The sequence below is a fragment of the Macaca thibetana genome, chromosome 10 (genome assembly GCF_024542745.1).
Source record: "Macaca thibetana thibetana isolate TM-01 chromosome 10, ASM2454274v1, whole genome shotgun sequence".
Classification (NCBI taxonomy): Eukaryota; Metazoa; Chordata; class Mammalia; order Primates; family Cercopithecidae; genus Macaca; species Macaca thibetana.
The window spans coordinates 80475079-80619257 of record NC_065587.1 but is presented as its reverse complement, the minus strand read 5'-3'; the positions used below and the strand labels follow the sequence as shown (position 1 = coordinate 80619257).

General features: G+C 39.5%; 1 protein-coding gene, 1 long non-coding RNA gene and 1 pseudogene across 6 annotated transcripts; 1 reads left to right on the top strand and 2 right to left on the bottom strand.

Annotated features, from left to right (window-relative positions):
- Nucleotides 1–26742: 26742 nt before the first annotated feature.
- BTBD3 (BTB domain containing 3) lies at nt 26743–62495 on the bottom strand. Of its 5 annotated transcripts, none has more exons than XM_050745542.1 (5): nt 62270–62495; nt 34745–35012; nt 34166–34256; nt 33508–33626; nt 26743–30713 (listed from the first exon to the last, which is right to left on the bottom strand). In XM_050745542.1, the coding sequence occupies exons 1-5, from the start codon at nt 62454–62456 to the stop codon at nt 29681–29683; spliced, it is 1698 nt and encodes a 565-aa protein (XP_050601499.1). In that variant the 5' UTR covers nt 62457–62495; the 3' UTR covers nt 26743–29680. The 5 variants fall into 5 exon arrangements, with proteins under 5 accessions (XP_050601499.1, XP_050601503.1, XP_050601501.1 ...); XM_050745546.1 differs by lacking the exon at nt 62270–62495 and adding an exon at nt 62132–62149; XM_050745544.1 differs by lacking the exon at nt 62270–62495 and adding an exon at nt 61751–61768.
- LOC126929339 (uncharacterized) lies at nt 60758–123143 on the top strand. The gene is made up of 4 exons (XR_007717150.1): nt 60758–60889; nt 63797–63943; nt 80151–80233; nt 123050–123143. It is a non-coding gene; the product is annotated as an uncharacterized LOC126929339 (long non-coding RNA).
- Nucleotides 113113–113336, bottom strand: LOC126929338 (anaphase-promoting complex subunit 13-like; annotated as a pseudogene).
- Nucleotides 123144–144179: the final 21036 nt, after the last annotated feature.

Genomic DNA, 144179 nt, shown 5'->3' with positions numbered 1-144179 from the left:
TCTCTACGAAAAATACAAAAATTAACCAGGTGTGGTGGCGGGAACCTGTAATCCCAGCTACTCGAGAGGCTGAGGCGGGGGAATTGCTTGACCCGGGAGGTGGAGGTAGCAGTGAGCTGAGATCGTGCCACTGAACTCCAGCCTGGGAGAGAGAGCAAGACTCCATCTCAAAAAAAAAAAAAATAGTTAAAATAAAATGAGGCAAAATGAGGCTCTTGTTCAATTTGAACCTATGACAATGACATGATACAAACTGAAGGATGTTATGAATTCAACTCTCTACTCCAAAGCCTAAGATAAAAGAGAGAGTTAGGCACTTGCCAATCACCCATAGTTTCCTTTCATCCCCATTGTCCTGCACTTGACCCATTATCTTAATTGCTTGTTTCCTCCAGGTATCTGAGTGGGCCAAATATTAAAGAATGTCTCTTGTCAAGGCATGTTATGGAAGCACCTTCAACTTAGATTATTGGTTCGTGTTCACTCATCTCCAGTTTCTAACTCTTTCTCTTTTAACTATTTTGGCAGTAACAATTGGGTCACTCTACCAGAGTGTGAAGTAGAAAGGAAGCTTCCCAATGAGGGATCTCACCTCCCAGCTGTCTTTGCATCCAGGTATGACCAAATGACCAGGTCTCTCCCACAGACCGTGAGTGGAAGTGATGAGTGTCCCTTCTTTTTCAGGTCTTAGATTAAGAAGCAATTGGGGCTGATCTACAACAAATCCAAGGCCCAAGCTATGAAGGCTGGACAGAATCTGGGGTCATGAATCCATATGCAATGAACAGCCTTCTGCTGATGGGAACACCCAAATTGGACTCTTAGGTGAGTAAGCAATAACATTCTATTTTGACAAGCCACTGAAATATATTCATTTCTGCTGCTAGAGTTACCCTGATTAATATGCTATTGCATCCTATGGTTATTCATGCATTCACTCATTCAATAAATATTCATGAAATCCTCTCACATGTAAGGCACTGTGCCAGCTTTCTGCCTTCAAGGATCTCATACACTGGCTTAAAAATAAGGGCAGGCTACTAATGTTTGTTTGCCTTATTATGTGGCAGACTATGCATAAGTTACTTTACATAAGGTAAAACATTTGATCATCGCATGAATTTTACAATATAGGCATGATCATCCCTAACTTACTAATAAAGAATTTAAGGCTCACAAAGCCTGAGAAACTAGAAATTGTTTTACTTACACCTGTGTTTTCCCAGTACATAATACTGCTTCCTAGAAGGGGGGTAAGACGCATGCATAAAAACTGTTGGACAAATTATTGAGGATTAAATGGCATAAGAAAGTAATGCTTAAAAGCTATGGATGTTCACACACCACTAGCTATTTCGATATCGCAGTCACACTTACCCCAGGCAACACTGTCCACGGCCTTATCGACTTCTATCTGTGTTCTGGTTGAGCCCCATCCTTGACTTCTCTGACGACGAAGCTTTTGGGGTCAGAAAGGTCCATATTAGCCACCAAAGTGTGATGTGGCAAAAAGCACCAAGCATAAGGACTCAATACATCAGAAACTGCTACGTTCTTGCTGCACATAGGAGACTCTTCCATGTGTTGCTTTCCTAAAATTCACTTTCTCTCGCTACAGAAGCATCTTGGTAAAGCCTGTCCTCCCTTCCTCCCAGAATATGGGGAGTTGGATGAGACTGCATTGAAAATGTGTAAAACCATAGAAAGTATACATCAGTTTTGTTAATTATCCTCATTCATTCACTCAACAAATAATAATTCAACACCTCCTCTCTTTCTGATGATATGCTCGAATTTTCTCTATATCTTAATTAAATTTTGGGCACAATCTACTCAGAAATATTCTCAGAATCCTAACTTGGCTGTAAAATCAGAGGCTTGGCATAGCCTTAGATGTAAATACCAAGGGGAAAAAAAAATCGCATGCAGTTAACATTACAAAAAATCTTCAGATCTGAGATGCTTCACCATGTTTGGATTAGAGTTTGGCAGAAGTGGACAACCCATGGACTTCCAGGCTCCCTGTTTTAGTTAAAAGAGATACAAATTGCTTCCTCAGTGCATCTTCTCATGGGAGCCTCCAAGATAAAATGCTGAGATCACATGAATTCATCTCCAAGCAGAAACCTGAGGCAGATGCCATTATTTTTTTTTTCATGTCATTTTAATGGGCTTGCTTTAAAAAGGCAGTGGTATGTTTGTGCTGGGGCCCTTGGTATTTTACATTGGTTTCCATAATGACACTATGATTGCAGAATATGCTGACCAAGAACCAAATGTTATTTACATATTTAAGGTTCCATTTTGCACAGTTACCCACCCTTCTCTTTTATATACACCTTTGCTTTTTGACCGGCTCAGAAAAAGATTTCTGTTTTATTCACTTGAGAGTCAACAAATATTTGTTTGAGCACCTATTAAGTGCCAGGCACTGAGCAGGGCCCTGGGGAAAACTGTGATATGCAGACAGGAGTCATTGCTCCTGCCGCATAAGGAGCTTGACTTTGAGGCTGCCAAAGATGCTCCTCTATCCTTTAATTTGTCCATGATCTTCCTAGGCAATGGACTCCTTGAAGACAGTCTAAGTTCTACCTATTGCAATGTCCCTAGTGAGAACTACAGTGCCTGGCTTGTGGTGTGGGTTTGGTGCTGAGCACATACGTTTTGAATGAATAACTGAATGTTTGACAGGATAGTTTGCCTGAATGTTATAAAGGAACAATCTACTTTATATTTCATACAAATAGCCTCAATTTTGTTGCCAAGAGCCTAGAGATAAAGCATAAAAGGACTGAAATACTCTTCCAAAAACTCTTATTTCTGTTCTACAAGGGAAAAGGCATTTGTCTATTTATTCATTCAACAAATACTTATTGACTGTCTACTATATGCCAAGAGTGTTCTAGGTCTAAGGCAGACAAGCCTATGCAAGGGCAGAGCTAACCCACATTTAAGTAGGAAGGATAGGCTATAAATAACTAAATCAACAAATAAACAATGCAATGTTCTGACAGTGATAAGTAGTACTATTTAATATATAAAAAAACGAAGAGTTCTGATCACTATTGAATCACAACAAATCACCCCAGAAGTAAATGGCATCCAATAACCAGTTTATTTTGCTCACAGATTGTGTAGGGCCAAAATTTGGACAAAGCACATTGAGACTAGATTGTCCCTATCACAATATCCAGAGTCTCAGCTGGGAAGATTCTAAGGCTGGGGTGCTTGACCCCTGGGGGCTGGAATCATCCATCGGAAGGCCTCTCATACACATCTGGTGGTGATGCAACTGGACATACATGGAGAGTGCTGACTGGAACATCTCCATGTGACCTTGCTATGTAGTCTGGGCTTCCTTCAAGCATGGCGGCCTCAGGGTAGCCTATTTTCATACATGCTGGTTCAGAGTTCCAAAAGCAAGAGTCCCAACAAGCAATGCAAGGGGCTCTATGCCTTTAACAGCTGGACATCGTAAGTTACGGGAGTTACGCAGTGTCATTTCTGCTGCATTTCATTGGTGTCAACAGTCTTCAAGGTTAGCTCAGATTCAAGGTGTGAGGACTTGGACTCTATCATGGTTTAAAACTACCACACAGTCTTATGTGACCAGGAAGTTAGAGAAGGTTACTCGCAAAAGGTCAATTTTGACCTAAGATGTAAGTGACAAGAAAGCCATCCATATAACAATATAGAGGAAATAATTTTCAAACAGAGAATATCATATGCAAAGATCCTCAGATAAAACAATCTGGGATGGGAAGCCTTGCCTTTAGTGAGCTTCAGGCTCATTTGCACACAGCCCCCAGTTTGGAGACAATGCCAGCCAACCAACCACTGAGGGACAATCTGGGATTATCAAGCTCATGTTTACTCAGGCTCTGAGCCTGGATGGGCTATTCCATAATTCTAGAATATTCATGGTAGGAGAGCAAAGGCTCACTGTCCTTGTAAAAAAGGTTTCAACTGCATCTCCCCTGAAGTGATAATTCTTGTGTACCTTTATATCCAAGAAGAGGAAACAAAATAACTAGGGTTCTGTCAGACTTGTGCAAAGGTCAGGTCTCCTAAAGATACATTAGGAGACAGGCCAGCCTGGCAGCTTCTCAATGCTCCAATCTAAAAGATGCAGCAAAACATTTCTAGAAATAGAATTGTTTTAAAAATCAATGCCACAACTTTATTTAGCAGAATTCCTCGATGGAGAGAGAAGCATCCTTCCCCTGTGATGTCTCTCTCAAGGAGAGGGGAGACCATCAGCGTGACCCTCCGGGCCTTTCTCGCCAAGGTAAGGGGAACATTTTTGGAGCAAGAACTGGCATTGCCTAACCCAGCCCCTTCTTCTCTGTCTTTGTTGGAATCGAACTGCTTACAAGAAGCAAGCATTTGCTCAACCCATTGTAGTAGGAAGGTCTAACTCAGTCCATCCGACCATGTCTGAGATTAAATCTCAGTCTGAGTCTCTGTAACCAGAAACCCACTTTCCCACAGATATAAGCCATGCCCTCCAATATCAGCTTCATTTTAGGAAACCCATCTCTGTCTGCAGTGTTTAAATCTTACTTCTCAGTTGTTTCAGAACTTGAGAGGAAATGAGAGATACTCTTTATTGGCTGCATCCTGAAAAACTGCATCAACCAGAGGACTAGTCCAGGAACCTCAAGGAACATAGAGGAAGTGTCGTTGATGGGTCACAATAACAAACAGAAAAGCTTGGGATGTGTCTGCAACATGGGCCATGGCACATTCTTGTGAACAGAGCAAGTTGCAGATATCTGTGTTGGTCACGGGACTTGGCTTTATATGGCTTTTTCACTTTGCAGTTGGGCCCTTAGCTACTATGATGTAGGCAGGGAGCTTGAAGTGTCAGCTTCAGCAAAGTATCGCAAGAACAGAAAAACAAACACCGCATGTTCTCACTCATAGGTGGGGATTGAACAACAAGAACACATGGACATAGGGTGGGGAACATCACACACCGGGGCCTGTTGTGGGGTGGGGGGAGGAGGGAGGGATAGCATTAGGAGATATACCTAATGTAAATGACGAATTAATGAGTGCAGCAAACCAAAATGGCACATGTATACATATGTAACAAACCTGCATATTGTGCACATGTACCCTAGAACATAAAGTATAATAAGAAAACTAAATAAATAAAAACTAAAGTGCCAGCTTCACAGGCTTTCACCCTTGTGGAGGCTTTGTCCATAGATGAAGGTGTATTTGTGGAGGCAAGGCTGTGAGCAAAAGTGAGTGCTCCAGCGAAGATGCTGACCTTTGGTTTCTCCAAGGCACAAGCTTAATTATATGCCAGGTGGCCAGTGAGCATCAACCAATAGAAGGGGTCCAGACAAGCAAATGCTCTTCTGGCCTTTGCAAGGAGGAGTCCCAGTAAAGGCATGGGTTACGTGGTGTCCTTGGGAAATTTTGAAGGTTCTATGGTGCAGGCTACTGCAGCTTGTTTTCATAAAGCATCTGTGCTGACCTCAGCATGCATGTAAGGGCCACTTGGGGTAGAGTACTTCGATGACTGCAGTCCAGTAACAAGCCATGGTCACTATGTCAGTTATATGTTGCTATGTAAAAAACTTGAAAACCTTATGGCTTAATAGCTGCTTATTATTTTTCACGAGTTTACAGATTGGATGGACAGTTCTGCTGATCTGGGCTTAGCTTGGCTGAGCTCGGCTCAGCTTGCTCATGTGTCCATCTGTGGGCTAACTGGTCAGTTAGGATGGCCTTAGCTGGATGACTTGTCTCTGCTCCACGTGTTTCTTGGAGGTCTTCAGCAGGGTAGCCTGGGCTTGTTCTCACAATAGTAGCAGAGATTAAAGAGAGGAAGTAAAAATGTACAAATGCTTTTTACAGTCCCTCTTTGCATTCCATTTGCTTACTGTACAATTGGCCAAAGCAGATTGCATGGCCAAGCGCAGAATCAACGTAAGCATTTAATGCAATCAAGCTACTTCTGCCACTAACCTGCGTTTTAAGGTGGTAGGACGTGTTAGCTGTAGGGCTGTGGCTGTGTTGAATGGGAGGCTGGCTAGGGCTAGAGTGAATAACTGAAGATAACCAAGGAGAGACTGAGCACCTTCACCAGTCGCCTTCCCCTCTGCCATTTCTCCTTACAACAGGCTTCAATACGGACACAATGTTTACGGAATACCATGCTGAAGGTAAGATGTTACGAGCTTACCTCAGTGCCTACACCGCTTCATCCAGTCCTGGCTCTCCTCTGTGCCTGAATCCAACACAGAGTCATGAAATTCCCAGGTACATGACTGAGAGCAAAGGTTTTGGAGAGGGCACAGCCTGAATCCTGTGCCAGTTCCAACCTAACTGAACTAATGCCTTCAAGTTCACTTTCCTCATTTTTAAAAAGGGGGAGGAGGGAAAGCACTCCCTCCCTGTCAGAAAGACATTGGACAATAGACAACACAGGGCACTGAGTAAATGCTCAATAAATTATAGCATTTACCATTATTATTACTGTCTAAGAGGACAATGTAAATTTCCTCCAGAGTGGACAGAGTGAGAAAGGAGTAGGGCAAAGCAACTCCATTAGCAGTGACAGATATTAATGGAGCAGATTCATCCACAGTAGAAAGGGCTTGATGTATATTCATGCAAACAGCCTCTACTGGGATGTAGAAAGAAACACTGTTCTCAGGAGGGAGAAGAAGGCTTGTATTTGGCTGATAATAGCTCATGAGAGAAGCTGATTGGTTGATTTGAGATGGGTACTGCCCTGCCCCCGACTTTCCAACCCTCTAATGTCATGCCCCCCAGGAGAACTTTGATGAAAAAGACCACAGGGATTGGGTCTTTAGGTCTGGGGCATCTAAGGAGTAATGATACTCTAGGTTCACTTTTTTCTTAATTGTGAAAAGCTGAGGCCAAAAGACCTGAGCAGTCACAGAAAGTAGATACACAGCTTCTGATATTGGATAGGACTTATGTCAATCCCATTAATAAATGACACAGGGATTTGATTATATGGCTACCACAAATAAGTATGTATGTTATGCCTGCATGAGGCCAGGAGGAGCCATTCACCATAATAGTCTATAGAAACAGTGCTCCCAGGCTTCATGTGGTGCACAAACCACACAACTACACATGGTTGCCCTGATTAGGTAGAAAAATGTAAATTATAGAGCTAGTGTGGAAATTCTCAGACACCTGTTGGTATCAGCCCTTTGTCTTTGAAACATTAACAACTTTCTCCAGACTAGACCTAATGGCAAACCTGATGCAAAATTTGGGAAGGTCAATTTGCCTTCCTGAGAATTAGGACGGACCTGAAATTGTGTATGATCTCTCATCCTCTTGGTGTTTCCATCCTGGTTTGGTTCCTATCACAGCGAAAAGAAACTGTCACTCTTTACCTTCAAAGTTGTACCATTTGGTTTTATTGCTGCTGTTGATGCTCCAATTGTACTCTAAAGTTTTAGAAATCCATTTATTATTTACATAAATGAATCGTGGACCGGCGCTGTGGCTCATGCCTGTAATTCCAGCACTTTAGGAGGCTAAGGCAGGTGGATCACCTGAAGTTAGGAGTTTGAGAGCAGCCTGTCCAATTTGGTGAAACCCCATCTCTACTAAAAATGCAAAAAAATACCTGGGCGTGGTAGTAGGCACCTGTAATCTCAGTTGCTTGGGAGGCTGAAGCAGAAGAATTGCTTGAACCCGGGGGCGGAGGTTGCAGTGAGCTGAGATCGCGCCACTGCATTCCAGCCTGGGGAACGAAAGCAAAACTCTGTCTCAAAAACAAACAAACAAACAAATGTGTGTGTGTGTGTGTGTGTGTGTGTGTGTGTGTGTATAAATGAATCATGAACAGTGTTGAACCTCAATGCTTAGAAAACATGTATCCCAAAGTCCTTTGTGAATCTACGCATTTTCAAACACTACTGAAGCTACAATTCTCAGACTGGATGGGGAGGGTGTAAGCTCCATGCCCCCCAGAGAGTTTTCTTGGAACCTTGAAGAACTGTGAACTCTACAGTTTAAGAAAGCGTATTCAACAAAAACCAGTAGTATTTGTAATAAAAGTCTTAGAACACAGAGGTCAGCGAAAACCTTAACTGGTGGGAATAGAGAGAAAACAAACTGAGATAGCATTTTAGAAGACATAAGTTAAAAAAAGAAAAGTTTGAGGAACTGTCTACTGAAACATGTAATTTTTCCCATAACAGACAGTAAATTATAACTGAAAATTGTAAGTGACGCTTTCAGACTCTTGAATATTCCATAAGTATAGGACTAAAGTCACAGATATGAACTTCTGTTGAATAAGGTATTTCACTCTGTAATTTATGTGAAACTTTGACTTTCTTAAAAAGAACTGCCTCCTACATATCGTTCATTCTCTTCACTTTCATTGACATTCCGGCAGCCAAATTTCTTGGAGGAGGAGCCATTTTAAGGGAGAAGCAAAGCTATTGTTTTGTTGAATTGCAGTCTTATTTATTTCTGTTTTTTATTTTTTAAAATTTTATGGTATGTGTTTTTCTTCTTTTTTATTTTTTATTTCCATAGGTTTTTGGGGAACAAGTGGTGTTTGGTTACATGAGTAAGTTCTTTAACAGTGACCTGTGAGATTTTTGTGCAGCCATCACCTGAGCAATATACACCATATTCAATTTGTAGTCTTTTGAGTTGCAATATTATTTAGATGTCTCTATGTTCCAAGGAGAAAACTCCAAACAGACAGGCATAAATAATACCAGAATTTACTAGATTAAGCATCTGTAACGTCCAGGGCTTGATCCAGCTGTCATGAGGGTTGTGGCATTTTTCTTCTGTGATTATTTTGTTCTGTCCTTCCCTGCACATTTGCCTTGTTTTCAGGCTATCTTCCCTCTTGGTATCAAGAAGGCAGTCAGCAGTTCTGAGGAATTCCATCCACTTCCTTGTTCATATCCAGAAGTGAGACAGAGTTAGTCTTGATCTATGCATTTCACTCTGACTCTGATAGACTAATTGCAAAAATGGTTCCAACACTCCACCCCTCCCTGATACCATGTCCTTTGCCATGTGAACTTGTGGTTCCTCTTACCATGAAACAGGGTCTATTTTTCCACTTCTTGAATCTGGGATGCCCTCGTAACTTGCTTTGGCCAATAGAATATGATGGAAATGACAACATACTAGTTCTGAGCTTAGGCCTCAAGAGAATTGCACATTTTCACTCTGTCTTAGAGTTTTTCCTTCATCATAAGCACAAGCCCTAGCTACCCTGATGTGGAATGAGAGACTACATGGAGCAGAGATAAACCACCTCAACTCGGTCTAACCCAGGCCAACCTGTAGACAGTCAACCTCAAAACACATGAGAGCCCAGCCTGGGAGAGCAGAGCTACTTCCTGATCTGCAGCTGACCACAGACATCTAAGTAAGCCCAACTGAGATCAGAAGAATCACACAGCTGACTTACAGAGTCATGAGTTGTAACAAATGCTTATTGTTTAAAGCAACTGAGTTTTTGAGTAGTTTGTTGCATAGCAATATCTAACTGATGCATAGGTCTTTTAAGGCTGCCTTGATTGCATTATTTTAAGTCACCGGCTCACTTCTAAACCAAATGCTTGGACCTAATCCAAGCAATGCCCACTTGAGCTGTAATGGGGAAGTGGAAGTGGAAGGAGGAACCTGAATGAATATCAAGAATTATTAAGATGAGGATGGGAGAAAACTGGGGATGGTACAATCACTGTGGACAAATGGCCTGACTACTACTATCACTTCATAAGAGTTCCTAGGTGAAGGATGATGGGATAATATGAGAATGACAGAGTAGCCACACTGGATTAAGTGACTCCGACCCAAAAGCCAGCTTCACAGCACACTCAGATTAAATGTCCTGTCTCAACAAAAGTAAAAACTACCAACTACCCTGAAATTTCAGGTTGCTTGAAAATTCTTGAAACGACAAGGTCAAATCCACCAGCATCAATGTTTTAAGTACTAACGGTTTCTTATACTCCATATAAAAAATATTGAGACCAAATCCTACGCCTTCTAAGCTCAGAAAGCCTTCAAAAAAGAGAGACTCCTGTACTAAGTAGGGCATGTTTTCCCATGAGGATCCAGCGTAGGCATTTAAGGCCCATAACTAACACATATTTTTTTTTTCCTGGATGCTTTCTGTAATAAGGGATTCCTCTTGCAATACATATCAATGTAATGAATGTAATGAAACCACTTGGTAACTGCTTGGAAACACCATCGAATGTTGTTTCAATATGTTTTTTAACATTTATATTCCAATTTTCTTTAAAGTAACTGAGACAGGATTGAGAACATCCTAGAAAAAAAAAAAGAAAAATAAAAAGAAAGTGCGTGCATTAGAAGCATGCTAACCTAACAGGTATAAATAGCATAAAAGAATCATCCAGGCTGGGCACAGTGGCTCATACCTGTAATCCCAGCCCTTTGGCAGGCCAAGTTGGGGGGATCATGAGGTCAGGAGATTGAGACCATCCTGGCCAACATGGTGAAACCCCATTGCTATTAAAAATACAAAATTTAGCTGGGCGTGGTGGCGCGTGCCTGTAATCCCAGTTACTCAGGAGGCTGAGGCAGGAGAATTGCTTGAACCAGGGAGTCGGAGGTTGCTGTGAGCCGAGATTGTACCACTGCACTTCAGCCTGGCAACAGAACGATACTCCATCAAAAAAAAAAAGAAAAAAAAAATCATCCAGTACAAAACAGTATTGGAAGCTGGACTTCAAAGGGCAAATAGCTACCATTAAGAGAAAGGAAACAGCATTACCTTCCAATGGGGAAGAGATGCTTCCGGTAGCAAACATCTTGTATATTGCATTTCCTTTTTTGAATCTCCCTTCTGATCTTGAGAGAAAAAGCACTACAGAATGTGTGTGCTGGGAGAAGTGATCTGCAGTCCTAAAACAATGTAATAGCATTTTAAAAATAGTATTTGTAAGTAGTCAGGTTTTATTACTAGACAGCATATCAAAGTTTAGGGGAAGCCCCTGGTAACTGATAAAAGAAGGCAACTCCAAGGAATTTTCACATGAAAATTGACCAGATAGATTGGACAAGATTTAACATCAAATGTTATGTGCAAATTTAAGGACTCATCCATAAAAACTAAGGAAAACTGGATTATATTAAACAGCTGTGAAAAACAGGAAAAATGTGAATAAAGGTTTTGGTATCTTGAACATTTTCCTATAACTTGACATTTATTTAAGGAGATCTGAGTAGACTGTTGTGGTACATTCATAGTATTCCTGGCCCCAGTTGACCACATCTGCCTATATCCATGCACTTAAGTATCACGCTACCAGGCGACTCTGTGCCTGACCATGCGATTCCCTTTGGCCAAGGAGGCAGAAGCAAATTTGACAAAAGCAGAGGCTTGAAAAGTGCTTGTTTTCTCCTTCTTCCCTGGGTTCCTGTCACCGTGATGTTTGCAAGCTCAGGCTAGCTTGTTGTAGCCACGTGAAGCAGAATGAAATCATCCCACCCCAGCGGCGTTTAAACTCCCAAGAATACTGCATCTATAGAATCTGTGAGAAGGCAAATCCTTAAAGAGAAGGCAAATCTTTAAAGAATCTGTGAGAAGGCAAATCTTTAAAGGGCCTTTTGTCTGACCTCATTTCTGGTACCAAAATCTGTAATAGTTATTTCTTGCTGCATAATAAATTGCCCTAAAATATAAGGGCTTAGAAAGCAACAAACATTCAGAAATCTGGGTGTATCTTAACAGGGTGGTTCTGCTTTGGGGTCTCTCAAGAAGTCGAAGTCAAGATGTTAGCTGAAGCTGCAGTCAGCAGAAGGATCCCTGGGTCTGAGCATCTACTTCCGGGGGGGGGCTTGCTCTCAGGACTGACATTAGGAGACCTCAGGTCCTTGCTGGCTCTTAGCAGAGGCCTCCAGACCTAGTCACTAAGTCACACACCACCATTTGTGCAATATTTTATTGGTTCTAGGTCACACTCTTCATTGCATCTGAAATCATCACTTTTGAATACCAGACCAGCGTGCAGCTCCCAGAGGCCGCTACTTCAACAGTTTGTTCTAAAGTCCATGGACTCATTGGCTACCACAGCCAAATAGCAGGATTCAGCTCACACCTGTTCTGTATCTCTCTAGCAGGCACCAGAGTTGGCAGGGGTTGGTCTTACCTCGTCTCACATTCCGTTCTTTCTAACTTCTGCTCTATTACAGTTACCTCTCTTCCCTCATTGGTTTATACAACTATCTTTGTGCAAACCTATCCTTGTTACTTATTCTCTCTGATGTCACTGATGTTGCTGCCACTGCCATCTGAACTCCCATCCCCAGATGCCCTAGGTATCCTTGTGTTGAAGAGGCTTACACTGGCTCATGCTTTCAGAACCACAGGCCCCTCCTTGAGCTCTGGTGCCCACCTCTCAGGCTGAAAGGATCTCTCTTTCTCTTCACATGTAGGTATGCATGTGTGCCTGTATACATTCTTGTGTGTAGAGAAAGCTGCTTGGTTCCTGAGTGAAACGTATTTCCTTATTTTAGTCTACCTCTCTCTCTTTACTATGGTACAGGGGAACTCTACCAGTTGGAGCTCTGAGAATAAATCTAAGACGTCTGCTGTCCTCTTCCAGCCCAGCTACTGATTATGACCAATAACCTTCCTTATTTATCATGATTTTCCCCCTCTTGACCCCATGACATTTTCTGCAATCTAACTTCCACTGCCCCACCTTTCAGGTCTATCAGATATGTCTTTATATGTCTGAATTTTGTGTTCATAAATTCTTATTCTCTTTCTGGTGCAAGTAAATATATCTATTTGATAAACAGATATTAATAATACTGAACATCTTCATTATAATCTTTCATAAAAGTAACTAAAGACAACTTAGTTTAGGGGTGATTTGTTACACAGCAATAACTAACTGATATACAGCTCTTCTAACAGCACATTTACACGCTGATTTTTTATTTTATTGTTCTTTCTAGTGTTCAATTATTTCATGTTTGTGAGACTTTTTGTTTAAAGACTTATTTTAAAAGGGAGATTCTCCTCCAACACACACCTCCTTCCTTTTGTGCATATCTCCTGCTGTCTGTGTTTCTGCAGAACAATCCAGAATTACATCTCAGATAGTGGTGCAGAGCTTGGGATGGCTTGGCTCAGCTCTTTGTCTCAAGGCTAGCTTGGCTCAGCTCTTTGTCTCAAGGCTATGTCTGCGCTATTCACATCTCCCCATATCTGCAATTGCCAGGAGCTATAGTAAGAGGCAGCTGTGATTGGGTGGGTGGTTTTTCCTTTCTCCTTTTATGAGTTTGAGAACCCACTCTCAGCCTATGGCTTCAAGCAGGGGGCTCCTCCAAAGAAATATCTCATGGAGCATGGACCTTTCCAGGACCTGTTGCTTGCATTGAGATCCGAAGATAGCAAGGCTGGAGCTTACAGCTTCCTCACTGTGTGTGTGTTCTGCTGTGTCTGTGTGTGTGTGTGTGTGTGTGTGAGTGAGTGATTCTTTTTAATTGTCCACTTAGAGATCCAAACGGAGTTGTGAGAAGGCAGCTAAACATACATGCCTAGAACTCAGGTCCTGGTGGAAGACATACATTAGAAGTTATTACATATCCTGCCCCAAAACTTAGTGGCATGAACAGTAATCATTTTATTCTGCTCACAGATTTGAGAGATTCGTATTGGACAGGGTACAGTGAGTACAGACCCTCCATGTTCCCTGATATCTAGGGCTTCAGCTGGGAGTAACTTGAATGGCTGAGGCTGGAACAGCTGAACCTGGAGGATCCACTTCCAAGATGGCTTCCCCTCTCCCATGCCCCTTCCCTGGCTGAAGGCCTGACTCAGCTGGAAACGTTGACCAGGATGCCAGCGTGAAGTACTAAGGTAGCCCATCTCTTATCGGACTATGTAGCCCTCCAAGAGCAAGCGTTCCCAGTGACCAAGGTCATGGCCTTTGATGACCTAGCCTTAAAAGTCACACAGCATCACTTCCACTGGGAACTGTGAGCCACCCAAGTTCAGGGGGTAGACATTGACTCTATCTTGTACAGGATGGAGTAGCAAAGAATTCAGGATCATGCTTAAAGCTACCGCATCTTACTCATCATCTCCCTCACTAGAAATTAAGCTCTGTAACACAGGGACTTCTGTATCCCATGTATTAGTCACAGTTCTCTAGAGAAATAGAACCAAGAGGATATATAGAGAAATATATAAATGGAGATGTATAGTGCGGTAGAGTAGCTCACACCTGCTAGTAATCTCAGCACTTTGGGAAGCTGAGGCAGGAGGATCCCTATGAGCTCAGGAGTTCAAGATCAGCTTGGGCAACAGAGCAAGACAGTGCCTCTACAAAAAAAATTTTTTTAAATAGCTGGGTGTCGTGGTACATGCCAGCTACTTGGGAGGCTGAGTGGGGAGGATGACTTGAGTCCAGGAGTTTGAGGCTACAGTGAGCTATGATGGTACCACTGCACTCCAGCTTGGGAGACAGAGTGAGACTTCATCTCTTAAAAAATAAAAATAATTTAAAAAGAGATTTCTTATGGGCACTGGCTTACATGATTGTGGAGGCTGAGAAGTTCCGTGCCAGCTGTTTGCAAGCTGGAATGCCAGAACACTGGTGGTATAATTCTGTCTGAATCTGAATGCCTGAGAACCAGGAGAGCCTCTGGTATAAGGTCCAGAGTCCAAAGGCCTGACAACCAGGAACTCTAATGTCTGAGGGCAAGAGAAGTCAAAGGTACCAGATCGAGAAGAGGGAAGGAGAATTCATCATTCCTCTGCCTTTGTGTTCTATTCAGGCCCTCAATAGATTGGATGATGCCCATCCTTATTGGTGAGAGCAGATCTTCACTCAATCTACTGATTCAAATGCTAATCTCTTCTGGAAACACCCTCACGGGCACACCCAGAAACAATGCTTTACCAGCTATCTGGACATCCCTTAGCCCAGTCAAGTTGACACATAAGATTAACTGTCACACCCTAGTACCTAGAAAGATGTATATTTGTTGAATGAATGAATGAATGAATGAGGGATATAAAACCATGGAACTAGATGAGATCACTTAGGGAGAAAGTACAAGAGGAAAGATTACAGGGCTCAATACCAAGCCCTCAGGGACACTCCAACATTTAGGGAGTATGATAAAAGAGAAGCAATAAAGTTCTTTTCCATGGATCATCCAAGCCCCTCGCAAATTAGTCAAGGGGACGTGCCTACCTAGAACTTATGCTTCAACCTCTCCATTACGCAGTTATGCAGAACCTGGCATTCTCTGTCCTTGTGATCTTGAGCTCCCTTCCTCAAAAAGACAGGCCATGCAGCCATTGTGTGCACCCCTGGTTCCTAAGGTCAGTTCTTTGGTGTTGGATTGTGAGGGACTGAGTTGAATGTGTGACCTGGGGAGACCATACATAAGTAAGGAGACCCCTTGTGCTTTGAGATAAAGTCAGGGGTGGTAAGAGAAAGGGAGTAAGCTATGAGCAGGGGCCCAGGACTCAGGAACCACCTCTCATCAATCACCATATTCCTTGGTGCAGAATTTAGAGCGGCTGAGAATTCAAAACTTGAACCTGGCTTCCCAGGTTGCTACAAAGTCGTATTTGTCAAGGTAGAATACTAGAACATATTTTATTTAGCAGTTTTTCAGCTTGATTAGGATGCTAGAATATATTTTTATTTAGCAGTTTGTTAGCTTAATTTATAACTTTTAATATTTTGACATATAATATGTAGGTAGACATTTGTTCAATTGTTCTTGGTTCTCTACCTGTTAGAGTTGGGCATAGTTAAGTGAAGGGTCTGAGGTGGAACAGTGTTACTACCTCCAGAAGCCAGGATATCTGAGCCTCAGTTCCAATCCATGGAAACCCATGCTGCATTGGCAATTAAAATTTGCAAAAATTAGATTATGTTGCCACCAAGGGAACTGTGAGAATGCTCTAATGAAATCATGATCTAAACTTCCAGACCTCTCCCAGATATGATTAACAAAGATCGAGAATGCTTTTCTATTTAATTAGGGATTTTATGAAGTAGGAGTCCTCAAGTAAGCAGCTATGCATAAATCTCCATCTCTGCATTTAATGGGATGTATTATTTAAGTTTTAAAATTCAGGAGTCCAGTGTTTGTAAAAACATTAGTCTATGTTATAAGATGCTGGAGCTTGGTTGATCACAGAGACCCCTTTGTTCACAGAAGTGTCTGTAACAAGCCAGGTTTACTTTCAACATATTTTCAGCTATAAGTTATTGGAGTGGGTCCTGTTAGCAATGCAAATTAAACTTAGGGGAAACATTGTCTCTGCTCAGGAATTGCATGCCATGTATGAATTCTTTGATTCAATCCCTACCACAATTTAAAATATTTTTTCTTATGAAAATTTCCAAAGATAAAGAAACATAGATTGTAAAATGAAACAATGTACCCCTCACCCATTTCAACAATCACCAACATTTCCTTCAATTTTTTGTTTGGTGATCATTCCACAATAGTCTGAAGTAGAATATCCTCTTTTTGACTGAAGGCAATGGGGTTTTTTCTTGGTTTGGGGTTACTTTTATTTCTTCTTTTTTTTTTTCTTTAGCTATCTGAATGAGTTTCATCTTTCCTGTTTGTGTCAACCAGAATGATGGGGACCTGCTCCCCAGTGAACATCTACAGATAAATAAGTGCATTCATTCCACGTATGGGTTTTCACAGCATTCATGTTTGGCTACTCTTCTCCCCTGATTATTGCATAAATGCTTCCATTGTTAACCAGAAAGGAAAATGCTTCTGGGAAGAAATTGGAAAGGTGACATCAATTTAACAAAGCCATTTGGGGTTAGCACAAAATGACAGGACAGCAGGAAGCAGTTAAAAAGCTTCCCCTGACAAGAAAAGCTAAATGACTCAGAGAGCTGCTCCCAATCAGACATGCTATTGACAAGAGACCCATTCTGATAATGACCTATGAAAGACTGCATTCTGACCGCACACGATAATTTGTTTTTCTAACCAGGGTGACTTAGCAGGGGTTTGGGTAAACCGCATGGCTCCTGTGCAAATGACAGTCACATGGCAAAGCCCAACACCTGGCTCATTTTATTTATTTAGGCTGTAAGAAGCCACTTGTCATGTGTCTGGTGACATTAAGCTGTTTCTTCCCACCCAACTCCATCACTGTGACAACATGGCCCCCTCTGACTCGTCCACCAGCCTGGTGCCTCCTTACCCTCCCACCTGTTGTGAAGTGGTCTTTTAGCTTGAGATGTGAATGCCATTCTGCAAGATAAATGTTCTTTCACCTTCAATCTTTGCTGAGGAATGTGGGGATGAAGATGGGGCAGGAAGTGGAACACGCTGCCCAAGTCCAAAGGCTATAACGGGAGGTCAGTGAGCAGCACCGGTGAGGCCCCTGAGGCAGGAAGGGTAGAAAGGAGGGGTGAGGGTATCCAAGAGGACCTCTAGCTCCCCATGTGAGGCTGGCTTTACCCAGCCTGAGAGAACAGCAAAGTGGACAGGAAAGAAACTGACACCATCTTCTGGACTCCGGGTATTTCTCAAGCTGCTGTGAGCAAGACCAGGCACTTTCTGGTGAGCAACAAAGTCCACACATCTTTTCAGCTGCTGCAAGACCTGAGGGCAGTGCTCCGTGGAAGGAGTCAGGAGGGGCCTGGTTTCTCACCTCTTCTCTTTATCCTGAATGACTGATGGATCTGGCCTGCACTCCAGGCCCTAGTTGGAGGCCCAGCAGCTGAAAAACCCCCAAGGAAAAGATCTACAAAGATCATTCACGGGACTCCAGCCAAGGCTTGGCAAATCCACAAAGGCTCCTTATAGAGTTTGGGCAGTAGGCCACCAAGGTCTGAGACACCTCCCTACCCCTGGCAGCTTGTCACTGTGTGACATCCCCCCACTTCACCCAAAAGAAGCTGACTCCTTTCCTTCATCCCTCTTCCAACAGCTTTGCATCTCAGAGGAAATGGTCTGGCTCTTGCTCTCTCTCTCTCTCTCCTCTCTCTCTGTGCTCACTCCCTTTTCCACCCCCAGTCCTTTCATGATTTATTTTGCCTGCGGCTATTGCTTGGATATGGTTTGCTCCCACCAACACTCATGTTGAAGTTTAATTGCCAGTGCAGCAGCATTAGAAGGTGAGGCTTAATGGGTAATTTTGTGGTCACAGGGACAGATCCTTCACCGATAGATTAATGCCATCTTGTGAGAATGAGTGAGTCCCTGCTCTCTCGGGAATGGATTAATTACTGCAAGAGCAGGTTGTTGTAAAGCAAGTTTCTTCCTCATGTGTGGTCCCTCTTTGCACACACCTGCTAGTCTTTCTGCTACTCTGCCATGTCTTGATGCAGCATATGGTTCTCTTCAGAAACTGAGCAGATGCCAGTGCCATGCTCTTGGACTTTCCAGAATCATGAGCTAAATAAACCTATTTTCTTTATAAGTCACCCACCCTACCATACTCTGTTATAGCAACACAAAATAAACTTAAGACACCTGTGCTATCCTGTTTATAGTTAGGCCACATCCATGCTCCTTTCTGGACTTTTCTTGAGTCAGAGGCCAATGTGACTTGCATATATGGAAGATGTGGTTTTACTGATCTAATAACTGCTTAACTGACATGGTGGGTGTTTCTTTGCAACTACAGGAAAAAGTTCAGTCCACTTACTACCTAGACTCTGTCTCCGTAAATGAGGCATTAAAGAATGACAAGAAAACCCACCACAAACATCCAAAAAATACCAAGTAGAGCTTTCTTGCACATATATTATGCGTATACATTGGACCATATCAGAAATAGATGTAACTACCTCTGCTTGGTTATGCTTTCTTGGGGTGTTTGTCTTTACGGGAAGATGGGTTTCTCCTGAATGTAGCAGGAGAGGGTAACAAAAAGCGGGTGAGAAGCTTTAACATTCCGCAGCTGGGAAGAGAAGTATCCTCAACTGCAGCCCTAGTTTTCTGATTCGGGTGAGTGATGGAGCCAGTCTCTGAGAAGCCACCATGGCATGTGACTCCCATTCACATTGAATGCTACCACCAACGCAAGCTGTACCTACAGTCATGGCATTTTTATAGGAGGTAAAACCACTCATTGGTGAACTTGAAAATATTTCTACTATATCACAATTGCTCTGTTTTAATATATCTTTAAGATAAGTGTTAAATATATCTTCACTTAAGATAGATAAAATAAGTGTTCAAAGCCCAAACAAGTTAAATTCCTTGAGCTGCCCTCTCTCGATTTCTGGTAAACCTATGTGGCCAATAAAATCTCAAATTTGGGGAAGGAATGGAGTGATTTAGCAACTCTGTAGTTGACTGTTTGGCTGTTCAATAAGTAAATATGATTCCTTAGTAAGTGCTATAGCCTGAATGTCTCTGTGCTTTCAAAACTCGTATGTTGAAATGCTAACCTCCAATGTGATGGTATTATGAGGTGGGGTCTTCAGGTAGCAGGAGGTAGTTAGGTCAGGAGGGTGAAGCCCTCATGAATGGATTAGTACCCTTAGAAAAAAGCCTGAGAGACTCTTTGCCCCTTTCATCCTGTGAGGATACATCAGGAAGATGCCACCTGTGAACTAAAGAGTGGACTCTCACCAGACACTGAATCTGCTGGCACTTTGATCTTGAAATTCCAAGCCCCAGAACTGTAAGAAATCAATTTCTGTTGTTTATCAACTACCTAGTTGTTTTGTCATCATAGTCTGAACTGTCTAGGACAGTAAGGAATGCAGGATCTGAGACACTCCAGAAGTTAAAACTTTTGGTTCTGTGGAAGAAGGATAGTGAGAAAGCAGCCAGGGCTTCCCTCCAGGGCCATTGGCAGAGGAGGGTGCTTCAGAAAGGAAAGGAACACAAACAAGATCAATGGCACTGTTGTACCTCCCCCAAGACCACAGAGCAAGGAGCTGACGTGCAAATGCATGTGGAAACTGTCAAAGGGAAACAAGACACACTAGTGTAGGAAAGTCACATAAGAAACCTATCCTGTTGAGGAGCCCTTGGTGATATGGTCAGAAAATGCAGAGAAGATTAAGGAACTCCTTGTCAAACACTGCTTAGGAGTTAAGGGTGATGTGCCCAGACCAGTGGCTCGTGAACTAGCCCTATCTAGACTTTCCCCATGTGCTGAGTTTTCCCAGGTTGAACACTGAGAGTTGGGCCCATGCCAAGGAACCCTGAAGAGAAGAAATGGGAGAGAAGCTCTAAGTAAAAAGCCGTGTGAGGCTTCTCACTAATCTGAGCCCCATCCTTCCTCCCTCTTCCCGCCAAGCCTCCTTCTGCAGTTCTCTCTGACTCCAAGGGTTGGCTGGGCTGTTTTCTCAAAGCACACAGTCTTGCCCCATATTCCTGTACCCGGAAGAAGCATGGACCATCTAAGGTTTCCTTTGGGGTGTTGCTGTGAACAGTAATAAAACACAGAGGAGAAAAGATCCTTCCTCTTCACCTCCACAACCTTTTTTTGCTTTACTAGGGTCAGGTTTCCTGGGTTAAATTGTGCAGTGATGCAAGCAGTGCAGTATATGAGAATGGAAGTAAGCTCATAAGTGACAGGATAAAAATTATATCTAATGAGGAGTTTACTAACTCCAAATGCAAGTTCCAGCTTCAGGAGTCAGAGCTTGGGGGTGAGACACAGTCCAGTGAAAAGCTACAGCTGTGGCTGGAGGGTTGGGGCCTGAGAAGCAACTCTTATCAGCAGAATCAACTAGTTACATGGGAGGAGAACTGCCACATGGATATTTGGACAGTTTATGCTGAGTATGAGGGAGAGTTCTCCTCCTCTCCTCTAGAAAACCTTCAGTAAAATCTTCAGTTCACTAATGCTTTTTCTGCAAGTAGATTCTCTGTGGATAACTTCAAGTGGCGTTAAGTCTAGGGTCCAGGTTGAAAAGGAGCAGAGTGAGTATCTGTAGGCTTCTCCAAGCCTAGGTTAAAGTTGTGGCTGCTTGACTGTATATATGGCTAAATATGCCATCCCTCTTTGTACCCACAGCCCTGTCTGTGTGACTTGCAGCCCTTTTCAGTAAAGAAGTCTAATTCTCTACCCCATGCACCTGGGAGGCCTTGTGACTTGCTTTGGCCAATAGAATGCAGGGGAAGTGACAATTTACGGGTTTTGAGCCAAAGCCTCAAGAGGCCATATGTGTTTCTTCCTGTTTCATGTGATATTTTTGTGCCTCCACCACAGCCATGAAGATGTGCTTGGGCTAGCTCGCTGGAGGATGAGAGACAATCAGACTAAACCTGCCCTAGCAGAAGGCAGTCAACCATCACACGTGTGACTAAGCCTAGTCAAGACCTGCAAAGCTGCCTAGACAACCTGTGGAAGGTTGCATTGCAATATGCGATTGAGGTGTTGTCTTTGTTTTGTATTATGTGGGCAACAGAAAGCTGACACAAACGTATTTTAATTTTGACATTCTGGGTGGTAGGTCAGAGGCAAGAAGGAAAAAGACAGAGATTGGGGCTAAAGAACAGGCTGGACAGGGGCCCTGTGGAGCCTAGTGGGCAGATAAGTCAGCTTGGCTTTGGAGGCTGGGAGAGGATGCACTGCAAGCCAGCACCTATCTGGAAGAAGTGCAATGGTTACCGAGACAGTCCCAAGCATTGGCAGGCAATAAGACCAGTTCATGGTGATCAGACCATTAAGTAGGTGGCATGTCAAGTGCATGAGTTGGAATCAGCACACTGCTGATCAGACAGGATCTCTGGGCTTCTGAGAAGCAAACGGAAGGATGAGGGTATAGGGAGATGAACAGGCAGGAGCCAGGTCACCTAGCAGAGATCAGGATCAAAAAGTTAAGAGTCAGAGACTGGGCCTTTGATAGCCCCACTGTACCCTGGGTATCTCATCTTCACACTTCCAAGATCTTCATCCTTCTCCCCATCCCCTGACCCCTGTGGTCTTCATTGGCATGGCTCTCACTCCCCTAACTGCTCCTCTGGCCTCCAGCATGATCCAGTCTGTTTTTCCCAGACGCAGATGGTGGTTTTATTGGAGTTGGCTCCAAGGTCATGAGTTCAGGGTATAAGCACCAGACTGATTTCCCAAAGTATGTGGTGCCAGGGTCCCCAGCAAGAATCACATGCTGAAGCTGGAAGTCCATGTGGTGACAAAGGAAGGTTCCAGGATTTGTCTACATCGGGGTTCTCAACCTTTCACGCGCATTAGCAGAAACCTGACTACCCGTCAGCAGCTTCATATAAACAAACGGGACTGGCTGCGCCCAAGACCTCCTAAATGAGAATCTCTGGGGAAAGGTTGGAGGATGCTCTTACAGGTTTACTTTGCGAAATAGAGGAGAATCTGGTCCTGAAAAGGGGACAGAGAATTAGCTTCTGGGATCATAGAGCCCTAGGGAAAAGAGGTCCAAGTGCTGGCTCATGAACTGAGACTGCAGATGGGGACATTCGTGGGGAAGACAGAGATGAAGTGCCAACAACCATGGGTACACCCAAATAAAGTTGTGAGTGCTTCAGGCACACCTGTGTTTACTTGAATAAAAACAATTAGCCATTCAAATATTCCCTGTAACATTCACATTACTTAAAATAAAGGTCAAACCTGCCCTCAACACATAATAATGTCAATGCTAAAACTGATTTCAATCTCAAAATATTTGGAGAAGGGGCTGTATCTAAAATTGCGTAAGACTGTAGGCCACAAAAAGACCTTACTTTGACTCTAGCATAACTAGTAAAGGTGATATTAATATTAATACTTTTTTCCTGCAAAATAGACTCTTCTTGGAAAATGTCTCAAAAACTTGTTATGCACACACACGTTCAGCTTTTACAAAGTAATTTTCTGAGAAATCCTACACAATTCTCTAGCAGAGAAGCTGTCTGATGTGCTAGAATCCATCTAATCAGAATAAATCATTCCTATCTCATTAACATGACAAAATTGAAATATTTATAAGAAGTTTGGTTAGAGTATGAGATTCCTCAATAACCCAGCTCTCTGTAGCTTTATATTCTTCCTATTGACCATAGCAATTTTAAAAAGCAACAAAATCACTTTTTAATTGTCTGCATTGATCTAAATTGTTAAATGTACAAACTATAAGTAAACTGGTTCTCATAAATGCAAATGAGGCAAGTGTGTGGGTTTAATCTGTGGCTTTTAACATTTTGTTTCACTTAATGACACTTATGTGGCACTTCCTGTTTGCCAGGTACTATTGTAAGTGCTTTAGAAATAATGTATTTCATAGTCATGATGACCATTTTGAGAAAGCACTATTGTTACTGCCGTCATTCTTGAGGGAACTGAGGCTCAGAGAGGTGAAGTAACTTCTCCGAAGTCACCTGCGGTTAGAGCCATGGTCAAAACCAGGCCGTGGTCTGGCTCTAGGGTCTGAGCTACTAACCTCTACCCTGTGGACTCTTGTTTTACCTTCTTCCTAAAAGACTGTAAAGACACAATCAAGGGTGGATATCTACATACCACTCCCTACGGAGGATGGTAGAGAAAAAACTGCCTTCCCTCTCCATAGGATAAATGGAAGGCAAGAGGTTGTGTCCCACTTCAGCAAGCCCTTTTCTGACTGGATATTGAAAACCCCACTGCACCCTGGGGATCTCCCCTCCACACTTCTAGGACCTCCATCCTTCTCTCCATCCCCAGCCCCTCTGGCCTTCACTGGCATTGGCATGGATCTCTCAGCCCGAACTGCTCCTTTCCTCCAGCCTGATCCAGTATACCCTTCCCAAAGCTGTTTCTAAAACACCAAACTGTTGTTTTCTATATACGCGAATCTCTATGCCACTGATTTATTTTGTGGATAAAAGCCAGATAATTTAGCTGAATCCACAAAGTGCTTACTTCACGCCTCTGCCCAGTTGATCATCCTACTCCAAACCTGGCACACAGTTGGTGGCCTCATTCTTCCACAGGTTCCCTTTACTGAACTGTATTAAGCTGTCTGCCATTCTGTCCCCACTGATATTTCCTCTTCCAGAATTCCCTTCATCCCCCTCCTTCCCTCTCATGACAATTTGCATCACCAGTCTTCACGAAGATCATTCTAATGCATCCTTTATAACCCGGCTCAAGCGTCATTTTCTCTGGGAAACTTCCTGTTCTACCCCAAGGCATGCCGCATCACCTCTTACTGGTCGCTGACTCTCCGGCACCTCTGTGACTGCCTGGGATGAAGCAAAGGATAAATAAATGATTGGTGAATGAATGAACGGTGGGTTGATCCCTTGAATGATTCATTAAACCTTCTATCTCTTCTGGGGAGCTAAATTATGCAACAAAATTTAAAAAATTATTCTTTATTCCATTAATGCCTCCAAATGTTCTTGGAGTTTTTCTTGAAGACTGAAGATCTATGACAGCCTTTAATTTTGAGTTAACGTTCAGTGCACTGTATCAACACAATTATAAGGGGTGCTAAAATAATTTAAAGTTTAGTATTAAGACAAGCACAAAAATGAAAATTCCCTAAGACAACTAGAATGTCTTTCAAAAGCACATTTTTACACACTCTACAGTATAGCAGAATGTACCCTCTGCTTTAAGCTTTGAAAGATTATTTGTGTTTCCCTAAATAGTCACTATCTTTCTTTTGACTTTTTGAACATAGTTTAGGAAAGAAACTTCATATCGTATAGCCACAGTAAAGGCTGCTACATATCAAAATATTTTATAGACTTTCCTAGTTTCTCACAAAAGAGTCTTCATACTCCAGGCTGCTCACTAATTTGCTGCAGTACTCCATGTCAAAGCTAACATGGAGGCCACTAGTATGACTTATCTTTAATTTCTTTCAGGTGTAATTTTACTCTAAAACCATTGAAATCAAAGAGAGTTTACTAAATATAAAACTGCCCACCAGTCATAAAAACAAAAATATGTCTTAATTTGAAGTAACTTTCCGTACTGTTGTCATATGAAGTAAAAAAGGACATCATCCTTACAGTAACTTTGAACACATGCCCACTCTGGTTACTACCAACAGCTTAAAGGGAGATCTTAAGGGTATTGTTTAAGGGCTAGTAGTCTACTAGGTAACTTTTATTATGTCCTACACACAGATGTATTTAAAGTACAAGTTTGACAAAGAGTGGGTTGTTTTGTTTCACTACCTGTCTTGAGGTTAGGGACTTTTTAGATGGCAGAGCATAAAACAGCAGCATCTGCTAGTAAAACTGCTGTCCACCGGACACTGAAGTAGATGGGCATGTAAACAATGATCATGAGGATAGTTCGGGTCGGCAAACATAGGAATTACACCTTCCCTACTGCCCTTCACGTCTCAAAAAACATTTAAGAGGCATCAGGGGGAGATGCCCAAGTTCGGAAAGTGTGCATTCTCCGGAGACCAATCCGTAGCTGCCAGTGCCTTACACTGCTTGAAGTGTGGCAGGGACGGCCACAGTCTTCACTTCTTCACAGGTATTTCCATCTCACCTCCCTGGCAATTTCTTAGTTGAGAAGCTTTTCACCAGTGTTTATGTTGGTTATGGAAATAAATGAAGAAGCTATTTTTGGAAATTTTCCCTGCTATTAGTCTTTTAGAACACATATTCTGAAAAGAAGAGGGTAAGTGAAGCGTAGAGCAAAGGGAATAGTTGGTCAATAAATGTAAATGGTTCCATAAAAATGTTGAAATGTACTAATGAGGAATCCACAAAGCATGTTCATCTTCACTGAAGCACCTCAAAGGCACTCAAAACCCTGCTCTAATAAACACTTAACTACAGGTTTTCAGGGCAACTTGCTTGTTTTGGCCTCCACATTTTATACCATTTAGTTCTTCAGGAATGCTTTTCTCCTTCCTGCTTTCTTCCAAGTGTAAGCCCTTGGCTTTCACAGGCAAGTTACAGGTCAACTGGGAAGACAGTGTCCTTGACATGTAGATCCCAAGTCCCAACAATGAAGGATTGTTCCCAATTGTCTTGGCATAATGAAAATAAACATATATGGATTAAGTGGCAACAAAGAAGAGATAATGGCTAAGGCTTTCAGAGATTAAAGATCTTTGTAACTCAGGTTATAACTGTGATTGAACTGATGAGAGTGGGGAGTTCCAGTGTCTTTGTTCTTTGGAGTAATTCCAAAACTCCTCTGGGCAGGTAGGCTATGGAAACTGAACCCTGAGTAGATGAAGTGGTTAAGCAAATATACAGGGTTTCACACTAAACTGCAGTAGAAAAGCATCAGAAACTGCAGGGAAAAAAAAGTGTATGTGTGTAATTATGTATGAGTATGTGGATGTGTGTGTATATAAATACTTGATATAAAGAAATATAATGGAAAACTAGTTGAGCATGTAAAAACTATACTCAAAATTCTTACATGCCATTTTTTTTTAAATTCCTAGACTTAAGCTACCGTAACAAAGGAAAAAGCAGCATTGGTCATATCAGAAGCCAGATGTCATTCAGTATCAACACCCTGCTTAGTACAGGAAGATCCAGACACTTAAGCAACTATAGCTTCAGAATACCGGCCAACCAGGAATTCCATAACAGAAATATAAATGCATCCATTCACTCCTCATTAACAGTCAGGCTTTGAACAATCAAGTCATTAACATATTCATTGTTCTGCTATCCTTTTGCCTCAAATTTTTACTTCTTTAGGGATCAAAGATATCTGAACACTTAGCTAACAAATGCCTCTGCGAAACCATCTCTGCAAAATGTAGTGGCATCAAAAGTGCCAGAATGAATTTTTGACTATTTCAAGGGTGTGACAAAAACACTAAGGAAAACAAATCTATGAACTAGTTTTATTTTATTTGCATTTAACATGATTATACACATTCATGTGTCTAACAAGATCTGCACTGTTACATTAAAAATACAGTACAATAACATTCAACATGAGGTACTTCATATTTATGTATTTTTTCCTTCATAAATAATGCTGTAAGCTACTAAATTCAAGCACGCTGATGCACAAGTGGCTACAGTGTCTTGAATTAGCTGAGCTTATTTAAACACCTTAATAAACAAAAAAGACAGTTCAGTGCAATAATTATGTAGAAATTAGACCATTTACTTAAATACTATTTTAAGATATGCTTAAAGAATGTCACATTAGAACTGCTAGCCTAGTTCCCCTTTATCCCCAGGATGAACAACGACAAAGACTGTCAGCCAGATACATTGGGGAAAAGCATCTACAGTGTATTCTGCTTAATAAAGTTGTGTTTATAGAGTAGAGTTGCCTGCTTTGTTAGAACAATGGTTTCTAGTTTTAAAAGCTACAAAATCCAAGATTACAAAAGAAAATAAAGCAAGCACATTAGCCTTCATTCCATTTCATTGAAAATGCATAAAGGAGAATAGGGTTTAAAATGTAAAACTTCTTACTCTAAATACAATTTTCAAATTTTACCCACAGCTCTCGGTTCCAGCCAATCAGATGGTAGATTTTTTTTTTAAGTAATTAACAATTAACATAAAATTACATTATACACAGTGTACAGGACTTCACACGACTTTCACCAGCAGCTCGCTAGTCACATGGAGGCAGCGAGCTAACATGGGCACTGACAGTGAGTGTTAGTGAATGAACGCTCTGCACTCGAAGACTATCACACCCACCTCAACAATCTGATAGGATGCAATTAAAGTTTCTTCTCCTCTGGCTTAAAAACAAGTGCCTTCTTATAAGGTCTACCAACTTGCATGGTAGCTATGAGTTACTGAAATGTTTAACCATAATTTAAAAACCAAATCTTTTGTAGAAGTATGCTTTTTAATTGAAAATGTACCTTTGTACATCAATGCTTTGCCAAACTACCTGTCAGCTCCCTAATAAGAAATAATTATAATTTTAGAAAGTTGTCCTGGAAATACTAATCTATAATCATCAGTAACAGCTTTTCATCATCAATGCTAATAGATGTAGGTAATGGCAAGAGTGATTAAAACATTTCCAATAATCCAGTGTTCTCCTCCCTCAGGGAAGTCAGCTGAAGGCAACAAGCCCATATCTACAGGGGAAGAAGTGGCCCAGAGGCACAGTGAGTAAGTAAGGGCAGTCACTTATGGGCCTTGCTGGGGCCAGCAGGAGGACCATTACTGTCTTACCTCTTACTAGCCAGGTAGAGAGGAGACAGTTCCTGAGCTGGCAAACACACTTGCATGCGCATGGGTGCGCAGGCACACACACACCCCAGGACTAACTCCTCACTCCAGACAAGCCAGTTTCAGGCTTGCAGAGCAGGAGCAGGAGGCGGCCAAGGACCACACTCTGGGTGGCGGGGGGGAAGCCATCTCAGGATCACACTGAGCAGGAAAGCTGCCCAGAAACACATGGATACTTCAACTGGAAGCGAACACACTGGACACTGCCAGGGACACAGGCACTAAACCAGCACAAGCCAGCAGCGAAGGAGAATTTTTTAATAAGCTTTTCCCTGCTTTGTTTACATTATCTGTGGACAAGTAAGAGAGCTAGATGTGGATGCTGATGCAGTGAATATTAGGTATAATCAAATGTGTCACTCCAGACCATTTTTTACAAACCCTGCAGGCATATGTTGGCACTTTAAGATGGCCAGGGGCCAGATTCTAGCAGTCTAGGAACAGGACAAAATTAAAATTAACAAATAATATAGTATATAATCAAAGTGGATCAGGTAAAGTAATATTTCAAATTTTAAAAAATGAACAAAGGTATCTCATTACATTAAATGTAGTGCTACAAAACTAGTTGCTACTCCATTTGTATAAAGAATTGTTTGGTCCTCTTTTAATGGGGAGAAAGAAAATAGAAATTCTACACAGTATGACTTATACAAATAAGCAAACAGTGGGGATCAAAAGCTAAGTGGAGAGAAGAGTTTGGCTTTTTCAAACTGCATATTCTTATGTGCCATCAATTATTTGTAGTCTGAGTCTTTTTTAGGCTTCCTTTTTAAACTGTCTTAGTTTAAATAAGTAGGACTTTAACTTTTTTCTACTGACAATAAAATTTAAAAATTTACTTCTAAAAGAAGTATCCGTATTGAAATTTTTTGTCTTCTAAACTAAAAGAAAATAAATCTGCTTGTAGAAGTCATGGCCTAAACAAATGCCCCCAATTCCTTATTTTCCAATTTTACATTGATACTCTGAAATGTTTAATACCCAACAATCTTATGAATTTAGAATTTTTTTAAATCCCAGAAGCAACAAATGTAAAAGGAATAAAACAAGAGCCAAACATGACCACTGTCTACTTTCTAAATTATTACTCATTACAAGGCAAAACTTCTTTCAAAATTGTACACTGAGGTTTATCTGTTTTGGGGGGTAAGAGGAGTTCTTTTTAAAAATAACTCTTGTTATCACTTTATTTCTGTTCATCAAATAGCATCCAAAAGGAAATTCAAGGTGATCCAAAATTATCTTCAGAGGGACAAAACTGAGAGGATGGTGGAACGCTTGGGAAAGCACATAATCTCCCCAGGTTCATAGACGCAACTCTAAAAACCACAAAGCCTTAATAAGAACGTTAGCTCTTTTAAGCATATAGTTAAAAGCGGAATGCTGCATTTTTGCCTGTACATAATTAAAAGGTTAAAAGAAATTAGAATCTGCCTACTGCTTCATTCATTACAAATTACCGGCACTGATCACATATTTGCAGATGAGCTAAGCATCAAGCAAGTTGGAACCAGATGTGCACTTTGGAGCTCACGCTGCTTCAGGAAGTGACTTTTCAAGCATAGAATATAAGTTCGGGGATCTGCCCTCCCTGTACCCCAGTGCCATTGGTGCTATCTGAGGAGCACTGAAACTGGACAGTCACTTTGCCACACTGAACTTCTGTCATGCCTTCTTGTCCAAAGTAGCTGAGTTCATTGCCATCCAGTATCACACTGGCTGTGTAGAAGGTGTCTGGCTCAATCTGCACTGGGTATTCAAACCACACCGGAAAGGTATTGCTGGACCCATCTGAGAAGTACTTGCTCAAGTTCTGCCCCAGGACAACGCCCTGCCGCTTAAGTTCAATCTTGGCACTGTATTCTGCAGAACCACAGCTGGAGCCATACAGCCCAAAGCCAGCAATGAACACTCTTTTATCAACTGCAAACTGGATGCTGTCACAGCGACCCCGATAGCGCCATTGGTTGCTTCGATAGGCACATGACTGGAATCGGTGACAGCGCTGGGGGACAAGGCCCTTGCGGGCTTTACTCACAAACTGCAGCTCAGGCTTTTTGGCTGCAGTATACCAGAGGAAGATGTCGTTGGTCTCATTGAGAGTTAATACTCCAGACTGTGCAGCACCATTTGCAAAATCATCGAGGGCCATTGTGGGTATGCGGATCAAGTAAAGTGCCTTTCCTAGGACCTTGCGTTTATTTTCAATGCTCAACGCTAGATCTTGTCGTTGGCATTCTACTTCAGCCCAGTTGAGAGCTGCCTCAAAAACCACAATTTCTTTGGCATTCAGAGTTTCCCTACGGAGAATACTTTCTAGTGTCTGGAAGTCGATATCGCAGAATCCCTCAGACTTGAGAGCTAACTCAGCCTGGGCATCAATCACCTCCCAGCAACGCTGGGTCAGGTCTGGCTCCTCGAACAGGCAGCTCTGAGAAAGGAGCACACAGGCATTCTTGGCACTCAGGCTCGTCTCCAGGAAATTAACACAGGCTCTGGCAAGGTGAGGGACAATGTACTTTTTGGCAGCATAAAGTGTGGCCAGCACTGTGTCGGCAGCCAAGTCAATTTCATCACAATAGATATATCTGTAAAAAGCACATAACATGTAAGTGGAATTTTCACAAAATGAGTACAACCACTCATTTGAAAAGATACAACCACTTTCAAGTTTGTTCTGAGAACATCATCTTATGTGACAGTTATTACAAATATATTTGGAGAGTAAAGGAACATCTGAAACATACTAATACATCATTAATATTTCAACCCAGTAGTAAAGTTTGTAAAGTAATTAAAGATATTAACTTTGTGCTACCATTCTAGCCTCTATTTTCTAAGCTGCACTCAGTGTCATCTCAACAAAACAGAAGCTATTGAAACTGAAAAAGAACTGCATATTGAATAGTCAACATTACAAAAAAATAGCAAAATTCTACTATATATACTATATTATATTTAATCAAGAATAGTCTCATTATATTTTAAGAGCAATTATTGCATCTTCATGCTTTTGGAGTTTTCCTAAACACAAAATAAAACCTGAGATTAAATATTTTCCAAATAGTTCCAAGTTCAAAGGATTATCAAGTATGGACTGCAATATTGTCTTCCAGTTAACTTTACATAGAAAGCAACAGACTTTTTATTTGTTTTTGTTTTTTAAACTCAAAACTCTTCCTTCTCCACACATTCCTTCTACCTTCAGAATTAAAGATTACATTATTTCCAGATATATTTAAAGACAAAGTAGGAAAGCTTAAATATGTATTAATTCTGTGCTTCTGTCCTTATTTCAGGAGATAAAACACTTCATGGGATATACTTTTTGGGAGACAGTAGCAGTCTCCCAAAGAGGCATGTAAAGGTAGTCATCATCTGCTTCTCTTCTAACTGAGGTCTACAGCTACTTTATCTTGAGTTTTCCTTTAGTTATTGTATTTCACCTTAGCGAACCACGTATAACTTAAGAAATTAGCAATAGCTTCTATAAGGAAGTAAAAAAACACAAGGATGGCAATGAGAAAAATGTCCACGATCACAAATGAAACCTGCCTTTTTGCTCACAGGAACCTTTCTCTTCTATGATAGGCTAAGTCACCCACTGATGGCAAGGCCACTTGATAAGACACCTGCGACTCAGTGATGCTCTGACCGCGAGCCAGGACCCTGGGGAGGATCCTAGAGCACGGTCAGCACTTTCGAGCTCTTACCCTGGAACTGTCAAGGGGGAGCAGCTGTTCTCTTTTTCTGACAACCCCAGGAATACTGGCTACTCATACTCGATGAAGCAGGCCACCACTTTCACAACTACAGCATTAGAGCAAATGGCACCTGACTCATTTCTGATCTTACATTTTGTGGACTGCATGTATAATTTTATAAAGCTGTATCAACATATACTGTAGGCAATGCATCTGTGGGAAAAGATACTTGTCAAATGATTAATCAAATGACTTAGGTGAGATGTAATTCTCTGCCATTCTTGTTCATGTTTCCTAATTATGTATACATCAGGAATGATACAACATCCTACTTGATTGCAGAGAAGACAAAATGCTGAACTAGTGCTAGCAATCTCCTCAGCAACAGAAAACGCTGTAAAAAATATAAAGCTGACTTCACGCAGTGGGGATCCTCGCAGGTAAAAGTGGTTTCTGTACATACATCTCCAAAAGATTATAAAGGTTAAAAGTAGCAGATTAGTTTACATTTTGGTACTCCACATGCTCACTTGCCTTTAATTTCCCTATCTCCCACTGTGAAAGTTCTTGTCAGTGACAATTAGATTTCAATACTGTAAAATGAATAAGGAATTAAATACTTTTAGGTTCTAGAACTAACCATAGTACTTATTTTTCAGGAGACAGTAATGTACGGCAACATTTTAACTATATGTAGGAGTATTGTTTAACTTGTTGACCCACTGAATACTTTTCTCAACAAATATTTTACTTATTCCAATGAACTGAAATCCCTAGAGCAACAGATAACGATAACCTTAAAGTAATATACTTTGCTGTGCTAGAATAAAGATTAGGAAAAATCATATAAATACTATTTAGAATAATAACTAGATTTTGATCACTTGGTGGACTACCACATTGTCTAGTACCGTATATGATAAAGAAGCTGATTCTATAACGTGGTTAACATAAACTGGAGCCTGCAGAAGATCCACCAGACAGAAAACTATCTTTTTTATAAATACATAACGTATCTTACAGTTTCATATTTCTATATTACAAATGAAAGTTTTTCTGTATAAATCCACATGAAACTGTACGAGACTATCCATATCTTTCTAAGGTTTCCCCTCTAATATCAAATGCAAATACTTTTTAACCTTGAGAGTGTCTGATTTTATGAGTATGTATACGTTTGTATACACAAAGATCAGATTATTTCAACAGATAGTAAGTTTTTCATTTGCTCTTAGGAGACAATAACTCTTAGAATACTCAGAAATCTCCCAACTGGTGGTACTTAAATAAGGTACTTAATTTCTGAAATTGTGAAGCAAGAACAGTTACTTCTTCAAAGACTTTTTCACACACAATGCTTTCAGAGAGAACATCTTCTATTAGATAATGCTAATACCAGAAAGTTATTTGTCTTTAATTCTAAGTTGTTAAAAATCAACACTACACATGCCACTTGCTCCCAAATTCTATGTCAAGGTGTGATTATAAATGCTGCATAATTCCATATGCTTTCCACGGAAAGATAAAGTGTTTTTTTCCAAAAACATTTATAAGGTAAGCAGCACCCTCTTTCTTCATCAGTCTTCTTTTCTGTTATGCAGAACTTAAATTCTGTGAAACCAGCAGGGTACAAATACAGCATAAACAAACTCTTTCCAAAAACACGAATGATGCTTACTTCAGCATAGCAAGAAAAGCAGCAGGTTCGACATCTGGTATACGGATTTCATCTTTGTCCTCTGCAAGTTCTCCGTAAAACATCGCATGGAACACAGAGCTCCCAACAGCTAAAACATACTGTGTAGAAAGGGAAATCTTATTTCATACACTAAATTGAAGGCATTTCCAGCAAATCAATGCAGAAAAACAACCCTAGGCAATCAGGTTTAGTAAACATAGCGTACCTAAACCCACTGCTTTGAAAAAGCCAAGGTACACAGGGTAGCTTGCCATGGAAGCATAAGACCATGCTGCTAATTATTTCAAAGCTTTAAGAGATTAATGCACATGTCCCCTCATTACTAAATACATACAATAAAAGCTTACATAACTGATTTCTAGGAGAAGGGTAAATATACGACTTTCCTGACTTGTCACAACAATTTCCCATGACTGGAGGGTTAAGAGGGGATGTGTGAGATATAAAGCAGTATAGAAGGAAACAAAGAAAAAATTAAGCGTGGCAAAGCCCTCTGGAGAGGGTGCGCTCTCTCCCTAATCGAGTAAAACATGCACTGCCTGACATCGGCAAGCTGCCCACACCAAGTTACAGGCTTATGGAGAGGGTCCCTCTTTGTAAACGTCAGGACTAAACCGGTCATGCAGCTGTTGCTTACTTTGTGTCCTGGCAACCGTTGAGTCCCACCTGGTGGCCCAACCACAAAATGTACATCTGCCATCAAATCATTATTGAACATCACCGCATTTCTATAAACAGAGGCAACTCATTAATTCACAGCAGCCTGCATTTTTAATACCCCTTCCCCAATATACAAAACCCACAAAAGACTTGCAAGCTAAGCAACAGTTCAGTAACTTCAAGGCAAAACAACAAATAAAGGTTCTAACTAAACAACTGTTCATAATCATTGCAAACACACAGGAAGTAACTAAAGTTTAAAATAAAAGTTATACAAACTTTTAATAAAGCTAAGGACAAATAAAAGGTTCTTATTTTCTATGGCCCACAGACAACTCTGTCACTTAAATGTTGCAGCTTGCAAAAACATTTTTATCTAAGAGGAAAACAGCTGTACTGTTTTGGAAAAGATACAAGGCAATTTTCCATTACCAATAAAAAGCTTCTGGGAAAAGAGGAAACACAGATTTGTGTTAAAATACATTATAGGTTTTGCAAAAGCAGAAACTTCAACACAGGAAAACTTTTAAAGTAAATAGACTAGCCCGACACTTACCTCTCTCTAATGGTGGGATAAAGACCCTGCCAGTTTGGGGCCGGGATAAGGTTGTTGTTACTGAGATTCTGCTGGTGGTACTGCTGGACGCTGGTGCTGCTGGAGTTGGCTGGCTTTTTACGGGGGAATATATCAGCAGCCATCTTCTTCTTTTTAGTCTTCAAGGTAATTATTTCATAACAAACTGGCGGCAACTTGCTGCTGTTGCTACTGCTGCTGCTGGTATTTGCTTTCTTCGAGCTTTTCTTGGACCTGTTCTTTACCGTCTCTGGAAGCATCAAGAAGAAGGTGAGACATTTCATGTTCTTTTCCTTGTCATCTACCATGAGTACAGTGTGTCCCTCTTTAGAGTTAGATATCCCAAATTGGTTTGAGCATCAAGGAAAAGAGATTAGCCCGAGCTAAGAGGTTAACTGAAACCAACAAAGCTGATATTTTGCTGCTTTTCTCAGCCAGGCAAGGTGACCTTTTCACTATGTTGAATAGAAACTGGCTTTAAGTTTTATCCAGTACTGGGTCTGTTAAATATATCCCCATCATGATTCCTGTTTCTCTTATTTGCTCATAAAAATAACTGTTTCCTAGATCACCTGAAAATGCTACACTGCAAAGATGACAGGCACAGAGCTGTAGCACTTGTTTTCTGAATTAGGTTAGCAAGATGGTCTGGAGCTGCGTGAGTCTGTTCAGCCGGCTGAAGTTGTGTGGTGAATGGATCGGAGGAGAGTAGGTATTACAGCCCTGCAGATGGAGTCAGACAGCCAGTGCTCCGAGCCAATAGCTGAAGTCACCAATCATGATTGGACCAAGCAAAACAGTGACACCTATTGTAACATGCATAGTTCTGATATTAAAGGAACAGCAGTTGCATTTTCTCCTCTACTGTATTTTTAAATAAGATAAATAACATATGAAATATATTTGACAACAGGAAGGGAGGAGTTTATGCCCACAGATTTCTCTTCAGTAGACATACATTATGTTCCCAGTTAAGCAGAATCAATTAACAAAGGGTAGGGACAGATATCTACTCTATATTTCTACTAAAATCTTTTTCCCGGCAGCATTTAGTTTCAAATACTTAAAACAAAATCCTCCAGTCTATAAACTGAAAAGCGTTATTAATAGCAAAACACATTTATTACACTTTAAAGGCTAAGGATGTTATTCTTCTTTTTCTTAGCCTCTTTTGAGTGTAAGTCATAGTCTAGTGCTAAATAAGAGAACTGAGGCCATGTGTTCAGTTTACCTCCCAATGTTTTCTAGCTTCTATAACGGACTTTGACAGTAGTCTCAGGTCACAAAATACTGTTAATTAGATTAAGATTATACCAGTACACCTAAGCACACTGAAGCATAAGATAAATTCTAGAAGCAAAAATAAAAACAAATCTGTTGATCAATGTTTAAAGTCTGTAATTCACTAAAAATATTTCAGATGGGGTCCTGTTCAGGATCTCAAAATTCAACTTAACTGTTAAGGCTACATTTAGTCTTGTCTTAATTTTAAAGAATATAATCCACAACTTCTAACACAGAACCAATAACAAGGCTATTCAAAATGATAAATGTTCGGATTCCACCTAATTAAAATGCAAACAGGTTCTCTCTGCTTTGAATTAGAAGAATATAAGCTACTATTTGATTTTTATGGGTGTGAACCCTCCAACAATTTCTACCATTGGTGAGTAAAAAAACAAAAAAACACCTGCTATAGGTTCTACATATGCTTATTTACTGTAAAGAGGGACTAATGGAAATATTTAATCTCACCCCTATCTATTTGGATCACTCTCATTTGTTCAAAGCAGCCATTTGCTACCCCCCAGGCAAATGCACCCTTCATGACCACAGCCCTCCTTGTTGTAACATTTGTCTGAATGGCTGCCTGACACAGTGAGGGCTCAGCAAACAAGAGTTATGATTGTTATTGTTATAATTAATAATCTGCTAAAGTCAGTCACCAGAAATCAGTCTTTAAATCCCTAGAACACTAAATTGAACCAAGAAATATCCTCTTTATTGTTGTTATTATTCTTAACACCATTTGCAAAGCCTCTGTAAGAGAACCACGGCCTTTAGCAGGTACCTGTCTCCATTTTAGATGGATCCTGAAGCACTGCTTATTATGTTTATCATATTCTCAATACCAGAACACACACATACATACAGACACCTCCAAATCATCTTCACACGCACTTTTAACACACAATGTTAGAGAGGGATCTAGAAACCAGCTTAAAAAGCACATAGAGAAAGTCAAGAACAAGTAAGCTCCTATTGACCTAATTATTCAGAATAGGGTTAATACTAAAGGATTTCTCTCCTGCTCAAGTGCTACTGAACTTCCTGACCGCTTCCTCACAGGAAAGCCCCCATGCCAGGTAGGCCTTTCTGACTGGGATTAATCTCATAAATATTTCTAACAAATCTAGTATCTGGCTTTTCAGGTCAGAAGTAATCAATTAGAATGGAAAGGGAAACCAGCTGCTTTGAGGCAGACATACTATTAATTGGTAGCTGGATGCAGACAAAAGAGAAAAAACACAAAACACAGATACAAGAACTTAGAAGGGTTTGTGATCTTTACTCATTTTGCTATATATAGCTCAATATCCATCACCAAGAAGTCTCCAAAAAACATGGCTCTTACACCACTAAGTTAAAGAAAAAAAAGTAAAGTGCACGTAACTTTATGAGAAAGAGAATTATGCAATATTATAGAACAAGTTTTCTAAAATTAAAGATTTCAGTTATTTAGAAAAGTAAGTTTTGTAGAAAATTCTGACAATACTAGTTAAATGAAGTAGTGCTAAATGTGAATCATCTACAACAGTGCTACAAAGAGGGGCATTATTACTCCAATGTATGTAAGGACTGATGAGCATGGCTGTTTAAAATCAAGAGAAAAAAATTGTCTGACAGCTACTTTTTCTTACCACGGTAATAAGGCAGGTAATACAGGTTCTTGCTACTGAAAATGCAGTTGAAGGATCAGCAGCAGCATCTACAGGGAGCCTGTTAGTAACCCACAATCTCAGCCAGACTCTGGATCAGAATCTGCATTTCATATGGTATTCAAGGTTGGAAAAAACCTCACATAGATAACTGCCGACTACTAGATGTCTTCCCAATGATCCAGTACCAACATCTGGTGCCATATGTTGCATTCAACTATTAAGTGAATTGAAAATAATTCAAAATAATTTAATTTGGTTTGGACATTAAAAACTTAACAACCCCTCACATCTTGTTCTAAAATTCTTCTGATTAGGCCCCAAATGTCAAATTCCAGGATTGAGGTGTGCAGACAGCCAACTGAGAGGGACCAAGATATTTTCTGGAAAGGAAGCACAGGCCCCAATTATTTTAAAAGATAATGACAGTGATGATTTCAGGCGGAAAAATAAGGAATTAAAAAATGTCAACTATGAAGCAGACAAATCACTTAGTATTTTAAAATGGTCTACTTCACTATTCTATTTCAACAAATTAGCAATGTAGCATGGCAAAATCAGCAATCAATTTAGTTCAGTCCTGGCTGGGCCACTTAAAATACAGAAAGGGGAGTATGTGAACAAATCATTTAGCCTTTAAGGACCTCAGTTTTCCTCAGCTATAAGATGGAAGAGATTCACCCAGAATGAATGTTTTTCAAACTTTACACTCAATCCACAGTCAGAAAGGCATTTTATATTCTGACTTAGTACTAAACATAAACACACATACAGGCACACAAATGGAAAGAGGTGGTTCAAAAAACAAAACCTACTCTTAGCGTGTTATGATATACAATCTGATATTTCATATTTTCTTCTTTCTTCTTTTCTTTTTAATGTTGGTCATAATCCATTCAACTGATCTCATGACCACAGTTTAATAAACGCTGGTCTAGGTTACTTGTAAGGGCATTTAAGGTTTAACACACTAGGTTCTTTTCTATCAAGAATTTGGACTAGGGACCACCAGATGACGACAAGTTCATGAAACTCTTCAAACTTCATGTGAAATTGGCAGTATGTGTGCATTTATTTTTCTAGAAAGAGAAGTGACGGCTTTCATCAGCCCTGAGTAATTGCAACCCAGAATACAATAAAATGTTAGGGTTAAAATGTTATAAAACTTTAAGACTTATTTGAATATACAAAATTTTGGTATCACTTTATTCTTTCATTTCTATTGTCTACTACATTAAATACAAATTATGGCTTCTTTTCCTCCTTGATTAAATATAAATAGTTAAAACTCCATCGGTTGAGTCTGTAACCCAGAAACATCACCCACTAGGTTGACGGGTAAAAAAGGATAGCAGCCTGATGCCTACTGCCACATTTTACTCCTAAAATTTCTTTCCAGTTGGCATTTTATCACCTGTTTCTAGACCTCCTGAATTTTAGAGCTGTCTGCCCTAATGAGGTAAATATAGGCCAAGAAGCCCATCAAATTTGTATGAAAGTATTCCCAAAATAAAACATACTGACCAAGCCATGTATTAGGTGTTGGGCATACAGTGGTGAGCAAGATTAGAAACCAAACTTAAAAGGTTAGCTAATAATAGTGGGTTTCAGTTGATTTTATAATTGCCAGAAAGCTGAATCACTATTAACTTATTTCCATTCAATTCTCAATCACAACAAAATTATCAACAGAATTTAAGCTCACTTAGATCATCCTTTTCACCACTGGAAGGTTTGTCAGCAATCCTACCTTTATTTAATACAATCTTACATATTCAGTTTGCAGACTTGAATGAGGTTTGAAACTGAAAGGGATTCCAGAAATCATTTAATGCAACTCTTTTCTCACGGGTATGGCAACTGGGTGTCAGAAGTTTAAGGGGTTTGTGAAAATTCCATAGTAAAGAAGTGGGGCAACACCTGGATTACAAGGCGGATCTCACGGCTTGTCATGTTGTTTGCTTCATTCACTCTAATATTCACCCATAGTAATTACCTCACATATGATTGTTATATTTCGAAACTACTTTAAAATAAAAAGCTTTCTTTTAAAGTTTACAAAGATGAACACCATGAACATATGTAGTCTGCACCCCTGTAGGGGCACACTACAGGTAACGATGCGGAAAGGATACTTGTGGAATGAGATGGAAGGAAGGAACCGCAGTGAGGACGCTGCTCGAAAACAGAAGAGGCTCTCCAGGTAAAATAAAGTTAGAAACCAGCTATTCACGGTTAACACCAACTTCTACATCAACAACTAATAATGCTGGCAACTCTTGTTTAACTTGCTCTAACTCTGGACTCCTTGTCTGGACTTGTACATGGTTTACTACAAGGCACCTAAAAAGTAATAGCAGTGAGGTTAACAGAGGTTTAAACAAGGTAAGGTAGACTGAAGAAATACCTACCACTTCCAAAAGTGAGTAACATAACCTCACAGAAGAGAGTAGTTTAACCTGGTAAGTTATGAGGGAATAGTGTTTTGTTTTTTGCTTGTTTGTCCCTTCAATACTGAGCAAAAATTATGCTTTTGATTTGGGAGGTAAAAAGATAAGCAACAAAATGTTGGCAGTCCCCAAAGTCAGCAGCAGCTGCTGGAAAACAGACTATATATGCTTTCTAAATTTGGAAACAAATATGGAGTCAAGTGCTGGCAGCATAGCATAGTGAAAAAAGCAAGAGCCAATAACAAGTGACCTTAAGGTTAGTATCTGTGAGCCTCATTTTCCTCATCTGCCAAATGGGGTAATTAGACCCAGCTTCTCCCTCAGGTTTATTGTGAAGGCAAGATTATATGTTTTGTGAAAGCACTTTAGTCAAAAACACTTTACAAAGGTAAGCTCTCACCATTAGCAGCAATTGTACCCAAAGGAGGAAACATTTGTGATGCAATCATCTAAAACACAAAAACTCAAAGATTAATCTAGCTCCTCATCCTTGTACTCATTCAGACACTACAGCTACTGACATTTCATCCTATCTGCAGGCTTCCTCTAGCCCCACCTGTGGGCCAACCAGGTCCCATTTTGCTGTGAATCTGATTTTGCAGAGAAGGTTCAATAATAATCAAGATCTGTGCTGTGCACTGTGATCGGGTCCACACCCAATGTCCAAATCCCACAGTATTATTTCCAAACCTGCACTTGAACCCACACTTCAGGCTGGGTGCCCACTGTGGACTTCAAACCTCCATGAGGCCACCTGTTGGCTGATGCACTGCTGTACCCACCTCCTGAGACAGCCTCCTGCAAGTAGTCCATCTAGCCACCCAGCCATATCTCACTAGCAATTCAATTTGGCCTCTCTCGACAATGACCCAGTTTGAATTCCAGCACTAAGGGTGATAACTAAGGCCAAGTATTTGGTCAAGGCATACTTCAGTGCTGTCCACAAGGATAAGGTTCATGGTCAGTTTCATTAAGTCACCTTTTCACCACATAGAGCTCCAGTTAACCTTGAATTGTACTTTAGATTTGGGGTGGGCAGGGGGTGGGGGGGAATGCCCAAAGGTAGAATGTGGTAATTCTTAGAAGGCAGGGAACGATGATTCTTTTTAAAATTCCATATGGCACTTACCGTGACATTTGACGATTCTAGCTCTTACATACACACTGTGTCTCAGTGTGCACCTCGTTTGGAATACTAAACAACTCATCTAAATCCCAAATTATTCTCTTCCATACATTTAGTGATCTTGAAAAGGGGTATATAAAGTTTACCAGGAGATACTCTGAAGATGGCTATTTAAAGGAATATTATACTTTCTTTTGTAAAGTTGAAGGTACTTCAATAAAAAGGCAATCAATTGCTACATTTTACATACTCTGCATCAAGCTTGTCCAACCCACAGCCCCGCAAGAGGCCTAGAATGGCTTTGAATGCGCCCCAAACAAATTCGTAACCTTTCTTAAAACATTATGAGAATTTTTTTTCCTGCAATTTTTTTAGTTCATGGGCTATCATCAGTGTTACCATATTTTATGTGTGGCTCAAGACAATTCTTGCAGCGTGGCCCAGGGAAGCCAAAAGATTAGACAGCTCTGCTCTAGATGATCTCATGGTGCCTTTCCTCGGGTGTAAGTATTGACTACACGATCGCCTATCTTTTCCAATTATAGGTTTCTAGGATTTAAAAAATCTGTACAATATTTGGCAGAAATAGCGATTTGCTTAATTTTCTTTACATTTTAATATGATTATGACCAATAGCCAACTAAAACTCTATATGTATATATGTGCCGTATTTTATGGATTGTACATTCCTTGTGCCTCTCCTACCCTTGCCACTTTAACATCTCTAAAACTGGCTTGTGTTTTTTAATTGATGTCATCTCATGAGTATAACTATTAGGCTTTTTTTTTCCTTTCTTAGTGGTACATAAAGTAATGGCATGTCTTACACCTGATGGCACCCTCCAGTCAGTGAAATACGGTAAAATCTGTACAATTCAACAGAAAGAAAGAAATCTTTTTTTTAGATTGCTTAATTATTTCCTTAACCAGGCAAGATGATGGCTCAGAATTCTGGCTGAACTACATTAGAATAATTGAGCTTTCATCAAGTAGTTATTTGATAAAGTATATAATCACAATTCTCCATTGAGACTGCTACTATGACAACCATTGATATGGTAGAATATCTAGATGGAAATCTCAAAATGAGAATTTGCATTGCCAGGACGGGTAAGAGTTCCAGCATTAATATAATGCATTTCTAATATTTTCTTATGCCACACAATTGTACATAAAACTGTACATAAAATATACATAAAACTGATCAGTATAAGCCTGTAACTCTCTGGGTAATACTTGCTAAAGATATTTTATCAATCAATTCAAAATTTATTAACTTAAAACTACTTTATACATAGGTTAAATCTAGAGCTAAATGACTCCTTAGAAGACATTGCTTACTTTCAAACAAATAGAATCCATATTAACATGGTAGCTTAAGAGAGAGAAACATTATCGTAATAAAATGATCCCTATATATATATGACTCTCTACTAGGTACTTGAAAATAGTCTATCCAAAGAAAAGTAAAATCAAGGCTCAGCAGGTCCCTTTCAAAAAGGCTTGAATGGGGCTGTTCCAATAGAAGACTTCAATCCTACTGGGAATGCTGGAATGGAACAACCTCACCCAACCATTGCTGTGGCTTTCTCCAGGTCATTTGTTGGCTTTAAAAAACAGAAGAAGAAAATAATATGTTTTGGTCAAAGAAAAAGAAAAGTGTTTCCAAAGATATGTTATACTTTGGCTAGTAATAGCTTTTTTTTTCTCTGATATTCGAAAGATAGTCACCAAGAACATCTCCTCAATCAGATCATCAAAGTCCAAAGCTTCTCTCATTTGGTTACCGGAGTATCTTGTTCTATTTGGGAAAAACACCTTTTCCAAGGAACACATGGCATGGGAAGAAAGAATCCAGACAACCAGATACTCTACGTCACTCCTGATTATTAGTGCGGTTCTAAGTGTAAGTTCTATACCTTTAGTCACTCAGTACTTATGAAGTCTCCTGTCCTTACAATTTACTGCCTCCTAACCATCAACACCAAAACACCTGAATGATATCAATTATCTTAGATTTTAAATTGTGCTCACTGTAAAATGAACAGGACAGGTCGGGAAAGGCAAGGCCAGAAAAAACTTTTTTTTTTTTTGGCAAAACCACATAGAAAAGACCAGTTACAATTTCACATTTTGACAATCACTATACACATATCCACAAGGTCTCAATTAATTCTATTTAATGAAATGCCTTCCTTTGTTTTACAATATATATGATCAGAATGAAATCTAGTTATTTTGGGCAAACAATACAAGATCTAACACTAAGAGGTCTGCTATGCTGAGTGAAATCTGAGAAATCTTGCTGTGGGAAAACATAAACATCCATGAAGTTACAACGCAGCTTCACACTCAATTTCTAACATACCTTCTCTCGAGTAGCTATCACCAAATAAAAATGAAAAAAAGGCACATACATTTCTAAAATAAGTAACAATAATATTCCCTAACAAAAAATTCAAGTAGAATTAGAAGGCCATTACACAGCGTTATTATAGAAACCAGTTTCTGGCAAAAACTCAAAGTAAAAGCTCTTCTAGAACCAAATTAAAAGATATGTTTTATGCTACCTTTTTTTTTTTTTTTTTGAGGGGGGTTTCACTCTTGTTGCCCAGGCTGGAGTACAATGGCACAATCTCGGCTCACTGGAACCTCCGCCTCCGGGGTTCAAGCAATTCTCCTGCCTCAACTTCCCAAATAGCTGAGATTACAGGCATGTGCCACCATGCCTGGCTAAGTTTCTATTTTTAGTAGAGATGGGGTTTCACCATGTTGGTCAGGCTGGTTTCGAAACTCCTGACCTCGTGTGATCTACCTGCCTAGGCCTCCCAAAGTGCTGGAATTACAGGTGTGAGCCACCACGCCTGGCCGTTTTATGCTTTTAATTAGCTTAAAAGTATACAATCCCCATCAACTGTTGTGAAGCACACAATAGAAAGGCACAGTGTACTTTAAATGTTAGTATAATTTTAAATATAACACTACCAAGTAACATTCACAGACTACCACCATTTGCTGCAGGAAATAATAATCTGACACTGATAAAGTACTTCTTTGTTGCTTCAACCTCTCATGCTATTATAATCAGAATAAAAATTGCAGTTCTATACCTAGCTTGATCACATGTATTAGAACTAAGAAAATAGAGTATGTCAAAATAATTCAATTCTCTAATAATATTCTCTAAAATACAAATAATTATTTTTTTAATTAAGAGCTACTATATAAGTAGGTCAGTACTTGAACTGCCCAGAGATTTAGAGTAAAATAAACTAACTGCTCATGAAATAATGCTAAAATAAGTCTCCCTTAAAGTGGGGACTATTCATGAAAACGTGTTCTTAAATTTGAGTTTCTTCAATCTCTGCACCACATAACAGTAGGGAGGACAGCATTTATAATACATATGAACATTAAATATAATAAACAGATTAAAAACATTAAAGCCAAAATACATCTTCAAAGAGTGGCAACTCAACTGTCAGTATCTTAATTTTTTAAAAAAATAATACATAGAGAAGCAACCACTCCACCACAGTTAACAGAGATATGAACTCATACTAGATCCATGGTGATGATGACTGGAACCAGACCAAGGAAGGACAATCTCTGAAAATAGTGATCACAATTTACACCTGAGTCAGGTCTCTCTGCATAAGGATTTTACTTGTCATCTGTGGAAATGTCATGATTTCTACTAAGAGTTCCATAGTAGAGGTCTACGTAGTTCCAGGTCTACTAAGAGACCTGGGTGATGTCAGTATTTGATTGAAGTAACACCCTCTTGTAAAATTTAAAATATAGCATCATAAATGAGACAAAAAGAGGCATGTGGTCAAATCTTAACTGTACTCTGTAATGCTCTTCCCTAAGGGGCTAGCATCTAAACTGAGAAAGGTCTCTTCTTACATGCCACAGGAATGCAAGCAAGCATCTGCCCCAGAGAAAGGGAAGAAATTCCACCTCACCTTTACCAGTGAGAGGAAGCATGGTTTGCAATTCATTTTAGAGCTCCAAGGCCTGGCTCAATTCACAATTAGATCTTTTGACTCATCCTCTTCATTCACCCACCCTGCAAACCAGACTATTCCCACACTACAAATGGTCCACTGCTTCCTGCCATCCTCACTGCACTTTCTTCTGTACGACCCTACTTATCAAAAGCCTACCCACCCATTCTTCAAGATGCAGTCCAAAGGATACCTCAGCAAGGAAAGTTTCCTGATGCTTCCAGACTCATCATGCCCAACTGCAGTACTTTCTCACATTCTATCTTGCCTTATGTTGCCTGATTAAAGTGTGCTTACTCTGAGGACTGCATCTCCATATTTGCAACAGTGCCATGCTCACACACCTGGCTTTCAATGTTTATACAAAAGGAGGTTAAAGCCCAATCCTTCCAAGTCCAACGAGAACTCTAGATCACACTTGTGGAGTGCAACTGGTCCTAGATCAAAACGGTCTGAAACTAAGGTGTACGGTGTTTCTAGCTGACTGAAATGCAAGCTTAGACTAGGTAGAGTGGCAAAGAACCTGAATACCTATTAAATGTGTCCGGGGGCTCTCCTGAACATGTCTAAGCACAAATGCAGTATTATAATACTACATTAATCTCACAGCTAATCCAACAGTAAACACCAAAGCTCAACTTAAAGCAAGTCCCTACATGCTTAGAGTAAGGCTTTGCAACATTAAAAGTCTAAAATTTAATGTAATATAGATATTCACAGGGAAGTGTGGGTTAACCAGGAACAAGAACTATTAACAGGACAAAGCTGCCTTTATCAACCAGCCTCAATTCATGGCCTGGCATATTTATTTATAGTGCTAGTAAAGCATTTTAATGATTTAATGAACTGGAAAGGATGATAAATTCTCAGCAATTCACGTGAAAAGAGGAAAGCAGTCATATGAATAATCAAAAAAAAAAAAAGTATAATTAAAAAGACTTTCTAATGTGGTCCTGAAATGTGTTTCATCTGTACTTAACATTGAATCGATGAATTTCCACTACATTAGACATACCCAATCTTCAAACAAAGTAATAAAATGGGCTTGTGTGTACAGGACAGTAGGAAAATGCATGCCTCCCCTGCAAATACACCACAATTCTAAGATGGGCAATGTCTCATTTCAGATTACTGCAGAGCAAAAGCACAAGCAGAAAAGTATAGTGCTTACATGTGTAAGTCTCTGTGTCTCACTTCACCAAGAGGAATCAGACAAGTAATCAGGTGCTTGACTTTTTTACAAAAAAATAAAGAATTCTCAACTTCCATCTATACATTCCCTTACAACATTGAAGTAACAGGCCAGGTGTGGTGGCTCACGCCTGTAATCCTTGCACTTTGGGAGGCCGAGCCGGGAGGATCACCTGAGGTCAGGCATTCGAGACCAGCCTGGACAACGTGGTGAAACCCCATCTCTACTACAAATACAACAATTAGCCAGGCATGGTGGCACGTGCCTGTAATCCCAGCTACTTGGGAGGCTGAGACAGGAGAATAGCTTGAGCCTGGGAGGCAGAGGTTGCAGTGAGCACAGACCACGCCATTGCACTCCATCCTGTGCTACAGAACGAGACTCCGTCTCAAAAAAAAAAGGAGTAAAAATAAATGGAAATTATGGTATCAGTAGTGGAATAACTTATTTTTGGCCAAAGCTGGAAAGTCTCTTGCTGGGCCAGTGTGTTTATGGAACCTTTACCACCAGCAATGATTTTAAAAACCATTAAGAGTGTTGAAAATGTAAACAAACTGTTTTAAACTCATGTTGGCCTAAATAAATAAATAAATAAATCTGCTTGAATTTTTCAATAACGAATTCACTGGCTATAAAAGTATATTTCTTAGAAGGCAGGGTGAGGAAAATTCATTCCATGTGTGCCTGTCGTTTGATGTGTATATGAATTAAAAGTATGAAGCCTTTTAAGCAGTTCTGACTTGCACTGGTCAAGAAAATATCTAAGCAGAACAAGTGACCAAATCCCTCTGCAACCTCCCAGCAACATCTGCTAGTGGTGATGCAGAACAAAGACTGCCATAGGGATCATTTGCTCCTAACAGAAAAGGCAAGAGTTTCTCCAGGAACTACAAAACATAGAAATTGCCCCATAGTTGGCTCTGTAACTTTTCTTACTATTGATGCTGTTGGTTTCTAAGCCATTTGAAGGTCCCCCAGTGACTCTTGAGCAAAAATGAACAGTGCCAAAGGAGCAGTAAAGTCACCTTACTTTTCCCCAGTCCTCCTCACCCACACCTGAATGATGGGGGATTTAGGCATAGTGGTAACATGGCCTGGGTAAATGCAAAATAGCTACTGTGCATTCCCCTTTGCAATAATCAACGTATTGTTTCATGGGGAATCTCTGGGAGATGCAACAGTAAAAATTATTGATTTTATTAAACTTCAGCTGTTGAGTACACACTTTTAAAATATTCTACATCATGAAATTGGGAAGTGTGCACAAAGCATTTCTGGGGAAATTGAAATAGAATGGTTTCCTTGAGAAAAAACATGTGTACAACTATTTGTGTTACAAGTCAAACCAGCAGCTTTCTTCTTGAAATACCATTGTTACTTGACAGAAGAAGCAAAGTATGCTTATTCAGACTAAGGTATTTGGCAGACATTTTCTCAAAAATGAATGAAGTGAGCCTGTCACTGCAAGGAAAACTGACAGTATTTATCGCTGATAATAAAATTCAAGGCTTCAAGCAAAAATTAGAATTTGGAAACCTTGATTACACCACCACGAGCCTGACAGCTTCCCGATACTCAAAAGACTGTTCTGATAAGAGTAGTGATATTAAATGAACATGATTTTTGATACTGTATAATGAAATGTGTCAACACTTGAAAGATTTGCATAACTCAGTGAACCAACCTTTTCTAATAAGAATGCAATTACAATATAAAATCATGCACTGGTAAAAGATCCAAAGTACAAGACTGACCAATGGATTTAAAGTATAACAAGTGTACAAAACATTCACTGATATGGTTTTAGATTCTACATGGCAATTTAAGAAACTACTATTTATGAAGCTTTGGTGAGGTATCAAATATCCACAATCATCTGAAAATGCTATTAAAATATTCTTTTCCAGCTATACATCTGTATGAGGCCAGATTTTCTTCATATGCTTCAATGAAAACATTTATTTTTAAATAAACACTTAATTTTTTTCTTTAATTTCGACTAAATATTAATAGATATGACCCCTATAAACACGTGAGCCAATTAAACCTCTTTTCTTTATAAATTAAACAGTCTCAGGTAGCTGCTTTACAGCAGTGTTAGAACGGACTCATAGAGCTATTAACAACAAAAAAAAAATTCTTAATGAACTATATACAAGATCAGGGCCAAGTTTTTACACATACCTGCTTTTTCCCTTTTATTCTCCTAGAAAACAGTAACTAATTCTCAGAGCACAATTCTCAACCATTCACTCTAAAATATATTTTTGCACATTACAGACAGAATGAAGGATACAAGAACCAATCTCTGCCACAAAAATTAAGAGCGGTGGCTCACGCTTGTAATCCCAGCATTTTGGGAGGCCAAGGCAGGCAGATCACCCGAGGTCAGGAGTTCAAGACCAGCCTGGCCAATATGACGAAACAGTCTCTACTAAAAATACAGAAAATTAGCTGGGCGTGGTGGCGGGCGCCTGTAATCCCAGCTACTCAGGACGCTGAAGCAGGAGAATCACTTGAACCCAGGAGGTGGAGGCTACAGTAAGCCGAGATCGTGCCATTGCACTCCAGCCTGGGCAATAAGAGCGAAACTCCGTCTCGGGGAAAAAAAAAAAAATTAAAAGCAGTCAAAGAGCTACTATTCCATCTGTTCAATGGCACTGGTTGGCATCTCGTTAATACCCCAACCTCAGAAAACTAACAGAATACAGGGTGCAAGATCGTATTAATTGACATCCTCTTTGAAGACATTAAGAAAAATATTGTAAATGAGCTTTGAGGTAGACAAGTACACCTACAAACTTCACATAAACCAGCAAGAAAACAAACATCTTTCTCCGAAAATTTGCTTTCTCCTACATCGTATTTCCTTAGGAGAATCGGGGGTAGTGATCTTTGGTGTTCTCCTAAAGCAAGTATGGCTGCCAATGTTTAAGATAATTTGTTAACTTTTTTCTTTCATTTAAAGAGAGACATATCAGGCAGAAACTGCCTCTTCCTACAGGGCCATTTTAATATTATATCTACAGAGTATGGCATTTGACACTATACAATATCAAAATATTCCTACATACTAAGTAGAAGAAAATGATTTGTTGGAAATAAAGTTTAGGTTAGGACTTTGTAAAAGTCCAAAAGAAATACTTAATCTACCAGCAATAACATTTCATTTAAAAATACAGGGAACCCTTGAATGCTATGGGTTTAAACTGCTCTGGTCCACTTATATTTAGATTTTTTTCAATAACTATATTGGAAAATTAGTTGGGAGATTTGTGTAACAATTCAAAAAAAAACCCGATGAACTGCACAGCCTAGATATATCAAAACTTTTTTTTTAAGTTTTGTATTTTGTTAATGGATAAAACATGTAGCTATTAATCTGTTTTATCATTTACTACCACAAAACATACACACATCTATCAGAGTTATCAAAATTTATGCACACACATACTGACGGTATATAGTGCCATTCCCAGTCCAGAGAAATGTAAACAAATGTAAAAAGGCAGCATTAAATCACAAAGGCATAAAATTAACTGTAGTACATACTATTCTACTGTAATAATTTCACAGCCATCTCCTGTTACTCCTGTGGTGAACTCAAGTGTCGCCAGTATCTGCCTAAAATGCCGTATGACGCTAATCATCTCAGCATGAGCACTTTCACTCCCCAATATATTGCTTATGGCAGTAAAATGTGATCTCTGGTGGTTCTTGCGTATTTCTCATCATGTTTAGTGCAATACAGTAAACCACGAATAACACCACGAGACCCATACAAAGTGCCACTAGTGATGCTGGAAGTGCTTCCAAGAAGCATAGAAAATACATTACAAGAAAAAAGTTGAATTGCTTGATATGTATGGTAGATTGAGGTCTGTAGCTGTGGTCACTCACCATTTCAGAGATGACTCATCTTGTAAACAGATGATGTAAACTCACAATATTGATGAATACAGTACAGTTCTATAAATGTATTTTCACTTCCTTATGATTTTCATAACATTTTCCCTAGTTTATTGTAAGAATGTAGTATATAATATATATGACATATAAAATATGTGTTGACTGTTTATGTTCTCAATAAAACTTCTGGTCAACAGTAAGCTCTTAGCAGTTAAGCATTTGTGAGTCAAAAGTTACACATGGATTTTCAACTGTGCGGGTGGGAGGTGGCGGTCGGGGGGCATCAGTGCCTCTTTATGCTCAAGTTGTTCAAGTCTTTTACTAGAGCTAGTCTCCAAACACTTTCCCATCTTAACTCTTAAAAAAATTTTAAGAGGTTGTACATTTTTGTAGGATTCTGATCCTCACAACTACTTCACACTCAATAACTACATAATACTATAGAAACACCATAAAATCAAAATAAATATAGGTTGTCCTTATCTTGAGCATCTCATTTTCCTATAAGCCAACCCAAACACCATTATATATTGACATCCCTAACCCACACCCACCTAGTCAAATCCGTCACTGCCTGGTGACGATTTTGAGTACTTGCTAGGAGATATTCGCTAGCTAAGAGTTCAGAACTCATTCTGACATTTTGGGGAGATCACTGGTAAGAGAAAATAGCTAACAAAGTAATAAATTTCAAGTACGCGGCCGGGCGCGGTGGCTCACGCTTGTAAACCCAGCACTTTGGGAGGCCGAGGCGGGCGGATCACGAGGTTAGGACATCGAGACCATCCTGGCTAACACAGTGAAACCCCGTCTCTACTAAAAACACAAAAAATTAGCCGGGCGTAGTGGCGGAAGCCTGTAGTCCCAGCTACTTGGGAGGCTGAGGCAGGAGAATGGCGTTAAGTAAACTCGGGAGGCGGAGCTTGCAGTGAGCCGAGATCGTACCACTGCACTCCAGCTGGGGGACAGAGCAAGACTCTGACTCAAAAAAAAAAAAAAAAAAAAAAAAAAAAAAAAATTCAAGTACGCGTGAGCTGATCCCCACTGATCCCACAGAAATACTTGTTGAATGGTATTAAATTAACTACACAATCTACTAATTTAAATAAAGAAATTATACAGCATTTATTAAATAGGTGCTGAAATCATCTTGGGGAGGGGTGAGGAAGTTCGCCATGAGAGACTGACTGCGGCTGCACAGGGATCAAAAGTGACTGCACAAGCGACTGCACATGTGCATGCTCCCTCCACTGCCGACCACTTTCAGTAACAACCCACCCTCCAATAGATGAGCTCCAGCTTCAAGCACTTATTCATCCTGTCTCCCAAGGTCACAAAAGACGGTGAAAAAACCACAGGAAGAGCCAGAGCACTCTGGAATGCACCTCCACCAACACTGGTGTCTAAGTGGTGGAGCGGGGAGGGGCTATGCAAGAGAATGCTACCAACAGCTCCCTGTAGCCTGAACCTGCATCCTGAGCAGAAGGAGGGACTTCTGGGTAGCTTCTCACCATTTTTTTCCATTGAAAATAAGATTTATTTTGGGAAAAGTCACCTGATATAACCTCAATTAAGAATTTTACCAATTTCCGGGTTTTCTAGGAATACAGATCATTCTCCAACAACACATTAAATGTAGATGGACTTTGGCGGAGTGCGGTGGCTCAAGCCTGTAATCCCAGCACTTTGCGAGGCTGTGGCAGGCGGATCACCAGGTCAGGAGACTGAGACCATGTTGGCTAACATGGTGAAACCCCGTCTCTACTAAAAATACAAAAACAAAATTAGCTGGGCATGGTGGCAGGCGCCTGTAGTCCCAGCTACTCGGGAGGCTGAGGCAGAATGGTGTGAACCCGGGAGGCGGAGCTTGCAGTAAGCCGAGTTGGCGCCACCGCACTCCAGCATGGGTTACAGAGTGACACTCCGTCTCAAAAAAATAAATAAAAATAAATAAAAAGTAGATGGACTTCATTGAATGACTTTTTGCTACATTCTCCATGAACAAAGGTCTGAAAATAGGTGACAGTCTACATTAGAAGTCCTTCTCTATCCACAGAGACCTAAAGTACAAAATAATAGCAGAGGGCCAAAATCAGTCCCTTACTATAGAGTAGGTATGTTTGCTGGTGATGGGTAGGCAAGACCGCTGCTTTCAAAAAAACTAGGTAAGTAGAAGAAATTAGGTGGCATTAAAAGACAAAAACTCTCACAAAGGCAACAAATACTTACAAGAGTCTCCAAAGCAGGTGTAGAACTTTAAGCAAGATGTGTTTTCTAACTGGGCTGTCCATTAATGGCCTAAACTGAGGGCAATGTGATTTATCATCAGAAAGATACATAGCTCAATGCTTTCCATTCAGCTTTGGCCAGCAGTACTGAATACTTAGGGTTCAGTATAAAATGAATTTGTGACAGTACTATTTTCAAAAGAATGAGTCTTCACGACAACAAAAAGTAGATCTAGTCAGAGTTACAAAGGCAAGGCAAATTCATCAGGTAGGATAGATGCATTAAAAGCACTGGAACTTGTGAAATTTTATTTCTAATGTGCATGGTAATCATTGCTAAAATGTTTACACCTAATTAAATATGGGGAATGTTCTTACTTATCTAGCATCATAGAAAAATTAAGGAGAGATCAAATATACACAAGGAGCTAGGTATATCTTGAATTATTTTGACAGTAGAGTTGAAGAAAATTTTCACATTTTTGTGTATAGGTAACAGCTATTGGGCTTATCCATTTCTAAAGACAACATACATCATGGTTTTTGTTCATTGTGTATTCTTCAGTTGCATAAACAATCTCTAAAATAATCATCTTCTTTTCTTGCAAATCACACCACTTGCTTGCACAGTAAAAATCTACAAATATTTCTTGCTCTATTAAGAAAGAGAAGGAAAGGGAGTCTGGTTTTGAGATATTCCTGGATTTGAAGGACACAAAAGGAGCCTAGAAACACAGTAAGCAAAACTTGAAAATGACTGCTTGATAAGTGCAGCAAACCACCACAGCACACATTTGCCTATGTAACAAACCTTCATGTCCTGCACATGTATCCTGGAAGTTAAAATAAAATATAATTAGAAAAAAAAGAAAAGAATGCAAATACTTCAAGGGTCTGACACACAGGAGCCATGGAAAATAACGAGAAGTGTCCAAGAGATCAAATACAGTGCTCATCCACTTCTCAGATTTGTGTGAGGACTACAGGGGGCATAATAATTATTTAATATAATTCATATGAAAAATATAAAAATCAAGTATTTTAAAAATAATAAAATGACTGATATAAGGATTGCTGTAGGGATGACTACAACATTCTCTTGTCTGGAAAACTGAAGGTAAAGGACTAAGATCCTTTGATTTTATGGATTTAGTAAAAGGTTAAATTATATGCATCTAGGTGGCTCTGAGGATTTCAAAATCACCTTAGAAGTGATTTCAGCAAGAACCTCATAGGTAAAAAGGCTAGAAGGGGTCATGAAAGATGTCCCAAACAGCAAGAAGGCATTAAAAGGGCCATGAAAGATGTCCCAAACAGCAAGAAGGCATTAAAAAGGGGAGAGCAAATGGTTATTGCCCACACTAAGGGACAAAATACTGCAGACTGGTTAAAAAACAAAATATAGTAACAGTATATCACTGATATTTACCAGGGAACAAGGTATGTTTTGAAAACCTCCCAGGTGATGCCATGCCTACTCTTGATTAAAAACTGAAATATAAACAGAGAAGATTCTAGAATACAATTCACATAATTCAGATGTGAATCGGGGCACTTGGTTAGGCTTTTTTGTCAGTTAAGTGACCTGGACCTATCCATTAGTACAGTTTAGTACTTCACAGAGAGCACCCTATTTAATTCTCATAAACACTCTCTGTATTATTATCTCCATTATGAATTATAAATGTTCTTGAACTTCTCCCTTGCTGGTGGGATAAGTCAATGTTAGATCTACAAATGCTAAAACACTATGCATATGTTGCTTTATGGGAAATTCACTGAAAAAAAATGGAGAAGATAGACTATATTCATTTATTCAAAAAATATTTACTGAGCATCTTCTATGTGCTAGGCACTTGGGACACATTAATAAACATACTCACCCTCAAGGAAGTTATAGTCTAGCAGACGTAGGAAAGAGAGGCAATTCACAAAATAAATAAGTAAATAAATACATAGTAACTTAGAAGGTAATAGATGCGATAGAAAAATAAAATGCAGAGCACTGCAAGAGACATACGGGATGCAGATTGCAATTATAACTAGAGTAATTGCACAGACAAAATGCTATTTTAGTGAAGACCTGAAAGAGATGAGGGAGTTGACCATGAATATATCTGGGAGCTGGGGGGTAGGATAAAATATTATAGGCAGAGGAAAAAATCCAGTGCAAAGACCTAAAATGAAAATGTACCTGCCATGTTCAAGGATTAGTAAGGAAGTAAGGACGGCTGGAATGGAAAGCGCTGAGTGGGAGACAAGTGGGAGAAGAGGTCAGTTAGTGAGAATCAGATCATGTAGCGCTTTATTTTTAATTTTTATTTCCTTATTTGTTTTGAGACAGAGTCTCACTCTGTCCCCCAGGCTGGAGTGCAATGGCACGATCTCGGCTCACTGCAACCTCCACCTCCCAGGTTCGAGAGATTCTCCTGCCTCAGCCTCCCGAGTAGCTGGAATTACAGGTGTATGCCATCACGTCCGGCTAATTTTTGTATTTTTAGTAGACATGGGGTTTCACCATGTTGGCTGGGCTAGTCTTGAACTCCTGACCTCAAGCAATCTGCCCACTCCAACCTACCAATGTGCTGGGATTACAGGCGTGAACCACCACACCCGGCCCAGATCATGTAAGGTTTTATGAATCATTGTAAGAAAACTGGACTTTATTCTGAGTGACATGGAAGCCACTGGAGGGTTTTAAGCATAATGTGACTTGTGTTTTTAAAAGATCACTCTGATGTTAAGCTGATAGAAAATTAAAGAGAAGCCAGGGAAGGAAAAGGAGACCAGTGATCTGTTAGGAGGCCACAGCAATAATCCAGGAAAAAAATGCTGGAGACTTGGATAAAGACGCTGGTAGTACGGATGGGAAAAGTAGTTAAACTGATTCTGGAGACATTTTGAAGACAGAACAGGATTTGCTGACAACCTGGAAATAGAGTTGGAGAGAAAGAGAAGAGTCAGGAGGATTCCACGTTTTGTTTTGTTTTGTTTTTGCTTAAATAACCTGAAAAAAATGGAGCTAACACCCATTAGGTTGGTGCAAAAGTAATTTGCCATTAACGGCAAAAAAACACGATTACTTTTGCACCAACCTAATAAAATGGGGCAGGCTACAGGTGGAGTAGGTTTGCAAAGAAAGATCAGAAATTTTGTTCTGGCCATATTTAGGTTGAAGTACCTTTCACATATTCATGTTAAGAAGTCAAAAAAGTAGTTGGAGGTGTCTGAGGTGGAAATATTCATTTAGGAGTTTTAAGTAGCTGCACAGTAAGCCCTGTGACTATTTGTGCCAACAAGCTGGCAAGAACTGGGCCTTGGCACATTCTAAATTCATAGGCAGGTAAAAAGACAAAACCAGCACAAATTTAAAAACAACTGAAAAGAAACCAGAAGGACAGCGGTATAGAAGGAAAGACAACACAGTGTGGTATCCTCAAGAAACAAATGAAGAGAGAATATTAAAACAGAAGGAATAACAAATTACATCAAATACTGCCAACAGGTAAAGATGTGACTTGAGTGTCAGATATAACTTGGAATATTTGCTTGTGAAAATTCCCTAGTGACTATCTCCTATACCACCACAACCAAGACAATATGCTCATGCATTGAATATGTTATACTTCATTCTTCCCAGGCATTCAACTTGTTTTTCTAAAGAACCATCCATAAGAAAAATTTTGATCCAATTTAATATTTGGGACTCAAATCAGTAGACGTTTTAGAAATACCAGTTGATAAACTGCAGATGCTAATGATCACTTGCTAATATTCAATTCCCATGTCTTAAAAACATAAAATTACCTCTAGGCAACTTGGAAATGAAAGGACAGATTTTCTTTGTCCTGATGAAGAACTATGATAAACCAAAAAGCCAATATTCTACTATTCTTTCTCCTACTAAAATAAAGAACAACAACAAGTTTGTACATTACCACCATTACTATTCCATAATGTTCCAGAAACATGTTCCAGAAACTTGTTATAACGTTACAGAAAGCTAAATCTAATGCAAACTGCCACCGAACCAAAATAAAAGTTTTAACTATTAAAAGTAGATAAAAGTGTCATTATCTGCTACTGATTATATAACTTGGGAACATACAAAAATAAACTGCAAAGCTTTTAGCATAAGTGCCAGCTATAAAATAAATACACCAAAATCAACCACCATCTTAGTCTACCAACAGCCAATCTGAAAAGCCCATCACAAAGTAACAAAAACAGATACCTAAGAACTCTAACAGGAAACATTAGGACTCAGATGAAGAAAACAACTCTGCTGAGAGATAAAAGGTCTGAATAATCTTTCATGACCCTTAAAAGAAATACTGATTACAGATGGCAGTCCTTGCCAACCAAACAAAATGCAACATGATCCGGTATTTTTTTAGTTCTAAGGATTCATCTTCCAAGCCTTCCAGATTAAGATGGCAAATTTAACACACATATCCAATTACACCCTTCCCCTAAACTCCACTTAAGTGACAGTAAGGGATCTTTCTAGAAGACATAGAGACCCAAGGACTTAAAGAATTGAAATAGAAACTACAAATCATGAAAGTAGAAAGTAGATGGACAAGTGGCAACTGTCTCAGCCAACTTGAGAGAGGGAATGCTATACTAACAGTGAGAAAAGCCGGGAAGAACTCACTCCAGTCTACTCAAAAGACAGAGGGTAAAAGGGCGACGGGTTAAAATAAGATTAGTAAAAGCTGTATGAGAAGCTCTAAAATTCCAAGATGCCTTCCCCACCTCCTCACTGTAGACCATTGGCAGACAACCCCAGAACCCAGCAAGACTAGAGATTTGTTCTTGGAAGAGTAGGTAAATAGGTAAGTCTGCATGGTGAACCTTCTCCAAAGTGACTACACAGAGAATGGTGAAACCCCAGCCAGACTCCTCCATGAACAGTGGAACCTACACTCTTTCCTCAGTGCAAAACTTTACTGGAAGACCACTCTCTGATCAGCCCGAGAAGACCCTACAAACGGCCCCAGTGAAAAACTCAGGAGAAACAGTGAACAGTCCAAATTGGCTGCCACTGGGGAGGGAGAGTAAGGGATGGGGAAGAAGAGGCAGATGAAAGACCATTTATTTTACAATAAGCCTCTTAGACTTTTAAAGCCGTGCATGTATTAAATACAATAATCCTTATCTGAAAGGACAGGTGCATATAATTGTAATGTTAAAAGGACAGTGTGACTTGCTCTGCCAGATATTTCTAAGTATTCTAAATCTATGATTAAAAAGATGTGGCATTAAGACTAGAGATCAACACACAAATGAGGAGACCTAAAACCGAAGCAGACCCCAGTTAGTCAAGATCTTAAAAAACAATAAAGACCACAAAGCAAAGAAGAAAGGAGGAACTAATTAACAAACAGTCCTGGTATAACTCACTAACTAGGGAAAAGGAGGAGGAGGCAGCGGTATGGGAGTGCTTCATATCCATGTACAATTATAGAATTAAATGTAAAAAGATCTACTATATTTCCAAAATGTTGCTTCATTTATCTCACCTTTCAGATAAAGATTATTAAATTTAATACATGCATACAGTTTTAAAGTCTGAAAGCCCTATTGTAAAATGAGTGGTCTTCCTCATTGCCTTAGTCTTCCTCCCCAGCGGCAGCCACTTTTGACTGCTTACTGCTTCTCCTGAATTTTTCACTGGGGCCATTTGCAGGGTCTTTCTGGGCTTTCCAAGCATGAACAAATACAAGGAAAAAAATCATAAAGGACAAGGTAGAGACCTGTTTATATAGAAATAAAAGTATTTTATTGTTTGAAAAATGCCAAAAAGTGAATTAAATAATGGCCTTTGAAGAAAAAAAAAAACCCACTAAAAATACGATAAAGGTGCAATCTTTTTTATATAAAACAGGTATGTCATTTTTTTAAAATCACCACTTAAAAGTAAAGTAGGCAAAATACCAGAAGAGAGAGCTCCCAAAAGAAAAACAAAAGAAAAACAACAACAAAAAAAAGATTATCAATTTCAATAGTTACCAAAAAAAAAATTAAAATCTCATATTTTTATAGAAAAATCAGGAAAGATGATGAACACTGGAGTGTTGACACACTACAGGTAGACCATACACTCTGTAAGGGAATGTTACAGCATAAGCAATTTGGCAACAAGCCACAAGACTCATAACAGAGTTCACCTCTGCCCCAGGATTTCTACTGCTATAAATGTAACCTGAGTAAGTCTGAAATACTTAAACTTTCAGACAAGGGCATTTTTCTCAGCTCCACCTGTGTGTCCACTCTTACTTACTGAGCCTACATCCTTTGGTCAACCCTGCTGGCCTTCCTCTACTTAGTTCATTCCATCTCACCAAAACTCTATGGTGCAGGTACCATGACCCTTATTCCAAGGAAATGCGATTAAAGAGGTAATTAAGGTTACTTAGGAAGTGGCCATGGTAGGACTTGCAACCAGAGGGTTTAATACTGTATTCTCAGCCACTACAAATAAAAATAATATGTAAAACAACAGAAAACTAGTTCAATAAACTTGCATGTACTCATCATTAAAAACCTTATTTTCAAAGGGTTTATGCAAAAAGGAAACATCTCTAATATTTACTTCATACTAAATAAGAGAGGAATATTTAAAACTACAGATAAAATTAAAAGCCAATTTTGTTTAAAAGTATGTCTGTGCAGACAAACAAAAAGGGTAAAATGGAAGCACATCATCTAATTACCAGTTGTTTGTTTCTGGATGATGTGATGGTGATTTTTACTTTATTTTTTTCAGTGATTCCCAAAATGTCTCCCAACAGGAAATACTTTTTTATTTAATTTTTTTAAGGGAAACAAAGCAACAACAGAAATTCTCAACTGTATTTGCTTAATTTGAATAAACAAAGGACATGTCGATAAATGTACATTAATGCACACCTTCAAGGAATTTGAGACTGGACAACTACGTTGAAAGAGATACTAAATTGAAAAGGCTTAAACGTAATTTTTAAATGTGTGATGAAAGAAGGGAAGATTAGGTGAGAGATCACTATTTTAGCAGCCCAGCATCACTGCTGGAACTACAAGGTCCATCACATGAGAGGGGTTTCCACCATTATTCCTTTCTCATAGTAAACGGGAAAAATTCACCTTACAGAATTTGCTTGATAGCCCAGTTAACAGAAATTTAAACAGCACATAAAATAGATTTTAGTAAGAGAAAACCATTTCAACTCCCAACACAAACTCAAAAATCATTGGAATCCTAAAGGCATTTTGGAATTAACTAAATTCTGGTAACTTACAGAGCAAAGTTTAAAAGATTTTTTTAAAAAACAATTAAAAACAAATGTGTAAATGACCCATTTCTGTACTATTTTATTCAGAAGAGTTTTAACAGTTCCTTGCAAGGCAAAAGGGAATTAGATGTCTATAGAAGACCTATTTTGAGCGTTAAAAAAAAAATGAACATTTTTTCCAATTGATCTTTGGATGCATGTGTTTCAGCAGGTAAGTAGGAGAATGTGTAGCCTAAGTGTGCCTTTCCTTTGTTAAACTATAATATTACAAGCAGTTTTAATATTTTGTAAAGAATGTTGGCAGAGTACTTTCTAGGAACACAACAATTTAAAAGCTAATAATAACATTTTTGCCACAGATTATCAGGCAGAGTACTTTCTAGGAACAAAACAATTTAAAAGCTAATAGCATTTTTGCCACAGATTATCAAAAGTTTTCCGCACAGATGTGGAGTTATATTTCACTTTAATTTTTAAATATAAGGTGTAACTTAGGACTTTAGAGAAATAGTGCATACAATTCTTAGGCATGTGCACCTCCAAGAAAACGTGCTAAAAAAAAAAAAAAAAAAAAAAAAAAAAAAAACATTGTTTCCACTTCATTTTGGAAGCCCGTTAAACAAGTTATCAATGCAAGGATTGGAAAAGAATGAAAAATCAAGAAAAAACACAGCTGCTAGTAGTTACCATCCCATACAACGGCATTAATAACTAATCTGTAAGTATCTTAGAAAGAAAATCTTGGAACTGTATAAGCTCACCCTTACCTGCGCTGAGGCCAAGAAATGAAAAAGGGTGATTCAAAAATCTTCTGAAAAGGAAGAGTCCTATTCAGAAACCCAAGGGTAAGAGGACCCGCCCACTTCCCCTGGAGGACTCGTTGCTATGGGAACCCGCAGTAACCCTGTAAAGCCAGTAACCTACGGGGGAAGAAGATCCTCCCCGAGGTTAAAGTTAAAACAGGGGATCTGGCGGAGGGTTGAGTGGAGGACTGAGGTAGGGTTAAAAGAAGGGGAAAGCCTTTGGCTGGGCATGGGGTCAGTGAAAGCGGGCTTAGTAACCCCAACAGAAATTCAAAACAGCACTTAGAACAATTGTTTTGAGTGCTGGAGTCACATTATAGTTCATAAAGTTTGAACCATTAGAGACACTTCCCGCCCTCCCTGGTGGGAAACAAACCCCCCTTTGTGAGTTCCTGTCTAGGAAAATGAATTTGAGTTTCATCTCACCAATTACAAACCGCATGCTACTTACTATGTGAAACTAAACTCTTGACTTTCTTACATTAAACCAGTATTTCCAAACTCGGCTGCGCGATCACCTGGGGATCTTTAAAAAACACACTGTGTTAATTGGTCTGGTGTGCGATTAGGCATGAAGAGTTTTAAAACTCTCCAGCGACTCCTCTGTGCAGCCAAGTTTGGGGAAGCCGTATTACAGGATTTGGCGAGGTGGCGGGGAATGTTTAAAAAAGAAAAAGCACCGTGATCTCCCTTGGTCTTTTGAGGCCTAATAATAGAATTAGCTCGCTTTCAGCAGGCACACACAGGACAATGGGCTGCTTGATAAATAGGGATCCCCAGCAGGCCGGAACAATACTTTCTTTGAAAACGCCAGGAGGTAGAAGCCTTCTCTTCCCAAGAGAGCAAACATCCTTCTTCCCGAACACCAAACTTATACGTCTATTTTAAGAGCAAACGGGCCACGAATGCCACTCAGAACTCGGAGGACGAGTTCCAGCCTCAGGAGGAAGCCGCCCCCGCCATCGCCCGCCGCCACTCGCTGGGTTGCCGCGGCGCCTGAGGCCGCGCAAACCCGGAGCGTCGGTCCCCGGAGTCCCCCCCGGACCCTGCTCACCGCGCCCCGCCGGCAGCGCCTCAGGAAAGTTACTTAGGGGAAGTTTGCTCCGCTTCCCACCGCGCGCCTCCCCGGGAGAGGGGCGCGGCCCCCGCCACCTGCTAGGCGCCAAGGCTTCCCGACCGCGCCCCCTGCTTGGACCTCCGCCACCTCCGGGGTCGCGCACCCCGCGGGCGTCCGCACTGCCAGGAGGGCTCGTGCGCCCCTCCCGGGGTCCCTCGGCTGAGGCGGCCCTGCCCCTCCGCCCCGGGCACCAGGACCACCGCACGGGCCCGACGCACCCCACTGGGAACCCCTCGGGAAGCCAACCCGCGCGGCGAGCGACTCTTGAGCCCGGGGGGCGGATATGGGATCCACCGGACCCCTGGGTCCGAGGCCGACCTGCGCCCCCCGGCCCAGCTTCTCCTCGCTTCGCTTGGCCCCTCCGGCCGGCCGCCGGGCGCGCGCCCCTGCCCGGGCGGTCCCGCGCTGCGCACGCGCGGAGGCGCCGGCCCGCTCGCCCGCGGCGCCCTCACTCACCGCCCGCGCTCCTCCTCGCCTCGGGCGACGCAGCCGTCCGCCGCCTTGCCCTGTGCCCGCTCCTCAGGCCCCGGCCGGGGCACTCGGAGATCCAGCGCCCGGCGGGCTTGGCGGGCACCCGCACGCAGGGCACGCTCTGCGGGAGCGAGCGCGCGTGCCCGAGCACCGGGAGGGAGCGGGGCAACATGGGCGGTGCTCCCGGAGGCGGCCTTGGATACGGGGCATGCGCAATGTCTGCCCTTTCCTAAAGTAGGAGTGAGGGGTGGGCGGGAACCCTGGCCTGGAGGAGGCGGGGAGGGTGGAGGAGAGCCAGCACTCCCCCATCTCTGAGAGGCGACTTCGTCCTTGTCCCACAAACTGCATTTTTTTTCTCTGGAGTATTCATCAATGAATATATTAAGCATTTATTGAACACTTGCATTGGCAGAGCGGATGTGCGGGATACAGCGCATCCTCCGGTAATAGGGGGCCGAATACATTTGGCTTTGGGGCTCCTTTTCAGGCGCTGATGCCAGCCCTCTCTCTAACAGATAAGGAGGGTGCATAAATAGAGGTCTCGTAATACCTAACGACTACACTCTTCAGTGATCTGGGGAAGGAGAGTAGCTGCTGGTTGGGTTAATCATGAAAACTTAAACAGCATATGAATCCATGCACCCTGTCGGGGACAAGTTTAATCTGAGTGTATTGTTCTTAGTGAAAGATGAAAACGGCGACCGGAAAGTTAGTTTCAGCTCATCTGGAAATAATCTTTAATGCTTAGCACGACTTCACCCTTATTCCGTGGATAATTGAGAGGCACAGAAGAAGGGGAGAAGGGGAGCCTGGTGGTGGCTTGATTAAATGCAAAATTTAGGAATATAAAGTGAAGGCTAGAGATATGAAATGCTGTAGTGTATGTTCTAGGTAAGAAGTAGTAGAGTCCTAAGTTCAAGGGTTGGTATCAGGCATGGAAAGGGTCGAAAAGTTTCCAGAGACTGTGAAGGACAGAATGATGCCCTTACTTATGTCACTGCTGAGATGTTTATCATGACAGGCGCCTACTTCATTAGATTAGATCATCATCCTTGGCAAAATGTGTATCAGTGGATAAATTAGACCTATACAATACTGTTAGGACCAGTAGATGCTTCTTTTAGCATGAGTTTGGCCCTGGGAGAACATATTTCTGCTCAGTTGGAAAATCATTAATTTGAGAGACAACATATATAGTGAAAGACACCTAGGCTTTGGAAAACAAAAACCCCTTTGATAAAGTCCAAATACCTCATAATAAACTATATTGTCCAAATTAGTTATTATCTGTGAGCCTTCCTGTGTTCATCTGTAACACGAGATCATGATATTTACCTTGTATAATGGTAAGTTTTATGTGTCAACTTGGCTAGATCATGGTATCCAGATATTTGGACAAACAGTCTAGATGTTTCAGTGAAGGTATTTTTTAGATGAGATTTACAATGAAATCAGTAGACTTTGAGTAAAGCTGATTACTCTTAATAATGTGTATGATTTTCATCCAATCAGCTGAAGACCTTAGTAGAAAAATGCTGACTTCCCCTAAGCAAGAAGGAAGACTGGCAGCAAACAGCCATTGACTTGCACCTTTTGCCTGAGCCTGCAGCCCGCCTACCTACTCTGCAGATTTTGGGGTTGCCAAGCCTCCACAATCATGTAAGCCAATACCTTAAAATAAGCCACAATCATACAAGCCAATACCTTTCTCCTTCTCTTTTTCTCACTCTTAAACTGCAAAAACAAAACAAAACGAAACAAAAAAACAGACAGCAGGTCCAAAATGGAGTCGCTCATACTAGTGTCACATAACCAAACCAAAACTTGCGTTATTTCTTTGCAAGATCTGACCTTGTGAGAAATCAGAAGAGAGATAACAGTGAAATCCAATTAGGCCAACAAGATGTTGCTTACATCTGTAGAAGAAAAGTAACCTTGAAATGACCAACCATCTATTTGCTCTTTTTTTCTGCTTTCCTCTTCTTTTTTCTGCTGATAAAACTCACCCACTCTGTTTAGCCCATCAGTTTCTTTCTAGTTTGTAGACTGGATGCTGCCCAGTTCATGAATTGCTAATAAAAGCCAATCAGATTTTTGAAACTCAATTTGGTGAATTTTTTAAATTGACATATATTTAAAATAGATACACAGATATATATCCATCCTGTTGCCTCTGTTTCTCTGGAGAACTCTGGCTAATACACCTTGAAAGGTTGTGAAAATTATGTAAATTAATTCTCATCTGAAAAACAAGCATTATAATCTTTAATTTGTGAGGCTGTAAAAAATTAAACACAAGTGCGTGAAGCACCCAGTTCATAGCAGAACCTGAGTAAATGACAGCTACTATTACTTGTGAATGAACACTGAAGGGAAAAAACAAAGAGATAGGATAGATATTAGCACTTTGAAAGCCTTTTCTCAGTTCACTGGGTAATAAATATGTAAAAAACAGATTTAAGAGGTAAAAGAAAATTTTGGTGTCCCTAGCTCTGACACACTAAAAATGTGATAAATATTACAATTACTTGCATAAATTCCTTAAGAACCATTAACTAAAGATAGACTCTAGCTGTACTCTCCAACACCAAACATGCAAAGCAGCGATATGAAGTCATATCTAAACAGTTTACTCCAATTTGAGTTCCACTTGAATTCACTCTGCTTGCTACTAGGAAGGAGAAACCTGGAAGGAGTTTGCTTTTGAAATAATTCCAATGTCACAGAGTAGGTGCATGCTAGAGCACTCAATCAATGTGTTTGGTGAATAGGCTTCTGGATGAGCTGATTGTTCTGGGGAGCATGCAAAAGTGCTTAAAATATTCCATTTATTCTACAAATATTACCAGTTTTTATGTACTAGGCAGCATCCTGCCCTCAGAGAATTTATCAAATAGCATAGAAAAATGCATAACTGTAACTATAATTTAAGGCAGAATGTGACAAGTGCCTTCAGGGGAACATAAATGGTTGGGCCAATTGTACCTTGCTCAGGTAGTTTAATGCTGAGGGCTCACTTTCCTAATCATGTCTCCACAGTGGTTCCCAGCTTTGCATATTTTCTTATGGTGAAAGCCAATGAAATGCATGAGCATCGTGTAAATATGTTTTGAGCAAAGTTGGTAAATATCAAGTCAACATTCTCATTCCACTGACTCTTTTACTTCTGAGTTCACATTCAGAGGGTGAAGCAGGAGAAGCACAGTCCATTCAAATGTAACAGTTTATCCTTTTCTTCCTCATTATTTGTCTTGGCTGTTTCATTTAAGGCAGATTTAACTTTAGCGTGAAAAACAAAAAATACAGGTAATTTTTCTGACTTAATGAAGATTTATGAGCAAAATACATAAAAACTAACATGAAAATAACAAAAGGTGGGGCTTAGATTTATGAAAGGGTGATGAATGATTGAGTTGGAAACCATTAACCAGGGGGACAAAGATGACAATCATATTTGTCCTATAACCAGCGTTGTCACAAGGTGACTCCTTTTTCCTTTTGGCTGACAACGAAATACTCCACCATGCATAAGTACAAACAAACTCCAGGAGTGACAAAAACAAATGATTTGGGGAAAATACACATTTTAGTATATTTTAAATAATGAGAAAGGTATTTTATTATGAGAATTTGTGAATATATTAATTTTACAAGTTTTGTCACAGTGACTTGGGAAATAAATGTATCTGGAACTAAAGGAAGCCCTGTACTACAAAATAAAATGTTTTAGAAATTGAAAGAAATGGTCTCAAGCCATGGATGATAATTCTCATCTGATGTTCCATGAAAGAGTCATATAAGCAAAGTGACCCCCAAATGCTAAAGGAGCCAAGAAGCCAAAGAGAAGGCAGACAAATTTAGTTTGTTGGTGTTGATGAATTTATTAGGGGACTTAGAGACAGAAGCATGGCCTTGGGTAGCCACAAGACAAGTAGATCTCTGCACCTGTTACTCCCCAGACCCAAGGTTTATCTACTATAGGGAAAAGGTATACATATTCCAGCAAGACAATGAAAGGCAGCTCTCCAAAACAAGAAAGAATGCTATGTGTGTCACAATCTCTAATTTGTGTGATAACATCAAGGTTGCTTTACTCTAAAAGCAGGAGTAGAGTTTCTTACACTAGGGACAGTAAATAAAGTAGCAATCAGGTGGTGTTCACGGGACTGGGGCTGATCAGAATTTAACACTGTAGATTAGCATCCAAGATGGAGTCACTTTTGTCTCCATACCTGATGAATAATAGCATGATACTAGGAGATGTGAAATAAGTTAAAATATATCCTGGGCCAGAGTTTTATATATAAATATAAATATATATGTGTATATATATATGTGTGTATGTGTGTATGCTAGCTCTAAATGGTTTAAAATTAGACTGAAAACAGAATTAGCCATACATTATTCATATGCAGCATTCTCCCTTTCATGGTCTTTCTTTTTATTGATGCTGTTCAAAAAAATTCAACCACATCAGTATCGCAGGTAGACTGTTGTCCACTCAATAAAGAGAATAGTAATGTAGGGGTTTCTTAGAGCAAATGGTCCCCAACTTTTAATGATTAGATTTACAACTTTTTGACTTTATGGTGGTGTGAGTTCAGTAGAAACTGTAATTTGAATTACAGCGTGTTCCCAGGCTAGCAATATTTGGTTCGACACTCTCTCACTATGCTGAGAAGTCAGCCACAGCTCCCAGCCAGCTACTTGATCACAAGGGTAACAGCTGATACTCTACAGTGTACTACAGTCTGCAAATTACATGATATATTGAACACTTTATTATAAAACAGTATTTGTGTTAGATGACTTTGCCCAACCCTAAGCTAAGTGTTCCAACCACATTTAAGATAGGCTAAGCTAAGCTACGATGTTTCTAGGTTAGGTACATCAAATGCATTTTCCAATTACTATGCTTTCAACTTATGATGGGTTTCTTGGGCTGTTACTCCATTGTAAGTTGAGGAGCATCTGTGGAAAAATATTTGACCATGAAAAAATCCGAATTTAATAAAATGGCTAGCAGGAACAATATTGATTATTGTTTAGAAGTTCTATCTCCCTTATTCCTTTAAGATTTTATTCAGCAAGACTGGTTCAACATATGCAAATCGATAAACATAATCCAGCATATAAACAGAACCAACAACAAAAATCACATGATTACCTCAATAGATGCAGAAAAGGCCTTTGACAAAATTCAACAACCCTTCTGCTAAAAACTTTCAATAAATTCGGCATTGATGGAACGTATCTCAAAAAAATAAGAGCTATTTATGACAAACCCACAGCCAATATCATACTGAATGGGCAAAAACTGGAAGCGTTCCCTTTGAAATCTGGCGCAAGACAGGGATGCCCTCTCTCACCACTCCTATTCAACATAGTGTTGGAAGTTCTGGCTAGGGCAATCAGGCAAGAGAAACAAATAAAGGGTATTCAATTAGGAAAAGAAGAAGTCAAATTGTCCCTGTTTACAGATGACATGATTGTCTATTTAGAAAACCCCATCGTCTCAGCCCAAAATCTCCCTAAGCTGATAAGCAACTTCAGCAAAGTCTCAGGATACAAAATCAATGTGAAAAAATCACAAGCATTCCTATACACCAATAACAGATAAACACAGAGCCAAATGATGAATGAACTCCCATTCACAATTGCTTCAAAGAGAATAAAATACCTAGGAATCCAACTTACTAGGGATGTGAAGGACCTCTTCAAGGAGAACTACAAACCACTGCTCAGTGAAATAAAAGAGGACACAAACAAATGGAAGAACATACCATGCTCATGGATAGGAAGAATCAATATCGTGAAAATGGCCATACTGCCCAAGGTAATTTATAGATTCAATGCCATCCCCATTAAGCTACCAATGACTTTCTTCACAGAATTGGAAAAAACTGTTTTAAAGTTAGCCACATGTGACTCAGGGCTATTGTATTGGAAAGCACAGATCTAGGACTAAGTTGTTGATTCTCAAACTTGATTGCACATTGGAATTACCTGACAAACTTGAAGTTTTTTTTTTTTTTTTTTTGAGATGCAGTTTGGCTCTTGTTCCCCAGGCTGGAGTGCAATGGCATGATCTCGGCTCACTGCAACCTCTGCCTCCCAGGTTCAAGGGAAACATTTTTGATATCTATATCACAGTTCCGTAATTCCAGCATATTTGTTCTGGGGTGCTACTGGGGCATTGAGAGTCTTTTTAAAGGTATTTAGGTGATTCTAATATGTAGCAACGTTTAAGAATTGCTAGTCTCACTTATTTACATATTTAGAAAAGCATGATCAGAACTTTGATATTATGAAATCTGTGGCAAGTATGAAATCCGTGGCAATTATTCTTACATTTTCTTTATTTAAAACCAACATTATCTAAAAATCATGTTGAAACATACTGGTGCTGAAATAGCATACATGGTATATGTACATCACTGGTATATTTTAATAAAATTAATAATTGCTAATAAAATGTCAACACTTTGATTAATTTGGCCATGGGTTCAAATGTAACATGAATGATTCCAAGTAAGGATTTTTTCCTTTTTTTTTTTCTTTTTTGGGACAGGGTCTCACTCTGTCACCCAGGCTGGAGTGCAGTGGCACGATCTCAGCTTATTGAGACCTCCACCTGGCCCTCAACCTCCCAAGTATCTGGGACCACAGGTGCAGGCCACCACTCCCAGCTAATTTTTTAATTTTTTGTTAGAGACAGGGTTTCCTCATGGCTCTCACCAGGGTTGCACAAGCTGGTCTCAAACTCCTGAGCTCAAGGGATCCATTAGCCTCCCAAAGTGCTAGGATTAGAGGCCTGAGCCACATCATGCCTAGCCTCCAGGTGAGAATTTAGTCTCAGCACTTGAACTGTTGAGTAATGGGACTTCTGGGTGTGTTCTATTGAGGAGGAAAAACTGCATCTACCCTCTTAAGTTCAGTGTTTGGGGACATGTGAACTAAATTGAAACTGACATATTTGCAGGAAAATAAACAAAGTGTATCCATATGCATGTGTGAATGCAGGAAAGCTGTGGCTCTATAAATAGCTAAAGATGAGGGTTTATATACATAATTTTATGGTGTGTGGAGAAAAGACTTCTATGGGAAAAACAAATGGGTTTCTAGGAAAACCAATGGGAGATAAAAGTTTGTGACGCTGTTTGTTTATGCAGATCCAAATGGTCTTCTCCATTTTTTTCTTCATAGCCATAAAACTCCCTCAGAGAGGGGATTTATAGCAGCCTCATTCCCAGAACTTTTGTTTTTACTGAGATAAGGGAAGCCCTGGGAAACCTTCTTTCCGTATCTGTTGAATCACAAATATCTTTATTTTAAAATAATTTTTGTATCAATTCTTGAACCCAAGTTGGTCCCAAAGATTTTTTAACTTTGTAATTGTTTAGCAAACCTCCTAATAGAGAAAGTGTCTCTGACAGTGGGTCAGGAAAACTTTTCATCATGGCTATATTTATTTGGTGTGTTAACTCTTGCGTCCAATACCCTGAATGATAAGTATGAAGGCTAATCCACCTGCTTAACAAATATTTCCCATCTTATTTTCTACTCCAGTGATTATTCATTATCTGTACCTAGTAGGTATACTTAATATTGCTGAGTACTTCAAGACTTAGTGACTTTAAAATCATCTTCATTACTTCCATTAAGTCTGTGGGTCTGCTGGAAAGTTTTGTTTCTGGGTCAGTCTCCATTAATCTCTCCTAGGCTCTCTCAAGCATTGACATTTAGCTGGTGGATACCTGGAGGCTAGTTGGTCTAGGACAGCCTCAAATGAAACAACTCAGTACTGCTCCATGTGGTCTCTGTTGGAAGGCTGCCACTGCTCTGAGAACAAAACCAGGCTAGCCTGCTGGAGCATGAGAGACTATGTGGAGCAGGAAGTACACGTTCAAGTCTGATTGCATCAGGTTTCCACTGTCTCAATGGCCAAAGCAATTCCCAAGTCAAGCCCAGAGTCAATGTGGGAGTACACTACCAAAGGGAATGGATACCGGTATTAGCATATTCACTCTGCTATGCATAGTGCTTTATGCAATTAGCCCTACCATGTTTTATTCTGTCCATTCCAGTTGCTCTCGTTCTGAAACATTATCTTAGTTATTGCAGTGTTGAATATCTTTTTTTTTTTCAAACTAAATGTCTTCCCTTCAAGTTTTATTAGTATCCTGTTGTTTGGAACTATTTCTTTTTTTGTGATTCAGTCTTTTTTATACTTTTAAAATGCCTGTTTAAACTTGAGTATATGAATAAATAATAAAAATGACTGTAATCTTTGCTCAAGTAAGCAGTCAGTAAACAGATGCAATGTGTTTAAAAGACTTTATGCTTTGTCTTGAATTCCAAAAATGTTTAAAGACAACCTAATTTCAAAAAGATTAGATAAATAAGACCTCATAGGCATACAGTATTGATACATGTTCCCTTCCTGCCACTCATTGTCCATTCAACATTTGTAATTTGCATGTACATTTTCAACTGCAGTCTTTCACAATCAGCTCAATTCATCATGTAAAATCATTTCTGGTTGAATTTTGATGCAAACATGCTAAAGAGTTGTATATGGAGAGATTCTCAAACTTGGATGTTAGAGTAAAAAGCATTGCATTTTATCAACTGGAAATATGACTAAACTATGTTTAAAAAGTAAAACAAGTACATTTTCTCCTCTAGGATGACTTATTTTGTGTCTGTGGTGTTTCAGAATCCTATAGAATTATCTTTTCCCCGTTATACAGTCATCGTAAATTATTTGTTCCTAGAATATAACCTTATAAGATTTAAAGAGCTTTGAATTACCATGCAACATTTTATGCCTATCTGAGTAAATGACAAAATAGACTAAGAAAACATCACCTAGTTATGTTATATTGTTTACCCTTTGAAAATATGTATTGTTATGCAAATCCTAGCAAGGAAGAAAAGACTAAATTCTCTTTGTATAACTGGAGAAAGTATTCTTTCTGATCAAATAATACTTGGACCAGGAGAAGCCCCATGGATTTGGATTCTCTCAAGATGAGCTTCACAGTCTTGGAGCATACAGGAGGCAAATGTAACAGCACAAATCCATATCCCACCACATGCTCTTGCTTTAGTTTTCCTCAGAACCAACCTCCTAAACAGGATTCAAGGGAAAGTAATTTATTCTGCAATGATCAGAGGAAACTGTAGTGAAGTAGGGAAGTGAAACAAACAAGAGGAGGCAACCATGTTACTGTGGTCAGCTGGAGCTCAATCCTGCCTGGGGGAATTGGCTGGGATATCCTGATGATCCTGATGAAGGGTGGAGGGAGCTGGAATCATTATTTACTAACTCCCATTCATCAAGGGACAAAAGAACTGAAATCATTATCTGCCAGTTTCCATCTATCGAAGACTGTGGGTTGTTCTCAGAAAACTAGTTTCCTGGCACCTACATTCAGCCCCTGCTCATGAGCTGAACATGGTTCTATGGCCGGAAAAAAAAAAAAAAAAAAAAAAGAAAAGGCAAGGAATCTTATTTGCTGGTAATCGGAAGTCATCCCTCTTGCACCTGAATGTGTAAGAGACTCTTACACCAGTATGCACCAGGTACGCAGAGACACACAGCATAGCATCATGAAGGTCTTTCCCAGGCACACCTGAATATTACCTTATTCTCTTAAAGGATTGCCTTCTTTCCTATATTGTCTTTACTGCCCTCTCTGATCCTCTCAAATTTTAATACCTTCAACAGAAGTATGCTCTGAAGGTGGAGATAGTAGACAGTGACCCACTGCGCCCAGTGAACAAGGCAAAAATACAGGGTTTGCGAAACCATCAGGCTACGTGTATACTCTCTGATCAAGGCACCTTAGATGCAGATGATTTCCAGAAAGTCTGGAAGAAATTGCATGAAGGCGTAGATGTGAGGAAGCAGATCTGAAGACAAAGGTCCTAGCAGATACTCATCTAGAACAGTGATTCTCAATTGGAGGAGATTTTACAGACTATCCAACACCTGCCCTGCCCCAGGGATATTTGGCAATAGCTGGAAATATTTGGTTTTGCTTGCTACAGTTGGGGGAGAGGTGCTACTGGCATCAGGTGCTTAGAGGCCAGGAATGCTGCTGAACATTCTACAAGGCACAGGACAATGCACATAACCATAGCCATCCTCAAAGTTCCATTGTGATGCTGTTGGAAAACCCTGATCTAAAGAAACATCAGTGGAAGAGGAAGAAACTGCAGGTCATGCATTCTAGTTTTCTCTCCTAATCTTTACTTTCAGTTTTTACTCTAACATGCAAAGTTTCCATTGATTTCTAAAGGTGATTCTAAGCATGTTGGGAGGCACAAAAAGAAAGCTCATTATGGTTTTTGAAACTTTACTAAATTGAATAAGGGAGTAGCAGTTTAACCTTTAAAAATGTTTCCAGATGCTGAACATAGGATTGAAATGCTAAATGGAAAGAACTAACTACTACTGATTAGTAGTGCAATGGCAAAAAAGGGCAGTTTTCTTTTGATGTACCAAGTCATGAAGGATGGAAAGACGCTGACACTCAGTGATTAATTTCTGCAAATGTGGTTGAACGCCTCAAATTATGTATCATTTGATGCCATTAAATTTGAGTTCCTGCATTATGTGTGGACCTTTCACTTTCCAAGCATTCTCAGTGTGTGAAATTGAGTGTGCCATTTACAAGCTATCATGTAATTTTCTGTTTTCTGAAACAAAAGCAACAATCTGGGTGCATTAAAGACTATTATATAATTGACAAACCTGCTTTTTAAAACTTGATCCAAAACACGTACAATTACTATCATTTGCCAAAGGGAGGTATTCCTTAACAGTGCAAAATCATTTAAACATTAAAATGACAACCCTCTTTTGCTTTTGTTCCAATAAGGATAACTTCCATGTGTATACATTTATACCGTTTACAAAGCTTCTTTTATTTAAATGTCCATTAACTCACTTGATTTTTAAATCAACCACATGAATAAACAGAACAGATAGCATTATCCCCATTTTTAAAACAAGAAAGCTAAAACTCAGAGATCGTAATTTACTAGTTCAGCAATGAAGACACAGAGTGTCAACTCTTTGTAAGACAACCACATTTTTATCACATCATATTACTTTCACTTGATGTTTAATTCCAATATAATATACATACAGAATAGTGTACAAATCAAAAGCATGCAACTCTACGAATTTTCATAACCTAAAAACACCCACGTAACCAGCACCCAGATCAAGAACCAGAGCATAGCCATCCTCTCCAAAACCCCTCATTCCGCTTTTAGATACCACTGCCTATTTCTCTCAAGATAACCAATTATCTTCACTTCTGACAGCTCTGTTTCATTTTGCCTGTTTTTGAATTTTATATAAATGGAATTATATCGCATGTCCTCTGATGTTCTCTTCTTGGTCAATATTAAGTTTGTGGGCTTCATTCAGATTATTGAATGTTGCTGCAAATTGTTGATTCTCATTGTTCTATACTATTTCCTGTGTGACCATTTCAGAATTTATTTATTCATTTGATCATCTGATGGCCATTTGTGTTGTCTTCAGTTTTTGCCTATGGCAAGAAGAAGTGCCATGAACTTTTTTTCTATACATCTTCTGGTGAACATAGGTACATATTTCTATTGAGTTTATATCTAAGAGCAGAAGTGCTGGGTCAGAGAATAAGCATAGATTCTGCATTAATGGGTACTGGGCAACAGTGTTTGTACAAATTTACACTCCTACCAACATTCTGTGAGACTTTCTGTTGCATTTTATCCCTGTCATCACTTGGTATTATCTGTCCTTTTTCATCACAGCCATTCTCTTAGATATGGTAACACATCATGGTGATATTTTGTTTCAATTTTAATTTTAATAATTGAAACCCAAATATTCTGACATCACCAGCCTGTAGGTTAAACATTTATTTTAACACCAAAACTTGCTGCCCCTTGCCCACACCTACATAAATGCAGGGCGTTAACGCCCACTTCAAAGTCATGCAATTATTCTGGGTTATCCATTGAATCTGTAGAAATCTTCTCATTTCATCAGTGTTTGGTACCCATAAGGCATGTGACAAGTGCTTGCATCAGAATCATGGATGCCAAGCCCTATAAGTAAGTATTGTGCCCCCACCAAAATGGATTTTGTCAGTTGTTCAACTGCTGTTAAAGTCCAAGGCTACTGACAAGCATATGCTGTGTTCCATTCTGTTCTCATTTCATGAGACCCATGTTCCACTGAAAAAGGTTGTTACTTGGGCTCCAGAGCATTATCTCTGCCTCCTTCCCAAATCCTGCCATGATCCAGCTGGCCAAGCCCCATCCAAATCCCTCATTTCAGCTCATGCCTTGTGATCTTCTTCTCTCTCTCTCTCTCTGGGCTCTTCATACCTGATTGTAAGAGGGAACTTGGAATAAACCTCCTCTACAGACTCTCTATCCATCTCTTCATATCTTACATTTCTGCCCCTGAAACTTACATATAAAACTTCTGTCTTGCCTCCCATGAGTGAATGCCATCATCTCCATAGGTCGCCACTCACAACTGGACTAGGTACATATTTCTCAATGTAGGGTAGCTAGGGATAATTGGCTATTAAAAAATTACATTTCCAATAAGAAAGATAATTTGGAAGTTAGAAAATCATGAGAAGTCCATGATGTAAATAAGTATCTCTGTACTTTCCCACTGAGAAGTCACAGAGCTACTCAAGATGGATAATCCTTCAGGGAATGGAGGGAAATAGAAACTCTTTAAATTTGATATGTTGCATCTTCAATGCCTGGGCCACTAATGGCCAACAGAGCAGCCAGTATCTATAAAGAGATACTGCTATAAAAATAACATTTTAGTCATTATCTTCTCTAGTTCTACCTTTGCTTTTATTAAATGGATGGATCATCACAATAATATTTTATAAAGAACCACCTCAAAATTAAGAGGCTTAAAACAATAAGATATAATTAACTAATGACTCTGAGGGCTGGTGATTTAGTCCGACGTCATCTGGGCAGCTCTTCTAGTCTTGGCTGGGTCACTCATATATCTGGACTCTTAACCTTGATTGGGATGACTGATGTGGCTGGTCTCTGCTGTAGGTAGTTTTCTTTCTTCCCTGTTAACAGCAGCCTAGCCTGGTCAGGTCCTTTCCATGGTTATGGTGAGGGCAAAAGTGAGCAAGCCTAGTTGTACAGGGTCTCTTCAAGACCCCTCAAGACCCTGTCAGACTCACTGACATTCCATGGACTAAAGAAAGTCATGTGGCTGGAGCCGGAGTCTGAGTAGGAGTATTGCAAAGTTATCTAGCCAGAACCATAGGCACCAAAATGGGTGAAAAACTGGCCTATTTTCACACTCCATCACACAAGTAAACTTAGACAAGTCATGTAATCAGTTCTGCTGTCAATAATATGGGGGTGATTATAACCCAGAAGCCTCTCCCAAATTTTTCTGATGACGTAAAATGTGATAAATAGAGTGAAAACATTTAAGTACTTTAAAACTGTTAAGTGATATATGCATGTGAGATCATGTTATTATGATTATTTATATTTATATATTATTTATATTATATTTATAATAATTATATTATTTATATTATTTATATTTATATTATAATAACATAAATTTATATTATATTTACATGGTTGGCTGTAAGAAAAATCCTGAGATAAGTGATCTTGGCTTTCAGTGTTTCTGGCTCTGACAAGTAGCCTCATGTTTTATGATATTAGGTCTCTCACGAGCTTCCATTATAATACTCTACCCATTTTTCGGAATCACCCAATAAAATAATAATCAAAATGAAGAGATGAATGAATGAAGAATGAATGAATGAATAAACGAAGTTCTCAAGAAATGGCTAGTCAACCCTCATTCTTCCCTGCATTCCACCAGAATGGATTTGAGTACCTTTTCTGTGCAAAACTCCCTCAACCTGTCATTACCAAGTTCCAGGAATGCAAATCAGAACAGAGACAACCTCCTTCTTGGAGGAATTCACAGTCTATGGGTGAAAAACACTTCCAAACAGAAATTTCATTACCATGTCTGGAGAACTGCATTGAAGATATGTGCCAATAATAGTGAATTTTCATGGGTTTTCCTAGAGAAGTAACAAGGTTTCAAAGAAGGCACTTTGGAGCTGAAAAGAACTGAGGGGAGGGGGCATTCCCAAGCTCACAGGAAGAGGGTGCACATTCCAATTCGAGGCAGTGGCCTGTGGAAATGCCTCTGGAAGAGGTGGCATGTTGGGACATTGTTCAGAAAAGCTGGAATTTATAAGAGGATCACAGGTGTGATGGGAAATGAAGTTAGAGAGGCGTGTAGGGCGCACTAAAGGGTTTACATGAGTGGCATGCTCTGATTTTAGAGTGAGACCACAATAAGAAAGTTGGACTGGAGCTGAAAATGATCAGTGACAGGGAGGACAACAGGGCTGAAATTTCAAGAGTTTGGGTGAGATATACCACAGCCCTGATCCTGGGCTATGACAGGAGGGATGAAGTGAGAGAGAAGGGTGGATAAGACAGACACTAGTGCTAATGGGAGAATGTGATTGACTTGATGAATAAGAGAGTTATACCCTCCCACAACAGGAGCATGAAAAGGATATTCAGTCAATCACTATGTGAGTCAGTCAACAGACTGACATTTACTGAGAGCTTACTTTGGGAGGACCAAGAAGTTAGTTGTTGTGGAGCATCTATAAAGATGATGAAGATAAAGACCCCTGGCAATTAGTAAAAATGTAGCTGTATGTCACAGAATCAAAACAAGAGACTTTATTAAGGAACACACAATGTGCTACGAGATCTTCGAGAAAAGAGTGATTGGACCTAATTAACAAGCATTCATTTTAGGGAGCTGAGAAACAACATTCTAACCCTAGATTGTTCTTGCCTCTGTTCATTGCCATGACGAATTCTATTTCCTTAATGAGAAACCAGCTAGCTATCTTTTATTCTCTCTAATCTTTGTAAAATAAATAAGACTCAAAATTGGAGTTCTTCTAGAATCTTCTTACAGAAACGGCTGGGCCAGCACAGTGTCTTTGCTCGGTGATGGTTGCTTTGAGGGATGTGCTTATCTTCCAAGGGTTCCTTATCTAAGAAAGATTAGGGTAGCATAACTAACTCTGGGCAGATAGACTCAGGGAGAGATGAGTTAAGATTCCAGGTGCTCATTGTCTCGACTTTGTAAAGCAGTACAAGACCATTCCTTGAAGTCCTGCCACGTATCTTCAGAAGTGAGGTTGTTTGTTATTCTGTTCAGTATCTTTGGTTGGATTCTCCAGAAGCAGGCTTCGGGATGAATAGTCATGTTCAAATTGTTAACAAAGAGATGTTCCCCAGGAAAGACCAGCAAAGGAGTGAAGGATGCAGGGCAAGGAAGGAGAATAAGCCACACAGGGGTGTGATTACAGGTGAACTCCCTGCTTTGCCTTGATTCAGTGGGGGAGTTCTGGAGAATAAATTAATCACACCTTAGGCCTTGTCAAACCTTGGAGCAAAGGAATGAGGTTTTTATACTCTGGGACCAATCAGTCTTTGACTGCCTATGGCAAACACGCCATACTCCCAGGCACTTCTGGCTTGCTATGAATGGGGAAAGTGGTTGCAGAGCTCAGGCGCAGCCTTTGGAAGGAGTTCCCAGGTGCAAAGTGTAAGAAACAAATGGATTTTAAATAGGGCGAAGAGGGACATGAGGAGGTTGAGGGACAGCGAAGAAGCACTATGTTTACTGAATTGTAGGTCCTACTGGAATTAAAGAATTTGCCAGTACCAGGGTAGTAGGAAATGACCTAGAGAGAAGTAATGTCCACTGAGAGAGCAGAACTCTTGAAATTGGGATGAAGGGGGTTTTCCAGCTAATGTTAACGAGAAAGTCTGGGGCAATCATTCTCAACAGAGAGATACTGCTCAGTCCTAGGGCATGTCTCAAAAAATTTCAGAGGCTTTACTAGTTGTCAAAAGAATAGGAGGCAACAGTGTCATTTAATAGGCTAGAGACAAAGATGTCGGTGTTTTCATCATCATACAGTGAAAAAGTCCCCAGTAGCATGGCAACCTAATATTCCACCAGACATTCATTGAGGTAAAAAACCACTTATCTTAACCTAGAACTTAACCCCATTTTACATATCAACACAAATTATACATTTTGCATGGTTTTAGCATAGATTGATTTTTCTAGAAATGGAATGGTAGTGGAAGTTAAGGGAATATTGTACTTTGTTATTTGTAGAGCTTTAACAAGAAATGTTCATTCTTTTGGCAAATCACAACACTGATTGTAACTTGTGATAACTAAGTGACCAAAGCAACACACCAATTTTGTATTTTCTTGGAATTCGTGTTGATTTTTTTGTGAGTAGGTACAGGAATAAACTTATGTGATCCTTATTTCAAGGAGAAGAAGGAGAAGTTGAAGCAGGAGGAGAAGGAGAAGGATGAGAAGAAAAAGAGGAATAGGAAAGAGAAGGAGGAGGAAAATGAGAAGAAGAGAAGGAACAGCAGCAGTTGCAGGAGGAGGAGGAGGAGGAGGAGAACTAGCAGGAGGAGGAGAAGGAGGAGGAGGAGGAGGAGGAGGAGGAGGGAGTGTGCAGAAGCTGGGGGGAAATTCAGCACAGTTCCAACAGTGTGTGTTATACCTGGGTGTGAAGTGTCCTGCCTCAGCAAGATCCAGGGGAAGGGTTAGAGGAGGATCATCCTCCTGATGGCTGGTTAAATATTTTTGTACCCTGTCTTTCTTTATTTCCTTCCTTTGAGAATTTGAAGGTTACTTGGGGGTAGAAAGGAATAAAGGCCATAAGTTTACTTACTTATCTAAAACACACATTTTAAGAATTTTCTCAGAGCCAAGTCAATTCTGAAGCAAATAATTTACATCTGGAGTGGAAGAGCATAACCTTCTCAGAGGACATTGACATTTACCTACAAAATACTGAGAGTGACTTTAGGCAGATTACATATACCCTCTTCTTAGGGAAAAGTGGGCTGATATTTGTGGGGCTGATAAATAAAAGGACTAAGTTTCTCAGCTGCAAAGCAGAGTCCAGTGACATCAAGTTGGATAAATGCTTTCATTAGGACCATGGAAACTTCTGTGGAAACCTGTGTAAGCCCTAAACAGCACATTTACTCAGGGTATGTCAGCATTAGGTCATCTCTTTGGTCAGGTAGTTGGAAAGAACTTAGCAGAAGAACGTTGAAGAAAAAAATAATTTCCTGAAATAAAATGTCTAAAGAGAATAATAAGCTTATTTGCTATCCCTTTGAAGTGTAATTGATAGGTTAATCAAGGTCCATAATGAGTTTTCTTTTGTTTTTTCTAGTAATATAAATTTACAAGGAGGTTCGAGATTGATTTATTTTCTTAAGCAAAGGGTAGGCAGGCGATATAATTGAAAAAAGAAGTTAAGTTAGACATTACTAAATTTGTTCTTTAGTAAAGGAAGCAGTTACTTTTCAGCTCCTGTCTGTATTTGCCATGTAAGAATGAGAGTTCTCATCTTATCAGAATTTTTGAGGATTCAAGAAAACTTGGAAATTTGAACATTTCCAGTGTTAAAATTTTCCCAACTACTAAAAATCTACTATGCTACCCAAACCTCATAAATAGCAAGGGTATCATTTTATCACAGAATAAATATAAAGCTATTGCTAAACATTGAAGATGTTTTTGTTGTAATAAAGTTGATAATTAACCCTGTGATATTTAAGTACATTTGATTTATTGCTCACTTTTATTTTAACTTTTTTTTTCCTTACTTCTGTCCACTCTTAGTGTTATGTTTTTACTCCTGATATAAAGTCAATGTCAAAATCAATATGTGTCAATCCCTGCATTGTTTTCTAGGGATTCCAGTGTTGGAAGCATTTTTAGCATGCAACAACATCCAAGTGGATTATGATGAATGCCTAGACATCTATGGCAAACAGGTCAGTAAAAAGAACAATACATAGAATCTAAAACTTGTATTCTGTTTCTGGTAGCCCCTATTTTCTAGTCTGTAAAGGCTGAGATAACATCGGATTCTATAAAAGCTGTCTTTGAAGAACTGCAAAAAAGTCTCTTTGAATATGAATAACTTTAAACCATATGACCTAAAATTGTATGCTTCTGAATGGAAAACAGAAATTTGCCACGGTCTCTCATTTTGCTCCAATACAAATTGTGTTGGGGAAAAACTCTCCTAAACTAAATTTGTCCTCTGCTCTCACATCACAATAATCATCAACACAGAAGACCTCTGTGACCAAAGATGTGGGTCTTTTTCCCACACACCAAGCAGTGGACACCACATCAATGTCTTTCAACTCAGTTCTGACAAAGATAGCATCAGAGATAGCATCAGATTCTACAGGTTAAGGGCTCGGTCCCACAAGACCACCCCCTCTTTCCCCCCAGTCTCAAGTCTGGGCCTCCAAAACTTCTGACCGACCAACTTCAAGTTGAGGTTCCCAAAAATCCCCTCTTTGGATTCGATTAATTTGCTGGAATGGCCCACAGAACTTACGTTTACCAGTTTATTATTAAGGATATTGCAAAGGATACAAATGAAGAGATGCATTGGTACACACCCTCCAGGAAGCTCCACATGTTCAGCTATCCAGAAGCTCCTCAAATCCTGTCCTTTGGGCCTTTTATGGAGACTTCATCGGTTGTCCATGATGGAAGCATGAGTAACTGTGTCAAAATGTGATTGGGCAAAAACAGTATGATCTAAACCCAGAAAGACCTGTCTGTTCAGATTCTTCTAGGTCTCTCCATGAAGCATTCCCTCCTCCAGACTATGGGCAGGACTCTCTCTGAAATGAGGGTCTTTTGACTCACGATCAGATTAGAGTCCTGCCTTGGGCAGGTGAAAGAAGTCAGGAGAAGGCCAGAGAGAGAGATTCTGTTTCCTGAGGCCTAAAGTGGCTCAAGAGTATAAAAAGTACCGTAGAAGTTAGGAGACAGGAACTGTGGATAAAAACCAATATATATAACATGACACCACACAAATTTAATTCAGTGGAACAATTTAAAAAATGCAAAAATTTACTTTTCAGATTATCAATGATTAAAAAGGCTAAAAATAGCTACTGTTGATATGGATTCTGAGCGTTGGATTCTTCTTCACTCTTGGAAGTATAAATTGGGGTAACTTTTGGAAATTCAGTTTAGTAATATGTTCAACAGTATGTATCAAATTTAAAAATGCATACATATACTGTTTGATTCAGCAATTAAGCTTCTAGAAAGCTCTTTGCTGCTCTGCCCATACTACTAAACAAAAGCAATAATTTAAACGTTTATTAGAGAGAATAGTTGAATGAGTTTTGGCACAGTCAATCAGTGGAATATTCTGCATTTACTAAATGTAAAATGATGTTTATTTATATTTGTTAATGTGAAAATAATGTATTATATGTGAAACAATAAAGTAGAATTTAAAACAATGGTTTCCTTATGGCCCCATTTTTGTTAAAGTACATACACTATTAGGAGATGGTCAAGAGATGAAGCAGAGAGAAGGAGAGAAAAAGAAAGAGAGAAAGAGAGAGGGAAAGAGAAAGAAGGAAATAATTTCCTATATACTGGCACACCTTGCATGGTATGGTAGTGTGAAATTGTAAAAATGACTACACAAATTGTTTCTTGCTGTCTAAGTTATATACAGAAATGAAATACTGTCATGTGTGGCTTAACAATAAGAATACATTCTGAGAAATGCCTCCTTAGGCAATTTCATCATTGTTTGAAAATAATGGAGTCTACTTACCCAAACCTAGAATGTATAGCCTACTATACGCCTAAGCTGTATGATATAGACTATTGCTCCTGTGCTACAAACCTGTACAGCATGTTACTGTACTGAATACTGTAGGCAGTTGTAACCCAACGGTGCATATTTGTGTATCTAAACATGAAAAATACAGTGTGTTGCACTACATGGTAATGGTACAACGGCTATGATGTCACTAGATGACAGGAATTTTTCAGTTCCACTATAATCTTATGGCACCACCATCATTGCAGTCCATTGTTGACCAAAATGTCATTACACAAGGCATGACCGTGTCTATTTAATACCCTCTAATATAACACATTAGAAGCATTAGGAATTAAAATGTTTTGTTGATTAATAAAAATTATAGGCCAGGTGTGGTGGCTCATGCCTGTAATCTCAGCACTTTGGGAGGGAGAGAAGGGAAGATCACTTGAGGGCAGGAGTTCAAGACCAACCTGGCTAACATGGTGAAACCCTGTCTCTACTAAAAATACAAAATTAACCAGGCATAGTGGTAAATGCTTTTAATCCCAGCTACTCGGAGGCTGAGGCACAAGAATCGCTTGAACCCAGGAGGTGAAGGTTGCAGTGAGCCGAGATCACACCACTGCACTCCAGCCTGGGTGACAGAGCGAGATGCAGTCTCAAAAAAAAAAAAAAAAAAAAAAAAAAAAAAAAAAAAAAAAAAAATTATGAAGAGTAGTTTGAATAGTGCCTGCCTTGAAGTCACGTAACTTTTGACATGGAGCAAGCATCTTTTCTATGCCTTGGCCAATTGTCATATTCCCTTTAAGTTTGGATGGGCTTCCAACATGAAATCTTTTGCCCTTTCAATGTCATGAAATATTTCTGAGAGTTTCTTTAACACAAGTATTTTTACTGGCATCATCCTCTCTGGGACATCTTCATCCTTCCCGTCACAACTACACTCCTCATTCATGTGTATATACTTGCCCCCACTAAACTCCTCTTCAGTGGCAACAGTGCCAGTGTTCCCAGGGTTAGCTATTTCTTCTATAATTCCATTTACATTCTATTTGACTTGCACTTCCAACGTGATGACTCTTCGTTTCTTTGCTGATCTTTCACTTTATTGGTCAATTCTCTCTTTCAATTATCCATTTCTATAAAACGTTACATGGGTTTATCGCTGGGAAACACAGAGGCATCATATAAGCTTTGCTGTCTGTGTATGAGCTGAATAACAAATGTGCAGTGACTAATTACTGACAGACTTTGAAAGAGGTTTTATCTTTGGTCACTGATTTTTGAGGTGCATATGTTATATGCAAAGGGATTGGTGGACAGAAGAGCAAGAAGTAAAGTTTGTAGTTTATGCGATGACTCACAGTTAACATAATGCAGTGACTGAAATTCCAACCTAAGATGCGGGGGACTGACTTACAACAGAACTATGGTAACAGAAAGTTTTGCATATCAGAACCATGCATGTCAAGGACTGCAAGCCTAAGAAAAACTTGGAAGAACATGCAATAAAATGTAAAGAGGAAGGGGCTGTTTGCTGGGTCTTACATTTCCGGATAGTTGTATTTTGTGTTTTTTAAAACATTCTTATTTGTACTTTAAAATTTTCTACAATCAATATATATTATTTGTATAATACAAAATAAATGATATTGAGGAAAAAATTTAGTACTTGCTTGACTTCTATAAAATCCAATTAATTTTGATGTGAATCAATAAGCCTAATTTGATTCAGATAACTTGAGGATAATTTAGTTAATAAAAAGTTTTAAATCATTATTTTAACCTTCCTCACTGTGAAATTGGTTTTGATTTGAATGAGTACATTTGATTAAATTAATTTGAGAGGAAAATACTTTATTACAATATTTAGTGTTTCTTTTCAAGAACATTGATTGATGTATTTCTCCACTTATTCTTGCCTATTTTATGCCTGTTCGTGATATTTTACAGCATTTTTTCATATAAGTTCTCCATGTACCAAATAAGTGTATTTTTCCTACTGATACCATGAATGGTGATCTTTCCTTTCTCACTAGATTTTTTAAATAGGATAGTTATTGATTTTGTATACTTAATCATATTAGTTGTCACCATACAAAACTCTCTTGTTAATACAATTTATAACTAAAGTAGACACATATTTAGTATGTCTATTGACAATCATAATTACTCATATGATGGTTGAACTTACCCTGTTGTCTCGTAGGCTTACGCTTCTTTCTTTCTTTCTTTTGAGATGGAGTCTTGCTCTGTCGCCCAGGCTGGAGGGCAGTGGCGCGATCTCGGCTCACTGCACGCTCTGCCCCCTGGGTTCAGGTCATTCTCCTGCCTCAGCCTCCCCAGTAGCTGGGACTACAGGCGTCCGCTGCCACGCCTGGCTAATTTTTTTGTATTTTTAGTAGAGACAGGGTTTCACCATGTTAGCCAGGATGGTCTCCGTCTCCTGACCTCGTGATTAGAGCGGGGGGCCTTGGCTTCCCAAAGTGCTGGTATTAGGGGCCTGAGCCACCGCACCCTGCCAGGCTTATGTTTTAATTCTGAGTTGAATCCCATTCTCCTTTTCCACTCAAATATCCCCCTCTGTCCTGCCTCACCAAATTTCCTCTTCTACTGTATCATTCCTGTCATCATACAAACATCCGGGAAACTCACTCATATTAAAAATAAGGAAATAAAAAATAAAATCCTTTAACATTCTATATTCTTTCCAACTGCCATCTGATTTCTCTTAACTCTTTTGTAGCAAAATTCATCAGAAGAGTAGTTTCTGTCTGCTTACTCTCTCTGCTTGTGCAGAAAAGAGTTCATATGAGAAGCCTGACTTTAAATGACCTGCTTATAATGGAATTTGGATTTCAGGAGAGTTCCCACCACCATTAACCATAAGAGTGGTTCATTGGATACAAACTGTTTACACAAACAATATGGTTCATGTCAGACACCTGCTGTCACTCTGGGAATTTGGAATTTTGGTATGCATCAGTCAAAGACTGCCCACACAACCAGTGTCCGATAAAACTTTCGGGTTGTGAGACTCTAATGACCTTCTCTAGTTGGTAACATTTCTCACAACTCATTGCTGGGAGAATTAAATACGTGATTCTACTGAGAGAGAACACTTGGAAGCTCATGCCTGATTTCCCCCTAGACTTCACTCCTTACACGTCTTCCTTTTGCCAATTGTATTTGTTTTGTGTCCTGTTCCTGCAATAAATCATAACCGTAAACACAACGATATGCTGAGCATTGTGCGTTCTCCCTGAGTATTGTGACCTTGGGGACTCTGTTACAGTCCTCACTTCCCATTCTCTTTTGAGCCCATTTATTAAGTTTTTCATTTCAGTGTCTCTATGGAATTCACTTTTATCAAGGTCATAGTGACCTCCAGATTGCCCAGTCCAATGGCCATTTTCCATTCCTCATCTTATTCCATCCTCTGCAGTGTTTGAATCAGGCCATCGTTTTCTTCCTTTTGAATTACTTTTGCTCCTTGATTTCCAGGGCAGCACACTTATTTCCTCCTATCACACTGGCGTGCCCTTTTCAGCCTCTTTTGCTGGATGTAGCTCTGCTTCCTGAACTCTACATTAGAGATGACAGTTTGGTTGGCATGATGGGGCTGAATGACTAATTTTTTTTTTTTTTTTTTTTTTTTTTTTTGAGACAGAGTCTAGCCCTCTCACCCAGGCTGAAGTGCAGTGGTGCGATCTTGGCTCACTGCAACCTTCACCTCCTGGGTTCAAGCAATTCTCCTGCCTCAGCCTCCCAAGTAGCTAGGAATAGGCATGCACCACCATGCCTGGCTAATTTTTGTATTTTTTGTAGAGATGGGCTTTCACCATGTTAGCCAGGCTAGTCTCAAACTCCTAACCTCAAGTAATCTGCCCACCTTGGCCTCCGAAATTGCTTGGATTACAGGCATGAGCCACAACACCTGGCCTGAAAGTCTAATTCTGATGGCCTAAGAGGTGAAGAAGAGAAATTAAAGGCAGTATAGAGAAAGAGGAGACAATTTTTTTTTTCCACAAAACTTTAGTACAAAGGGGAACAAAACTGACATACTACCTGAAATGGAAATCGGAACACAGAAAACATTTTTAAGTTGTGAGAAATTATGATATGTTTGAATGTTGAAGGGAATGATTTGTGAGGAGGGTAAAGACAGGATGCAGAAGAGAGAGAGAAATTGCAAACATCCAAGGCACAAGGAGAGGAGTTACCTTAGATGGGAGGAGGAGAAACTTTATCTTTAATTAACAGAAAAGAAACCAGGATGCATGGGCCCTTTTGCTTCTAAATTTGTTAAGGTGGTGGGAACTTAAAGAGTGTTTTAGGGTGCTTCAATTTTGTCATTAAAATAAATGAGTTATGAGCCGAGAGTGGAATAAAACGCACGCTGGAAGTTTAAGGAGCAAGAAGCCTATGGAAGTAAAACAAGCTACAGAACTTAGCGATGGATAAAACATGGGGAATGAGGGTTGCATAGATTTCCACTAACCTCTCATGCCCCTGATGGAAATCTTTCCCAAAATTGATGTCAGTGAGATCTGTTTTGTAACTGAGAAATTTGTTAATATTAATTTATCAATATCACTAATATCAGTTTATTTTTTCCTAATATTGCATATTACCCAAAGGCATATGCAATATTTTGTAGGCCAATTTAAATGCAGTCAAATGGATTAGACTCTTCTACTTTGATTGTATATAATTTTATTTAGAACTGACTTGGTATGACATAATAAGAAATATATATTTAATCTCTTCCAGATTCCTGGCACAGAGCTTCTAAAATCCTTTAGAAGATGGTAGGGGGTGAGGAACATCTTTTGTTATAATATTTTATCTTAGTCCCTGACTTCTTACATAATAGTTTCTAAGACTCTTGGAGTCTCCAGAGAGAAATGAGAGTGCCTTTTTTAATGCTAATTAGATGACTAATGGCTGCGGTTCCTAGATAGCTGTAGGAACTGGGCTGGTCACCACAAAGACAAAGACATGATTAGAGAGTTAGAAATTTTAACCTTACTTTCTCACCTCTGGGGAGGGGAGAGGTGTTGGAGATTGGCTTAATCCATCATACCTAATTAAGACTCTATAACCCTGAAGGATGGATTTTGGAGAGCTTTCAAGTTTGTACAAGAATCCATATGCCAGGAGGGTGGCATACTCCAACTCCATAGGGACAGAAGATCCTGCTTTCAAGACCTTTTCAGATCTTCCTCTGTGGACTTCTTCTTCTGGCTGTTTATCTGGATCCTTGATAATATCTTTCATAACAAACTGGTAAACATAAGTAAATATTTCCCTGAGTTTTGTGAGACATTCAACAAATTATCTAACCTGACGTGGGAGGTCTGGGAACCCTTAATTTATAGTCAGTTGGTTAGAAGTACAGGATGACAACCTGGGACTTGCAGTTGGTGTATAAAATTGAGAGAAGTCCTGTGGGACTGAGTCCTTAACCTGGGGGATCTACAGTAAATCTGGGTAGTCAATGTCAGAACTGAAACTCAGTTGGTGTCCCCAGAGTTGGAGAATTGGTTGATGTCTTAGTCTGCTTTTGCTGCCATAGCAAAATATCAAAAACTGGGTAATTTATAAACAGTAGAAATGTATTGCTCACAATTCTGGGGGCTGGGAAGTTAAAGATCAAGGTGTCAGCAGGTTTGGTGTCTGATAGCTCGATCTCTTTTTCCAAGATGGTGCCTTGTTGCTGTATCTGCTGTGCGCACATGTGGTGAAAAGCAGAAGAGTAAGAGAGCCCTCCCTTCAACCCAGCATCCTTTTATAAGGATGCTCATTCCATTCATTAGGGCAGAGCCCTCATGACTTAATCACCTCCTAAAGGCCACACCACCTCTTAGTTGTGTTGCATTGGCGATTATGTTTCAACATAAATTTGAGAGGGGATACCATCATTCAAACAAGTGGTTGGTATGAAAAAGAAACCTTACAAATTTGGTGTCAGATATGTTGTAAATAGTAGATAAACTGTTTTTGTTGTTTACCCGGATAGGACAACATTCTCAAAGATTTTGAGTTTGAAGAAATTTGTAGTGAGTATGCAAGGATAGAGGAAGGAACTTGTATGTCCAGGTCTGGAGGTCAGAGAAATGACCTCAACTGTTGCTGAAACTTTAAGCCATTTGCTTGTAGGTAGTACTTAAAACTCTGAGTTGTAAGACTTGAGCAAGAGTAAAGTTGGAGAGTAAGTGTCTTGCTGACCATTGTATTTACTGGCTGGGGAAAAGAGAATGAATCTGCAATAAACTCAGAAAAAGATTCTGAAGAAGTGGGTGGAAAACCAGAAAAGTATGGTTTCCTAAAGCAAAGGGAAGATAGTACTTTAAGAAGGAAGGGACAGTTAACAACTCCAAATGGGGACTAAGGCTTATATTTGATGACTTCTGAAAAAAATAATCTTTGGATGTATAGACCATTCATGACAAGAACAATTTCAATGAAGTCACAGGAAGAAAAAAAATTGAAACACATTATGCTTTTATTCTTCAAAATGAGATGCTGCTAACACTTGGATACACAGAGATCCAAGGTATATGGAGACCAATGTAAACAATTCTTCAGGAAATCTATGAAGTTGATAAGAAGGAGAGATAAAAGGTGGAGGGAAGATGTTGGTCTGAGGAGAGTTATGTTTTAAATGAGAAGACTTAAGTTATGTTTTAAATGAGAAACTATTGGGAATAATTAGATTTAGACTTTAAATAATAAAGCAAAACAGTTTAACTGTCAATATAATACTCCTGAGAAGCTGGGAAAGGATAGGAGTTCAGGCATGGGTTGAAGTCTTGGCCAGGGTTGGGAGGAGAGACACTGCTCCCCTTGAAATGGAAGATGGTGGAGAGGGAATGGTTGCAGATGGGTGCAGATCTGATATCCCTTCGCTCCTTGAATGTATTTTCAGTAGTAACTTTGAGCCAGGCACTGTCTGAGGTGCTTGAGATGCATCGGTGAGTAACAGAGTATAACATCTTAAAGGGCTTACACATGAAACGGTAATGTCGCTGCACTTTTCTCTGAGAAGTTGAAGGTCAGGCTATTGATAGGAGGAAGTTGGCAGGGAGTTGGGAAGGCCCAATGGGAAAATGTAGAAGCCTTGTCATTGAGGACCAGACAGAGAAACTTGGCAGGATTTTTCAGGCATTGTTGAGGCCGTTTTGAAGTTGACATCTTTGCCTATATAGGAAAACCATTGTGTGAACTGTCATGAAACTTTCCTGCTTAGCTTGGCTCTTAGACATAAGTCTAGAAAAAGCAAAGAGGAAATGTTAGCTAAAAAAAGACTCTCCTGCAATTAAATTTATTTTCCTCCTTTTGTTTATATGCCTAATTTTATTTCTAATACCTGTTTATGTTTTATTTCCTTTTGTGCAGTTGACAATAGATTATCTACTGAATTGGTGTGTTCGAATAATTTTCTCTTTTTCCTTTTTATCTCCAATATTGTTTTTATCTTGATTAGTTCAATTTAATTAACTTTGTGTTCATTTTAGTGCTTTTTACCCTCAGCTTCTTTTCATGAATACTTAATTAATTTATTTTAATTTTTCTTGCTTAATAATAGAAAGCATTTTACACTGCACATTTTTTTCTGAGGACAATTTTAGGTTTATGCAGTTGATTTTGATACATAATGTTCTTTAAGTTATAAAATGTTTTTAACTGTACTCATTAATCTTCCTTTTGTCTCCTCTCCAAGAATTATTAAAAACAAGGTTTTTAGATTTCCAGTTAGTTAGATTTAGCTATGGTTATTTTATCCTTATTGTATTTTTAGTTTTATTATGGCATGGAAAAAGCATGTAGGTAGCACAATTCCCACATGATAGAATTAATTAAGGTTATATTGATATCTATATATGCAATTAAACTTTGTAGTCATTCCACTGATAGACATTTAAAAATGATGTATTTTGTTTATAGGGTAAAAATTTAGAAAACCATTCCTTTGAGTTTCTAATGTATGCAAGGTTTTATATTAGGTACTGGGAATGAAGGGAGAACAAGACAGGGTTTCTGTACTCATGAAACTTATGAGTACAGAAGTTGTGTCTAAAAGACAGTACAGAAGTTGTAGTATAAAAGACTGGAGGAAAAAGCACATGTCTATTAAAATATTTACAAGCCTCTATAAGCTTTTTGAAAGAAGAAAGGAATAAATGCAGAGACCAAGCTGTACTCAATTTGTATAGGCTTGTCTGGAAAGGCTGTCCAGAAGAACTGACACTCTGGTGGAGCCCTAAAAAATTACAAGCTGCTGGCCAATTGGAGCTTTGAAGAGAGATCATTTGTTAGAGGGAGACTGGGAGAGGAAAAGAGATCTGGGGATACTGGCAAGGGAGTGGTTATCTTGAGCAGTCATGGACATAGAGTTGGGCAGGAGAGAATAAAAAAAGTTATGGGGTCTGTATTTTGGCAGTCTCTGAAGAGTTAAGGAATTGTAGCAGTGGGGGTTTATGAGTTTGTGAGTGAGGTAGAGCAAAGAAGGTACACAGAGACTAAGATGTTTAAAATCAAGATTTCAGAAATAGTGCAGTTTCTGATGATGCCAATATCTAAGATGTGACCAGTGGAGTAGGTGACTAAGTTGGACTAGAGAAAAGATATTGATGGTAAAGAGGTAAGGATCCAGCTGTCTGCGGTGTTGGAGAGTTCATCTGTGTGAGGTAACTGTAGAACTTCCTTTGGGTGGAGAGGAACATCAAGAGCCAAAACAAGTTTATTGTCTATATTATTCAGATCTCTATATTTCAATTAAATTTTATTTAATTGATTTTTTGGTTCTCAGAGACATGTTAAATTCTCCTACTATGATTGTGATTTGTGCTTTACACAGCTGATTCTCCCTATTTAAGGCAGTTACGTTCTATCAATATGGTGCAAAGACGATTAGCAAACACTGAAACATTGCTCCTAGGGGAAATGTTGTATTAGGTTCTTACAAGCTTCTGGTCATATTTTCTTTTTTTTTTTTTTTTTTTTTTTTTTTTTTTGAGACGGAGTCATGCTCTGTCACCCAGGCTGGAGTGCAGTGGCCGGATCTCAGCTCACTGCAAGCTCCGCCTCCCGGGTACACGCCATTCTCCTGCCTCAGCCTCCCAAGTAGCTGGGACTACAGGCGCCCGCCACTTCGCCCGGCTAGTTTTTTGTATTTTTTAGTAGAGACGGGGTTTCACCGTGTTAGCCAGGATGGTCTCGATCTCCTGACCTCGTGATCCGCCCGTCTCGGCCTCCCAAAGTGCTGGGATTACAGGCTTGAGCCACCGCGCCCGGCCCCTGGTCATATTTTCATCAACTAACCAATATGTAATTTTGTTTTACATGTGCTTCTGATTAAAGACATTTTATCATATATATATATATATTCATTAATATTCAATGGCCAATGGCACTATAACTGATGCCTAAACAAAGCTTATCTTACACACATATTTTCTCCATAAGGCACATTCAAGCCTTCTTCAGCTTAGAAGTACTAGACACTAATCTTGGGGGCCATTTTAAACAGTGAGATCAATAAGAAATAAGCACAGAAATGTAAAAAAGGTGCTAAATAGACCACAAAAAAGATAGTTGTTTAGAGTATGAGAGCTGAAATAAGAAGGTAGAGCATTGCTTAGTTTAACCACAACAAAAACTTGTACATTTTTTGCTGCTCTGTACTTGCCAGTGAATGACTGAAAATGTACAAGTATTGATTTTGAGGGCTGCAAATACATTTTAGCAAGTAGACAAACACAATTATTTACCTCATGAATAATAAAAAACAACTATGCATTTTTAGATTGTTAATTGGCAGAGTCAGGACTATACTATTTTCAATGTGTTTTTAAAAATAATTTTGGAAAATAAAATGAACCCTTTGGCTCAAATTAAACCTTTCTGTCTCAAATTTTATTTTGGCTAGTGCTTATATTGCTATTCTTTATTTGTTTGTTGTTTATGTGTTGTTTGTATTTTCATGAAATACATTTCTCCATATAGCTGAATTTTGTTTTGTTTTCTTATTTTTTAATTAAAATTTTAAATTTAACTCTATAATTCTCTTTTTCTGTTTGTTGTCATAAAGTTCTCTCCTAAAATTTATCTTGAATAATCTGAAAATGATGGTCTTATAATAAACAGCTATAACTAAAATTTTTGTAATTGTTATGGCTGATATTTTTGTGTCACTTTGTAGTTTGACTTTTGTACTGCCAGATTTTGGAGGGATTTTCTTTTTCTTGTCCTTTGCTATGTTGATCAATGTTTGTTCCTTTTTATTTCCTGTAGTCACTTTAACGTTGTAGATAATACTTTTTTTCTACTAGTGATGGCATTAGCATTTGATTGTGGTTGTTTTTATCGAACATTGATTATGTATAAAATAATATAGTATAAGACATATGAGGGAATAAAGAAAAATAATGCCATAAGCACCTTAGTACCAGTCACCCAATTTGATAGGCAGAACATTTCTACTGGAATTGTACCCCATGCCCCATGTTTTGTTCCAATCCCACCCCTACCAGTCCCCTCAGAGGTAATTAGCTTGAATGCTCTGTTTTACCATTCTCCTTTCTTTTTCATTTATCACATGTATTTTATGCCTAAACAACCTGTTGCTTCATATTGCAATTCTAAACTTTGTATCAATGGAATAAAACTATAGGTATTTTTCTGTGACTTATTTTTTTTTTGCTTAATATGTTTTTGAGGGTCATCCTTGTGGATATATTCAATTGCTCATTTTTACTAAAAGTTGAATTATGCAACTTATTTATCCAATCTACTTTTACTAGAAATTTTTGTCTGTTTTCTTTTGTGTGTGTGTGCATGTGTTTGCAATGTTGTAAACATTCTTGTATAAATCTCTTGAGGCGAAGCTGTAACAGTTTCTCCCAGGGTATATTCCTAAGAGTGACATTGTTGGGTCACCTTTAACTTCCTTGAACAATGACAAAATTTTCTCGAAAAGTCTTGCTTCCTTCTGTGGGAAATGCCTGTTGTGTCTCTTGCTCACTGCCTTTTCATTTTGAGTTGTAGGAAGAGAATAGATGGATGAATAGTTGGATAAGTGGATGAATAAATGAATGGATGGATGGATGAATACAGATAGACAGATATTCCAGTACTTTGGGTCAGTTTTATGTGTTGCAAATACCTTACAGTTTTTAGCTTGACTTTTCACTCTCATTTCTGTCTTAAAAACATTTTATTGTATACACATTTACATTATTATGTATAACACTTACTATCCTATAATAACACATTTAATTCTCATCTCAACTTGACGATGTGGATACTATTATCAACCCCACTTTACTTTTGAGGGAACAGATGCAGAGAGCATAAGTATATAGCCCAAGTTCACATTGGTGGTAAGTAACAGAACTAGGATTCAAAAAGAAGCCATTAGTCTCTAGAGTATGATATACTAATCCCTATTCTGTACACTTCTTTATGATGGACATAAAAATCATTTTCTTTGGGAGTCTGAGGTAGGAGAATGGCGTGAACTTGGGAGGTGGAGCTTGCAGTGAGCCGAGATCGTGCCACTGCACTCCAGCCTGGGCGACAGAGCGAGACTCCATCTCAAAAAAACAAAACAAAACAAAACAAAACAAAAACAAACAAACAAAATCATTTTCTTCAATGATTGCACTTTCTATGTCTTAATTAAGAAACCCTCCCTTATCCCAATGTAATAAATAAAGGTTTCTGGACTGTCTCTGAGAATTGTTTTGTCTTTCACTCAAATTTTTAGTCCATTGAAGATTTTGTGTGTGTTTTTATGTGTTGTGTGTTATGTGTGTGTGTGTGTGTGTATGGGTGTGTGTGTGGTAAAGGATCCACATTTTTTTTTCATAGGAATAGCTGTTAAATGCTGATCTATCTCTACTGATGTATAATATCATTTCTGCAATAACATAGTAGGATTAAAACTACTAGAAATAAGTGAATTTGGTGATGAACAACTGGAAAATAAAATGGAAAAATCTATCATGTATAATACATAATAATCTGAAATACTTAAAACTTGTATAATGAAACCTCCAAAGCACTGCTGAGGAAAATTATAGAAGGCTTAAATAAGAGAATAGATATACTACTTTTAAGGATCAAAGGACTCAATACTGTTAAGATGTCAATTCTGCCTAAATAGATCTATAGATTCAAATTAACTCCATATTCTATCTAGCTGTTTTCATAGAAAGTCACAAGCAATTCTGCCTTTTACTTTAAATATTTTTTGACATAATGTTTTATATATACTAATATATTTATGGATTATAGAAATACAATTAAATTTTCCATATTGATTTTGTTCCAGCAAATTGGCTAAACTCTGTTATTCATTCTAATAATATGCCTATAGATTTTGGGGAAATTTCTGCAGACAATCATATTAGCTCTGAATTCTGACAGCTCTATTTCTTCCCTTCCAATTCTTATGCTTTATAGCTCTCTTACTTTACTTCACTGGGTAATATTGAATAGAGGTGGAATAGCAGGCTTATTTATTTATTTATTTATTTTCCTGTTCTGAAACACTTTAAAATCTGCACATAAAATTAGATGCTCGCTATAGTCTGTCTGTCTTTCTTTCTTTCTTTCTTTCTTTCTTTCTTTCTTTCTTTCTTTCTTTCTTTTCTTTTTCTTTCTTTCTTTTTTTTCTTTCTCTTTCTTCTTTCTACTTGTTATCAAATCAGCATAATTTCTTTCTATTCCTAATTTGCTCAAGAGTTTTTCAAATAAACGTAGTGAATGTAAGCTTAATTTCATGTAACATCCTTTCTATATGTATATGTATTGAGGTGATTTAATTTTGTTTTTGTTATAATCTTTTTTTCTATCGTTACTTATACCTTCTCTAATGCTCTTCCTTTCGGACCCATATCATTTTCCCAGTCTCTGAGGAACCTTTGTTTGTTTGTTTTGTTTTGTTTTGTTTTGTTTTGAGACGGAGTCTCACTCTGTCACCCAGGCTGGAGTGCAGTGGTGCAATCCTGGCTCACTGCAACCTCCACCTCCCAGGTTCAAGCGATTCTTCTGCCTCAGCCTCCCGAGTAGCTGTGATTACAGCCACATGCCACCACGCCCAACTAATTTTTGTATTTTTAGGAGAGACGGGGTTTCACCATGTTGTCCAGGATGGCCTTGGACTCCTGACCTAAGGTGATCCACCCGCCTCAGCCTCTCAAAGTGCTGGGATTACAGACGTGAGCCACTACACCGGGCCACCTTTTTTTTTTTTTTTTTTTTTTTTTAACATTTATTGCAAGGGTGGCCTACTGGCCACAAGTTCTCTCATTTTACTTGTTTGAGAGTGTCTCCGTTTCTCCTTAAATTTTGATGATTAATTTCGCAGGATACAGAATTCTAGGTTGGTGGGCTTTTTTTTTTTTTCTTTTAATTTCTCTCAACACTTAAACGTTTTGATCCATTTATTTCTCCTTACTTGCATGGTTTCTGATAAATCAGATGTTATTTTTCTCTTTGTTCCTCTATAGATAAGAAGTTTTTTTCCCTCTGGCTTCTTTAAAGGTTTTCTTCTTTATCTTTGATTTTCTGCAGGTTAAATATGATATGCTTAACTGTGGTTTTGGGCATTTGTCCTTCTTGGTGTTCTCTGAGCATCCTGAATCTGTGGTTTCATGTCTGACGTTAATTTGAAGAAAATTCTTAGGCATTATTGCTTTAAATATTTCTTCTATTTCTTTCTCTCTTTATGCTCCTTCTGCTATTCCCATTACACATTTGTTATGCTTTTTGTAGTTGCTCCAGAGTTCTTGGATATTCTAGTCCTCTTTTTTAGGTATTTTTTTTCTTTGCTTTTCCGTTTTGGATGTTTATATTGACATATCATCAAGCTTGGAAATTCTTTCCTCAGTTGTATCCAGTCTAACAATAAATCTATTCAGTCATTCTTCAATCCTGTTATAGTGTTTTTGATCTTCACCATTTCCATTTTATTCTTTCCTAGAATTTCCAGCGATCTGCTTACATTACTCCTCTGTTTTTGCATGTTGTCTACTTCCATGAGAGCCCTTAACATAATCATCACAGTTGTTTAAAATTGCTGATCTAATAATTCCAACATCCCTGCCATCACTGACTCTGGTTTCAGTGCTCATTCTAGCTCTTCAAACTATGGTTTTTACCTTTTAGTCTGCCTTGTCATTTTTTCTTGATAGCCAGATGTGATGTTTTTGGTAAAAGGAACCGCTGTAAACAGGTGTTTGGTGATGTGTGGTAAAGTCTGGGGAGAGGAGAAGGGTAGAAGATTCTATAGTCCCATGATTAGGTCTCAGCCTGCTTTAAGCCTGTGCCCTGGAGTGTGAGCCCAAAAGTGCTTCTCAGTTTTTCCCTTACTTAGCTGGGACAGGATGGCTAGAGGGGACTGGAGTTAGATTTTCTCCTTCTCTCAGGTAAGTTTTGTTTTGGTAAAACCACAGTAGGTTAGGCTTTAGTAAAATAGTTTATCTTGAGGGCAGACCTTGTTAAGAATAGAGTGATCTATTTCAAGATGGCTATTTTTTCCATCCCCATGTTGAAAGCAGAGGAAACTAGTTTTTTTTTTTTTCTTTCTTTCTTTTTTTTTTAGAAACGGAGTCTCACTTTGTTGCCAGGCTGGAGTGCAGTGGCATGATCTAGGCTCACCGCAACCTCTGCCTCCTAGGTTCAAGTCAATCTCTTGCCTCAGCCTCCCGAGTAAACTGGGATTACAGGCACATGCCACCACACCCAGCTAATTTATTTATTCATTTATTTTATTATTTTTTATTTTTTATTGAGACCGAGTCTCGCTCTGTCCCCCAGGCTGGAGTGCAGTGGCGTGATCTTGGCTCACTGCAAGCTCTGCCTCCAGGGTTCATGCCATTCTCCTGCTTCAGCCTCCTGAGTAGCTGGGACTACAGGCGCCCTCCACTATGCCCAGCTAGTTTTTTGTATTTTTTAGTAGAGAGGGGGTTTCACCATGTTAGCCAGGATGATCTTGATCTCCTGACCTCGTGATCCACCCGTCTCAGCCTCCCAAAGTACTGGGATTACAGGTGTGAGCCACCGCGCCCAGCCTACACCCAGCTAATTTTTGTATTTTTAGTAGAGATGAGGTTTTACCATGTTGGCCAGGGTGGTCTTGATCTCCTGACTTGGTGATCTATCCACCTTGGCCTCCCAAAGTGCTGGGATTACGGATGTGAGCCACCGCGCCTGGCCCAAGCAGAGGGAACTTTAGGCATTCCTATGAGAACCTAGTAGAGTTACTTGAAGTAAAACTCACAAAAGTATGCATGTCCCCCCAAATTAGCCCCTCTAGAGTTTTAAACTCTCAGCTTGTCCACACTGAGCCTCCAACAATTCATCACTTACAGTCCAGATTTTCTTGCTCCAATGCTGGTCCTCACAGAGAGTTTTCAACCTGTGAATCTCTGCTTTATTAAGTTTTGATTCTCTGTATCCAGCTGTCTGTCTGTCCAATTTTTAGGGCAGCAGTTTACCTTGTGACCTAAATTCTCTGATGGAAATAATTGATTTTAGTTTAACTTGTTATGTATTGTTTGGACAGAGTGATGACTTCCAAGTTCCTTACATGTCAGACTGGAAACCAGACTCTTAACTTGTTAATACAGAATACAGTAAATTTTATTATTTGTATGTAATAGATTTATATATTTAATATATATTAAAAGTTATATGTATATTATGTATATATATAACTTTTTAAACCAGCATCACATTCTTGGGACAAATATAAATTGGTTGTGATACATCCTTTTTGTACATTGCTCGATTCAATTTGTTGAATTTTTCTTTCAGGATTGTATACTTATGTTCATGGGTAAGAATTTCCCGTAAATTTCCATTTCCTGAATCTTGTTTGGTTCTTGTGTCATGACTATATTAACCTCATAAACTGTTGGGAAATATTCTTTCTTTTGCTATTCTCTAGAAGAGTATGAATCATATTGAATTGTCCTAATGTTTGTTAGAACTTGTCCACAAATCTGTTAGGATCTGATATTTTCATTGCAGAGAAGCTTTAAAGTGTTGATTCCTTATCTTTAGTGGTTATAAAGCCACTCAGATTTCCTATTACTGTTGAGTCAGCGTTGAAACATCATCTTTATGGGAACTGGCTTATTTTGAATTTTAGGGGGATAACATCCTCCTATGTTCTTTTGAAATAGCTATAATAGTTAGAGTTATGTCTCCCTCTTCTTTATTTGGAGCTTTATGATAATTCTTTGAAGTCTGGAGTAAGGTAAATTCCCTCAGACACTATCTGTTTCTGCCTATTCTTAGAGTGTAGGAACTAACAAATGAGGAACACTTCTGTAGTAGAAACGGGTGTCCACCAAAACATTTCCTTCTTCATCCTGGATGCATAGCTAGACTATATTTCCCAGCCTCTCTTGGGGTTGAGTGTGGCCTTGTGCGTGAGTTCTCAACAATGAAATATGAGTGGAATGGAGTGATGACCTACTTCCAAACATGGAATATAAAATCCTTACTACCAAATGAACACCCATTTCAGTTCTCTTTTGCTGTGTCACAAGCAACCCCCAAGACCTGGTGCCCTAAAATAAAAATAGGTTTATTTATTTCAACAGTCAGTTGACTGAGTCAGACTTTGCTGGTCCTGTCTGAGCTCCTCATATGTCTGCATTATGTTATAAACTTGCTGGAGCTGGAAAGCCCAAGATAATCTCTTCCATATATGGGATCTTTGGTGCTCACTGTGAGCTGGGACGCTGTTGTTCTCCTCTTTGTGACCTGTCTCTCTATGTGATGACCCATACCTCTGGCCTCTACCTGGCCTCTTTCTCCAGCAGGATTGCCTGGACATCCTTACAACATGGTGGTTGAGCCCAACGGGGAAAATGTAGATGCTGCCAGTCCACTTAAGGCTTGAGAGAGAAGTTCTGTAATGTTGCTTCCACCACATCCTATTGGCCCATGCTAGTCATAAGTTCAACCCAGATTCAAGGCATGGGAAAGTAGACTCCACCTCTTCAAAGTAATATTGCAAGGGGTCATGGGGACAGGGGGACAACATTCACGGGAGGCCATTTTTAACACTCTAACACATTACCTCTGACATCCCCACACACTCCTTTTTCCCCTGACTGACGGGTAGATGCAGATGCTCAGGGAAGCCTTATGAGCCATGTAATGAAGATAGAGGGGACTCCTCACCTCCAGTTTCCAACCTGTGGCATTGAATGTGGTGAAAGCAATAAATAAATGTGAATTCTGTTAAGCCACTGATATTTCAGGGTTTTTTTTTTAATTAATATTTTTTTGTAGAGACAAGTCTCACTCTGTGACCCAAGCTGGAGTGCAGTGGCCCAATCATCGATTGCTGCAACCTCAAATTTTGGGGCTCACGCAATATTCCTGCTTCAGCATCCCAAGTAGCTGGGACTACAGGAGTATACCACTGCATCTGGCTATTTTGTTTTTTGTTTGTTTGTTTGTTTGTTTGTTTTTTAGAGATAGGTTCTCACTATGTTGCTCAGTCTGGTCTCAAACTCCTGGCCTCCAGGGTTTATTTAGTAAAGCTAATCTAACCCCAAAAATACAGCCTTAAGCTAAGTTCTTAGCTTGAGGTTTTTCAGACCATACAGGTAATAGTAATTAGATGGCAGATTTATGAAAGGAACAAGTTGTGACTCACCCAATGCTAAGGTTTCATGATCCACTTTTCTTACTGATCCATGTGGTGTGAAGCATTGGAGAATTTGTGGAGGATAGACAGTAAAGGCAACTTCCCCGCACAGTCCCCCAGCCCATTTATCTTTGCTCTGAGCATAGCCCTATGTGGATCACATTGTATGTGTGTAAGCTCTGGCTTTGTCTCCCGATCCCAGTCAACTCCATCCCCCAACTAGATTTCGAGAGACACCAAATCTCAAATTCCCTTGGACTTTTCAAATCTCCTTAGCCTGAAGTTGGCCTTGACTGTCTGCTGGCCTGTCCGTTATACTATTTTCAGTTGGTGTTTGGCCCCTGAGAAGTCCACACTTACTTATTCACTCAGCATGCATCTAAAAATATGTTATTCATATTTTAGCTAGCATCTTAAATTGTTTTCAGTGTGAGGGTCAGTCTGATTTTGTAATTTTCAATACTCCCAGTAAGAGAACTGGGCTTTCATTTTTAAAGGCATTTAAATTTATAATAAGTTTATGTATTTTTCATAACTTCTATAAATTAATTCATCTCATTTTGCTTTTGTGAATTTCCTATTCACATCCACTGCTTTTTTTGTTGTTTTTATTTTGTTGTTTTAAACTGGAAAATAGTACCACGAGTACTCTAAGAAACGTCTTGATATGTTTCACTCACTGTGACCTCTGGTGGCTAATTTACATTTCAGAACCATGAGTAAGATCAAGATGGACACCACCCCACCTTTCCCTGCCCAAAGAGACCTATTGAACAAGCCCATTCTTGCCTTCAAGTCCTGCTTCTCAGAGTTAAGCAATGTTTGTTTCATTCCACTTGATTCTCTTCTATTTCCTAGGCAGTCTGCTATGAATTTTAGGTTTATCCATGTTTCCTTCAATTTAACATTCTCAACATTAAATATATCTCTTAGTCTGAGAGCTCCCAAAAGCAGACCTTGAGGCAAGAATTCAAAGGCAAATATTTATTTGGGAGATGATTCCAAAAAGCTGGATCATACATCAAACCAAACTCTATTTGCATTATGAAAAGAATATAAACGTAGATGTCCAGGACAGAGAGATTATAGTCAATAAGAAATGGGTTCTACATAATGGTCAGATAAATGTTTAGTCCCTTAGGCTGCTATAGCAAAATACCATAAACGAAGTGGCTTATAAACAGTGGAAATTTATTTCTCATAGTCCTGGAGGCTGGGAAGTCCAAGATCAAGGTGTCAGCATGGTCAGGTTCTAACTTCTTGTTGTGTCCTCACTTGGCAGAAGGGGCAAATGAGCTCTTTTGGGCCTCTTTTATAAGGGCATGAATCACATCATGAGAACTCTTCCCTTGTGGTCTAATCACTCCCCAAAGGCCCCACCCCCTCATTTCATCACCTTGGGGATTAGGATTTCAACATATGAATTTAGCAGGGGCAGAAATATTTACACCACAGCAAATGCCAAGGACAAAGGGATTAATGAACAGCATTCTGTTTTATAATCACCAAGGTAATAATAATAATAATAATTAATACTTATCAAGCATTTACCATGACATTTTTATTAAATTTAATTGATTTAATCCTCAAAAAAATCCAATGAGTTAGCTGTAGCAAAAGAAAGGAAAGAAGGAAGGAAGGAAAGAGAAAGGGAGGGAGGGGGAGAGGGAAGGAGGGAGGAAGGAAGGATAAAAGAGAGAGAGGAAGGGGGAGGGAGGGAGGAAGGAAGGAAAGAAGGAAGGAAGGAAGGAAGGAAGGAAGGAAGGAAGGAAGGAAGGAAGGAAGAAAGGAAGGATCAAAGGCAAAATAAAATATGTATTTAATAGAAGTGAATTTCTAAATTTAATGTTTTATTTGGAAAGAAAGAATTGAAATTCAGGTCATATACACAGACCTGGTTGGTGGTCTTTGGTGTGTCTGCAGAACAAAGAGGAGGTTGGAAATATTATATTATGAAAAGGAGAAACACTACGTATGCTTCTTTGAGAAAGTTCATTAGCACGGGTAAAATCTGGGGGTAGCTGGAAAGTTCTGATTGGTGAGTGACTCTGGTAGGTAAAAGTAGTCTTTGTGTTGCAGCCACTTGTTTCAGAAGCCATTAGATAAAACTGGTTTCAGGTTACAGTAGGCAGTTTTAGCAGCCAAGATTGCACAGAATTACAGTCTTAGAGCAATGTTATGTGCCCTGAGTGCTTTTCCTCCCTGGCTTCTTGACTCTGCTTTAGTTGACTGTGACAAGAATGACCCAATTTCATCTGATCAACTTTCATAGAAAGAAGGAAAGAAGAAAGGGAGGAAGGAAGGGAGGAAAAAAGGAAGCTTAGAGAAAGGAGGGAGAAAAGAAGAAGAAGAAAAAAAAGACAGAGAAAGGTGGAACCTGGATGTAAGCCAGATTTCTCTTTTCTTCATTCTAACACTCCAGTTGGCATAGAGGATTTATTTCAGGAGCACATTATGAGATCTAAAGGCAATTCCGTTAGAGTGTATGGGTGTGTGTTTACTTGCAACAGCTCATAAATCTTTGAATCTGTACATGGAGTGTGTGAGGTTTTTGTTCCACATCTCCCCTCTCAGGTCCCATATTACAGAAGCTAGCATTTTCTTTTAACTTTATATCTTTGGACCAGACATAGATGTAACTGTTAACTCTCTCGTAGCCTTTTAAGAGTTTCTGTCTCTCTGAGGCTCATTCCATATTTAAAATAGTCTCGAAATAATATTCAGGTCATTTTTCTACTAATAAAAGGAGGATGATCTAAATGATCAAGATAAAATGAGGGTATATAAATATAATTTTAGAAGGAAGTGATTTGCTCTTTTTATTTTAAGCATTGAAGTAGAAAGATAGGTAGAAGGAAGAAATCACTGAAGGAAATTAAATTAGGGACCAAGGAAGGGCAAGCGCTTAACAACCAGCTTAATTGTAATAATTTCTAGAAGCTCATTGTAGGATGATTTTAAAATATTATTAATTGGATTGCAAGAGATCTGACCTAGTATGTCTTAAGCAAGCAGCTTGGTTAGCAATCAGTCTGAAATCTTAAAGCCTGTCAAGAGAGCATCTGCAATCTGTTATTAGTGGGGAAAATATAAATTATTCTGAGCCATGGAGAATGTGGTTGTCACTGAGTATACCACTATTAGATATTTTAGAGGGAATAAGACAAATGGCACAATTAGGAGAAGCAAAACCTTGTAATTTAAGAAAACCTTGAGATGAATTTTTCATTTCGTACACAGGCTAATTATTAAAGTCTAATATATAGTCTTTATTTTGCTTTTGTGTTTTGGTTTCTCATGTTGGCTGGCGGTTACTGTCCTTGGCCTAGATTAACTTTTTCCTCCTGTAAATAAACATGAATTATCTATGAGGCACATAGTACTTAAAATGACCTGCAGTCATTATTTAGTCAATTCCTGTAGCACAACTTTAAGCTTTTTCACAGAGTGAGTTCAGCGTGTTTGTATGGGTTTTCAATTGATTAATACCTTGCCATTTAAAAAATAAGGATTTAATGTAATTAAGTTACTTCAGATGGTTAAAAGCGGTGCTAATTAAAGTGTGGTCCCTAAACCTGCAATGTCAGCTTTACTTGGGTGCTTGTTGTAAATCAGAATCTCAGGCCTCACCCAGATGTACTGATTCAGAATCTCTGCTAGGTGAGGACCTAGAATCTGCATTTTAGACAAGCTCTCCAGGTGATTCTTACGTACAATAAAAGTTTAAGGCACAGGACATTAGAGATGGGTCTGCAAACATTTTCTGTAAATATTCATAAATATTTTGGGTTTTGTGGACCTAAATGGGCTCTTTATAATGACTCAGCCCTGCCACTGGAGAAATGGCAGCCAGCGACAATGGGTATGGCTGTGTTCCAACAAAACTATATTTACAAGAACAGACTCTGGGCCAGATTTGATGCATAAGCCATAATTTGCCAACCCCTAGGTTAGAGCCTGGAGTGTCAGTTGTTGCAGGTTTTAACATTCTGTTTGGAAGTTTGTAGATGGAGGTAAGAAGAACTACTATTATTAAGTACCTATTGTGTACACGCCATCTCATATTTACTCAAACGACCTAACTACCATTACCACAACCCCAAACTACCATGACCAGCCATGCATGTTATATACTGAAGAACAACAGTTGGTGGAATTTGAAATGATACAGTACACAACCAGGACAGCATTATGTGGGGATCATAGGTTTGCATCATTATCTTCGTCTTACAGATAAGGAAACCAAGAATCAGAAGGATTAAAAATTTGACGAAAAATACATTGGCTGTCAGTGTCAGAACCAGGATTAAACCTGAATTTGTCTGATTGTGGAGGCTGTGCTCTATCCACTCACTCTGCTGAAGACAGGTAACATAACTGACCCTGGCCATTGGCCGTATGTATTTATGGTCCCAGTCATGAATGCAAAACTTTGCCACTGGATATTGGAAGACTGAGAAGGAAAGAAAGAAACTGGCCAGGCACCGTGGCTCACACCTGTAATCCCAGCACTTTGGGAGGCTGAAGCAGGGGGATCACTTGAAGTCAGGAGTTCAAGACCAGCCTGGTCAACATGGCAAAACCCCATCTCTACTAAAATACAAAAACTGGCCGGGCATGGTAGTGGGTGCCTATAATCCCGGCTACATGGGAGGCTGAAGCAGGAGAATCTCTTGAACCTCGGAGATGGAGGTTGCAGTGAGCCAAGATTGTACCACTGCACTCTAGCCTGGGCAACAGAGTGAGACTCTGTCCAAAAAAAAAAAAAAAAAATGAAGGGGGAGAAGGACAAGGAGAAGAAGAAGAGGAAGAAGAGCAAGAAGAAGAAGAAGGAGGAGGAGGAGGAGGAAGAGGAGGAGGAAGAAAACATGTACCAATGAGAGGTGACTCAAGGAAACATCTTCAACAATAAATGAAAAAAAAAAACCCTCAAAAATTGCTTTGGGTCAAGATAGAGGCTAGTATTATAGCAGGATGATAATAAACTCGTTCTATCAGTTAGTTATTGACACATAACAAACCATCCCCAGACTCAGTGAATTTATTATTACTCTTCTGTTCTTGGCTCAGCTCACTCGTGTCTCAGGTTAGCAGCGGGTGGGGCAGCAACTCTGCTGGTCTTTGCTGCATTCTCCTTCATGTTTAAGGGCTGGCAGGCTGTAGACTAGTCTGGGATGACCTCAGCTGTGACAACTGGACTCTCTTCCATGCGTTCACTTGTCTCCTCACAGGTTAGTCCAGCCTTTCAGTTATGGTGGCAGCAAAGTTTCAAGAGCAAGCAAGCAGATGTGTGTACATCTTCTTGAAGCCAAGGCTTGAAACTGGCATACCATTATCAGTACTGAATCTTCTCCAGTCAAAAGATATAATCTATTTCCCCATCTCTTGAGTTTGGTCTGGCCTTGTGATTTGTGTTGGCCAAAAGATCGCAACAGAAATGATGGTGAACTAGTCTAAGCATAACCCTCAGGTGGTCTTGACGCCTGTGCAGTCACTATGCCCAGGCTAGCCTGTTGAAGGTGAGGTGCCACATGGAGCAGAGGTGGGCTACCCTAGACTAGCCAGCCCCGACCCACCCACAGCTGACTAGAGAAGCATGAGTGAGCAGTGCGAGACCAGAAGAACCACCACCCCACTGAGCCCAGCCAAAATTGTCAATCCATAGAATGCTGGGCTAATCACTAAGTTTAGGAATGTTTTTCTTCAATGCCACAAAAATTGAGCAATAGAGGTGTCATACATGTAAAGTGGCCACCATTTACTGTGTATCTGTTTTGTATAAATGTTGAGGCGAGTAGTATTTAATCTTGTACTCCAATTTGAACCACAAAAAGTTGTCTAAATATCAATATAAATCCTGTAGCTTGCTGGTGGATACTACTGAGGTTTGTCTGGCCTTGTGATTTGTGTTGGCCAACAGATTGAAACAGAAATGATGGTGAACTAGTCTAAGCATAGCCTTCAGGTGGTCTTGAAACCTGCTCAGTCACTATGCCCAGGCTAGTCTGTTGAAGGTGAGGTGCCACAGACAGCAGAGATGATTGATGTTTATTGATTCAGCAAACATCTCCAGAAGAGCACTGAGAAGTTGTCAGGACATAATTCTTATCTGCAAGAAATCATGGACCTGTGGGTAAGACAGCTCCATAAATAGATACATGACAATCCAATATGATACATGTTGACATAGAGCTGTGGAAGCACAAAGCTGTCAAAGAGGGTGTGATTTACTTTTCTTGGAGAAATTGAGGGTGGCTTTTCAGAGCTGTTTCCTGGGTAAGGGGAGTGAAATTTCAAATAGAGTAAATGACATGTGCAAAGGTGACTTGGTTCTAAAAAAAAAACTGATGGGTTTAGGAAATAATAAGGCTGGAATCAAGGAAATTTAGGAGCCTCTTCAACCTCCAGGGTAATGAGCTCCTCACTTTTCCCTGTGTTTATCTCAGCCTTTAGGGTAGTAACTGCATTCTTCAGATATTAATTCTCTGAATTACCTCAACCTTAGAATTGGCAATAACCTTGAAACTGCTAATATCTGGTTTTAGCTCAGTGCCCCCTTTGTGCTCTTTCTGCTTTCTAATCTGGTTACAAAAGTTTCTTTTATTAAATCCTCTCCGACGATACTTAGTGTAGATTCTTTTTTCCTAACTAGAGCTTGACTGATCTAGTTTTCCAGGGAAATGATTCTGAGACTTACAGGATAATCAGGAGGACAGTTTTGAACAGGAAATAGCAGGGAGAATAAGAGACGGAAAGAAATGGAAACCAGGACACTAACGGGATTTTGTCCAGGATAGAGTCAAAGAGAACCTCAACCAAAGCGGGGGATGAGAGAGAACATTCACTCTGGCCCCCAATGAAGAAGCCATCTTTGATCTTTTTATTTCTCTTTCAACACCCTCTATGTGCTCTCCCTCCTCCCCACACATGATTGCATTAGCAGGTACTGTCAGCTCTCCATACAGGAATGTTCCAAATCTGACAATGTTTCATCACATCTGCTGCAGCAATTCTAGTCTAAGCCAATACCATTCCTAGGCTTGTTGGGCACAATAGCTTCCCACTTTCTCCTGTTCTCACTCTTGTTCCCCATATAAATCCATTATCCAGACAGCAGCCAGAATCATTCTTGGAAAAAAAGATAATTCATACCATATTGCTCCCCTCTTAAAACTCTGAGTGATTCTCCTGGTAACAGAGATAAAATGGAAGGCTGCCCATGCACTGGCTTTGCCTGCTTCTTTGGAGTCATCCTATACCTCTCTCTTTCTTTGCCACTGTCCTCCATCCCCACTGATTTTCCTGTTCCCTGAACTCACTGAGCCATGCCCTCCTCTGAGTCTTTTCCCCCCTGCCTAGAACTCTCTCCTACTCTGTATCCTATGGCTATTTTATTGTACACATCTCTTCAGCATGTGTATATTTGATGTCAATAGGATGCTTTCTTAATGTTTTAAAGAAATTAACTTCTGTTTGTTTTCATCACTCTGGTCTCAGTTCAGACATCATCCATTCAGAGGGGCCTGTCTTCTCTTTCCTTTCTGATGTAGATTCCACTTACCTTGCCAGACGCCATTATATCACTGTTTAATTTCTTTCATAGCATATATCTGAATAATCCCATCTCCTTTCCCAATTTCCTTCCTTCCTCCCTCTCTCCTGCCTTTTCTTTCCTTCTTCCTTCCTTCCTTTCTCTTTTCTTCCTTGTTTCTTTTTTCCTTTCCTGTTCTTTTTTTTTTTCCTGGCTTTTCTCACTATCATGTAATCTGCACATAAACACCCCAAGAACAGCGACCTAGTACTCACTCGACAAGAAGTTTCTGAAGGGATGAGTGAACAGTTTGAAGAGACATTTTTGAGGTAGATTCTACAGGCTCTGGCAACTATTTGAGTGTAGGATAAAGGAGATCAGAGGGCAACTTCTAGAGATCTTGTTAAGATCAGTCTGCTCATGGTGGTTGATAGATGACAGTACTATCAACCAGATCAGGACTGTCTTTAGAAGAGTACATTTTGGAGAGAAAAAGATGAAATTGATTTAGGACTATTGGAATCTAATATACTCTCCAAGATAGCTGGGAGAGGTCCTCTGCAAAGTGAAAATTTGGATCTAGACCTCAGGGAAGCGGCGAAGGCTGGAGACAAAAGCATTCATCATCATCATGATAGACAAACATCTATGCAAATCTTTATAACTTGGCAATCTGTTATAGCATGTACATTTATAAATATAAACAATCAATTATAAACATATTCATAAGATATTTGCATGCAAACATATTTTATAAATATAATTGTAAAAGAGTTTTACATTCCAGGACAACAGAAAGAGAGCTTAGTCAAAAAAAAAAAAAAAAAAAAAAGCTAGATTTTCCTTTTTATTTTAGAGATTTTATAATCCTTTTAGAAGCATATTACTTTGAGGCTAATTCCAGGATATATTTATGCCAGCATTTTGACATTTGGTATTGTAATAAACAGTTTGCATTTTTGTTACTTTAGTTTTATGTCCATTTCTTGGTCCTTCTGAGAATCTGTAGTTTTAAGTCAGGGACGTTTGAGTGGAATTAGTTCAGCAATCCTACTTGTCTCCTCTGATTTTTCTGCCAAATAAATCTTACCAGATAATATGCAAATTGATTTAAAGTCCAAAGTGATACATGTTCTATTTGAATGTTGTCATGGTAGAGAAAAAAGGCCTCCCTCTGTTTTGACCTTGAGTGTTAGAGAAAGAGACATTTTTTATTTCACTGTTTGGAGAGGACATTGGGGTGAAATAATCACAGCTACCCTTAAGTGAGCCACTTTATCACAGGTCTTTAATGCATTTTGATATTTCTAATGTAACATAGTTTTTTCTTAATAAACTTGTTACAAGGAGTTACCACCTGACAGGTGTCAACAGACAGGTAAGAAACCTTCAGCGTGTGTATGTTCAGTGTCAATAGGTTGCGTTCTTAATGTTTTAAAGAGGTTAACTTTTTTTTTTAGTACACTGAATATTTTTCTTGAAATATATTTTAATAACTAATTTATTTGAAAACTCCAATTTTCTACATTGAATTCAGCAAGTGTTTACTTCCTGTATGTTAAACAATGCGCTGAATATAGCAGGAGGTGGAAAGGAAAATGACACCTAGACCTCAGCCTCCTAGACCGAAAATACAAGTGTCTGAGTCACCACAATACAAGGTATGCTACAAACGCATTATAATTACCACACTTATGTTATCCCCATGAATGCTGGATTTATTCAGCAATCTTAGAAGTAGTATTACTCAGAAAAGGAAGGAGGAAGAGAAAAAATAACATTGCAATTAAGAACACACGCTGTACATCCAGATTTTCTAAGCTTGGAGTTTGGCGTGTTAATCAAAGTATCATCTTTGCTGTATCAAATATTCCTGAAGTTCCAGGAACTCAGCACGGTGTGATTTCACTCACATGCCACTGTTCAGTGTGAGTAAGGAGGATCTCCCGACTTTCTCTGCTCAAAGAGGTGACTCAGAGGTCCAGTCTCCTTTCATGGTATGGCTTCTCCATCTTGGGGCCATTTGCTCCGAGAGAGAGCGAGAGAGAGAGCATGCATAAAAAACCATGCTGCAGAAAGCAGGGGTTAGGCCAGATAATTGACCTTCATCACTTCTGGCCACATTCCATTGGCCAGAATCAGTCACGTGATTGATGAAGGGAAGTTGGAAATAAAATCTTCCTCTGGCAAATGGAAGTAAAATTGAACAATTTAGTTAAACATGGCATCATCTTTATCATACCTGGTCCTACCATTTATTAACATATAAGATACAAAACTTTCTGTTGCAGTTTTCTCATCCATAAAATGGAAGTAGTAACAGTACTAACTCTGACCACCTAGGATTGTTATGAAGATTAAGTGAGGTAGTATATGTAAAATGCTTAATAGAATACCTGGCACCATATACATCATGGAATACTATGAAGCCATAAAAAAGGATGAGTTCATATCTTTTGAAGGGACATGGATGAAGCTGGAAACCATCATTCTGAGCAAACTATTGCAAGGACAGAAAACCAAACACCACATATTCTCACTCATAGGTGGGAATTGAACAATGAAAACACTTGGACACAGGGCAGGGAATATCACACATCCGGGCCTGTCATGGAGTGGTGGGAGGGGGGAGGGATAGCATTAGGAGAAATGCCTAATGTAAATGATGAATTAATGGGTGCAGCAAACCAACATGACACATGTGTACATATGTAACAAACCTGCACACTGAGCACATGTGCCATAGAACTTAAAGTATAAAAAAAAGAAAAAGAGTGCCTGACACATAGCACTATTGAAGTGAGCTGTTCCTACTTTATATGTAAATAAAATTACTAGAAAGGAGATATGACGGGCCATAGGATTTCAGAGTAGAATGAGATCATCTCTATAGTGGGGGATACGTGGTAGGCATAATGGCCCCTCAAAGATATCCACATCCTAAATCATGTAGCCCATGAATATGTTATGTGACATGGCAAAAGAGGTTTTGCAGATGTGATTAAGGCTATTGGCCTTGAGATGGGGGAGCTTATGCTGAATTATCTGGGTGGGCTTAATCTAACAGAGAACATTCCCAGCTGGAGGCAGATAGGATGCAACAGAGAGGAAGTCAAAGAGAATTGAGGCTTCAGAACAACTGGATTTGATGATAGAGGGCTCAGGGACCTCAGTACTACAACGGGAAGGAAATGAATTCTACCAACTAATCAAAGGAGCTTTAAAGTAGATTTATCCCCAAGAGACAAGAGCTAGTCTGGGCAACAACTTTTCCATTTGTCTTCTGTGAGATCCCAAGCAGAGGACCAAGCCAAGCCTGCCTGAATTTCTAACATACAAAATTGTGAGACAAATATGTGTTGTTTTAAGCCACTAAGTTTCTAGTAATTTGTTATGGCAGCAATAGGACACTAATAAAAGAGAGAATCAATAAAGTATTCATGATAGAAAAGACACTTGAACAGAGATTTGATTGACAGGCTGGGTTTTCCTACTTAAATAAAGTGGGAGGACATTCCAGATAAAAGAAAAGTTTTGAGCAGAGGAACAGGGAAGGTAGGGCGGGAATTTGTCAGAGTTGAGTTCCATGTGATATTAGGAACTTATGCGCAATGATTAAAAATTGGTAGCTTGGGCCGGGCGTGGTGGCTCAAGCCTGTAATCCCAGCACTTTGGGAGGCTGAGGTGGGTGGTTCACAAGGCCAAGAGATCGAGACCATCCTGACTAACACAGTGAAACCCCGTCTCTACTACAAAATACAAAAAACTAGCCGGGTGAGGTGGCGGGCGCCTGTAGTCCCAGCTACTCGGGAGGCTGAGGCAGGAGAATGGCGTGAACCCGGGAGGCGGAGCTTGCAGTGAGCTGAGATCCGGCCACTGCACTCCAACTGGTGACAGAGCGAGACTCTGTCTCAAAAAAAAAAAAAAAAAAAAAAAAAAAAAAAAAAAAAAAAAAAGTAGCTAGCTTGGAGTTTTGGAGTTATGGTATGGAAGGCTTTAAATTCCAGGCCAAGGAGTCTTTCCCAAATTCCACAGCAAATGAGCAACTATTACTTGATTTTGACTGGAGAAGTGGTGTGATCAGGGACATGCATTAGGAGGTTGTCTGACAGTATGCTAGATGGAAGGGGCACACTGGCTAGGAGGATTGCTTATGCCATAAGGAGTGAACCAAGATAGTAACTTTGGGAATGGAAAGGTGGGCACTCAGGAGAGACTGTCACTCAAGAGAGACTGTCTAAGGTTTAGCTCTCTAGAAGCAGGCCCTAAGGTGAGCCTACATGGGCAGGTAATTTATCAGAGCATTGCTCCCAAGAGAAGTCAGTAAGGGAGTGGAGCAAGCAGGACATGGAAGGAGGAGAGGGCAAGCAAGACTGTGCTTTCAGGGCAAATGCCAGCCTCAGCTTGGTCGCACAAGGAGCTCTGGAACACAAATTACAGTTCAGTGTTTGTTTGTTTTGAGAAGAGATTTCAATTATTCAGTGTTTTTAGTTTTTAAATAAGGGATACAGAAATATAAGCCATGGCTTCTTCCCAGAGTTTACAATCTGGATAGAGAACATGAAAGACACTGATTAACAGAGGCAAGTAATTTCAGGAGATAAATATACACAGATGTGTTTTGCAAAATACAGGTTCTTATACAAATATATAAGTAAATACTGATTGCATGGTGGTTTGGTTTTATCTGAAAGGGCTTTGAGAAAATAAGAAATGCCATTAATGGATAAAACTAGCAGTCTACCTAGCCAGACATGCTTTCCAGCAGCACCAATGGACATTGTAGGGAGAACAGGCGTAACTGTCAGATAATTTTTTAATTCACAGATTTATCCAACATTTGAAAATACCATGAAGAATCCGAGGAATGCCAGTAATCAGTGAATGGGATATCTACATGTCCATAACATCTATAGGCTAAACCCACTCAGAATGCTGTTCACTAAGGGTTTATGTTTAATAAGCCCTCCTGGTGGTTCTGCTGCAGGTTCAAGTCTGAGAAGTACAAAATTAAATGAGATGGCATTTAAGATGCAGCATAGTGTAATGATTAGAGACACAGGCATTGGAGCCAGATTACTTGGTCCATGGGCAAGTTCTATAATATGAAATGTTAATAACACTGTAACACTCCTATGTCTGGCTTCTGGCTTCCTCTTTTTTTTTTTTTGACAGAGTCTTGCTCTGTCGCCCAGGCTAGAGTGCAGTGGCACGATCTCTGTTCACTGCAACTTCCACCTCCCAGGTTCAAGCAATTCTCACGCCTTAGCCTCCCAAGTAGCTGAGATTATAGCCCCCCCACTCCCACACACCATGCCTGGCTAATTTTTTGTATTTTTATTAGAGACAGGGTTTCGCCATATTGGTCAGGCTGGTCTCGAACTCCTGACCTCAGGTGATCCACCCTCCTTGGCCTCCCAAAGTGCTGGGATTACAGGTGTGAGCCACCACGCCCAGCCCTGGCTTCCTGTTTTTTTTTTTTTTTGCCTTTCCAGCTCATACCTTCAATCATTTGTGTCACAGGACACATATAAGTACTTGGGAGGAGATAAACTTTGACAGTAAAGCAAAATCAGAGTTAAAGGCAAATGTTTAACCAATCATATCCAATTACAAGCTACTCAATGAAGAGTTTTAGATTTATAGAGCCAAATATTCCACACTCCTGAGAAATCTCAGCTTTTCATTCTGTAAATATTTTCATGCTGCACATAGCTGCCACTAACTAAATAAGTATACATATTTTAGTGTTGATTTATTACTCAAAGATTTGAATTAGGAGATTGAAATAAAACATTTGTATCTATGTATTTTTTTAAAAATCCATGCATGAGAAAGGAGCCAAGTGTCAGTTTTCAATGAGGGGAACGTTCTCATGGAGGTGTTGTAAGGTTAAGTCTGTCCACTTCATTTCTTGCTCTTTGGAAGATTCTGGGTGCCAACATTGTCTTGTTCAGGTTTAGGAAACTCATTCAGTGGAACTGCAACATCCTCCTATGGCAGCCTGTCTTCTCACCAAGCGTTGTCAATCAAATCCAAGATTCTTCCATCTCTTTGTACCTCACTGTTCATTTTCCTGGAGCTTTAACCTTGTCAGATCTGCACCTGCTGCACCGCTGTGCCAGCTTCCTCTGGACCATACCCTCAGCATCACATGACTCACACACTCTTCTCCCAGATCCCTGCATGTAGGTGAACTCATTTGCTCACATGGAGGGAAAGTCTGGAGAAGACCTCGTTTCTTTTCTTCTTTCTTTTATTTATTTATTCATTTATTTTAAACAGAGTCTCAGTCTGTCACCCAGGCTGGTATGCAGTGGTACGATCTCAGCTCACTGCAACCTCCGCCATCCGGGTTCATGCTATGTTTCATTAAATAGAGATAGGATTATAGAAAGAATTCAAAAAATTCTTGAGTTGGGAAGTTCAATAATTGAAATGAAATATTGACTGGAGAGGCTCAACAGCAAATTTGACCTGGCAGAAGAATCCGTGAACATGAAAATTGGCCAATTGGGATTATCCAGGGTGAGAAACACAGTTTGACAGTTCCTCAAAACTCAAACATACAGTTTTTATATGACATAACAATTCCACTCCTAGGTATAAATCCAAGTGAATTGAAAACATATGTCCACATGAAAATGTGTACATAAATGTTTATTGCACCACCAAAAGTGGAAACAACCCAAATGTCCACCAATTTATAAATTGACTTTTTCAGTGTGATATAGCCACACAAATGGAATATTATTCAACTATTAAAAAAAGTAAGTAACAACACTGCCACCATATTGATCAACCATATGCTTAAAAGCACTGTGCCCACTGGGTGCAGTGGCTCACGCCTGCAATCCCAGCACTTAGGGAGGCCGAGGCAGGCGGATCACGAGGTCAGGAGATCCAGATCATCCTGGCTAACACAGTGAAACTCTGTCTCTACTAAAAATCCAAAGAATTAGTCAAGCGTGGTGGTGGGTGCCTGTAGTCCCAGCTACTTGGGAGGTTTCACCATATTGGCCAGGCTGGTCTCGAACTCCTGACCTCAGGTGATCCACCCTTCTTGGCCTCCCAAAGTGCTGGGATTACAGGCATGAGCCACCATGCCCAGCCCTGACTTCCTCTTTTTTTTTTTTTTTTTTTTTGCCTTTCCATCTCATACCTTCAATCATTTGTGTCACAGGACACATATAAGTACTTGGAGGGAGATAAACTGGAGGGCAGTGGCACAATCTCGGCTCACTGCGACCTCTGCCTTCTGGGTTCAAGCAATTCTCCTGCCTCAGCCTCCCAAGTAGTTGGGACTACAGGCACGCACCACCATGCCCGGCTAATTTTTGTATTTTTTAGTAGAGATGGGGTTTCCACCATGTTGGCTAGGCTGGTCTCCAACTCCTGACCTCAAATGATCCACCCACCTCGGATGGGGATCTCTCCCACAGTGTTGGGATTACAGGCATGAGCCACCGTGCCTGGCCTGAAGACTTTGTTTCTACTAGGAGTGAGGGGGCAGTGGGTGGAATGAATGTGATGATGACAGAGGCTGGACATAAGCTTTCTTTGATTTTGTTTGAAGTCGAGTCAACTGGGCTTTTATCCTTTGGTACCAGTCAGTCATTGACTATAGGCAACCCAGGGTGATACGTATTTCCAAGCATTGGGAGGAAAGAATGCTGAGTCTCAGAGGCAGCTCTCAGGTTGAAACTATGGAAGCATAGCAGGCAGAATCAAAGAGATGGGCACAGAGAACCAGTAAAGAGCCTCAGGACCTGGGAGCTCACCAACAGCATCCGCTTCTGCGGTGGTGCAGCTTGAGTGCAGGGCAGCTTGTGGGGTGTGAAGATGAGGGTGATGGAAAGGAAGTGAAGGCAGCACCAATCCCTGTGCCCTTGGTCTTGGGGGAATGGTCAAGCAAAGAAAGATAAGGAAGGTGTTGGGGTCAGTTTTGGATAGAAAATGTACAAAACTGTATTTTCCGTGAATCCATTATTGAGAACATCAGAGCTTAGCTCAACTTCCGAGGGATGCAAAGGCCCTAAAACTTTGTAAGTTGTATGAACTCAGAGCCCCTGTAATGGTGGGGTTCCATTTCCAACCTTGGTGCATTAATTTCTTTTCATTTTCCAGAAATGTCTACTTAATTTTTACACATAAGGGTGATCAAAGTGAAACATTTTTTTAAATGCTTTTAGTTACTCTGAGGAACCATAACTGGATGGCAATATTTTATTGTTACTAACGAGGAAAGTGGAACTAGATATTGATCACATTAGTATATTGTTCAAGTTAAACAAGAATGAGCAAGAAACTGTTATACATTTTATCTGGCCTCCAGGGTTAGTCTAAATGAAAAATATTACTTCTGTCTGTTAAAATATATGCAAAGGCAATCTGTAGTGACAAACTAAATTTTGATAGATGAAGGAAAAACAGGCACTTGAAGAAAACAACAAGTATTTTCTAATCTAATATAACTACTTGAATCTTAACTCTTGGGCGATGTTCTAATTTCACTTTAACTTAACACAATTCCTGTTTGCTCATTGTAGTCAGGAAGCTATTCTAGACCTTGTGGGAAGTAGAGAATTTGAAAGCCTTGACTCCGTGCACTGTTCTTAAAAGTTTTTTTGTCTGAAATAAAAGTAGATATTTAAATATTCACAGTGTCATTAAGCTACGAGATCTTGGGCAAATCATTTCCTTGCTTTATGCAAACTGCATTGATTTCCACCTACCATGTGCCAAGCATTGTGCAGATAAGGTGATCTTTAAGCCCCCCTTTAAAATGAGGAAGTAATAGCATCTTCCGTGCAGGAGTCCTGTGAAGATGAAATGACTGCTCCTCCAAGTGTGGTCACTGGACCAGCAGCTTCTGCAAAATCTGGGCACTTGTAGAAATGCAGATTCCCAGCTTCATCCCAGACCTGCTGAATCAACACCCATAAGGATGGGGTCCTGGAATATGTTTAATAAGCCTCCCTGGTGATTCTGATGATGGTTCAAGTCTTAAAAGCAGCAAATTAAATGAAATAGCATTTAAGATGCAGCATAGTGTAATGATTGGGAACATAGGCACTGGAGCCAGGCAACTTCCCTCATGGACAATTCTATAACCTTGGGACCTTCCCTGAATCTCAGTGTCTCTGTTTTCTCATCTGTTGTATGGCATATAGTAACACAGGAGGTATGTGAGCATTTAGAACAGAGTTTGGTGCCTTGTACCTTTGGTATCGTGCTCAAGAAACTTTACCTGTCATCATGGTTAAAGTGCTTACCTTGGTAAAAATTGGCAATTTTCAGGTGGATGGGGTTGATTAACAAAGGACGTTAGGAGATATACCTAGTGTAAATGACAAGTTAATGGGTGCAGCACACCAACATGGCACATATATACATATGTAACAAACCTGCACGTTGTGCACATGTACCCTAGAACATAAAGCATAATAAAATAAATAAATAAAAACAAACAATGGGGAAAAATACAGGATGTTAAGAGCTTCGGTTCAAATGCAGTCTGTAAGGCCTGAGGCAAAATATCTAAGTGTTCAGTCTCTGCATCTCTAAAATGGACTGATACTAGCAACTATCTTCTGGAGCTCTTGTAAGAATGTCAAGGTGCCTGGGACACAAGAAAAAATGTAATGACCAGTACTATTAGCCATTACATTTGTAGTGGAGGAAAAATAATTTTCCTTCTATCCTTCTGAGTTCTTAGCTGTGGGCCTCTAAAACAAAAGACGAATCAACAACAACAGCAAAACAGGTTTTGAACGTTTATTTCATATATACACGGAACATACCCAGGTATTGAGTAACTCTCATGAGATGGCTTAGAACCTCAGTCTATATGACATCTTCAACGAAGAATAATACATTTTTAAAGAAGTGACAAGACAAAAGAAAAGGACCTTGAGTCTCTAACAGTGGCAGATTGTGGGAAGGCAAATATATGGGAAACGAGTGGTAGGTAAAGACCAACTAGTAAAGTTTGTTCTGTAGACTCCTCTGGTGCCACCTCCAGGCTGGTAAGCATCTATAGTTGTCTTTGGGGATCAAACTTTGTCTTTCCTGGTAGAAAGGGGAGGAAGCACACTTTTGTAAATTCATGTCCTGCTTTTAAGCAGATAAGGGGAGTGAAGACAGCTTTCCTTGTATCTTCTTTTTCTTAATTGCCTTTGGCTCAAAATAATCCTTATGCCAAAGTGGCATATTCCGGTCTACACAGTAATGATATAAAGTTATGATTGCTAAATACAGCCTGTGTAATGGAGCTTTAGGCAGGCCCAAAGGCCGGTGTATCTCTTAGGGGGAGAGGCAACAAGGTACTAGGGGAGTATCCAAGTCATTTGGTTTGAGCCCCCTCACTCAGAAACCTGAGAATTACCTGGTCTGTCTGTTGTTCCCCACTTGAGCTTTTGCTCAATGAATACAAAATATCAGCAAAAAAGTTACTATGAGAAAAGCGCAATTCTGCATTAAATGTCTACAGACAGGATGGTAGAAATGACATACCATGACCCTGCAACACCCCCTCTCACCACCCCCTTTCTGTCTCCTTCCTGCTTTTTCCCTTCCCTTCCTTTCCCCTCCTTTCCTTTCCCTTCCCTTCCCTTCCTTCCTTCCTTCCTTCTTCCCTACTTTCCTCCCTCCCCCCGCCCTTCCTCCTTTCTTTTCTTCTTGTCTTTTAAAATAAGAATATATATTAAGGGCCTACCATGTATCAGGCATTGTGCCAGATAGGTGGTTCATTGGTGAGCAAGACAAGAAACAATTTCTGACCTTATGTTGCTCACTGAATAGTTGGGAACTTAGACCTTCATCCATCCATCCATCCATCCATCCATCCATCCATCCATCCATCCATCCTTTCATTTCCTTCAAAACTACTTATTGAATGTCTATATATTCCAGGCACTGTTTTGGCATATATAAGGCTGACACACAAATGAATATAAAATTTTGAATGGAACATATACAACAAAAAGAGATCAGTGATATTAGGAGACTTTATAATAGGGTTATAATCAAAAGAACAGTTTGGAATAGTTGTTTGTTTTCTTTCTTGTCTTGTTTTCCCCTTAACTCTCTAGTAAACAATAACACACATACAGAGGAATATACAAAAAATAAAAGTGCAATTCAAAGAATTTTCACAAGGAAACATACCCATGTTACCAACACTCAGATCAGCCAACAGAACATTATCATCCTCCCAGAGGCCCTCCTCATAGCCCCCTCCAAGTCACCACCCTCTAAAAGTAGCAAACATCCTGATTTCTAACACCACAGACTAGTTTTGCTTATTTTCAAACTTCATAAAAATGGACTCACGCAGTCTAAACTCTTGCATCTGTTTTTCCACCTCAATGTTATATTTGTGGGATTGATTCATGATGTTTTGCTGTAGCTGTAGGTTATTCATGCTCATTGCTGGGGAGCATCCTGTTGTATGAATATACCACAATTTATTTTTTCCATTCTACTTCTTTTGGAAATTTGAGTAGTTTCCAATTTAGGGCTATTATGAATAATGCTGCTATAAATACTCTATTATAGGATGGGATGTGGTGGCTCATGCCTATAACCCCAGTGCTTTTGGAGGCTGAGATGAAAGGACTGCTTGAGGCCAGGAGTTCAAAAGAAGCCTGGCCAATAAAGTGAGGCCCCATCTTTGCAAAAGAAAAATTAAAAATTAGCCAGGCATGATGGAGGATGTCTGTATTCTAGCTACTTGAAAAGTGGAGGAGAGAAAATCTCTTAAGCCCGGGAGTTCTAGGCTGCAGTGAGCCATGATTGTGCCACTGCACTCCAGCCTGTGTGGCACAGTAAGATTCTAAAAAAATTATATTATACACCTTTGGTAAAGAAATATATACATTTCTATTAAATATGTACCTAGGAATAAGAGCGCTGAGTCATGGTGGGTTACAAATGTTGAACTGTCATGGTTAGTGCTAGCTTTCCAAAGTGGTTGTACCAATGTCCACACCCACCATTAGTGTGTGGAAGTTTCAGTCAGCAATGGTTCCTAACCAGAGGCATTTCCATGTTCATCCATGGCCTTCTCAGCACTAGGAGTTAACCTCCTAGTTGTAGCTAGGATAACCTTGCATTTGATCTTACTGGGCATGAAGAGTTTTGATAGGAGAACTCAGAAGATGACAGTATTTCCTCCAACTAGAATTACTTGGAATTTAAAGGCAGAGTGAGAAAAGTGTTATGGTCAAAGCAGACTTTCCAAAGCAATAATAACATTTCACATTAACACATATAGTGAGGTGACAATTTCTTTTACAATTTTCTGTTTCTATTACTCTTTACCATTGGAATGTCTAACCATGTTTTGAATGACAGAAATAAAGCATCTTCTACAGTGCTCTCTGGTAGCACCTGTATTTCTAATAGAGAAGATGGATGGGCTGTTTTGAAAGTTGTTCAGTTGTTATTTAAAATACTGCGGGAGAGTTCAGCAATTTTCCAGCAACCTGAAAAATAAGTCATGCTTTGTTGGTTGCTTGGCACTATACCTTAAATGACCTTGTGAATAAACATAAAAGTAAGTAAATTCTAAAAGTAATCTGCAAATGACCCCCAAAAATATAACCTTAGGCTTTGTCTTGCAGACTCTCATCACTAAGCAAAGTGAAAAAATGTCTCATTCAACAAAACCCAATATTTTGGTCCCAGGATCCTCAAATATAAGGGAAAGAAATGAATCTTAACACTAAGGCCTGGGGCCAGATGTGGTGGCTCATTCCTGTAATCCCAGCACTTTGGGAGACTGAGATGGGAGGATCACTTGAACCCAGGTGTTCGAATCTGCAGTGAGCTATGATTGCACCATTGCACCACTGCTCTCCATTCTATGCAACATAGTGAGACTTCATCTCTTTAAAAAAATAACATTTTTAAAAGTTAAAAAAAATAGGACCAAAGTCAGGGAAAATTCAGGATGAATAACCAAGAAAGAAGTGGCTGTATGTCCATGTCATAGGAGATCTGTGCAACCCCAGTTTCTATGAAATAGAAAACATAGAAAAGAAATCAACCAGCAAGAATAAAAGAAATGAGAAGTTGAGGAACCAAACACAGTTAGGCATATCGATTGGTATATCAATCACTATGGGCTAGGCTACTCTGGGTAACAAATGGACTCCATATCTCAGTGGCTTACATGAATGTTTCTTTCTTGTTAATGCTTTGTGCCTTGTGCCTGCTTGCTGTAGCTCTGTCCTACATCTTCTGTACTCCGGTTGCAGACTGACAGACCAGTTTCAATCTGTCTATTAGTTATTTCTTGCCACATTAATCCTATAATTCCAAACCACCACAAAACTTCAGCAGCTCTCAGCAATAAACACTTATTTTTTTCTCATGAGTCTACATGCCAGCTGTACAGTTCTGCTGATCTGGGCCTGGCTCGGCTGAGCTCAACTTGGCTCACTCACCTATTTGGGGATGGACTGGCATAGGCTGGTCTAGGATGACCTCAGCTAAGACAATGAATCCCTGGTCCACTGGTCTCTCCTCTTTCAGCTAACCCATGCTGAATTACATGATGGTGTCAGGATTCCAAAACAGCAAATGGAAAAGTGTAAACCCTCCTGCAAATTAGTTAACAAAAAGGCACATTACTGCTTCTACCACATTCTATTGACCAAATCATGTCTCAGGCTAGCCCAGCTTCTAGGGACAGGGATCTTCATATTTTGTGGGGGTTGCTATAAAATCATATTACAAAGGGAGAAGTGAGAAGTGAGTCATTTTTGCAATCAATGTTCTAAAACCTGGAACATTGCTGGTCATGATGGCAAAGGAAAAGTAAGCATATCACTTCTCTCACATTTCTTTGTTAGAGCAAGTCATGTGGCCAAGCCAGGTGCCAACCGAGTAGGCAAATAGAATCCTCTCTCACAGATGGGCAGTGAATATTTGTAAAAATACTACGATCTTTCACAAAAGTTAAAGAAAGAGGGGAACATGTAGGTTTCTTTTAGTATGTTGATGTCTGGGATAGACATTGTCCTGGCATGAGGATGATTCCTGGATGTTAGACAAGACATGAGAAAGTTGATAACACACTTTCATTTTTCCAAAATTTTGTCCCTTGAAATCCCTTTAGCATATAGGCACCCCTCACTGGCATAACCACTAGTTTAATTAATACAACCTATTATCCACCTGACCCTTGGAAGCAACAGGCATATACCTGTTCCTCATATGGCAAATGGTAAAATGAACTCAAAAAGAACACTTAAAATAGGTAATTTTTCAAAACTCGGTTTCCCATCCAGTCAAGGTTAGTTGGTACCAATCCAAGCTCACAAACTCGAATGCGTAAGAATTCAGTTGTCTTGATTTTCTGCAACTCTAGTTAATTTCTATTATAAGACCCTATGCCACAATAAAGTATAATTTAATTTCAGTTAATTCAGGATCTCCACATGTTTGCCCAGGGCTGGATGTTTAGCTCTGAGGTATTCACTGTGTCATGGTTTGCATAGCATGGGATCAGGGGTATGGATTCCTCTGTCACGTTGATCTTTGTGAGCCATCCTTCACATGGCTGTCAGTCTTTGGTCCTACAGATTACTGGTGCATAATCCTAAAGTTCTGTTGCAAGATCCCAGATGAGGGTCTTTCTCGCATTGTCATGCCATCCTGGTCTGCAGGAGACCTACGCCATGTGGGGTTGAAAGCAGAGACTTGGTCAAGTTGATGAAGACCAACTGGCTAGATGCAATCTGCTTCTATTTCTAACCCATAGTCTTCCTGACTACTTGGAATTTCACCAAAGGAGGCTTAATCCTTACTTCATTCTTCCAAAGCTAACCTGGTTTTCAATCAATCTTGCCCCAAGGAGGTGTGCCTAAGGTCTTATGGTTTTCCTTTCTTAGGGAGCCACCCCCATGCCCATTCTTCTCCCCAAGTCCCTTATTTTGTTTGAGGGGTGAGTAAGCCAGTAAACTTTGCTTTTCCGAATCTTACCTTCTCAAAAATCTATTTTATTATCTGTGTATATGAGCTTGCTTTCTTCCCAGAGGGCCTAACCTTTTACAACTCAAAAGCCTGGAAAACAGTTGTTATTCCTCTCCTTTTAGTGTATCTTCCATTTTTTGAGGCAATGAACATAAACATGACATTACCAGAATGGGGGTGAGAGGAGAAGACAGGAATCAGCAGGAAGTAGAAGGAATGAAAAGGACAGAAATGAAAATGATTGTTGCTGTGTTGGGAAATGTTTAACGACCTGCTCTCAAACAAACAAACAGAAAAGATAAAAGCCTTGATTTGTAGTGTTTACTGATTTCTGTGGTGTAAACACTCCCACCATGGCTGGTTTCAATTACCTATGTGACATCACCGATGTGACAACACAGAGTTGAGAAAAGATAGGTGGGAGGGCACGTTATGTAGTATTTTCAACATACGGATCCAAAAGACATAACTAATAGCAAGACCATACAGAATAATTAATGTAGTGAAATAATTACAAAGTGATAAATTATGTTTAACTTTGTTTTAATATAATCTATTTAATGGCAAGTTTATGTAATTTAATTTTTAATAATAGTTTTGTTTGGCTCAGAAAACATTTGAAAATTTCATAATGGGCACTCAGCACCTCAAAATTGTTAATATATTAAATACAATTGTTAATATTTTGTGTCTATTTTTTGACACAAAGGAAAATAGGCTTTTCTTGCTCAGGATGTGAAATGCGTCGTTTAGCAATTATGAGTGCTCTGGATGTCTCTGAGCCCTACTTCCCATTCTTTCAGACTCACCTATGATACAGCCATTTGCATCAAGCTCATGCCACTTATTTTCATCTTTCGATGTATGCCCAGGCCTGTTTGGACCTAACATGGAAGCATGCGGGTTGTCTGCACCCACTGGGGCAACCCTTACCTAATTGGGAAAGAAGGTGATGGATCATTATTTCTCTTCCCTGATCTTCATTTACAACAAGCTTCATTTACAACTCCATAATGGATTGTTGGATTGAATTTCCTCCTATCCCTGTTACATTCTCTGTTGCCCTCACTCCTGATCTTTGAGAGAACTTCCCGATAAACTATTTGCACCGAAGGCTTGTCACAGGCTCTGCTTTCAAGAGCGCTCACAATTAAGACACTGACTCCATCTGGTCTCGCACCACTATCCTAGAAGGCTTATGTGATCCAAGGATACCTGCAGTAATTTGGAGCATGCATGTGTGATTTTTTACTCAGAAACATTATGACATATAGACAAGACATTTAGAAACTGTAGAAATGAAACAGACCAAAAGCATTGATTTGAGCGCTCTCTGTTATTGAGAAAAGTCTGTCTCTCCACAGGCCTTGAGACTACAAATAATCTAGGAATAGATTTCACTTGAGGTCATTCATGATGATCTGATTTCACAAATGTATATTAGAAAGATGTGACAGATTGTAGTTTCAAACTGACTATAAGAAGGTCTCTCATCTCACATGTTCTTCTTACAATGTGAGTTTGACTATCCTGCCATCAAAAAGTGGTGGTCCTAGCTCATTTGGACTTCTATAACAAAATGTCATAAACTGGGTAGCTTATAAACAACAGAAATTTACTTTTCACAGTTCTGAAGGCTGAGAAGTCCAAGATCAAGGCACCAACAAATTCAATCTCTGGTGAGATTCTATTTCCTGATTCCTAGACGGTGGCTTCTCTCTGTCTTCTCACATGGTGGAAGGGGCAAGGCAGCTCTCTGGGACCTCTTTTGTAAGGGCACTGTTCCCAAGCCCTCATAATCTAATCATCCCCACAAAGCTCCACTTCGTAACACCATCACATTGGTAATTAGGTTTCAACCTATGAATTTGGAGGGGACACAAACAGTCTGACCACAGCCCATGGCAAGTGGGGTCTATGTTTTGTCCCCTTAATCTGGGCAGGCTTCTGACTGTGTTAGAAGAAACTCTATGGATTTCTGAAGCTGTTTTATAAAAGACCACATAGACCTGATTCTCAGGACAGCTTCTGAGATTCCTAAGCCACCATTTGAACAATTCAGCTGCCTTGAGGCCACCATGTTATGAGGAAGCCCAATCTAGTCCACGTGGAAAGAGAACATGGAAAGGTCCTGAAACTAGTTAGAGAGGGAGAGAAAGAGAGAAAGAGACAGAAAGAGTGAGCGAGAGAGAGAGAGAGAGAGAGAGAGAGTGAGAGAGAGAGAAAGACCCAATCCAGCACCCGGCTGCCTCAGCTCCTGGCTGTTCCAGAGACTCCAAGCCAGAAATATCCAAGCAAGTCCCTCTTGAATTCCTGTCCATGGACACTGTGAGAGGTAAGAAATTAATTGTTGTTTTAAGACACTACATTTTAGAGTGATTTGTTATGAACAATAATAACTAGAACAGAAGAGTTGCTTAATTTATGTAGCTTTCTTCATGCTGGTAGACAGTCAATCTTACCTGTTATTGTGAGAATAAAGGGCAGATGGGAGGCAGGTAATTACTATAACCATTTTTTTCTTTTTCTTTTTTTTTTTTTTTTTTAGGGATTGGAGATAATAATGGCTGCTCTTGACTACTGGAACAACTAAGTAGTAAATGAGCATGTAATAGTGAAGGCATTTTGAGTTATGCCTGCATTTTTATAAAGTAGAGGTACTGGTTTTTTACTTTGCAATTTTTATATAATTACCAACTTACAGGAAACTTGCAAGACTAATGAAAAGACATTTCACATACCATTCATCCAGACTCACCCATTGTTAACACTTTGCCACGTTTGTTTTATTACTCTCACTCCCTTTACACACACACACAAACACACACACACACATACACATACACAGAGACACATTTTTTCCCAACCACTGCAAACACGTTGCAGAAATTATGCCCATTTACCTGTAATTCTTCAGTGTGTGCTTCCTAGGATCAAGGCTCTTCATTTCCATAACTACGGTACATTATCAAATTCAAGAGGTTTAATATGGATATAATACTAATATTCTATCAACAGATATTATTTAAATTACTCCAATCAATCACACCCTTTTTAGTTTCAACTTTTAGTTTAGATTCAGGAGTGCAGGTGTGTCACATAAGTATACTGTGTGACACTGAGGTTTGGGGTAGAATTCATCCCATCACCCAGGTAGCGAGCATAATACCGTTTATGTAGCTTTTCAGCCTTTTCCTCCCTCTCTCCCTCCCTCCCTGCTTCTGGAGTCCCCAGTGTTTATTGTTCCCATCTTTGTGTCCCTGTGTACCCAATGTTTAGCTCCCATTATAAATGAGGACATGTGGTGTTGGGTTTTTCCATTTCTGTGTTAATTCGCTTAGGATAATGGCCTCCAGCTGCATCCAAGTTGCTGCGAAGGACATGATTTTGTTCATTTTTATAAAAATGCCCTGTACACCAGCTTTTTTTTTTCCTGTTCCAGGATCCAATCCTGGTTCACACATTGCCTTATTTTCACGTCCCATTTTGTCTAAAAAAGTTACTCTTTTGTTTGGCTTTCTAGAAAAGTCCATCACTGTGTTTGTCATTACTATCAAAGATACAAAGAAGCTGATGTGGCCTTCTGGTGCCTTTGTAAGATAACTTTGGAACCTGCTTTTCAAAACTGTCTATATCTGATTTAACAAAATTAGAAGATATAGAAGCATTCACTCAGCCAGGAGAGATGTAAGTATAGCAGTGGCACTGTTCGCATCTATCCAAGCAAATGCAGTTTGTTTACTGAATTGAAAACCACCTGCTACTTGACATTTAACGTATTTAAAGAAGGAATCAGAAGATTTGCATTTCTTATGAATAAGTAATTAATTATTATTACTGTGCCTGGAAATCGAAAACATTTGTGTTACAGGGCTTTGAAGAGGGTAGTGTAATTGGCTTGGGGTTCTGACTGGTTTGAAAGGAATACGTAGTAGATCCTCATTCTCTCACCAACCAGCTGACTCTTCAAGGCCCCTGGCTGTTTTCTTTCCGACTGAGAGTGTTGGGAAGCCATTTGTTTCTTCTTAACTAAGTGGCTCACCCTATTTTGAATATGTCTATGTCTATAGTAACATAGCAGACATAACATGTTGTACACTGGGATGGATTCTAGACAAGAAAAGAAAAGTTTGGGCATATTTGGAGAAGTTGACCATATGCCCTAGAGCAGGGGATTGTTGGAGACATGGTCCCCACTGGTGGTCTGGTGAAGCCTAGAAGCACTTCTCAAAATGATGTTTTTAAATACACACCGGAACCCTGGTTCAGTTAGGATTTCGATTAATCAGAGAAGCAGAATCATGAGGCAATCTGGCTCTCTCTCTCCTTTCTCTCTCTCTCTCTCTCTCTATATATATATACACACACACACACACACACACACACACACACAAAAAAAAAACTAATTATATATAACATAATATATAACAAATATATGTGTGGATATATATCTTTTTAACATAAAATAATATATAACAGATGTATATATGTACACATATATGTGCTTCAAGTACATATACACAGTTGATCATCATTATTTACAGAGTCCACATTTTTTAATTTGCCTGGTAACATGTATTTGTAATCCCAGATCAGTACTTATAGAATTTTTTTTTACTTTTTTGTGAACATGCACAGAGAAGCAAACAATTAGCATAGCTCGCCTGGGCACGGTGGCTCACGCCTGTAATCCCAGCACTTTGGGAGGCCGAGGCGGGCGGATCACGAGGTCAAGAGATCAAGACCATCCTGGCTAACATGGTGAAACCCCGTCTCTACTAAAAATACAGAAAAATCCGCTGGGCGTGGTGGTGGGTACCTGTAGTCCCAGCTAGTTGGGAGCCTGAGGCAGGAGAATGGCGTGCACCCGGGAGGCGGAGCTTGCAGTGAGCCGAGATCGCACCACTGAACTCCAGCCTGGGAGACAGAGCAAGACTCTGTCAAAAAAAAAAAATTAGCATAGCTCCATGTATACATTTCCAGTGGAGGTTGAACAAAGCACTACTCTGACTTCTTTCAGCTTTCATACTATAAACAAGGGCCTTTTTTCTGGTGTATTTATTACTATGTTTTTCACATTTTTGTCCTTTTTTTGTTGGTACTTTTGCTGTTTAAAATGGATCCAAAGCATACTGCTGAAGTGTTTCTAAGTGCAAGAAAACTGTGATGTGCCTTATGGAGAACATACGTGTGTTAGATAAGCTTCGCTTAGGCCTGAGTTATAGTGCTGTAGACTGTGAGTTCAATGTTAATGAAGCAGCAATATATGTTAAATAAGGTGTCTTTCAACAGAAAACACATACAGCAAAGTTATGTATTTGTGGGTTGGTGAAAATGTTGTGACCAGAGACTCTCAGAAACCTAATCGTGTATTTTCCCTAGGAGCAATGGTTCACTATTTGCTGATTCAGTCTTTGCAGTGACTTTATAGAACATAACTACTGTGAATAATGAGAATCAGTTGTATGTATTGTATATGTTATATAATAAAGAGTGAAATTTCAACTTTTCTTTCCCCTTTCACCTTTCATAATATAGCATATACATTATATAGTAGGTTAAATAACAAATTATATATTGTTATTAATGTATAATATAATAATATGTTACTATTATATTATAGTGTAACATATGCTATATAATTTAATAATGTGTACTATTATATAAATATTATATATTATATAACAAGTATTATATTTTATATATGACGTACTGTATATATACATATAATAAAGGGGGAAAAGGAAAAGAAAAGTTGAAAAGTTACTGAAACATTAATAACTCTTTTGAGAAACTTCAAATTTGCAGCAATTTTATATGAAGCCCAATAGTCTTTGAGGTCTGTGTGAGAGAGTTACAGCTTTCTTACTTATTGACAAGAAGAAATTGTCACTGATTCAGCTATTTCTCTTGTGGCATATTTTGTCAAAAAAGTTACACCAGATTAAGTTAAACAAGAACGAAAGATTTTATTTAAGCCTATTGCAATAGAGGAGAGAGGCCAGCACCCAACTCAGCTCAGAAAAGGGTTGAGAGTTTTTAAGAGTTGGGATGAGGGGTTATAGGCCACCTGTGTTTGCTAAGTGTTTTCCAAATGAAAAGTAAATTTTCTTGTATCTTCATGACAGTAGATAGTTTTACAGGTTGGAACAAGGCTGAATTTGGGCTCCTATCCTCGCACAGAGACTGGGAAATAAGGGCATGATCTTCCTTGCTGCTTCTATTTCTGAAGAATAGCTCCCAGGTCCTTGAGGAAGAAGGGCATTCCCTGGGTCTTCATGCTGCCAAGAGGCTTTAAAAAAGAATTATATACATTTCAAAGGGAGAAAGAAACAATTTGCACTTACAAGTTTTCTGAAGTGAGTGCTCTAAGAAAAGGGAAGTCAGGGATCTATGGTCAGAAAGAAACCTGTGTAAAGTTTAGTCAAGCTGAGGGGAACATTAAATCTGCCTTCATCTATCTCACTATATTTATGAGTATATCCTTTAAATATGTATGTGCATATATACATATATTAAAGAAATCGACTTTGTGAAATTGTGGAGATGATGCTGTGGTTCTTCAGGGGACTAAAAAATCATTACTAAGAATTGCAAGTACTTGAATACCACATTATTTGTGAAATGAATAAATATAATGCTCGTATGTTAGGTTTCCAAAATATACTTTTGTGATCAATAAAACACAAATCGTTTTGTTGACTATATTGAATAATATCTTTTTGTCATCCTTCAGCTTATTAATCAATAAATAATAAGGTATAACATTATCATCTACAAGACACTTAATTGATTTTTCTTTAAAAAGAGGTCCTTATGCACAAAGAATTATTGGCACTATTAAGCAGTTAATGAACTATCCCCATAAAATGAGTCATGGTCAATATTCTATTTCCAATTTCCTTCATCAAAAAGCAGCATTCTCCTTGAGTTGGAACATTGTAATTCTAGAGGAAAAAATTAAAAGAATTTTTTTGACATATGGTTTGGTGATAAACTTAGTAAAGAAATATCATGCTTACTCAAAAAAAGCTTAGATTTAGATTATGAAATGTGTTTAAATGCTAAGAACACTTACAGTGTAATAAAAGGCTGGGGCATAAAATCTTAAGCTCAGTTTCACATATTGTGTACTGTCCTAACATAACCTCCAGAAGAAGGACTTCAAATCCAATGTCACAAAGTCAAATAGGATCAAGAATGTTTGCAAAACCTTGTCAAAAATAAGATAAACCTGTATATACAGTTTAAAAGTAGAAGAGCTATTTTAAACCAAGCTGTGTGTCATGAAGCCCAAGACTTCGATTTCCTTTCATGTCACTAAATAGCATAGTCCAATAATAAAGGGTGCAGTGCAGGAAAATGGGAAAGGAAAGTTAAAAAGTTATCAAAACATTAATAACTCTTTCAAGAAACCTCAAAATGCAGCAGTTTTGTGTAAAGCTCATAGGCTTTCAGGCCATGTGGACAGGTTACAGCTTTCTTCTTTGAACACAAGGAAAGGCATCTCTGAATTCAGCTATTTTTATTGTGGTGGTGGTTCTTTTGTTCCCACAGCTCTGCATAAGGAAAGAAAAATGTTCTCAAGTAGTGTAAATAAGCTGTAAAATCTAAAGGATTAAGATAAAGCTTTTGAAACTGTACTTTGAGACAGAGCCCTGAGGCCTAACTCTGACATTCTCTAAAAATACACTAGTTTTCCCTTATTAAAAATTTCCTACACATAAATCCCCCTGTTTCACACACACACATACATACACACACACACACACACACACACTTTTTCAGTGGTAGCTACATTAACATAAAACTTTTCTTCAGTCTTCAGTTGCTTATAAAAATGCAAACCCCTTTGGAAAGGTTGTTTGAACTTAATAAAAACCAGAATATCAGTCAAATGAATCACAAAGTGCACGATGAAACTTACGTGTGTGTGTGTGTGTGTGTGTGTGTGTGTGTATGTAGATATATATAGTTTTTTTTGTTTTTTGTTTTTCTGGTTTTTTTGTTTTGTTTTGTTTTGCTTTGTTTTGTTTTGTTTTGTTTTAAGAGACAAGGTTTCTCTTGTTGCCCAGGCTGGAGTGCAGTGACACAATCATTGCTCAATGCAGCCTCGAAATCCTAAGCTCAGGCGATCCTCCCAGCTCAGCCTCCCAGATAGCTGAGACTACTGGCAGGGTGGCAAAAAACACCCAGCTAAATTTTTCACATATTTTTTGTAGAGTCAGGGTCTTGCTAAATTGCCCAGGCTGCTTTCAAACTCCTGAGCTCAAGTGATGCTCCCACCGTGGCCTCCCAAAGTACTGGGATTACAAGCCTGAGCCACCGTGCCTGGTCTCAAATATTTTTCACTGGACTGAAAATAGAGGAACAAAGTATATATTCTCCAAATCTACTGGACAGAAACAAAACTGAACCATTGACATCTTTTTCAATCCAAACCAATAATTCACTTGGAATGTTTATTTCTGCATTTAATCAAACATGTGTCCTGAAAGCATCTTGGGTTTTACGTGACTATTTTCCCAGGTTGCTTCATTCTTATAGGGAGTCTCAATTTTCCTTAGAGCTCCATTGGAGAGAAGCAGGTGTTGAACTTGCTTCTGAGAAGGTGCTGGATTTATTTATTTTTTTCTCACAAAGTAATAATTAAATATATAATAGTCACAACAGTAACAATAATAACAACTACTGCCATGTTTTCTTAACTGGAAAATATTTTGAATCACACAGATCCATCTTATTGACTATCGTTTTTATTGAAATTTAGGAGGTAGCTAATATTATGTGCAACAAATACATCCAAATGAAATCAATGGTCCTAAAAGGTCAACTCATTTTTACCACTGGTCCAATTAAAGTACAGCAGTAAAAAGCAGAACTGACATTGATTTTCCTTTCTCTTTTTTGGAAATAGATTTTTCCCCTGATAAGCAATGAGGAAAAAAATGTATTCTACATGACTGTTTTCCTTTATGTTGTACAAGATTGTTCCTAATGTACTCCTGGCCATCTACGTGATAATGAGGAAAGTTTAGTATTAATTAATCCATTGCTATGATATTTTCTTTTGCTTTCTGGCATTCAACTTACCCTAAAGTACCAAAGGAAAAAAGAAAAGGAAAATGCAAAGACAGGAAGCTAGGCTTGTCAACTGCATAGAATATGTCACTCAAAGGTAGATTTAAAACATTGATTTTTCAATATGGTGGGGAAGGGAGTATTCAAAATTATATTCTGGACAATAAATGAAATTTATTAAGGCACTACAGATTTTTAAAGAAGCTGAAAGTAACAAAAGGTAAGTACTAATTATTTTATATATCACACCAAGTTGATAATCTTAAAATTAAAATCAAAATGTAGAGTTGACATTGGGATACTTTTTTCAACAGTTATATACAAATGTGTTTATTTATAGCATGAGTGCTGTGGGGACAGGGAGAGGAAGTGACTTATCAAGATGTTTTGATTTCATGGTTAACGTTCAACTAGAAGCTTATCTGCCTGATGTACAGGCTATCACATATGGGTGTATATCTTGAGTACACTTCCTGTTATTCTTTATTCCTGTAAAACAAATTTGTTCCAACGGAAGGAATCTTTTCTGCCAGATGGCAAAAGCCTTCAGAAAAATAAGGATCTTTTGAGATCTTTCATCTCAATGAATTACGTTCAGCCCCAGTGAAAGCTAACGAGGCCTAATGAAGGGCATTTACAACTCCAGGTCACTGAGTCAGACAAGGGACCACAATATTAGCCTCCATTTCCCTTTGAGAGATACACTGAACATTTTTTTCTGTCAATTTGAGGAACTTCCTTTAGTAGTCATTTCTCAAAAACAAATTATGTCTGCATGTAGAACACACACATTACCCAGATTAGCTTGAAATTGGATCTTGTTTAGACAATCAAAACATCTTCAGCGATTCACTTCCCATCGCTGAACTGAAAAAGTGAAGGTACAAATAACCGTACTTCACACATAATTATGTCAAAAAGCAGAATTTCACTGATTTGAGAGTCATTTCTGGAATCAAGCTTTACAGAATTTCCCCCTCGTCCATCCCACATTGGCCTGATCCTTTTCCTCCTTCCCTCATCCCTAGGGAGGTATACTTAGGTAGAAGTTGATGATGCAAATGACTTTTACATCACTGAGTGTAAATGAATCAATATCTAATCCTGGAGTAGGTGACTTGGTTCCTTTTTTTAAGTTATGGGTTTAAGCTGAAGAGGACAATTCACTGTTTTATGCAAAAATGTAATAGGTACATTGAAAAGAACTAGAATTCTCATTAAAAAGTATATTGGTTCATCTATATAAGACACACAGATAAGCAAAATGTACCTATGTGGTTTGAAGAAAGGACAGTGGTGACCCTTATAGGGATGGGGGATAATGGCAGAAAAAGATAAGGGTGTATTTCTTGATCCAGGTGCTGCTTACGAGGGGACACTTTCTGAAGATCCAGCAGGCTCTACCCTCTTAATGTGCCCTCTGGGAAACTTTCTTTCTATTCAATAACAAGAGTAGAAAATTTACAATCATGTCCAAGCAACGCTGTTCACTTTTAGATTTGACTGTGTGAACTGGCTGAAGATCCTTAGTATTTTTTCAAGCCTTTTATTTTGAAATAATTATAGCCTCCCAAGAGGTTGCAAAGATGGCACAGAGAGGTCCCATGTAGGCTTCATTCAGTTTTTCTTAGTGGTTACATTTTACATCATTACCTCTCTCTCTCTCTCTCTCTCTCTCTCTCTCTGTCTCTGTCTCTCTATCAGTCATCTGTCTATCTGATGTGAGGGCAATCTGGCTGTGGCATCTTTCACCCCATTGATCACCAAGGTTGATTCAGCTGACCTGACTGGCTAGATGGGTGTCCCCTTCCTCCCTCACCGTTCCATGTGCGTCCCTCCCGAAGTTGCATGCTCAGTTGAAGAGGATGACCATCCCAGATAAAGGAGGACCGGTCTTAGTCAAGGGCATACGAGTAGCTGCACTCCCCTGCTAGAACCTCCAAACAAGCTAGCTAGCTAGCTATCTATCTATCTCTATCTATCTATCTATCTATCTATCTATCTATCTATCTATCTATGTATCTATCTTTCTTTCTTTCTATCTACCTATCCATCTATCTATTTCAAAAAATATATAGACATCAAAAATATATATCAATAGCAAAACCAAGATATGGACACTGCTACAATGTGCAGGTATAGTTCTATATCATTTTAATCACATGGGTAGATTTTCACAACAACCACATGATGTAGATACAGAACTATTCCACTACCAAAAAGAACTCTCTTATGCTGTGTGTTTGTAGTCATACTCAACTCCCTCCTCTCCACCATTTCTAATGCCTGGTAACCACTAATCTGTTTTCTATTTCTACAGTCTTGCCTTTCTGATAATATTATATGAATGGAATAATATAATATGTAGCCTTTTCAGAATGGCTTTTTAAAAACTTAGCATAATGCCCTTGAGAACCATCCAGGTTGTGGCTTGGATCAATAGTTTACTTTTTTTTATTACCAAGGAATATTTCACAGTATGATACTCCACAGCTTGTTTAACCATTTACTTCTCGAGGGACATTTGATTGCTTCTGATTTTTGGATATTACAAATAAAACTGCTACGAATAATCACATATAGGTTTTTGTACAGACATAAGTTTTAATTTTTATGTGATGAATGTCCAGGATTGCAATTGCTGGGTTGTATAGTGAGTATATACTTAGTTGCCTTTATTTTTGTAAAGAAATTGTCAAGCAATTTTTCTGAGTTGCTGTACCATCTTATATTCCCACCAGCAACGTATGAGAGGCCCAGATTTTCTGCATCTTCACCAGCATTTTGTATTATCATTACCTTAAAGTTTGGTTGTTCCAACAGGTGTGTAGTGATACCTCATTATAGTCTTTATTTGAGTTTTCCTAATGGTTAATGATGTTGAACATTTTATATGCTTATTTGCCATTCGTATATTTTCTTCAGTGAAATATCTCTTCATATTTTGCCCTCATTTTGTTTCTCTTATTTTTGTTATATTGCCTCATTAATTCTTTCAAGATTTTTTTAGCATCTTTTTAAATAAAAATATTTCACCCTGTTAACGTATCTACAGGTTGCTGTTTCTGCTAGTGATGAGCAGCGCTTCCCACTTGTGTCCAGAGAACCAGAGAGTCCCTGCTTCCCAGAGAGCCCCCACTTTGTTCCTCCTCTTCCTTCTGCCTGGAAAGACCTTTTCTAGACTCTTGGCCTCCCTTGTGGGAGAAAGCTTATGGTTTCTGATGGGAAGCAAAAGCATCTATTAAGATTCACATCAAATGACAGCTCTTCCAGGAAGCCTGGACTTTTTATACCAAATATGCATAATCACTAGTCCTTTAAACTGGCATAGTACTTTTACAAATAGTTCCCAGTGGTGGCCTGGCAGATGCTGTTTGTGTCCTGTCCATATGACATTCAGCATTTCTTTGCACACTGGCCTGATTTCTGTGCTAGCAGCTACTCCTCCCTGACTGAGGCTTTCTCTGCCTTCCAGATGTTGCTCTGCCTGGGCACAAATACTGGGAGGAGCCCTCAACCTATGGTAAATAAATACTTCAGTTTCTTTACTCCTTGTGTGGGATAACTGTGTGCCTAGAGTTTCCACGTGGGAGTAAGCCCTGGTTGCCCACGGTGGGAACTGGCTTGATAATACACATTTCATTGACTGGTTTCCTTTCCCTTTTTCATTTTTCTATTGCCCTACTGATATTTTCTGAGGTCCCCTCCTGAATAAATTTAAATAATTGTTTCAAGTTTTGTTTTCTGAGAACCCAAAATTAAGTAGCAAGTACTCCCTCTACCAAGATGAATAGTAACCCACAAACCCATGGTCGTTCCTATACAACAGAAAGCTCTTGAGAGAGAGAGAGAGAGAGAGAGAGAGAGCAAACCAAAAGTGTAAGAGAGAGAGAGAGAGAGAGAGCAAACCAAAAGTGTATCCTAGCTGAAAGACGAGCAAGTGCAAAGGTCATGAAGCCAACATATTCTTGCTCTATTCAAGGAACCACAAGAGACTAACAGGGCCAGAGAAAAGTAAGTAACAGAATGACTAGAGCTGGAAATAAGCTCATACAGGAAAGTTCCATCTTTCCCCTTCTTCAAATAGGGAATGAGGGTAGAGATGAAAACAAATGGGCTGAGAAAAATTTTTGTGGCCTAAGGGCTGTGGAAATGTAATATTTCTTATGAATGTCACCAGTGTCTAAATGGATCTTAAATAGTCTATCAGTGCACACAGGCCATTTCTCCTGGTATTTTAATGTTATTAAGATACGTAGTCAAACTAATTAGAAACCTTAGGATCTTCTTATTAAATAGAAAATGAGATAAATGAACAAAGACAGCACATATTCTTGGATTAGGTAGTATGAAAGGGTTGAATTGACAGTCTGTGAATTGGGCAGAGGTATTGCCAGGTTTCATACTGGGACGTTCCCATTATTGCATTTTGGTTAGATCTTCCTTGGGGTACATCCTCATGTTATTAATCTGAAAGATGAATCAGCCTAAATCTTGACATAAATCCTCCCCAAACCAAAGGATAAGAGCATTAACCTCAACCAGCTGTATCTGTGACTAGAGGCTGTGAACCTTTTCTGCAAAGCTGAAAAATAGAGTTCATTCTTGACCTGAGACATTGCTATCTATCTCAGAATTGATCAAAGTCTTAAGACTCAATAACTTTGAGGAGGAGAACCTTCCCTGGAGGCCAAGTTGAAAGGTCTTCAAATCCACTTCACTTCCGATTGAAGGTAGACTTCCAGGATTTAAGTTATGTCATGAACAGAGGGGAAAAAGATAAATGTAGTAAGCCCATGTTGACATTTTCCTCATATGCATTTTCAGGAAAAAAATTTAAGGAGGGATGATTCATTTGCATTAGGCTGTCTTTCTCTTAGTTAAGTACCTTTGTTTTATGTTCCTGTTATTCTGTCTGCATAATAAATTACCCAAAAATGTAGTGGCTTAAAACAATAGAATTACTTTGCTTACAAATTATCAGCAGAACTTGATGGGGAATAGCTCCTCTCTCCTCACATGTCTTCCACTGGAAAGAGGGCTGCAAGATGAAAAAACCTAAAACCCTACTCCTTGGCCTGTCTGCCTGTTGATGGTGGAAAGACTCTAATAGTGCTGGTGAGGCTGGGGCTCCTAAGGCATAGCTCTCTGTTTCTATAGATCTCCATGTCATTGCCCCACATTGCAGCTTCATTCAGTAGATGAACTTCTTACCTGTTGGCTCAGGGTTCGCAAAGTGTATATCCCAAAGAATAGTGTCAGGAAAAGCCATATTGCTTTCTAGTGCCTGAGGATGAGACATAGGCTCTAACTCTCAATGGAGGAGTGTCAATATCATATCGTAGGATAAGCCTGTGGGATATGACATACAATGGTGTGGTCATCTTTAGAAAATACTGTCTGCCATATTTTGCCTTTTATAATACATGCTGAACTGCAGAACTATGAATTCTCTGTCATTATCTACTAGACAAAACAACTCACAGCTTTTAAGGCCTGATCTCGATTCCTTGAACAGAACTGGACATGATAAAAAGATTAAGAAAACACTCATATTACATTTCACACTCAACATTTTTGCACATGGGCATTGCATTAGAATCAGACAGAATTGCATTCGAATCTCAGCTCTGTTATTTTCTATGCAGGTTCTTCATCTGCACATAAAAATTCCTATCTCAGCATAATTATGGTGATTAAATGAGAAAATTCACATAAACTCTGAGCACAGTACCTACCATATAGCTACTGGTTTTAGTAGGGAGTGGTAGTGATGGAGATAGAAATTAGTAGTAATTACAGCAATGTATTTAAAGGTGTCTATTTTAAGTCATGCCCATGGATTCTCTTCTACTGTTCCTCTAAATTTCACAATAAGAAGGCTCCCCAACCTCACATGCATTAGTGTTTAGAAATTCATGTAAATCTGATTAATGCACATTGATTTGAATTAACCAGAGTCAAATCAAGTTCTCTCTAAAAATAATACCTCAGCTTTCATTTTGGTTCAGCTAGTGAACTGCTATGGAACTTGGGACTGGCAAGCTTTGTGCATTTTGCGCAACTATAACATTGCTTAGGGATGGTCTCTTCTACTATAGAACACCTATTGGTTAGGAAGGTCAGCAAAAGTCTCTTTCTCTAATAGTGAGTATGTGGCATATGCCCTTCAGCAGAAGACTACCACCCTTCAGAGAAGACTTGTGAGCCTACCAATGCCCTCTGTGCTCTCTTTTTCCACTTAAGGTCCTGAGGGTGCTTGTTGTCTATACTCTTCATGTAGCTTGTAACCTCAAACTCTCCTGTGGACTCTCTTGCATTGCTGTTGCAACAGGTCACCTGCTCCTACTCACCAACTCTGCATTTGATCACTAACTTCCGGAATCTTTGAGGGCAAGTAAAGTGATAAGTATTCTACTTCATGAATTCTCTCATCCATAAATATATATTCAACACCCACCACTTGCCAGGCACTGTTCTTAGTCAAGAGAATTCACACTGAGCTACAGAAACTCTGTCTCAGGCTGCACGCCTCTTGGAGCTGACCTGGAGATATGGGTTCATCTGCAGGCAGTTTATTGGAGAAGTGATGTCAGGAAACACCAGTACAGGTGTGGGGGAAGTGGGACGGCAAGAAGAGTAAGTAAGGAAGAGGTATGTCTTCCAGAAGGTTAAACACTGGGGCCAACCAGAGCTTCAACCTATTAGGGAACCCGAGGAAACACCTTTCTCAGTATTACCACACTTGATGGGTAAGGGAGCTGGGAGGTTTATAGTCCCACCAACTCCCATCAGGGCTGCTTGCAGGGAGAGGCCACATGAACTCCTGGACCCTCCTGCAGATCTGAATTCCAGCAACTAGAAAAAGCTTGCAGGCGAATAATCATACGTAATAAAAGTGAGCCAGTGTGGATTGAAGTAAAAAGAGCTGAGGCAGTGTGTCAGTTTCCTAGGGCTGCTATAATGAAACACCACAAACTGGATGGCTTAGAACAACAGCGACTGAAGTTTCCACATCTCTGCAGGCCCGAAGTCTGATATCAAGGTGTTGGCAGGGCCAGGCTTGCTCTGAAACTGCAGAGGAATCTTCCCTTGTCCTTTCCTAGCTTCTGGTGGTTTGCTGGCAATCTTTGGCATCCTTTATCTTGTAGAGGCATAGTTCTAATCCTCCACCTACATATGGTGCTCTTCCTCCATCTTCACTTTGTCTTCCCTCTGTGCATGTCTGTCCAAATCCAAATTCCCCTTTATATAAGGACGCCAATCATATTGGATTAGAGCCCCACCCCAATGAACTCATTTGAACTGATGACTTCTGTAAAGACTTTTTCCAATAAAGTTACATTCTGAAGTTCTGGGGCTTAGGACTTCAAACATATAATTTTTTTTTTTTGAGACACAATTCAGCCCATATCAGGGGATAAAAGTGAGTATGCTGACAGCATCTGATGTAGTCTCTACTTCAAAGGACCTGTACTCTAGTACAGGGTTCCCCAACCCATACCAACAGGGGACCCCCATAATACCGGTCTGTGGCCATTTAGGAATAGGGCTGCAAAGCAGAAGCTGAGTGTCAGGTGAGTAAGCATTACCTCCTGAGCTCGGCCTCCTGTCAGATCAGTGGTGGCATTAGATTCTCATAGGAGCTCGAACCCTGTTGTGAACTGCGCATATGAGGAATCTAGGTTGCACACTCCTTATGAGAATGCCTGATGATCTGAGGTGGAAGAGTTTCATCCTGAAACCATCCCCCCTCCATCCATGAAAAATTATGTCTTCCATTGAGGTAGAAGTATAGGGTCGGCAGTGAGGAAACCTAAGGTCGTTTCATGCTGACTTCCTAGAATTAAATTGAAAGGAAAACCCTAACTTTTCACGCCTAAGTAACAAAAGGACCAGAGACTACTCCCTTTGCAACTACCCCCCCCCCACCGACCTTTTCTGTCAAGCAGATGGGAAATTGACTGTCCACAACCAATCAGATTGATGGCCAGTCCAGTCTTCCTTTGCCCAGAAGTGCAACTTTGTAACTCCTCCTCAGCCTCTGATTGGTTACAAAAAGCAATCAATCAGATGTTGGCACAGAAGTGTGAACTTCGTTAACTCCACTTCAGGTCACTTTGTAACTCCATTTTGCAACTCCTCCAATTGCAGGCCACCACTTCATTTACGTGAGGTGAGCATGAAGTGGCCAGTGGGAAACCTCTAGCAGGCATCTGGACCAGAGAAGATTCTGTATCCAGGCCCTTGAGCCACTTCTCAGGCCCACTCCCACACTGTGGAGTGTACTTTCATTTTCAATAAATCCCTGCTTTCGTTCTTTCGTTGCTTGGTTCTTTCCTTGCTTTCTTGCACGTTTTTCCAATTATTTGTTCAAAACGCCAAGAACCTTGACAGCTTGCAGTCAAGAACCTCTACCGGTAACACCATGAAATCAGTCCCTGGTGCCAAAAAGGTTGGGGACCTCTGCTGTAGTAGGGGAGAACAATAAAGAAAACAAAGAAATACAATGTATAGTATACATGACAATGATAAATGCTACGGAGCAAAATGAAGATGGGAAGTAGGATGCTTCTTGGTATTCCCCAAAAGCGTTTGAATAGTTCTGCACACACAGTTGGGGGTTCAATATTTATGAATGTCATGACTAAGTGTGTGAATATACAGAGTGTGCTATTCACATGATCTTTCACTCAATATTTAATATCTATCAGTGGTCTTCCCAGTAGTGTACTAGGTCTCTGTGGAGAATCTGTGTCTTTTTTTATTTGAATGGTTTATTTACTCACTAAGAATTTTTAGCCGATTTATATGTTGACTGTGGAGTTCAGAAAAGTAGTTATATTTGTATTTGTATACATTAGTTGTATTTGTAATCTCTCTGGAGAATTATTTTGAGGAAGAAGGGTTAATACACATACACACACATGTAAAACATATATAAACACATATATAAAAACACAAATTTAAATATAAAGTGCCTCAAAAAAAGGTATTTGGTAAAACATTAGCCTGAAAATAAAATACCAATACAGAAACGATTTCTGGTTTACTTAATGAGGACATGGTGATATCTACCTATTTCATGAAGCTTTTATTTGGTACCTTTACTTTGATTTTTCAGTGCATAATATCTCTTTAACAATTCTGACATGGGCTTTTTAAACACTGAAGTTATAATTACATAAAAATTTCTGACTCTGTTTTAGTTTCATGGTGGTAGAAACTACAGCCATAAAAATCTTCTAACTGTATGTATTACAGGGAGAAAAATGACATCAGTCCTGAACAAAGGGTAATAATTGAGATGTGTTGTCAAGCAGTGCAGTGACAGAAAAATAACCTTGCTGATCTCCTCTGTATCTGTGAATAATTATCAGCTATAAAAAAGGAATAGGTTGGTGCTATAATCTTTTTGTTATTATTGGAAGAAAGACTACTTTAATCTTATTTTGACAGTCCCTTATCTAAACTATTAACAATTTATTCATTCTGTATTATTAAGTCACAATTGTGATCACTTATGACTGGACATTCTCTCTGCTCTTTCAGATCTTGCTCCCTGGGCTCTGTGCCTTGAGACCCATGGGGTTCCACTCAATACCGGTCTTAAATACATAGTTTTTTTCTGAAAGCTACTAAGCACAGCTTGAATGCCAGTGCTTTCAATTAAACCTTCTAGGTTTTGTGCTGGTGTTAAATAGGCCACCACTGGGGTTGGTTGCTTCCAATAAATGTAGAACTAAAGGCAACTGTAGGATGTAGAGAGAGATGATCCTTTAAACCAATATAGTGGAGATAAAAGATTGAACAAACTGCTCTTTTTCTTGCTTGACTTAGAATGGACATGTTGTAAATGATACTCTTAAGCAATCAAAGCACAGTAAAAATATCCACTGACAAAGGAAAAAGGAGAGAAAATAACTTTTAGTTACCTGTGTTAGTTAATGGCAATACATATATTAAAACAGAAAAGATGAGATTTCATTCTTCAGGGTTGACTTTATACTCAATAAGATTACATGGTGAAGAGTCATCAGAATAATCGATCTTCCCCCACTTTCCTTCTAACAGTCTCTTATTGGCCTGTGCTGAGGACTACATCAGTCTCCTGTAATTATCATCTACACTGAAAAACAAAGAGGACAGAGGCACAGCTAGTGGCCCTCACCATCCCCTGCAAGCTGATTGCTTCTTACTGCAAGCACTTGAGCATCTTCCTTGACAACTTTCTTAGGCAATGGGAACCAGGCTTGGCCCATTCACAGGCAGGTGAGAAGGATGAGGAAATGGAGAAGGCGTTGTCCAAGGAGCAGTCTTCAACCTTCGTCTTTCAAGTGAGACAACTCTAAATAAGATGTGTTCTATGCTCTAGCTGCTCATGTGATAAGCTGCCTATTAATGCACCCAAGACTGCCTTTCCTCTTTGCTTTGTCTTCCTCCTGCTCTCCTATCACAGTTTCCTGGGATTGCCTCCAAATAAACCACTTGTACTCACGTATTAGTGTTATTGTCAGTAGCAAGATTTTAGTATTTTAGATATACAGGAGCGCTTCAGCTTTTAAAATTGCAAAATTTCTTCTTTATTCAGAGCAGTATTCATACCTGGCCCATATTTTTTTTTTCCTGGAAGCATTTTATTATTGCTTAAAAATACCAGGAAGACTATCATGAAAACTGTACATTTATAATTTAATAATGGAATCTTCATGTAGTTTCTTAAACCTCAGAGGTGAAGGTATTACATATTCCAGAAATTCAGGAAACTTTCTGTGTTATAGAATAGCAGGATATTGACACCTACATTCTCTGGTTAAGAGAATGCATACATGATTTTCAAATAATTGGTTTATAGGCTGGACATGGTGGCTCACACCTGTAATCCCAGTGTGTCTGGAATTGGTGGGTTCTTGGTCTCACTGACTTAAAGAATGAAGCCGTAGACCCTCCTGGTGAATGTTACAGTTCTTAAAGATAGTATGTCCGGAGTTTGTTCCTTCATATGTTCAGATATGTAGGTAGTTTCTTCCTTCTGGTGGGTTCGTGGTCTCGCTGACTTCAGAAGTGAAGCTGCAGATCTTCTCAGTGAGTGTTACAGCTCATACAGGTGGTGCAGACCCAAAGAGTGAGCAGCAGCGAGATTTATTATGAAGAGTGAAAGAAGAAAGCTTCCCCAGCGTGGAAGGGTACCTGAGCAGGTTGCCCCTGCTGGCTCGGGTGGCCTGCTTTTATTCCCTTTTCTGGTCCCAACCACATCCTGCTGATTGGTCCATTTTACAGAGAGCTGATTGGTCCGTTTTGACACAGGGCTGATTGGTGCGTTTACAAACCTTTAGCTAGACAGAAAAGTTCTCCAAATCCCTACCTGTCCCAGAAGCCCAGCCAGCTTCACCTCTAGCTAGCACTCCCCGTAGGACCCTGCGGCACCCAGCTGGGGCACTCCAAGCAGCCCAGAAGGAGCTTGTTGCCTGATCAAGCCCAGCGGGCACCAGCTGGCTGCCCGAGTGCGGGGCCTGCCAAGCCTGCGCCCACCCAGAGAACCCGCACCAGCCCACAATCGCCTGGTGCAGCCCCGGTTCCCACACACACCTCTCCCTCCACACCTCCGAGCAAAGGGAGCCGGCTGCGGACTCCGACTCGGCCAGCCACCGAGAGGGGCCCCCACAGCGCAGCGGCGGGCTGAAGGGCTCCTCCAACGAGGCCAGAGGAGTCAAGGAGGCGCCCAGAGCCAGTGAGGGCTGCTAGCACGTTGTCACCTCTCACCAGCACTTTGGGAGACCAAGACGAACAGATCACTTGAGGCCAGGAGTTCAAGACCAGCCTGTCCAACATGGTGAAACCCTGTCTCTACTAAAAATACACAAATTAGCCGGGTGTGAGGGTCCGTTTCTGTAATCCCAGCTACTTGGGAGTCTGAGGCACAAGAATTGCTCAAACCTGATATGCAGAGGTTGCAGTGAGCCAAGATTGCGCCACTACACTGCAGCCTGTGTGACAGAGTGAGACCCTGTCTAAAAAAAAAAAAAAAAAATTTCTATGAATAGTGATAGCAAGCATAGCATGTTTCTCTTCTTCAAAGAAATAATTATTGAGATCCTGTTATGTACATGTTTTGTAAACTGGTTCCCTATGCATGGTGGGGCCCCACTCAAGTTCAGGACTAGATACTTACCAAATCCTGGAGAAGAGCCTGCTCTTTTCTAAGTTTCCTTGCTTTGTGGAATTGGAAGTGATTGTCATACCTAATAAGAAATGCTTAGGGGGTGAGGAGAGGATTAATAGGGAGGCTAAGTTCTTATTCAAATACAGCTCAGTTTTAGGTCTCATTTATGGCCATCATCCCATAGAGATTTGCCGAGAAGTATTCCAAAATGATTCTTGATGATTAGCTACCAAATGGAAAAAGAAATAAGATTCTTAACCTGTTCTTTGTAGACGTTCTTCCACATAGAACTAGGACTTCTAGGTCCTAAAATCCAAATATTATCTTGTCTGTTTCTTCTGCTGAGTGTTGAGTGACTGCCAAGGCCATCAAGATAGAATGGTCAAGTACTAAAGATGGGCACCCACAAAAGTCATTTCTCTAGTTTGTCCTTTCAGAAGGGGATTACATGGTATAAGGCACTGCAAAAATAAATAAATACTTGTGGCTAGTACCACAATAGCATATCCCTTGTGATGAGGAAGACCTTAAAGTGGATAGAAGTATGATGTAATGGGGGCAGAAGTGTAGAAACAAAACTGTCATATAAGAGATATACTGTGAACCTGTGTTACTTCATTTTGCATTGCTATAAAGGAGTACCTAAGGTTAGGTAATTTATAAAGAAAAAAGATTTATTTTGGCTCACA

Excerpts from the sequence above, each read along its gene's own strand:
- BTBD3 (XM_050745542.1), bottom strand. The coding sequence starts at position 62,456 with ATGTTGCCCCGCTCCCTCCCGGTGCTCGGGCACGCGCGCTCGCTCCCG. Across the intron at positions 33,627-34,165 it reads AACGGTTGCCAGGACACAAA|TATGTTTTAGCTGTTGGGAG; the intron begins GTAAGCAACAGC and ends CTTTCTACACAG. Across the intron at positions 30,714-33,507 it reads GCTTTTCTTGCTATGCTGAA|ATATATCTATTGTGATGAAA; the intron begins GTAAGCATCATT and ends TGCTTTTTACAG.